Below are 144179 nucleotides of genomic sequence, written 5' to 3'. Positions count from 1 at the left end.
TCAGCCTCCTAAGTGGCTGGGATTACAGCGTGTGCCATCATGACCAGCCAATTTTTCTGTTTTCAGTAGAGATGGGGTTTTACCATGTTGGCCAGGCTGTTCTCAAACTCCTGACGTCAGGTGATCTGCCCACCTCTGCCTCCCAAAGTGCTGGGATTACAGACGTGAGCCACTGTGCCGGCCTTGTTTTAAAGAAAACACTCAGCACACAAAGCACCTCTTGGTTTACAAAACCATTGATCTGTTCTCTATAATATGCATGCATGTACATGTATGTCAAGGAGGGGATGTTACCCTCAAGATACAATGTACTCTACTTGAGCAGATATATACTATACTCCTAACCTAAGGATGGCAATTCAAAATCCTAAACCAATTTTTAGACTTTTCCTAGACTGAACTGCTTTTTATTATATAGGGCTTCATAGTTTGGATGTTTGTCCCCCTCGCCAAATCTTATGTTGAAATGTGATCCCCTACTTGGAAGGTGGGGGCTAGTGGGGGGTGTTTGGGTCACGGAGGTGGATCCCTCATGAATAGCTTGGTGCCCTCCTTGTGGTAATGAGTGAGTCCTTGCTCTATTTCACTCATGCGAGAGCTGATTGGTTGAAAGAGCCTGGCACCTCCTCCCCTCTCTTGTTTCCCTCTCTTGCCATATGACACATCTGCTCCCCCTTTGCCTTCTACCATGATTGTCAGCTTCCTGAGGCCTCACCAGAACAGGTGCTGGTGCCATGCTTCCTGTGCAGCCTGCAGAACCATGAGCCAAATAAACCTCTTTTCTTTATAAATTACTCAGTCCCAGATGTTCCTTTGTATCCATACAAAGTGGACTAACACACGGCTCCTTTATCAAAATGCCATTGCATGGTTGCCACTCATGACAATACTGAGTTCCCCAATTGGTAGGTTTTCAGTCTGGGCTCATGAAGATGGATCTTAAAGAGAAAAGCCAAAGGTTGACATCTTTCAAATTTAAAAAGGGATAGTCTCCCAACACCAGTAATAATCAATAACAACTGACCAAGTGTCTATCTTGTGCTGGGTAGCATGTGAGGACCTTTATACAAATCATCTAGAATCCCTAAGACCATCCAGCAAGGCAGGAGTTATTCACCTATTCAATGGATAAATAAGAAATTGGATGGTTGACTGATTTGTCCAGGGTCACACAGAAACAGCCAAGAAAGCAAACTGGGATATGTCCAGGGCCAAAGCCCATGCCACTTCACTTGGGCAGGACTGCTTGCTCTTACAAATGTCTCTTGGGGATACTTTTCTCCCACTTATTATTATTTATTCTGAACTTCACAAAAAATATATGGCAATTGTAGAAAATTTAGAAGATATGGATTAACCAGGATATAAAAAGAGAAAGAAATATTATTACCCTAATTACCAATAAATTACCACCATTAACATATTGAAGTGTATTATTTCAGATTTTTATTACCTCTATATCTATATAGTGGTACATAGATAACTATATCGTAACTATTTTATAGGTACTATATCTATTTTATATATCTATATATCTATCCAAGTAGCTTATATCTGTAAGTATTAGTCTGTTCTTGCATTCCTATAAAGAAATACCTGAGACTGGGAAATTCTGCAAAGAGGTTTAATTGGCTCACGGCTCCACAGGCTGTATAGGAAACACAATGCTGGTATATTCTTGGCTTCTGGGGAGGCCTCAGGAAACTTACAATCATTGCAGAAGGCAAATGGGGAGCGGGCATGTCACACAGCCTGAGCAGGAGCAAGAGAACAAGGTACCACACAGTTTAAACAGCCAAATCTCACAATGAATTACTCACTATCATGAGGACAGCACCAAGGGATGGTGCTAAACCATTTATGAAAAATTCACCTCCATGATCCAATCACCCCCAAGCAGGCCCCATCTCCAATACTAGGAATTACAATTCAACATGAGATTTGGGTGGGGACACGCATCCAAACTATATGACTACATTTTGTGCCATCTCATCTCTTTTAACTGCCAAATATTCCATCTAGGTATGTGTTTTTTTAACAAGAAATGAAATGATTATAAATACTGCATTTTCTTTTTTTTTCTTTTTCTACCCAGTACATTCTGAACTTAGCATATTCTTATACATCATTTTTGTTACAGCAATTTGGTGAAAACACATCAGTCCACATCTGTTTGTGTGACCACAATGTGCAAGGTGCCATCGATTCAGGGGCCTCATGAACATATAACAGAGCTGCACAGGACCAACTTGTGTAGCTGCAATACAATGCACTTTACCAATCTCCTGTTGTTGGACATTTAAGCAGCTCCCAATTTATTTATTATTATTAACAATATTGCAATAAGTATCACTATATATTTAATATATAATCTTGTACATTAATAGAATTATTTTAAATATTTCTTTAGAATAAAACTTTAGAGGCATAATTACTCAGCCAAATACTCTTCAACATATACTTAAGATTTGGGGAACATGTTACCAAATTGCAATATGATTTTGCTATTCAGTAATATTTTATCAGTTTACTCCCTTACAGGTCAATGTGAATAAAGCTGTTTTCCAGGATACAGTGGCAGAGTAGAATAACAGATTTGTAGCTATTCAGTCCCCATATCCATGCCCATTCAGGGAATATCATTAGCCTTTGAAGTTCAAAGAAACAACACCACCACAAAAGTATATCGTATTTCTTTGATTGTTAGGCTGACCATTTTTCATATACGTGTAAGTATATTCATGAACATATTTTAGTGTGTGCATGTGTGTGTGAATTGCCCAACACCTATTTTAAGTGGGTAAACTCTCAAAAATCAATTCAAAATTACATATTCATCACCTATATGAGAATAGTACCTCTTATTAACTAGTACCTCATTCAACCAAATTTCACTGAGTGCTTACTAGGACTGACATTCATGCCAGCACACTGATTGTCTATAGCCTTCTGATTGTTTGCTGCCCATGCTGAACTGGTAGTTAAATATTTAAAATATCACCCTGGTATTTACTATCTGCTAAAGTTCCATTCTGACATTGAAAATTTAGCAGTGAACAAAAACTCAAACCTCTGTATTTAAGACACTTACCTTCTGACCTAAAGATACGTGTATAAAATATATAGTATCTCTGGAGAGTATACCAAAGGTAAAATAAGGCTTAAGCTCCTTTCAGCTCACATAGAGACACAGCACATAAAATATGCAACAATTATAAGAAAAGATTATACTCAGCTTTAGGACATATTCATTTCATTGTAAGGCTGTGAATACATTGATCAGTCTTAGCAGAACCCTGCCCAGATCTGCCATACTTCCCATTTCTCCTATTCTCTACCTGTGGGCTGAAACACTGCATTTTCTTTCCTTGGAAGCAAGTCTTTCCCAGTAAGATTTTGGGCAGCATATTATGCCACCCCCAGGCCTGCTGGCAGCGGAGGAGGACAGAGCATCTCCAATCTGCTCTTTTCTTTCAGGCATTCTAATTGGAAGTCCTGCCTGGAACACATGGTCAGAGCGAGGAGCCAAGAGCAGAACAAAGGACAACCGCTCACACGCATTTCTTCTCAATCTGGTCTAGGCTTTCCGGCTCAGCAGGGAGGTCAACGCTGCAAAATACTAAATGGTGAAGGGTCAGCAGGTGGTGAGTGGCCACATCCCTGACAAGCCCTGGACATGAGAGAAGAAAGATTGGCTAGATAGATTTTTAAAGGAACTAAAATGGAGACTGGAAAATTAAGATAAAATGGAAGAGGGAAAATTAGTGGGAAATTCACTATTCTAGACTTTCCTGCCTAATGCCCTTCTAGGATTTAACACTGCTGAGAGAAGCTAAGGCTTTTCTTTCCAAAAAAAAAAAAAAAAAAAAAAAAAAACCTGTTAAGGAGATATACTCCTGACATTGTGAAAAAAATATCGAGGTGGAAGTAGCTAGATTTGGATTTTAAGCCAAGCTCTAAAATAAACTTATCTTGTGATCTTGAGGCTATATCGTTGCTTCCAAGGGCCTCAGTTTTACTTAGTGTGAAACGGACTATAACCAGTGGATTGTATCAAGAGCTCTTTCTTAGTCTGTTGTCTAAGGACCTCTCTCACCAACCCTGTGAAATCTAAAAAATTAAAATTTAAATTCAAAAAATGGCATGTGAAATAACGTATGAAAGTACAGTTTTCTTAGAATAGAGGGCTTTCCTCAGATTTGCATAGGGCCCCCGAAGGTGAGAAAGGAGACACTGGATTGATGAACGCTGTGATTCTTTATAATTCTTAGAGAATAGGGTTTCATACTGTCATGTGGGTCCCTATTGGGAAATCAGAATTCTCCCAAGGAAGTTGTCTATATCAGACACAGTCTCTAGCCAATAGAACTTTTCCCCAGTACCCAATCCACTGTACCTCCAGCAAGAGGAGGACTTTGCTAAGAAGTGAAGCTTGAAGTGTTGAAAATCTGGGCTGCCAACCCTTCCCCGCCCCTGAAACTCACTGTCCAGCCTTCTTGCCGGCCTTCACCTTTTCCATTCCTCCTGGCCACTGGAGAAGTACAAATCCCACTCATCATCATAGACAAGTCACCTGCTGACTCTTTCATGGCCAGAACGACAGAAGTCAGTGAGAAATAATGTATGATCTGATCTAGGAATGTCTTTATCTAATTGTTCGAGAATAAAAACAGTCAAATATCTCTCCTACAGATAATCCACATGTCAAAGACTGATAGATGGGAGTAGAAATAGAAGTCTACCTGCAAATGTTTCATGAAGCTTTTTCCAAGGCAGCTGATCCTCAGATGTTTTATTCGACATTGCCTTAAAACTCCTGGTTCTCACCAAAGACTTTTCTTTTAGCCACCCCTATTTGAAGCACATGTGCGTGGGCATGCACACACATACTCCACATGTAATTATTTTTTTAAAAAGTAAAGTAAATATTAAAAAGACAGAGGGAACAAGAGTACATATCAGAAATTCTGGAGACCAGTTTTGTTTGTTTGTTTGTTTGTTTGTTTGTTTGTTTTGACAGAGTCTTGCTCTGTCACCTAGGCCAGAGTGCAGTGGCACAATCTCAGCTCACTGCAACCTCTACCTCTCAGGTTCAAGAGATTCTCCTGCCTCAGCCTCCCAAGTAGCTGGGACTACAGGTGTGCACCACCATGCCTGGCTAATTTTTTTTTTCCTTCTTTCTTTTCTCTTTTTTGGTACTTTTACTAGAGACCTGGTTTCTCCATGTTGCCCAGGCTTGTCTCGAACTCCTGACCTCAAGTGATCGCCTACCTCATCCTCCCAAAGTGCTGAGATTACAGGCATAAGCCACCACATACAGTCCCTTTTTTTTTTTTTTTTTTTTGCATACAGAATTTTGAAAATGGGATCGAACAAAAAGGAAGAAAAGGAAACAAAGAAGAGGAGGAAATGGAATCCTCTAAAAGTTCTGTCATATGCACTTCACAAGAAAACACTCTAATTGAGAATCTTAAAAGTAATAAATATCCTCACATCAGTGCAGGTCAAGTTTTACCAAAAAGGTGTCAATCAGGAACTAAGTTACAATTTTTTAAGTGGTTAGAGCTGTTTAGATTTCAGAATTGTGGCTAATCTACTGTGGGTTCCCAGTCACTGTCTCTTTGTTTTATTTTATTATTGATTAGGATCTTAACCAAGATATGAGATAATTATCATCATCTATAAGTATTTATTGATTGTCATTTGCAGAAGATGGGGCACTTGCTTAAGATCACAAAGCTTTTCTCATTCGCTATTTATAAGCTATAGACAATGCAGAAACTAGAAACACTGCATGACCAGAACATTGTATCAATTCCTTGTCATTCACAATAGAAATTTAAAATGTTTCTGTTTTAATGTGAAATTTAGGAGGGAGGACAAATTTGTTGCCTGTCTGATATCCACTCTTCCATTCCTTTTCCGGTTAACATTCCTTCCCTTCCTTGCCCGTCCTAACTAGTCCAACTTGCCTTACTAAAGCTTTTTGTGGTCATGGTATCATGTATGTTTCCTACACTAAAAATACATAATTATTTGCATGATATTTTAAAAATAATATCTTACTCCACACTAGACTGTAAGTTCCCTGAGGCAGAGACTGATTCTTGTTTTTCTCACTATGATTTCTCCAGCAATTAGCAAAGCGTTAGGCATACAGTGGGTACCTAGTAATACAAATTGATGGGATGGGTGGATGGATGGATAATTGATTTACTATCAGAGAGGTTATTAGTGTCAGACTTAGGCTAAAGTGAAAATAAGGCTATGTCTCATTTTACATAGAGATAAGAGCAAATACATATGGGTGAGAGATCCCAAGACATTATTTACAGTAGCTACATCCAGTGCCACAGTTCAGGTCTCCAGGTGTGCTTACAATAAGTGGAATAATTTGGAAATCTCAGTTTCCATTTTGAACAAAACCAGTTTAGGAACTCTGAAAAAGAAGACAATCCGAAAATGTACTAAACCTTGAAATAAAAACAAGATTAATCCAGAAAGATCCTCTTTAATCTTGGGCATATTCTCTTTTTTTTTCTTTTTGGGGAAAATTGTAGGAAAACTGAGCTTGGGAAAGATTTTTTGGCAAGTGATGGGTGAACTGGGTGAAGTCGTATCTCAAATCAGCCTATTCAACAGCTTTAAAAAGTAGCCATTGAAAAAAAAAAATAACAGAGAACCTTTTCTGCAAAGGGATTTTCTATTCTTCCTCTCCTGGCCAATATCTCAAAAATAATTAAATGCATGCAAATCAGTAAAGGAAACCAAAGAACTTGTAACTAATAGGAGTCATCCTAAGTGTATGAACAAAAAGAAACAGAGAAGAGGAGGGGATGGAATCCGTTAAACTCTCCAAGTATCTAAGACCTGCCAGCAACAGCAAAAATGAAAAATTAAAACCTTACCTTTTTGAAGTTCATCCATTACTAATTGAAAGGTAAGAAGTCTGATTCTCTATGCCTTAGGAAATAAAGACTTAACAGATGTCTTTATTGAAGACGCTGCTGTTCTAAGGGGAAAGAAGATGGATAACTCTTCCTAAGCCCTTTTGTCATGTTATATCCAAGTCCTGTCACCTAAACCTGATACACAATTAAACAATTGGCTGGGGTGTTGTCTTGACAGATTATTTGCCAGGCTGGAAATGAAGAGATATTTGCAGCACTATTCACCTCTCTTTCTGGAAATGTTCCTAATGAGCAACATTACCAGCAGGAATTATTCTTGTGTTTGCGAACATCTCTCTAAATGGAATGGGGAAAGTCAACTTGAAAGCTAAACTACACAAATTAAAGGAATAAATAAGTATGCTAAAAGAAAAGAATCACACGAAAGAGGGAGATTAAATGGTTCTGTCTTTCATCTAAAAAATAGTTCAAATTAATCAGATCACTATAAAGTCCATTAGAGACGAATATTTTTATTAATAATATTCTAATTTGTTCATTTAGATATTTTAATGAATTTTACTTTGCACCCATGTTTTAAACCTTTTATTCAAAGCAACCATCTTTAAAAGTTCGTTATTGCTTTGATGTGATAAAGGACTTCATCAACACATGTTAATGAGGCTTAAGGCCTGAAAGAAATCATGTTTGCTTCCGCACATACCTCCAACTTCAGCAGATGGGAAAGCGTCATATGATAATTTCTACTTCATTCTATGTCAAAACATGTGCATGGTATGGAATCAGCAATTATTCTCAAATGAGCATTTAAGCATTTTTATCACTATAAGAAAGAAATGCCAAGCAAGACTTTGTACATGTACTGGTGCATGGGCATGCACAAGTGTATCCATATCTATACATTTTCATATATATAAAAGTGTGAGACATTTATGTGTGTGTGTGCATGTTCATATACATATATACACATCTTCATATATATGTATCTATGACATGCATTTGTACATCTAGAATATTATGCAAACATGGTTGTATAAATGTGTCCATATGTGTTTATATATGTAGTCTTGTCTCAGTTATTACAATTAAGACCATGTCTGCCATTTAACTTTTCTTTCTTCCCACAAGCAAAAGGGGAGAAATCAGAGAAAGGACTACCTAAATACTACATACATAGTTTTATAACTTTATTATACATATGCTTCATCTGGACTACTTGTGAAATTTACTAATTTCTAAGACATAAGATTCTGCATTGCAACAACTCCCCCAATGGTGCTAATGCCTGGTAACACACTGTAAACACACTGACCTTGTGGCCAAGCCAATTTTAGACAAAATTACCATCAGGGATGTTTGCCTCTAAGAAAAGGTCAGCAAACTCCAGTCTACTGCATATTTTCATTCACCCTGAGAGCTGAGAATGATTTTTACATTTTCAAATGGTTGAAAAAAGTCAAAGAAATAATATTTCATGACATGTGAAGACTATACGAAATGCAAGCATCCATCAATAAAGTTTTATTAGAATACAGCCACATTTGTTCTTTCATGTCTCATCTATGGAAGCTTTCTGGCAACAACACTAGAGGTGATTTTCTGGCTGCAACACTAGTCGTAACAGAGACAATATGCCCCACAAAGCCTGAAGTATTTGCTCTCTGACCATTAACAGAAAAAAGTTTTCCAACCCTGTCCTAGAGTCGCTTCCCTATTCTGTCAGTGGTCTTTACGCCCACATAGGGCATACTGTTCTGCCTCTTCCAGCCTCCCCATGTTCTTAAAGAAGGAACTGACAATATACACTCTTCATCTTCAGGAATTTTCTCATTGTGTGTCTTGGCTCTTATCATAAATTTAAATATTATTTCCACTATTAAAAAAATAAAGTAAAGCTCAATGAAGAGATGAGAGAAAACAGAGATTCTCCACTGGTGTCCTTGAAATAATACCATACGAGAATGAATGGCTTGATGGTACAGAGACCTCCTCCTTCCCAGAGTTACCCAAGGAAAGTTAGGGACTCCAGAATGTCAGGAGGATGGTAGAGAAAAAGAAAATCAAGATTTTTTGAAATATTGACTTCAAAGTTTAGTCTAACTCAAAATCAATGATTTATTGATTTATATTTTCTACTTTGCCTAGCTAGAAGTCTATAGAGATATATTCCCCTGTGCCTTCTACCCACAAAATGCATCCAAAAACCAACTTCTGAGTCCAATACAGAAACAATACCTGTATAAAAACAAACTACATTTGAGGACCCTGAATCCTTCTTTTGCAGCAGTGATCATAATGGTAATCACAGTGACACTTCTGCGATTATCTCTTTAATATCTACTTCTTTCCAGGTTTTCTCATCTTGGGTCCTCATCTGAACCACAAAACTCCCAAAATGCACTGAGAATTATTTTCTCAGTTATCTCAAGAGATGTGACTCTATGCAACTGTGGGAGCTAATGATTCTCCTGATGTGAGTCTGTTATTTGTTTAACTGAAGCCTGCAGGACAGGGAATTAGCTGGAAAGGTAGGTTTGAGGTAGGGAAGTAAGGGCAGGTTAGAATCAATCACAAGACTGACCTGGAATTCACACTGGTCTTTGATCAATTTCCAAGGCTCAAACCTTGAAGACAGAGATGCCTGCTATGGCCCATGCAGCCATATAGGGTTCTTTGCTTAGAAGAACCACATGCTTATTTTAATGCTCTGCTATTTCCATTTTAAAATTTTAAATAACTTTTTAATAAAATAGACCTCATTTTCATTTTATGCTGGGCTCCACAAATGATGTAACCAACCATGCCTGCTGGAGAAACTGGTGCTCCTCATTATACACTTGGCTTAGGAGCTGGCGGAGCAGAAGCAGAAAATCCAACACCACCTGCAGACACTGAAGACCCAACTATCACCCGACACCCACAAGAGAAGCCAGCAGGTAAACATGTGTGAGCTCCAGTGTGGTCTCATGCCTAGCGGTGACCTCCTCACAGAAAAGAATTATGTCTGCTCCTTCACTTCCACTTTCCAAATCCACGCCCCCCACCCACAAACACACACACAAAACTTCTTCCGTGGCCCACAGTAACAGGGAACACTACAGAGAAAAGAATTCTGGGAAATGCAATTCAAGCTCAGTGACGTAAATCTGCTGCAAACCCACCACTCAAGCAAAGCCTTTGTGTGGACAAACCATTTCAGACAAATCCAGTGGGAGGCAGTAAGTGGAATGGAAAAAAAAAAAACAAAAAAAAATTGGATTCAAAGCTCAGATCCACCACTTATTGACTAAAACTCTAAACAAGTCGATCTCCCTGAGGTTCAGGTAACTCACCTCTAAAGTAAATATTACAATACCTACTTGAAGAATCATTGTGAGAATTAGGTAAAATATTTTTATCATACTTAAAACTGTTCCAGGAAATGCTGTTCGAGCTTAAGAAAAAAAATTCTGCATTCATAGGTAAAACGTATAGACAAATAATCAATCTGCAGAATGGTTTATGGGACTCAGTTGAGAGGATTAGGGCCTTTTTAATCCTATTGCAGTCACCACTAATGGAATCTGCCCAAATCTCCCTGGAATACCCCAAATGACAGAAAAAGTAAATGTGTTCCTCCAGCAACTTCTTGCAAAACTCCATTAAGTCTTATTTTATCTTGAAAAATCCATGTGACTCTTATATTCTGTTATAGAATTGTATTTGTTTTAATGTAAAAATTACATGTTACATGATTTAGCAATTAGTTACCAAATGCAAATATTTTAAGGATGTACTGATGAACAAAGAAGCAATGATCCCATCTACCTCAAAAATGAAAAGCACAGAGGTTCTAGAATAGGGAATTCTGCAGTCACAACTCCAGCTCTCGGTAGAGTCAAGGCTAAAGCCAATGTGATTATGCAAATGAGCTACTTTGACCATAAAACCCTCAACAAGTACGTAGGCCTCCTGCAAGAAGCCCTCTCAGAACCAGTGAATCCTGACCTTTTAGTTTCACAGCACTTTTTACCTAGGCTTCCTTCAACATAATTCATGGGCTAATCACCACCCTCCCAAAGCCCAGATTCTGCAGCCCTGGAAGGCTAGGACAGTATTTTAAATGTAAAATAAATTACTCATAGAAAGCATGCTCAATAAATACGTGTTAATCACCAGATGATTACTCTTCTCACCATGAATAATTGAGAAAAGCAAAAATTACCCCAAACGAAAACTAAACTAAACAACATTTCAAATCTAAGGACTGAAAGGGTGATTAAAAGCCATTGCATTATGAGAAAGTATGTTTCTAGTGTAAAAAAATATAGTTTGCCAAGCATTCCAGGTTTATTTTGATTCAAAACGGGATTAGACAGTTAAAAAAATATACGATTTTTTGTTCTTTACGATTTTGATCATCCCCAGGGGGTAGAAACTGTTCTGGTGTCATCTTTCCATCTTTATTCAGTGAGTTTTATCAATATGACTCAGACAGAAAATGTCCTCTAAGAGTTGGATTTACTTTGGTCTAAAAAGAGAAAATCTGTGAGACTGTGACAGTGTTGCTAAATCAAGAAAGATTTTTTTTTCCTTTCTTTTAATTAACAATAAGTGATTCTATGTGTATTTTTAGTGTACTTTTTCCCAGCTGAACACCAGTCATAAACCTTGACAACCCCTGATTTTGTTTTTTGTACTAATATTCTCAAGTCCATAGATTTTAGTAAAATTACCAACAACTTTTCTTGATTCTGTGATGTTCAGTGATCACTGTATGTACAGATCGAGTTCCACAGTGGCAAATAAGTATGAATAAATATTTTAGGTACCTTAATAGGCTTCTTTGTATTGTTTTTTTTTCTTCATAAGAGAACATTCTTGCCACATTGGTCAACTGCAGCCACCAAAAGTGGTTTTAGATGGTTTCCCCAATGTGGAATTTGAATAACTTCACAATCGACTCCCCTGATGCACTGTTCACTCTATCTTCAATGTCCTTCCTCTATTTCTGAATATTCAAGGGTTGCTGCCTTTCATTTCTCAGCTTACACACTGCCACCTCCATGAGGTCTTTCCAGATATCCCCTTCACTGTAATTGAGCCATAGACAGTAGTTAGCATTATTAATACTATTACTGTCACCGATGTATACCTCTAGCTTGACTGCCGTAAAACAGAATTCCAAAATACTAGCCCATGGAATTGGGGTCTTCCCACTGTCTTTCTCTGCATGCCCCTCTTGCACCATCACCTGCCACACATTTTGGACTCACTCCGACTTCGGTAGTGGGAATTGGAAAAGCAAAGTCTCAGAAGCTGTGGTACCACCGCCCTGATCAATAACCATAGCTCATTGCCACCTTTGATCATCACGTGAATTTCTTGCTCAAATTAGAGATTATAGCAATGAGCAATGCTTCCTAATTTCATTTTTCTCCCCCTTCTCAGGATCTTCGATATGTCACCATTTTCAGTTCCTGAACAGCCTAAAATCTAATTTTTGCCAGCTGATCAAATGGACTGTGAGGAGAAATCCATAAGTAAGACCCAGATGTCAGACTAATAAATCTTCAGAGAATTGTGTTTAAATTCCATTGAGATGATAAAAGTTTGCTAACTAGAATCCACGTATAATTACAGCATATTTTTCATCACTAAAATTCCATTGTCATTAAGCCATTATCTGAAAGATTAGCCCATGATCACTTCATATGAAAACTACTAACTGAAAATGTAAGGAGGCATTTCAATTTATTTCATTAAAAATGTTACATCATTAGGTGTTATTGATGAGGTTAATCATGATAATAAATTAGACTTTATGAAACTTTATTTAAAGAATTTAGATTGTTTTCTACAACAAAACTTGTTTGAATAATCTCTTGTAATTACCAAAGAGGGCATTGACTGCTCATATTTTAAAGAGAAAAAAGGAACAAATTAGTTACATGATATACCATCCATGTTTTCAGGGAGGAAGAAAAACAGGAGACAGAACAAAAAGAAATTTGAACACAAAGTACTAGCTCTGAAATCCAAGTTACAGACCTTACCCATTTTTATCTTTACCTTTTCCTCCACCTTCAGTGTGGCCCTTAACACAATGTAAATATAAAATTTGCTTTTTGATACAACTCACAACTAGTTTACTAAAAAATATTTCATCAGTGTAATTTTCTAGGTAACTTTTTAAACCTTTAGTTTATTTTTTTAACTTAAAAACCTTTAAAAAAGCATTAGTATAATTTCTTAAGCTGTGTTTGTAAATACAGTATATGAAACACGTAAACTTGGATCTCAGTGAATCCATTTCTTTTACCACATTTTAATCTCCTTAAAGATAAGAATATTTCATATATCTCTTTATCCTGAAGAAACTGTATCACAAAGAGTCAGTGTTTAAAATCATTTATATATTCCCTAGTTTATTTTGAGAAGGCTTAGGATGGAATTCTAAATTGGTTACCAAACAATGCAAACATCTTTAAATACTTGGTCACGAATAAGCTCTATAGTATTGTTAATAACACTGATACAAAGATAAACTTTAGAATATATAATCTGAAAAATATTTTTTAAAATACCACCTTAGGAGCAGACTTTTATTATTATTATTTTTCCCTTTCTATTAATGCTGTCAATATAAGTCTATTTACTTAAAGATTCCAAGTGGGAGACAATCAACTTTCAGATTTAGTGCTGCCAGTCTGAATATCTTCAATTCCTCACTGCTAGCCCCGCACATCAAAGGTGTTAAGAAATGTTCTTAATTAAAAATAAAGATTCACTGCATATTATATTATGTGCATGTGGGCAAAGACAAAAGTAATGATACGGGATTGTAAATTTATATTATTCCTGAAACAACTTGATGTTTTCATCTTCAACTTTAGCAAAGACCTATACGTGAATCAGCTAACTGGTATTTGACTTGCAGTACAATTCAGAATCGTGACACTCATTGGCAGGTGCAGAAAGTATGGTAAGGACTATGTATATCGGAAATCAATGCCCCTTAAGAAAATAATACAGTAAGATATAAATCCAGATACTCTGCCAGCTGACTCAAGTTCACTTAAACTGAACCCTCCAATGAGGAACGCCTGATTGAACAATCAGGAGGAGGCTGCGAATTCTGTCCCCCGCTACCAAGTTGTAAAGGTATCCCACTTTACATGTTTTCAGAGGGTCACCTTTGATGGGAGAGGGAGAGAAGGAGAAAGAGGAGAGAGGATGATAATATAATGTCTTGCTTAGGCAAGAAAAAGAACTTCCTATAAACGTCGGAGGTAGAAAATCCTCCCTGTATAACAGGCATGGTTTCATAACATTCCTGAAACAGACAAACCATGAATTGCAATGAACATTTCATTCTTTCAGAATGCCGTAAGTACTAGAAGCTAATTTATGGACTCGCCTGAAATGCAGATGCTCAATCTGAGTCCTCTGACAGCCTCACCATTTTAAAAGCAAGTTGTATCCAGCGCTCTTGAAGATGGAGAGGCAGCCGAGAACCACCTTCCCTAATTGCCTGATGAAGACTCCTCTCGAGTTGAGACACCAGCTTACTGGTTATTGTGTCTAATGAGTAAATTTGCAAGCCTCCCACTTTAAATGAGTTGTGTGCATTTATTTTACACAAATGAAGAGGTTGGGTAAAAGATTTTCTAATTTAGCCTGATCTTTTACACATTTTTAGACAAAGCAGAGAAAAACAACTTTTAAAAACTGGCTGATGTATTTTAATGTTTTTGTTGTTGTTTTCTTTTTTGGGCAGGGAGATAAATAATAGGGCAGGGAGTTCTTTGTGAGGTTTTTCTGCCCGTTAACAATTATATAACAAAGATGTCCCAATCTGCATTTTATATCTGTATGTTATTGACATTCATACTCCTAGGACCTGTCTAGCTGTCGAAGACTGGCTTTTATTTTTTTCCTAGTATTTGGAGTCTCAAATGGACAATGACAGCAGTCCCAGCCTTACTGAAGCTCATCAAACTGCCTCATTCAAAGTGATGACTGAGTTGGATTAAATCCAAGGACTCAGCTACCAGTATTAACCCATCAAATGTTGCAGCTCCTCAGATGCTCTAATCATTAGGGTGGGATTAATAGGCACGCTCTGCCACAGCCTCAATGCCTAAGAAATCATGCCAGGAGAATGCAGACGTTTAAACAGGCCGAACTTTAATCACACCAGGCAAAAAATGACAGTTTGGAAATTAACTCAGGAGGATAAAGTTGGAAAGGAGATTAAAATAGCCTGGGTGTTTATCAACAGATTGTACAATATTAGCCAAGCAGAGTCCCCAAACTTCTAGTGAGAATCCCTGGGGTGAGTGCCTTCCATGTTCTTTCTTTGAAAATAAACAATGAAGGATTTGCATAGGCCCCCCAAAAAAGAAAGGCAGGTAAGTAGCTAGTGGGATTATAGGTAATAAACACACAAATTTCAGGGAGAAGAAACACATAGATAAAGACAGAATTGTAAGGTTCTTCAACAGAATTTAAAATACTTTCTGCTCCAAGTCTGCACATGTCCAAATAAATCATGATACACTTGAGCTATGCTGGGCTACTTCTTTTTTTTTTTTTCCCCTGGCTGTAATAAGCATGCTTGATTGTCAGGCCCTGCTGTTCTTAGGGCCAAATCAAAAATACAATATTAACTTCTTTCAAAGATGCAGTCACCAAAGCAATAGAAGAATGCAAATAAATCAATTCTGCATGCTTAAGCCCATCTCCCTTTCATGCAAGCCTGGTGATGGAGAGCGATTCTCTTTCCCCAACACTGCCTTATCATTTTGAGGTATGAAAAATAGATTGTGTCACCGTAATGAAGCACAGGAAAAGGGAGCTTGTTATAAGCTGATTACAGTTTAGATTGAAGGACTGGTTCTCATTAGCTATTTTAGATTGGACAGCATCCTTGAGCTGTAGTAATTACTGAAAGTAATTTTTGAAAGGGAGGGTGGGGCAGCTGGTGCAAGGAGAAATTCAAACAGTTGCATGGGGGTTGGGGAGAGGAGTGGGAAAAAAGACCCGCAGTCTGCCAGGTTATTACCCCAAATGCTAGGGCACAGTGAGGCAGCTGTGCTAGCCACTTTCTTGTCAGGCTATCCAGCAATGGGAGGAGAGTGCTTTGCATGAAGAAATGAGTACAGCATAAGAGGCCTATTGACGGTTCAAGTGGCAGGGTGACTCCCTGGAGTTAGGCCTTCGACATACAGAAGCTTGGTTTTCATCCCACAATAAATGTGATGAAGGCAGGTTTCATTGCTATTTACGGAAGCAGACTTAAAAAGAAGATGCCAAGTGATAGTCAAGGTAAAATGACCGATGTTCTTGCTTCATTAAGGGGATTTGAGAGATTGACCATTTGCCTCATCACAAATAGGATGAAATACACAACCTTGCCAATCTTGGAGGTATGCTGAGCAAATCGCTGCATCTGTTGTGCCAAAGGCAAGTTTTTGATGCAGAATTTTCTTCAGCATAGAAGAGAAGCCTCAGGGAAGAAAGTGTGTAATTTGTTTGTTGACTTGGGGGAAACTGGGAGGGCTGCTTTCTAGTTCTAGATCTGCCACTCACTAGACAGCCAGAGACCCTGCATAAACCATTTAACCTCTCAGTGTGTCTGGGAAATAAAAGATGCAAATTAGATGTCTTCTAATGTCCCTTATAGTTATGGACGTCTCTGATTCCAGTTATTAACTCTTCTAGCTAGTTAATTTATTGACAGTGAGATGAAAAATATAAAAAGGAAAAAATTCTTTCCTACTAAATCAAGGAACAAATTCTGCAAAAAACTAAAATGAACGTTTCTTCTAAACATAAGAGATCTGGGTTGCACTTTGATGGGAAAAGAAGAAGCATTTACTGAGATTCTAATAATGTGCCACACTTTATATGCATGTTATTTAATTTGATCCCCCAATAACTCTACAAAGTACAGATGAGGAAACCCAAAAGTGCTATGTCACATGCCCATGGTGACATGGCCCACAGTGGGAGAAACATGACACAGCCTATGAGGCTGTCCACCCAAATGAGCAAAATGGCCATGAAACAGAAGACGGAGTCAATCAGAATTAGAGGAGGCATGGACAGCCACCTTTATAACATGATTTGAGCAGCGTCCAGAGGCTTCCTTTGCTCTAAATACCTCAAACTGTCAGAATGCTGCCTGGATTCCTTTCACTAAACTCCTTCTTTTGAGTTAATGAAGCCACCATCTCCAGAAAACCCTGATTAAAATACAAATATGTTACCTGGGAGTAATAAATTCATTAAGCCATTAGTAAAAATTAACAGTCTTTATAAAATTAACAGGCTGAATTTATCTGATTAGCCAGCTGTTATTCAGGAGAAAACAGATACTAAGGGGAGAACACCAAGTCAAAATTTCGCCTTCAGAGAAGAGACAGAGAAAGACTGACACTCTGGTCATTGTTGCAAGGGGCCCGGCCACGCGTGTGCCCCAGTTAGGGTTCCTGGGCAGCTAGACAGTTGCAGGAAGGGCAGGAACAGATGGAGAGTGAAGATGAGAACAAAGTCAAAGAAGGGACTCCAGATGGGGAAATGTGGGAAAAGGGGAGCACCAAAACACATTTCATCACTTGAGTGTTGGCTAAAGACTGTAGGTAACTCTCAGGATTCAGGACTTCTACATACATCACTATAATTACAGAATTTAAACAATAATTTAGTTCAGTGACTTTCAAATTGAAATAACTGAAAACCACTCCCACATCCAAACCTTCAAAATAGAGGAGGCCTACTTTTATCTGTGTTCTCTACTGGGCTTCTGTGTAATATATTGTTTGGAGAAAGGATTCAGTTGCTAAGAAAGAAAGAAAAATGTAGGGGAAGGAAGGAAGGAAGGAAGGAAGGAAGCAAGGAAGGAAGGAAGGAAGGAAGGAAGGAAGGAAGGAAGGAAGGAAGGAAGGAAGGAAGGAAGGAAGGAAGGAAGGAAGGGAAGGAAAAAGAAAAATAAAACTGGAAGAGGGAAAGTAGAAAACGGAAGTTTAGAAACTAGTGATCTAATCCAGGAATTGGCAAACCTTTTTTAGTAAAGGGCTGGACAGTAAATATTTTAGGATTTACAGTCATTAGTCTCTGTGGCAGTTTTGAGTAAATGAATGGCTATGACTGTAAATAAAATGTATAAAACCAGGCATTGGCTGACCCCTGATTCTAGGCCAAGGACCTATCACCTTACAGCTAAAGGCAGTGGGGCCCAAAATAGTTAACTGCACAAAGCTACTGTCTGTTAGATGGATACTCAGATTCTTCTCCAGTGCATTTTTTTCCTACAGAATCTCAATATAGACCTATTTGAACTTAAAATATTAGTTATACCTTGAAAAGAAGGTGCTGACAGATACTTGGAAATACAGGTCTGAGTTCAGGCTTTTCACTCAAGAGTAAGGTCTATTTAGGTTAAAATTGTGGAGTCACAGCCTAGAGAACACCGTTTTCCACAACAATAGAAATTGTGGGCTTGGTCCAGGCGCAGTGGCTCACGCCTGTAGTCCCAGCACTTTGGGAGGCCAAGGCAGGCGGATCACAAGGTCAGGAGATTGAGACCATCCTAGCTAACACCGTGAAAACCCGTCTCTACTTAAAAAAAAAAAAAAAAAAAAAAATTAGCTGAGCATGGTGGCGGGTGCCTGAAGTCCCAGCTACTCAGGAGGCTGAGGCAGGAGAATGGCGTGAACTCGGGAGGCAGAGCTTGCAATGAGCCGAGATCGCGCCACTGCACTCCCAACCTGGGAGACAGAGCGAGACTGTCTGGAAAAAAAATTGTGGCCTTGGGCAAAGTCACTGAGGAAGAGCAGGAAGCAAGTATGTGTTGAAACATTCAGGGAAGGTCTGGTATGCAATGCCTTAGTAGAAAGGGAAGTCAATTTACACACACACACACACACACACACACAGGAAAAAGGTAGGAGAATCTGGACAAGTCATAGCACTGAGGTACTTCTTACATTCTTATGGTAGGAGTTGACACAAACTGTCTTATTTAGAAAACGAGCTGGTATGAACTCGCAGCAGGGCTGGGGCTCCCACCACGCCTCTGGCTGTGAGCTCCATCAACAATGTGAAGCCTTTCCCCATTCCATTACTTGTTATTTTATTAACTTATTGTTGAAGCTAGAATTCATATTTTTCACATGAAAGCTCGGTACAAAATGTCTCAAAATATCCTTCTAAATATCAGAGAATTACCACCTTGTTTTAGCTTACTTAACCTTCTCTCTCCATTCCAATGTCAAATAAGGAGATGGAGAGAGATTATTCATATTCCGTGATTTTCTAGAAAAGGACAGAATAGTGGATAAATGCAACTGAGGTATGACCGTATGGTAAAAATATTCATGATCTAGTGAGTTCACATAATACAAATATACTTGCATTTACAATGTAATAATAAGTACCCTGCTTTTCTAGATGAAAGAGTTATATATTAGTTTTTGGAATTTTGTTAACATGATAATAATAATAACAGTAATGTTAGTAAAGGCTAACTAAATGCAGATATTGAGTGAGGTACCTCACATACGTGACCTCATTCAGCTTGCAGAATAGTGTTAGCACCAGCTGGAATGAAGAAGCTGAAGGTGAGCTGTATAAGAAACTTGCCCAAATTCACATGGTTACAAAGCGGCTGGGCCAAGATTTGAAAACCAGTTACATTTCATTTTTGTAGTTGTTGCATGAAAAATGATTGAAAAGTTCTACAAAAAATTTTACCTGTAGCTTATATTTCTTTTTATATATTGTCCTATATTAACCACCCTGATATTAAGAGACCACATTTTAAAATTTATTTTTATCATTATCTCAGATTTGAATAGTTAGCTCTAACTTTAAAACCCACCCTCCCAATTTTTTTTTATATATATATACTTTAAGTTCTAGGGTACATGTGCACAACGTGCGGGTTTGTTACATATGTATACATGTGCCATGTTGGTGTGCTGCACCCATTAACTCGTCATTTACATTAGGTATATCTCCTAATGCTATCCCTTCCCCCTCCCCACTCCCCACAATAGGCCCCCGTGTGTGATGTTTCCGTTCCTCTGTCCAAGTGATCTCATTGTTCAATTTCCACCTATGAGTGAGAACACGCGGTGTTTGGTTTTCTGTTCTTGTGATAGTTTGCTGAGAATGATGGTTTCCAGCTGCATCCATGTCCCTACAAAGGACACAAACTCATCCTTTTTTATGGCTGCATAGTAGTCCATGGTGTATATGTGCCACATTTTCTTAATCCAGTCTGTCACTGATGGACATTTGGGTTGATTCCAAGTCTTTGCTATTGTGAATAGTTCCGCAGTAAACATACGTGTGCATGTGTCTTTATAGCAGCATGATTTATAATCCTTTGGGTATCTACCCAGTAATGGGATGACTGGGTCAAATGGTATTTCTAGTTCTAGATCCTTGAGGAATCGCCACACTGTTTTCCACAATGGTTGAACCAGTTTACAGTCCCACCAACAGTGTAAAAGTGTTCCTATTTCTCCAAATCCTCTCCAGCACCTGTTGTTTCCTGACTTTTGAATGATTGCCATTCTAACTGGTGTGAGATGGTATCTCATTGTGGTTTTGATTTGCATTTCTCTGATGGCAAGTGATGATGAGCATTTTTTCATGTGTCTGTTGGCTATATAAATGTCTTCTTTTGAGAAGCATCTGTTCATATCCTTTGCCCACTTTTTGATGGGGTTGTTGGTTTTTTTCTTGTAAATTTGTTTGAGTTCTTTATAGGTTCTGGATATTAGCCCTTTGTTAGATGAGTAGATTGCAAAAATTTTCCCCCATTCTGTAAGTTGCTTGTTCACTCTGATGGTAGTTTCTTTTGCTGTGCAGAAGCTCTTTAGTTTAATTAAATCCCAATTTCAATGCTTTTTAATTCAGTTTTTGCTCGCTCTATCTATCTATCTATTTATCTATCTATCTATCTTCCTCTTCTTCTCTCCCTTGCTGTCTCTCTGCCTCTCTCTCCCTCGCTCCCTCTCTCTGTGTCTCCCTCTCTGTCTCTCTTTCACACACACACACGCAACCACACAGACACATTGTCTCTTTCTGTCTCTTTTACCTTCATTATCTCTTTGTCCTCATGTGTATGAGCGTGTGGTGTGTCCCATAAAATAATCCTCACCTAGACAAATGCTGTAGCCTGCTCACTGATGATCTCAGCCTCACTCATTTCCTTGCTTACTCTGCAGCCAGAATGATGTTTTCACAATGCTTCAAGCACTTCCCTATGCCTGGAGCTTGGCTTTAACACAGCCTCCAGCCCTGCCCCTTCCTCCCTCCTTACACTCCTGGCCTCCCCTTTCCCCGACTGCCCCTTCTGTCTGTTCTCCAGTGACAGAGGCCCACTTTCATTCCTCAAAGGACTCTCAGTCTCTTTGTCTATAAGGCCCTTTAAACGTGTTGTCCCTCGCAGGGGAAGCTGTTCACTCCTGCAGGCTAGCCCACCTGCTCTGTCCCATCCCAAACCTATTCACTCTTCAGATCTCCATTAAAACAGGTACCCTAGGGGCTACACTCCCTCATTTCCAGGCTAGAACATTCCTCCCCATGATGCATCTCACAGCAAACAATAGCACTTCCATAATTAGAAATTACATATGGATTGGCTTGATTATTTGTTTCTGAGCCTCCCATGAGACTTAAAGTTCTACAAAGGCAAAGACTATGTTTGTTTTCCCTAATCTTCCATTTTATACAGGGTCTGACATAAAATAGGCAAAAACCATTTGTTAATTAAGTAATTACAACTTTTAATTAAACTGCATCTCTACATTTTCAATACGACTGTTGAAACTTTCTTTCCCCAAATTCTGAGCTAATTATAAAATACATTTTAAATTGTATCCTCCCATCTTAATATCAGAGTGGTTAATATATTAAAATGAACAATTAGAAAGACAATGATAAATGTCAGGTAAAATTGCTTTATGTGCTTTTATTTTTTGTAGAAAAAAAGTGAAAAGATGAAATTTAGCTGCTTGACATATTCCCAAGCTACTAGAGAAAAATATATATTGCCCAAGAGAATCAACTTTTTTTTTCCCTACATAGTCACTGGATGTTTCCTGGGAGAATTCAAACTACTGTGCACAAAAGCACTTTTTCATGGTGCATAGCCTCCCAGGTATACAGAACATCACAAAGCATAAGTCAGAGATCCATTAGAGAAACTGAGAGGAGAATTCCACCAACAAACAGCCTCAGGGCCTTGGCCCCATCAGTCCCATTCCATCCTATGTCCCTCCATACAGTTTGGCTATATCCACACCCGAATCTCATCTTGAATTGTAGCTCCCACAACTCCCACATATTGTGGGAGGGACCCGATGGGAGATAACTGAATCATGGGGGCGGTTCCTCCCATTCTGTTCTTGTGGTAGTGAGTAGGTCTCACGAGATCTGAGGGTTTTATAAGGTAATCCCTTTCCACTTGGCTCTCATTCTCTCTCTTGTCTGTTGCCATATAAGATGTGCCTTTTGCCTTCTGCCATGATTGTGAGGCCTTCCCAGCCACGTGGAACTGTGAGTTCATTAAACCTCTTTTTCTTTATAAATTACCCAATCTCGGGTTTGTCTTTACCAGCAGCATGAGAATGGACTAATATAGCCCTAGAATTAGGCTGGCCTAGAGTTTGGTTTTAAATATCTGTGCCCATTGGAACTTTCTACAGAGATCACTGGATGGAATTACCACTCAGCATGGCCCAACCTTGCAGCTTGACTTTACAAGTTTAATATCATGTCCCCTTATGATTAATTTTAGTAACTGCCTTTGCTAAACACCTACACCTGAATTAAAATACTAAAGAGAAGGCACACTCAAGTCATTCCCCAATGAACAGATGGGCCCCAGTGTTTCCAGCTATGGACTGTATGAAGCAACAGATTGTGCATCTTTTCACAAATCCTCAAATTAGAATTTTTATGGCATCACGAATTCAAAGATGAAGTCTGTTTTCCTGCAAAGGAGATTTTGTGCTGACCTGATGCCAGTCTCTAAGCCTCTTCCTCTGGTGGGACACTTTGCAAATAAAAAGTGCTTTACCATCTATTCAATTAGCTATCGCTCACAACCATTCTGGCAGTTAAGATGACTGCTATCTATCTTTCATGATTCAGTTACCTTGCTCAAAACATACCCTGAACAATTTCTTGGTGTCTGATTTCAGACCAGTTCAACTGGACTAGCCCCATCTGCAGCAATGTATTCTACGTTCTCTTAGGAACACACCTGACTACCACGGTATTAATATTGGGCTAGGCACCTGACTGCCCCTTGGCGTTTGCAAGATATGCATGCAGAGGACTTCTGCCATGACCTCCTGCTAATCCAGTCAATTAGTAAGCAGGAGGTGGAAGTCTGATGACACTCATGCAGGTGTACCTGCTCTGGCAAAGGAGGAATCACACCTAACCCAGCAGAGAATGGGAAACTTGCTTACAGGGTTGGAAACTTCCGTTTCAGGGAGTAACCTCTCTCTCACTGTATCACTCAGACACCCTTCTGTAGGCTTCTTAAGAGGCAACTGGAGAATCTAGAATACTCACCAAGATATAAAATGTGCTATATTTATTCACTGGAATAGTATTCAGAAGTTAAAAGCGAATAATTATGTTTACATAAATCAACATGGATAAATTTCAAAAATAAATTGTTGAGTAAAACACAACTTGCAGACAACATATACAGTATGATGCGATTTGTGTACAAAAAAAGCACACATGCACTTCATAGTAGAAAACCTCATATTTTCTATGTACAGGCATACCTCAGCAACTTTGAAAATTTGGTTCCAGACCACTGCCATAAAGTAAATATCACAATAAAGTGAGTCATATACAGTTTTGGTTTCCCAGTGTGTATAAATGTTACGTTTAAGCTATACTGGAGTCTATTAAGTATGGAATAGTGTTATGTCTTAATAATGTATACACCTTAATTAAAGAATATTTTATTGCTAAAAAATGCTAACTATCATCTGAGCCTTAAGGGGATCATAATGTTTTTGCTGTCAGAGGGTGTTGCCTTGATATTGATGGCTGCTGACTGATCAGAATGGTGGTTGCTGAAGGCTGGGATGTCTGTGGCATTTCTTATAATAAAATAAGAAAACAGTGGAGTTTGCCACATTTGTTGAGTCTTCCTTTCACAAAGATTTCTCTGTAGCATGTGATGCTGTCTGATAGCATCAGACCCACCGTTTACCTTCTTTTGAAATTGGGGTCAATCCTCTGAAACCCTGCTGCTGCTTTATCCAATAAGTTTATGTAATATTCTAAAGTGTGTTGCCATTTCACCAGTGTTCACAGCATCTTCACCAGGAGTAGATTCCATCTCAATAAACCACTTCCTTTGCTCATCCATAAGAAACAACTTCTCCTCCATTAAAGTCTTATTATGAGATTGCAGCGATTCAGTCACACCCTCAATCTCCACTTCTATCTCTAGTTCTCTTCCTACTTCCACCACATTGGCTATGACTTCAAAGTCATCCATGAGGGTTGGAATCAGCTTCCTCCAAAGTCCTGTTAATGTTGATATTTTAACTTCCTCTAATGAATCATAAATGTTCTTAATGGTATCTAGAATGATGAATCCTTTCCTGAAGGTTTTGCAATTTATGTTGCCCAGTTCCACTAGAGGAACCACTATCTGTGGCAGTTATAGCCTCATGAAATGTATTTCTTAAATAATAAGACTTGAAAGTCAAAATTACTCCTTGACCCGTGGACTGTGGAATGGATGTTGTGTTAGCAGGCATGAAAACCACATTAATCTCCCTGTACATCTCCATCAGAGCCCTTGGGTGACCAGGTGCATGGTTAATGAGCAGTAATGTTTTGAAAGGAATTGCTCTGAGCAGTAGATCTCAATGGTGGACTTAAAATATTCAGTAAAACATGCTGTAAAAAGATGTGCTGTCATCCAGACTTTGTGGCTCCATTTATTGAGCACAGGTAGAGTAGATTTAACATAATTCTGAAGAGTTCTAGGATTTTTAGATTGGTGAATGAACATCTGCTTCAAAAAGCAGCCTTGAAAGCACCAGCTTCACTAGTCCCTAACAAGAGAGTCAGCCTGTCCTTTGACTCTTCGAAGCCAGGCATTGATTTCTCCTTAACAATTATGAAAGTCCTAGATGGCATCATCTTCCAGTATAAGGCTGTTTGTCTACATGGAAAATCTGTTGTTTAGTGTAGCCACCTTCATCAATTATTTTGCCTACATCTGGACAGCTTGCTGCAGCTTCTGAGCACTTGCTGCTTCTCCTTGCACTTTTATGTTACGGAGTCAGCTCGTTTCTTTAAACCTCATAAACCAACCTCTGCTAGCTTCAAATTTTTCTTCTGCAGCTTCCTCACCTCCCTCCTTTGTAGAATTTAAAAGAGTTAGTGCTTTGCTCTGGATTAGGCTTTGACTTAAGAAAAGATTGTGGCTGTTTTGATCTTCTGTCAAGGCCACTAACTAAAACATTTTCCATAACAGCATCAAGGCTGTTTTGCTTTCCTATCATTCATGTGTTCACTATAGTAGCACATTTAATTTCCTTCAAGAACTTTTCCTTTGCATTTACAACTTGGCTAACCGTTTGGCACAAGAGGCTCAGCTTTCAGCCTGTCTGGGCTTTTGGCCATTCCTTCCTCACTAGGCTTAATCATTTCTAGCTTTTGATTTAAAGTGACAGATGTGTGACTCTCCTTTTACTTAAACACTTAGAGACCATTGTAGGGTTACTAACTGGCCTAATTTCAATATCCTTGTGTCTGAGGCGATAGGGAGGACAAAGAAGAGGGAGAGACAGGGTGCAGGGTTTGGTAGAGCAGTCAGAACACATATATTTATCAATTAGTTTCATCATCTTATATGGGCACAGTTTGGGGTACTCCAAAACAATTACAATAGTAGCATCAAAGATCACTAATCACATATCACCATAATAACAATATAATAGTTATTAAAAATAGTATAATACTAATGAAAAAGTTTGAAATGTGAGAATTACCATAATTTGACAGAGAGACACAAAGTGAGCCCATGCTGTTGGAAAAATGATGCTGATAGACTTGCTCAAGGAAGGGTTGCTACAAACCTTCAATTTGTAAAAAATGTAGTATCGGTGAAGAGCAATAAAGCAAAGCTCAATAAAATGAGGTATACCTGCATGTAAATATACATGTGTAAACCATTAAAAAAGTGATTTTTGTGCATAATAGTTGGAAATCTTTCAAGAACATTTAGGAGTATTCTAAGGGAAAAGTGGACTAATATCCCAGAAAATTATTTTTTTCCCAGTAGCTTAGGAATAAGTCAACTGCCTAAATTTCAGCTTTTGTTTTGGACATATTATCTAAATATATACATAGGTATGATATATATTCTTATATACTGTATTACATGTAGTGTATCCATAGGGGGTTGGTTCTAGGACCCTCTGTGGATACCAAAATTGTGAATGCTCAAGTTCTGCAGTTAGCCATGTAGAATCCATAGATACAGAGGATCAACTATACATCATTATTTTAAAACCTAAAAGGACATATACTAAACTCATCAGCATGACTGTATCTGGAGGAAGGGTTAAAGCTGATTGTGAAGGAGGCCATCCATATAATAAACAATCAGTAAAATTTCAAAATTAAAAAAATATACAAAATGGAGTAAAGTAATAATAGGAGTTAACTTGTACCAAATCCTCATCATGTAGGACACTCAGGTGTTTTGCATGTTTTAATTTATTTAATCATTACACAATTCTTAGGAGGCAGGCACTATCACTATATATGAACCCACTTTGTAAAAGAGGTGATCAATTCCCAAGGGTGACGTATTCTACCCAGGAGCCCCAAAAGTTAAAAGATGGTAAGTGGAGGAGCTGGGATTGAGATCCAGGCAGACTGGCTCCAGCTTTCTGTTTAACCACTGTGCTCTGAATGGTTCCTAAAGCTCTGCTCTGACTCACCAGAGGCCCTGCCAGCTCTGTTGGGAGACAGGCATTTCCGTCATCTAAGAGCAAAAATGCTGCAACATGTGCATCCCAACACTTGACTCTGCTTCTGGTGGGAGATCAGAAGCTCTTCATAGAAAACCACTCTCAACCTAACCCACTGCCATGAAGGAAGTCAAAAGCAGAGCAAAGCACTGTTCACAAGGCAGAGGAAGGCCTCTTGACATTCAAGGAACTAGCTTCTCTTAAAATAACTGATCAAGTTTCATGAAATACGGAATGTTTTCAAGACCAAAAAAATGTAAAGTAGTACTTTCTTTTTCATTCAATGCCTTTTAAGATTGGCTTTAAAGATATTGATCTGGCTTATGTGTTTGTTTTTTTCTCAAGGGAAATATTGAATCGTCTAAGATGTAGAGGGATAACTTGATTGGAAACTCAAAATGTAGTTTTTAATCTGATTCAAAAATGTAGATAAAATAGGATGCCTCTTTTCCTTTTTTCTTTTTGTGAACAGGTTTCAGATCAAAGGTCAATGAGCTGCTAAACATGCCAAATATGTATGTATTTCCTTTCCCTCTCCAAACTGTACAAAACTGACATAAACTCCCAGAGCAAAATCTCCAGTGGGAAATGAGAATGATGTGTTTAGGCATTTTAAACATTTTATTGATGGGCATATGATAGAGATGCTGAAGGTCTAAAAGTACACAGAAAATAAGGCAAAAAATTTAAAAAGTCATTTTTAACTCTAAGAAAACATTAACAGAGGGTTAATTAAGAAAAAATGGTATCTTTCTAGAAAGGTTACAACCTGGGTTAGCAGTGAACATTATTTATAGCATTCAAAATGAAGAAAGCAAAGATGATGGATTTAAGCAAAAGAGAATGTGATATAACAAGAGTGGAGAAGAGATCGGAGAGGAAGTATAAGGAGGAGTTGAGGGAGATACAAGCCTCCAATCTTCCTCCACCATAGTGGGAAATCAATGCCTAAAAAGGAAGCAGCTTTCTAATCAGGCCTTCATTTCCATTCCTTTCCAGAAACTAAGACCACAATTGCCTTCCACAGAGCCAAATCCAGTGGTCGATACCAGTTTCACCCTATTTGGCCCAATGTAATATCTGCACGGTTTGCCACGCCTCTTCCTTAGCTGGCTTTCCACCTACATCATTATCTATTCTTTGTGTCTCCTTTGCTGGTTTTTCCTCATTCCAGATTCTGTACCCAGAACAACTGCTTCGTGAACTCCACTCTTATGTCTCTTTGACCTCCTCAGTCAGGTGCCTGCAGCATGGTGAACACATCATCTGAACAGGGGTAGTGTTCAGGGTGAAAGGAAGATACCGATAATCAATAAAATATTGATAATTTTTCACGACAGCAAAGTAAACTAAGACTTTCCTAGGCCAACCAAGCTGTGGGTCACCCTTTCCAAGAGACATTTCAGAATTAATTAGCATGCCCAAACTGAACTCTCGCTTTTCTCTCAAACTTGCTTTTCCTAAACTCTTACCTGCCTTTGTTAGTGGAAATCCCATTCTTCCAGTTCCTCAGGCCAAGAAGCTTGGAGTCACCCCTGTCTTCCTTCCTCCTAATGTACTTACATTCAATCTATCAGCTACTCTTCCCAGCTTCTACCTTCAAAATATGTTCTAAGTCCCCCCATTTCCCGCTCTCTCCTTGATCAGAGCAAACATTAACTCTAGGCTGGGTTGCAGAAACATCCTTCCTGGTTCTTTCAATCCTGCCCCCGTCCCACCTGTTCTGATTCCAGGAAGCACAGAGGTTCTTTCTAAATCTAAGTCCATCTTAAGATCTTGTCTCTTCCCTACTTGAACACCTCAAAGGCTCACTCAGAGTGAAAGCTCGAGGCCTTGACAGTTGCAAGGTGTTACACAATCTGTCCCTATGCACACCCCATGTGTCCTGTCTGGCCACATTGTCATCTAGGCACCCCTGCTCACTCTACCCCAGCCTGTGAGCCTCCTGGCTGTTCTTCATGCAACATATCCTACACATAAGGACATCGCATTTTGTGTTTTCTCTACCTGCAGTCTTCACCCTTAGATACTGTGATGGTTAATATTGAGTGTCAACTTGATTGGATTGAAGGACGCAAAGTATTTTTCCTGGGTGTTTCCGTGAGGGTGTTGGCAAAGGAAATTAGCATTTGAGTCAGTGGACCGGGAGAGGCAGACCCCCGCTCATTCTGGGTGGGCACAGTCTAATCAGCTGTCAGTGAGGCTAGAATAAAACAGGCAGAAGAACATGGAAGGACCAGATTGACTCAGTCTCCTGGCCTCCATCTTTCTCTCATGCTGGATGCTTCCTGCCCTCAAATGTCAGACTCCAAGTTCTTCAGCTTTTGGACTCTTGGACTTACACCAGTGATTTGCCAAGGGCTCTCAGGCCTTCGGCCACAGACTGAAGGCTGCACTGTTGGCTTCACTGCATTTGAGGTTTTGGAACTCGGACTGACTTCCTTGCTCCTCAGCTTGCAGATGGCCCATTGTGGGACTTTACCTTGTGATCGTGTGATTCAATACTCCTTAATCAACTCCCTTTTACATATATACATCTATTCTATTAGTCCTGTCCCTCTAGAGAACACTAACCTAATACAGATATGCTTACAAGTCACTCTCTCTGTTTTCTAGTACTTTTTAAAATTCAAACATTACATTATTCTTTTAACTTCCCTTCTCTACTGTGTTGAAAATTGTCCACCTCACTCTAACATTCCCTGTCCCTCTTGCCCGTTTTGTTCTTCACTGTAGCACTACCATATATTATATATTTTGCTCACTGTGCTCCTCCCACAATGAGGATGTCAGCTCCATGAGGACAGTGACTTGACAATTTGATTCACTGCTGGGAACCTGCACCTAGAGCTGAGCCTCATTAAATATTTGTTGAATGAATGAAATAGGAATGTAAACATGTTATTTAAAATATGAAGGTAAATCATCAAGGACACAGTTAGAAGAACTAAAGGAGGTTGCTACTGAGGAGGCAACACTAGGCTGGGGCAGGGGATGGCTATTTTTATCACAAGCATTTTAGTACTAGCTGACTCAAAAACACAATTTTTCATTTCATTTCTTTAACGTAAGTTAATCTCATGAGCACCCGTGGATTAAGTCCCTCACAGCCCCAAACTCCTGGTCTTTGTATCAGTGAAGTCAAGACATTATCTTCAAATTCTCACACTGTCCTGCAGTCAGTGAGGCCGCAGTCCACACCCCTCATGCTGGCGGAGGTGACAAGATGCACCTTCCTTCAGTTTGCCCAGCCACCTCGGTGCACATCACCAACAAAGCTCTCTGGACTTCAGCTACCACTGTAGCTGTTCAGAGCAACCAGGTAAAAGCCTCCAACATTCACACTGAGGAGAGATGAGGAGAGAGGCATGAAGATTCTTGGGGAAGTTACTTTTTTTTCAAAAGGCATGTTAAAGAAGCAGAGAAAAGATTCATTGTGTTATTCATGAAATGCTCATCCGTTGACTGGGAAATACCCTTTTGTTGAAAATATCTGATCTAAGGAATAAAGAAAATGTTATCTGTGCCAAGACATAGTGATTTCGGCTATAAGAAAATTAATTTGAATGTTAAAATAATCACTTCTCTTTGTCACTGTTGGTGATAAGGAGAAGAGGTAAGTGTAATAATGGTCTTGGTGCCACCTCAGTTTATGGCTTTTTTTTTTTTTTTTTTTTTGCAACTAACTGCTGGCATAACTAACAGCAGTTCTCTAAAATAGATTTCACAGGGGACCAGGCATTTAATTTTCTCCCCACCCTTTTGTTAACTCTGAATCTTCCCCTCAGGCTATTTGGTTAGCTGTAGAACTAGGGAAAGCCAGGACTGAGACATCCCCTTGAAGAAAACTGACAGAGCTAGGGTTGGGAATAATGAAAATCAAACTTGGCAAAAATGGGTTTTCAGTATATTGAAAAGAGGATTGAATCCACCACGGATCAAGAAATCCCCTCATCAAATCCAATCTTGATTTTTACCTATGAACTGATTAGTCCCACCTGTCACTCAGCCATTTTATCTCCCAGGCTCAATGTATGAACAATTTTGCTGTGGTTTGTCAATTTGGTGTCAGTCCACCGAGACCAGAATATTGTTCAAGGTGGTAAGAATCAAAAAGAGAGCCACTTAAATGCATTTTATATTGCCATAAGCAGATATTTAAATCACATTTGTAAAGCCTCAACTGTTTGAAGAAATTACAGATTACAGCAAAAATGCAAAGATAATTATGAAGTCCCAGTGACACCACTGAATGCAATTTTATTGGCATAGTGTTTATAGACCTCAAAGAAGGGGAAGTTTGATTTGAAAATATAGGTCACTACAAGAGTTCAGGGCCACAATATTAATACATCTTTGTAGCCTTTAAGTATCCTGCAAGTGAAACAAATTTGGAAAGATTCTGCATGAGCAAATAAATCACTTTAGAAAAAACACAAAATAATGATTTTCTGTTTTTCATTAGCATTGTACCTTTAAAATTGTTATTTCACATTTTATCATCATATTTTTCTCTTGTTTGTTCTGCTGATAATGATTATCTTGATTTATAAACACAGCTAGAGAAGCTGAACAAGCCAAATACCTTTCCATATTAAAGACACTAAGTAGGTAAAACCACTGGGTGAGGAAAATAGATTTTCCCAACCAAAGCACTGATTAGAGTCTTGGTTTCAAAAAACAGTAAGAAATATAATGACCTCCCTGTTATCCTCTGCTGATGAGATATAATCAACATTTTCCTTTTTTTATTTCCCTTGGTCTCCAGGAGAGCATTTATAAATGGTCACCCTATTTAAAGCAAGTTATTATAGAATGAGAAATATTTATAGAACATTCCATTAGGAGAGAAAGTTATACCCATAACATTACAGTTTGTTTTCCTTTACATCACATAGGGCTATCTCAAGCCCAATCTCTTCCTTATATTTTTGAGACACAGTTCACACTTTACACATGAATCTCTATGTAATGCATCCACTAATTCTATTTGTAAATGCAATAGAAAGGAGTCAGCCGAAAATATTACCACTTGGCATTAACATATTTAACTGGATATCTAGGCTTGAATTCAGAAAAGTATATTCTATTGGCATAATTCTCCTCTGTGGAAATTTTGTTGATAGGAAAAGATACATCTTATTTTGAACTTAAGGACTAGTAAAATGATTCAGCATTAATCACCAACATTAAGTTGTTCCTTGATGGCAAGCACCCTGCATATAGCCCATGAAATATATGCTAAACCTTGCTGCAGCCCCATTTTTCAGACGAGAAGTTTGGGTAAAAAATAGGAATGCTCTGGCTACAACTAAACTAATTTGACTGACCCAAATATATTTTCTTTTCCTTTACCTAAAAAGCAGTGAAAACGCGACGCTGTCGGGATCTGGGGCAGTGACTCAATGACATCGTCTGAGAATCTGTTGTCTTTCTGTCTCGAAATCCTCAGCATGTTGGAATATTGTGAAAGGATTGTCTGCAAGATGATGGTTGCAGGACCTGGCACCACATTTTCTGTTTGTATCAGTCAAAGCTGGTCCGGAAAATAGAAATTTTTCTAGGCATTTTAAACCGAGAAAGGATTTTGTTGGAATTGAGTGCTTATGGAATTGTTGGCAGGGAGGTCTGGAAGAATGGAGGTCTGTGCAGGTTACAGCTGGAGTGTTCAATACCTCACTCATGACCTGATAAGAGGAACCACTTAATTATTTCCAACAAAAGGAAGATGTTGCCCTCGAAGTGTCTGGGTCCTCTGGCTCCTGGTCTGGGTCCTCTGGCTCCTGGTCTTTCATCTTGTTAATCTGTCTTTCTCTGTCCCTCAGAGCTACTCCATCAGTCAAAGGATTTTCTACAAAGTCCTTTTAATTTTCTAAGAGAGTGTTAAGAAATAAGGAGATGTTATCTACCTAGGTTTCTCAGCCCTCTGCTTGTGAGGTTTCCTTCTTTTTGTTTCAGAAGTTTTCCCTTTCCCTCGATGAGGAGGGGCAGAAAGAGAGACCTGTCACATTCTAGGATTACTGCTTCCTTGGGAGTCAGCGGAAATGGACTCTCTCTTTTATTTCAGGGCAGATTGGCAGCAATGACGTCCAAGAACAGCTATCCTTTTCTCAATTTGGATGCTGAGAAGGGGGTGTTCTCTCTTCTTCAACAGAAATATTCGATGCAGCCAGCAAGTGTAATTTATCATGACATAGAGCAAAATAGAAACATTTTTCTGAACACGCTTGGCCTTTATCTCTTCCTCTTATTGATACATACAGGGTATCCCTGGAGAATCAAAGCCAATCTTGGTGGCATATGCTCTCCTGGTAGCAATTTTACTGAGCTCATTTTTTTTTCCCCCACAGATGAAGGAATGATCACCACCTGACAAAAGGACAGCAGAAGCAGAGTTTTCCAAAGATTTCCTAGCAAATTCTTGAAACAGTGACTGAGTGACTTTGGACAAGTTAATTAACATCCTGGAAGGTCCACCTACTCTAAAAATAATGGAAATATTTCCAAGCACATAGTCACTGTGAGGGCTAAATCAGGCATTCAGGAGGAGAAATAAAGCACAGATGACAGTGTTTGTATCACCTGAAGCTCTTACTCTGAGTCACAGGCAGCTTTTACTTCCCCAGATGACACTTTTGTTTGTACTCTTGTGTAAAGGTCATTCCTTGGGAAAACAGCACATAAATCCACGTGATTCAATGATTGTAACCTATGTCTATGTAGCTTCTTTTCAAACAAAGAAACCAATCTCCAGTAACCTCACTTTTGTATCTCACTGAAGTCACATTGCATATCAGTATTACATAAGAAAATGCAGCTACATATGCTTGCTCTTTTTTGTACCTTAAAGGAATCTAAAGTCTCATTTTGCTATGGTGTTCTTTTATTTATTAAATATTTTTATAAGCATTACTTGGCAGTTGTATCCATACACCCAGAAATTAAAAAAGTACGCTTTATTTTATGACCAAGTTAACAGTATCTTTTGACTATTTTTGATGTTTAACCCATGCCCCAAGTACTGAATTGAAAACCTAACTCCTAATACAGATGATACTCTGCTAAATAATTGACATTCACATGACTAGGCTCTGAGTTCAATGGGTTAGAGTCCAAGCTCCACACCACATTGCATATTAGTTGAGTTGTTTAAGCTCTCTGAGCCACAGTTCCAATGTCTACATGAATGATTAAAACAATGTCTGATAATTTGTAAACACTCAACAAATATTAGCTGCTGCTAATATTATTACTGTTACCTTGTTATTCCTCACTAATACCTAGCAATACTTATATCACTCTAAATAGGTTCTTTGATTCTCTAAGTATGTTTCTCAATAAGCATGCAGCTTTTCTGTTCCAGTTTATTATTGGTAGCCTTTTTTTCCCCCTAAAGTTCTGTAAGCATGAGAAACATTACATTCAAAGAAGTATTTTTGTAGGATTCCGGCCTGGGCATTGAGTTGGAAGACATTATTGTCACTGAAAAAGAGAATAACAAAGAGGAAAGGCTTCCTTGTGTCCTCATTTTCACTTTGATGTGCCACAAATAAAGAATAAGCTGACACTCCTAAAATATGACGACACCATATTGTTGTTACTCCGTATCCTGGCACACCAGTTCCCCTTCAGCTGCGCGGGCTGCTGAAGCCTTTGAAGTTAGAAAACACTACTGCCTGATCGCCAGCATTCATAATGAAGACACAGTGTGGTAAATCAAAAGAGACATGTCACCTCATGTCTACACTCCCTTCCCAACAGGGAGGGGCAGGAAGGAGGAAGGAGAGGAAGAGGAGGAGGGGGACCGCAAGCTCAAAATTGTGATTGTAAATCAACTGGTCCTGCCTCTCAGGAGGAAAAGACCAGCAACTTTTATATTATCACTCAATCTCATCTTGCATCTTCAAATCAATTTCTCTTTCTTTTTTAATCGTTTATCATCTTTAAATTTTTTTAAAAAATAATTATTTCTTCTGAAAAAGAAAGAGGAATGCCATTTCTTTAAAGAAAAAAAAAAGACGTATCATTTGTCTTCCTCTCGGGGGAAATAGATGTATTTTTTTAAATTCATTTTTCTTTGTCATAAGCAATTGTTGTGCTGTGTCAGAAATTTAAAACAGGTTGTGCATTTGAGGTCCCATTCAAATCTGAGCAGGAGACATGTGGGATATGAAGGTTTATTAGTATAAATGGATAAATAATGCATGTTGAGTCTCGGAAACCTTGTGTTCCACTAGTTGACTCCAAGAACATGTCATAATATATTTTTTAAAATTCAACTAGGCAATATCGTCACAAAGATAAATTGATCTAAACTCTAATTGGAAAGGCACAGAAAACATATTGTATGTTCATTTCTTTACAATAAATAATTTGAGTCTATGAACTCAACTGTGATTTATTTCTAAGTATATCATAATCATCAAAATGGATACCAGACTTTTTGGAAACTCACTGTTAGATGTGTTCAGAATCAAAACCTGTTAGTCCATAGTGCGTTGTCTTAAGTAATATTCTGCCATTCTCCTTCTGGACTCTGACCTTTCTCTTTTTACTGCAATATTATTTAAATGGAAAGATTCACCACAAATTGCATAGTGTTGCAAAAATACTTAGAGTGATCTTTAAACTCAAAGGAAAATCCTCACTTGACAAATGACAGTAAATTCCACTTCTTGTTTTCAAAAGAAAATTTTCAATTTGTCAAGATAACAATTTTCAAATTTCAGATTACTTAGATTATAGGACTATTGATGAATTGTCAAAATCATAGGAAGAAGTATTTTTTAAATAAATATTGAGCGTTCATTGGGTGAGATTACAAAGAACCCAATTGTTTTCATGATTTCTTTATGCAAAGCTGGGATTAGCAAAAAGCAATTCCTAGAAGATAAAACTTTGAATCATTTACAGTACTGAGATGCCATTTTAAGCAAAGAAAAAATGCAATGGTTAGGTCTGGGTGGGATGGGAAAGAGAAAAGGGAGACAATGTAGTTACTAGCTTCCCAGGAGTCAAGTGTATGCAGACAAAAGCCGCCGTGTAACATGTGGTCTTACTAGTTTGTGTGTCATGTAATACTTGACTGTGTTTTAATCATGAAAGGGAGATGATTGAAGAATTCCAGACCTTAAATAGATTCCAGACCTTCATTGTCTATACTTCTTTATATTTGGTAAAGGAAGGAATGTTAGATGTGGCTCTAGGGACATCTTAGCCTAGAAGTGTCAGACAGTAGTAGTAGGTATGGGCCTCCCACCAAATGAGGTTACCAGAGTAATTTGAAGGCTGGGCCAAGTACAGTAGCTATGTTTATCATTACTGCTACTACTGTGTTTCACCTAACATTGTTCCACCCTCTTATAGCTTATAATTATATATATTTATGCATATGCAATCTCATTAGACTTTCCCAGAAGTCTTCCAAATGTGGTGGTATTATCAACACATTATGAGTGATTTGAGGACAAAAAGGTCAATTATTGGGCCCAAGGTGACATAGGCACCAGCAGCAGACCCTGAAACAGATCCCAGTCCCTTTGATATTCAATCTCATATTTTCAGATAAGCTGCATCACCTTTGAAAATTCATTACTGATGAGAGGAACTTTGAGGGGAGACACTTGGTTTGATGAAAGGAATATGGAGAAGCTGGAGAAATTCAGGAGAGAAAATTATACAATCCATTTAATAACTATTTACATAGCCCTTGGTATATTTTAGGCAGTCTTAAATATGTTATAAATATTGACTCAGCAAAGCTCATATCAATCTTATAAGGCAAGCACTACAGCCCCATTTTGAAGATGCCAAAACTAAAACCCGAAGATGTCAAATAACTTTCCCAAGAACATGGCAACCTGGCTTGAGCCCATGCTATTAATTGGAGGGGTTTGCTGCCTCTTCGTGTAATGGCTTGGTTGTTGGAAGGGTTAAATAAGGTGATATAGGTCAACTGTTTATTATAGACCTTGGAAAAATGATGTTTAAAAGAAGTGAAGTACATCATTAACGATGTGAAGAAGACAGATGGCAGACTTATCTAGTTCAAGTGAAGAATATATACTATGATGCTACACAAAAGGATGGACGCTGAACAGAGTGGAATGAGAGCAGTTAAAGAGCATCCTTCACACAGGAAGTTTTCTTGATGGGTTAGCCTCGGCCAGGGTCCTTTCTACACAGATTTTGACCATCTGTTGAGCTTGGCACAGTTCACACAAGATTAGATTGCCTCAACACTTTTTTCCTCTTAGTTCCCACTTTATCCTTACTTTAACCCAAATCTAGAATTAGTTTGCTGAGTGTCCTGAAATAATTCTACCACTCATGCAATACCGAGTTTTCAGACCCTCAAGGTACAAAGATTAAGAGACACCTGCCTCACCCTTCAAGCAATAGACTTCCTATAAAGTTATTACAGACACATAAATCAGTAATAACCACTATTACACTAAGGGCTAAAATCAAAGTTTGCCTAAGGACCAGAGGGAACACATAAGAGGAATGTTGCTTTTGCATAAGGCAGATTTCCTCAAGGAACTGGAGTTAATAGGGCTTGAAAGGGAAATAAGATGAGAGGAAACGAGAGTGCAGGAGATAGTCTAAGCCAATCACACAGGCCTGTGAAGTATGGTGTGCTTAGGGAAACACAGATCACTTGTTATTGCTAGAAAATAAGTTAAGGGAGAGGGCAAGAAGAAACAGAAAAGGAGGCTAGGTAGTGCCCTGTCATGAGGCTGTGTCCACCATGTGAAGCCACACAGGAGAGGATTAGAAACAGGTAAAGAGATGAGATCTGTATTTCAGAAAAATGCAAAAAACATAACATTCCTGAAAGAAAAGTTGACAAATTCATGCAGGAATAAATTAGATGCGGGAGTCTATGAATGCGGGAGTCTATCTATCTGAGAAGTGTTAAGAGTTTGGCCTAAGATAGTTCAGTTATTAGGGGAGCAGAGAAACAAAAAATGGGTTTGCAAGGTATACAGGAAGACAAACGGAATATTGGAGCTGGCAAAGACTCTCAGATTCTTGGCATGGTGACTTTGTTAGTGGGGTCACTGATACAGATTGTGAATACAGATGGGAGAGGATTGGGGATGAAGGAGATGTGATAATAAGACTTCTGGACAGATTGAGTTTAATGTGCTTGTGAAGTATTCAAATAGAGATGTCTAGTAGACCGTGGAAAATACAAGCACGTAATAGGTATTCAAAATGTGTTTACCTGAGAGCACTGATCTCCCCCAAGATGTTAGTTGTTTGGGATATATCCACTGTACTGGAATCCACAGTATCTGGGTGATGCTTTTCACCCCCCACCTCTATGCCTCTGAATGTCATCAAATTTATCACCAAAGTACCACCCATTGTTTTCCCTCTTAAGGTATCTAGTTGTTTGCCCTGTGTTTACTCTTCCCACTCCCAATCCCATTTAAGGATCAACTATAATTTCCTATCTCAATAAATCAGTGGTTCTTTCCAGACTAGCAACAGCACCAGCACCTAGAAACTTGCTAGAAATACAAAATCTTGGTCCTCACCCCAAACCTACCTGAATCAGAAATGCTGGGGGTGGGATTCCACAACTTGTGTTTACACAAGTCCTTCAGGTCACTCTAATGCTTGCTCAAGTTTGAGGAACACTGCCATAGATCATCCTTTCTATAACCTAATAAGTTTAGATTGCTTCAGCCTCAAATTATTCTTGCTCAAATAAGTCATCCACTCTTCTAGGAGGGGAACAACTATTGTTCTAAAATACATAAATGTTAGGGCTACTCTCAAACCACATATAATTTTTAAACACTGATTCTTTTTCTCATAGGCTAAGCTGATGTGAATAACATTTATACATTATTTTGTTTCTAAGCTGATCTAGGTACTTTCCATGGATCAACTTCAACAAACACATTGAGAAAAAGACTAGAATGGACAGCAGTGTGTGAGAGGGGAGAAAAAAGAAAGGGAAGAAAAAAGAAGAAGGTCAAGAAAAAAGAAAAAGGAGAAGTGGTTAGGAGAGTGATAGGAATATGAAAAGCTAAGAGGAATGTGTAGATGAAGAAGGAAGTAGCAAAGACAGAAGAGATAAATAAATCAACGTATGTAGACAATGATTACAGATTCTCCAGTTGGGATCTCTTGTCTCTTGCTAAGCACCACAATAAAGATATAAGCAAAAAAATTTGGGAGTGGATTCTGCTTCATATAATTCTCATTTATTATCCTGTTAATGGCTTTCTTCACTTGGTGAGCTGAATATCCACCAGACATTTGCCCCTCTAGATCCACTACTCACCCTTCTCCATCTTGCACTGTGCCCTGGGAGACTGCCTGGCACACACCAAGTCAACAAGCTCTCTTGCCTTCTGTCTTCTGGTTCAATTTAGCAAATGGCCAAAGATTGCAAGACGAAAGAAAAGGGAGGTTGAATTACCAATTCCTTGCTCACTCCCTGCGGCATTGCTATGGAATGGCTTCCATAAACCAAGAGCATATTTTCTCTCTTAGGTGACCTCTCCCCACAGTTCTCTCTTGCTCTCACTTTCTCTCTCTTTCTCTCTCTCTCTCTCTCTGTCTGTCTGTCTGTCTCTCTCTCTCTCTCTCTCTCTCTCTGTCTCTCTCATCCCTTTAGACTTAGCTTTGGTAACCCCATTTTCACCCCTTGAATAACTGAACTGTTTCCTTGGGCTTTTCCCTATACCCTGATCACACCATCGCAAAATTTTCTTTATAAAATTCTCTTCTCAGCCGGGCACAGTGGCTCATGCCTATAATTCTAGCTCTTTGGGAGGCTGAGGTGGGCAGATCGTTTGAGGTCAGGAGTTCAAGACCAGCCTAATCAATACAGTGAAACCCCATCTCTACTAAAAATACAAAAATATAGCCAGGCTTGGTAGTGGGCACCTGTAATCCCAGCTACTCGGGAAGCTGAGGCAGGAGAATCACTTGAGCCTGGAAGGTGGAGGTTGCAGTAAGCCAAGATTGTGCCATTGTACTCCAGCCTGGGTGCCAGAGCGAAACTCCCTCTCAAAAAAAAAAAAAAAAAAAAAAACCACAAAAACAAACAAAAAACAAAAACCCTCCCTTCTCTTTCTCTCTTGAGTGCACAAATTTTTACTTGCCAAGACTGATAAACTTAGCTTTGAGATATCAGACTCTCTTTATTTCTCTCCCACCTCACTAGCCACTCTATCATTTATTTATTTATTTATTTATTTATTTATTTATTTATTTTAGACGGAGTCTCACTCTGTCACCCAGGCTGGAGTGCGGTGGCATGATCTTTGCTCGCCGCAACCTCCACCTCCCGGGTTCAAGCGATCCTCCTACATCAGCCACCTGAGTAGCTGGGACTACAGGCACCCGCCAACATGCCCAGCTAATTTTTGTATTTTTAGTAGAGACAGGGTTTCACCATATTGGTCAGGCTGTTCTCGAACTCCTGACCTTGTGATATGCCTGCCTTGGCCTCCCAAAGTGCTGGGATTACAGGCGTGAGCCACCGCGCCCAGCCTAGCCACTCTATCTTAATGTCCCTTTCTGGCTTCATCTCATCTTCCCGACATTTGGATTTAAGATTGCCCCGAAACTCACTTTTCGGACTTCTTTCCTCAAGGTACCCTCAGTGCCTTGACTACTTCATTCAGATGACATTAGATACCATCTATACTCTAACTGCCACATTTAATCTCCAGCTTTAAGCTTTCCCCTGAATTCCAAACTCAGCTATCTCCTTGGAAGTCTAATAGACAAATTAAATTTAATTTGCTCAAATTCCATTTCCTTCACCAAAACTGTCTATACCTTGGTCATTTCCATATCAACTGTGGTACCATTGTTTATCTAGTTGGTCAGTTCAAACTTCTAGAAGTCTCCTTTGATTCCTCTTTGCTGCCTATCCTGCAGACAATATAGCAGCAAGTACTATCAACTCTACCTTCGGGATATACCCTGAAACCAACGATGTCTCACACTTGCAGCCAATTGTTTCAAACCAGCACCTTCATCTCTCACTTAACTACCTAACAGTCTCCTGTTAGGTCTCTATCCTAGACAGTCAGGTCTCTATCCTTCCACTCTCTCCCCTACCAAAGCCAGAGGAGATCTCTCTAAAGCACAAATCAAAGCATGCCACTCACCCATCCACTCAACTTCAAGTCAAATGAAATCCAAACATTTTCCCATGGCTTCCAGAGTCCTCTGTCATCCGGTTCCAGTCTAGCTCTCCAACAGCTTTCTTCTTTTCCAGACACTCTGGTCTCATTGTGTCCAATACAGCAGCCACTGCCATATGTGCCTATTGAGCACGTGAAATCTGGATAGTGAGACTGAGGGGCCAAATTTCCTATTTTATTCAATTTATGTTAAAAATTTAAATTTAAAAACGGCCAGGCACTGTGGCTCATGCCTGTAATATCAGCACTTTGGGAGGCCAAGGTGGGTGCATCACCTGAGGTCAGGAGTTCTAGACCAGCCTGGCCAACATGGTGAAACCCTGTCTCTACTAAAAATACAAAAATTAGCTGGTGTGGTGGCGGGCACCTGTAATCCCAGCTACTCAGAGGCTGAGGCAGGAGAATCACTTGAATCCGGGAGACAGAGTTTGCAGTGAACTGAGATTGCACCACTGCACTCCAGCTTGGGTGACAGAGCAAGATCCTGTCAAAAAAAAAAAAAAAAAAAAAAAAAAGAAAAGAAAAAAGAAAAATTTAAAAAACCAGTACTTATTTCATTATCAGAAAACTCTTAAACATGGTTAGATGACATAGATATATGAATCTATGTTATCAATGATAGATTTCATGATCAATTATTTCTTATAAAAATTTAGCTTCCAAATTGAGATGTGCTTTAAGTATAATTTACCTGATTTTGAAAAAAAACATAAAAATAAACTATTACATACATAATTTTTATACTGATTACATGTTTAAGTTAAAACTATATAATTAAATTTTACTTTTTTTCTTACTTTTCAATCTTATTTTCACTTCTTTAATGTGATTACTTAAAAAATTTAATTCCACATGTGGCTGTCATCTCTCTATTGTCATATTTCTGTCTATTGTAGAACAGATAGGCTGTCTGCTCCATCTAATTCAGTCCTGCCTCCAGGGTTTTTATACTTGTTTCTTCCTATGACCAGAATGTTCTTCCAGACCTACATCTCTTGTTCATTATCACTCATTTGCAATTTTTATTCCTATCTCTGCTCAAATATCAACTCTTCAAATAGTCTTTCCCTGACCATACTAAGACAACCTCCATCCTCTACTCCTTACCTGCTTTTGGTTTTCCACATAGCACCCATCACTACATCTATTTGCTTACTCTCTGACTCCCCTACTAGGAAGTAAGCCTTCTAAGGGAAGGAGCAGTTTTCTTGTTCAGTGCTGTATTTCAAGGACAGAAAAAGGATTGTATAATGGGCACTCAGTATTTGTTGAATGAATTGAACAAACGAATGAAAGAAACCACCATTACTCAACCGTGGCACAGCATGGACAACATCTATGTGTGTACTCTACGACTCTTACCTGAATTCAGCCTTTAAACATCTCCACCACATGAGAACTCAGTAAACATGAAACATTTATCTCACAGAAATCCAGGACCTTGAGATGCTGATGGAAAGAGCATTTCAAGCAATGGCAGAGCAGGCGGGAGTGACACAGGCCACTCTTCACACAAACTTTTCACAGACATAGCCAAGAGCCACATCCTACGCTCAACGCCAATGAATCAATCCTATTTAAGAATCCTATCATTTTCCATTACTTCTCTTCCAAGGAATAGATATCAAAGGTGCATGGAAAAATAATACATGGAAGATACAAACTTCAAGGCTTTTATAATGTGTTTTGTCTGAGATGCCTTAAAAGTGCACTGGAACTGCTTTGCAATGTAGCTACAATTCTAAGCACATGTTATAGTATGGTCTTAATTTTCAAGAGTCAGTAGCAGGTAATTCTAAGAAGGAAGGAAATTAGAATAACAAAACAAGCATATTCTAGGTTATCTCAAGTGTAAACTATAGAAGGCTCATAATTGGCACTCTGCTGGGAATCACTGTGAATTTTTGACTTAGATTTTCAACAGAAATTTCACTTTGGGTACTAAGACAACCCGCTATTTCAAATGAGGAGTTGTACGTACATGTAGCGTGGAAGCCAGGGAATTTCAAATTTTTCTCTCAAATCACATCAATTTATCCCTCCTAAACAACAAAGACTGGGCTAACAGCAGCACCAGCACAAATGTCAAAGAACATGCTATCTCTTACAGTTTAGGAATTTCAAAATTGAAGGGAAGATAAATGCATCAGCATAGCGAAGAGGAAGTAAGATGCGTTTTATCTTGCTTTCCAGAAGTTGCATAACTTTCTGTAATTGTGAGGTTATCATCATGGATAACTGGTAAGGAATTTTAACAGATCCAGGCAATAAATCTTCAGCAGAGGGATGCAAACACGGGGAGAGTAGAAGTAGGTCTCCCTCCAGAAGGTCACAAAAGTGGGAATGTGTATGAAGACAGCTGCCAGCCCAGCTCATGGCCAGAATCTAAAGCCATTTCGGAGTCACTATTATGTTCCTCATTGTAGACATATGGGTAATGAGTCCACCAGGGGTGGGGGTGGAAAATCACATCAACTATCATTTCTTGTTCCCATTCTGCCAGGCGTGATGTTGCTGGGTTTTTTATTTTTCTCATCTGCTTTCTAATCTGCGATGAGTTTGTAAAGGGGGTTAACACCGCGTGTGAATAAGGAGAAGATGCATTTTATTTCAGGTGTTTGGATGTCTTTCCTGCACATTTCTGAAGATGAGGGCTTTTCACTTGTAACCTTTGTCTAAAGGCCTTTTAGTCCCACTCAGACTTGCTACTATATTAAAAACAGAAGTGAGTTTGGTGAAGTGTAGGTGAAAGAGGTTATAATGTTACCAATTATCCTAATTCCGAGATGGGCTTCTGGAAATCAGGCTGCAGAGGCCTGCCACGGTGCCTAGCAAAAGCAACAGTGGCCAGGCATGGTGGTTCACACCTGTAATCCCAGCACTTTGGGAGGATGAGGTGGGCAGATCACCTGATGTTGGGAGTTTGAGACCAGCCTGCCCAACACAGTGAAGCTCCATCTCTACTTAAAAAAATATATATATATATATACACACACACACACATATACACACACACACACGTATATATGTGTGTTTTATATTTTTAGTTTTATATTTATATTTTTAGAGATATATATATACATATATACATATATATACTCATATATATAACTAAAAATGCAACAATGAGGCAAGGTGTGGTGGTTCATGCCTGTAATTCCAGTACTTTATGAAGCCAAGGCAGGCAGATCACTCGAGGTCAGGAGTTCAAGACCAGCCCGGCCAACATGGTGAAACCCCATCTCTACTAAGAATACGAAAATTAGCCGGTTGTGGTGGCACTCACAAGTAGTCCCAGCTACTCAGGAGGCTGAAGCAGGAGAATCACTTGAACCTGGGAGGCAGAGGTTGCAGGGAGCCGAGATTGCGCCCCTATACTGCAGCCTGGGCAACAGAGAAAGACTGTCTCAAAAAACCAAAACAAAACAACATAAAAGAAAAAGCGATAGTGCTTCCGGGTTCAAATCAGGATGTTGGGCAGAGGCTTCCTGTCTGCAGAATATTTCTGGATTGCCACATATCCTCTTGAACACATGTAAACTTTGGAAAGACTGCTCTCAGTGGGTACATTCAGGAACATAAGACAATTCCATCTCAAACGTCTGAGATATGGATGAATTTGCAGGATTCAGGCTCAAATTACAATGCCTTCTTGATAGTCTTTCCAATCAAAAGGTTGTTTATTTGGAAATGAAAACTTTTTAAAAAGACAAAAACATTCAAAAGTGTTTTTTTAGTTAGTTTTAAATCCCTCAAGATCCATGTTCATTTTCTTTCTTGTTTTCCAGCTGGAAATTGCTTTTCCACTAATTTTTCATGATGACTCCACTCTTGTCTTGTGAAATCCTAAACTGGGATGTCCACCTTCTACATGAACTGATATGATAGTGATTAAATCTGACAATACTTTCTCCTCATGAGAAAATATTCACAACTGTTTTCTATGCCAGTGATTTGTTTTAATTCTGATATCAAATCGATTTTGCTTTACACCTCTGGCAGTCAAATGCATATACTGTTCCCCTTCTCTAAATTTAAAATCCAGTCAAGAGAATAAAGGAGATAACATCTCTTTTATTACAGTTTGAGGAAAATAATAAAAATCATTTTGGATATCGAAATATCCCATGAAGCACTTGGATATATTTTACTCTGTGCTTGGGAAATTGCAGACAATATAGTCAAAGAAACAGATGTCAACTAAATGCTGTGTTAAAGCTATGATGTGCCTATAGTCACCCACAAGTTTGAGGATTCTAAATTGAATCAGAGAACCACAAATAAATAAGCACAGAGAAAACTAATTGCCTAGAAAAGAGTGCTCCACTTGCTTCGTCATTTGCTACTTGAAATTCTCTACAAGTGCAACTTAACTGAAATCTAAATTGCAGAATAGAGATCAGACAGATACAGAAACCAAGACCTAGGTTTCTATCTGTCTTCTCATCTTCAATCAGGGCAGCTGGGACTCAGGAGAAACCTCATAAACGCAAAGGAAATTTACTATTGCTATGCAGTTTCCTTCAGAGAGCAGTCTTCCAAAACAGAGAGGTCTAGTTCAAGACTGCTCAAATGTTAATGTGTCTTTGAATCATGTGGGATCTTGATAAAACACAGATGCTGATTTGGTAGGCTTGGGGTAGGACCTGAGATTATGAATATCTAACCAGTTCCCTGGTGATGCCCATATAGTGGGGTTTCCGCTGGTGAATAATTTCTCTTAGAAATCAAAAAACAATTCTCACTCTTCCAGTACTCCACTGTATGATTTTAGAAACACTGTCTGACCTAGCTGTGCCTCAGTTTCTCATCTATGAAGAAGAAGTACTAAGGTTAAAGAGATTATGTTGATATAGAACCTTGAAGAGAATTAAAGATATTATGTGAACAGGTTTGGCCAAGCCAATATGTTCCAGGACATGAAAAACATCAGACGAGTGAAGAAATAAGGGTCTTAAAGACTGAGAATAAAAAGTAAACAGATAGATCTCACTGGAAGATAAACCACAAACAAGAGAAATTTTTTTTAAAGTAAGGAAAAATTAATAAAGCAAAGTGCCATGAAGAGAGTCAAGTGAAGTGACGTCAGACTTCAGCAATGTAGAACAAAGAATAATGTGAAATATGCTTTAATATCTAAAAAATGATGAGCACAGTGTTTTACAAAGGACAGATCTGTGGAGAGAGGTGAGGAAGAAGGTGATGTAGCATATATAGGAAAAAGAAAAGATAAGAAAACCTTTGAATAAAATACAAGAAATTATTTAAAATAGATAATAAAAGAAACAAATTCAACCACCTCTTTCCCAAAAACGGTAGATTGATTTTTAATGTAAGGTTTTCTTTGCTTTTTGACTTCATTATTATTTTTTTTTTTGAGACAGGATTTTGCTCTGTTGCCCAGGCTGAGTGCAGCAGCCTGATCACAGCTCACTGCAGCCTCTACCTCTTGGACTCAAGTGATTCACCTTGCCTCCCAAGTAGCTGGGACTACAAGCATGTGCCACCATGGCCAGCTAATTTATATTTTTTAATTAATTTTTTTTTTTTTAGAGATGGTCTTGCTATGTTGCCCAGGCTGGTCTCAAACTCCTGGACTCAAGCAATGCTCACACCTCAGCCTCCCCAAATGCTGAGACTACAGGCATGAGCCACTGTGCTAGGCTGACATTTTTAAGTGCCTGGGACATGCATAACTAGCCCATCTTCCAGTAACTGCTCAGGCATATATTGCCTCAGACATGATATGAAGTCAAGTTATGAAGTTTTCAAGTATACTAGGGGTTAATAAGGAGGCTGTCTTGATGGGCCATTCCAAGAAAAGCAGTCTGCCTTCTAAGCCCCAAAGTCTCCTTGAGGCAGGGAATACCTAGCAGAAATCTGGGTGGCAGAAAGAATGTAGAAAAAGAAAAACCATATTTCATTTATTTTGTTTGTAGGGCACTAACTAATTAAATGACATCAGTAAAGCTGGAAAATCCTGCCTATCAGGTTTAACACTTACTCTGGTAGCCTTCTCAAACCTTTCCATGGTTGAAGTTACTGATGATTAACTTCTGGGAATACCCATGGCAACTATTTCAGACCTGTGAACTATCACACCCTCTTCATGTCACACAAGGCATGTCAGCATCAAGCGAGAACCTACCTTTTTAGAAGCCTGTAATGTGCCGGCCGGGCGCGGTGGCTCAAGCTGGTAGTCCCAGCACTTTGGGAGGCCGAGACGGGAGGATCACGAGGTCAGGAGATCCAGAGCATCCTGGCTAACACGGTGAAACCCCGTCTCTACTAAAAAATACAAAAAAACTAGCTGGGCGAGGTGGCGGGCGCCTGTAGTCCCAGCTACTCGGGAGGCTGAGGCAGGCGAATGGCGTGAACCCGAGAGGAGGAGCTTGCAGTGAGCTGAGATCCGGCCACTGCACTCCAGCCTGGGCGACAGAGCGAGACTCCGTCTCAAAAAAAAAAAAAAAAAAAAAAAAGAAAAGAAGCCTGTAATGTTAGATTTTGTTTTTGGAAATGACAGTGACCTTTCTAGCCACCAAATGGTAATGGTAATACTTTCTCTTTCTCTGAGCCTTCCAAGACCTTGACCGACTTTCTTGCAGATAAAGTCGCTACCTGCGTAAGACTAACATTACCGGTGAATCGGCTGTTCCTGCAGCAGAGGCTGTACCTGAAATGCAACTGGCAATTTCAGCACATCTATAGATGGGAACAAAGGGTCACATTTAAAAGGTTTCCAGCCCAGGGAGAGCCGGTTAGAGCATGTGCAACACAATCAGCTGTACAACAGGGAAGGGAAGACGTAGTATTACTCACAGATAAAGAGTAGTCCGCAAAGAGTAACCTGGCTCTCTAAATTTACCAAGATTCACTCAAGATTCTATTGCAGTGTTCACAAGCTTTTATCTCTCTGACAACCAAACCCAAGAGGTTTGCCAAAATAGAATTCCAGTGTAGAGGGAAGGAAGCTAAAGAATTATGCATTAATAACACCTTTGCCCACAGGCAGAACATATTTTCATCTGCACACATCACGAACGGGGGATCTTAGGTTATTAAAGGTGAAAGAGGCTAACAGTCTTTGGGATGGCTCCCTTGGGACAGTTATTTGCATAATGAAGGCTAATACACAGTAACCCAGCTCAGCAGTTCTTTTGGATCAGCTACTTGTAGGCGCACACAATATTTTAAATTCACTAACTAAATTACTTGGTGGAAGAGTTGTCCATAGCTAATCTCAAAACTATGTCTACAAAAATTCATGACCGTATTTACCAATGAGGAAAAAGCCAAATTGGTAAAGATGTATGTGTTAATTAATCTGTGTTTTATAATATCCAAAATTAATGCCTATATAAAGATCACCACTGATACTTAGAGGCTGCCAAGGTCATCTGAATAACTTAAACTCAGAGTCAGAGAAAGGACCTACGCCTTGCTCTGGCTGCCCAAAGTCCAGGACACCTATGTCAGAAGTCATCTTAGAAACCACTTATCAAGGGAAAGAAAGCCAAAATTTGCGGGCATGATCGTCTATTCATATTTAGTCATACAATTTTATTTAAAATATTTTAAATAAAGACATTTTAATTTAAAATATTTTAAATTAATGAACCCAAACTTAAGAAAATTTAGCACAAAAGATAGAAGGACATTTATAACTTTGTTTCAAAAGAGAGAAATGGAGTTGATTACTACATAGGAACCATTGAATATTTTGCAGTTAATGTGTTGAGTGAATTGCTCTAGTATTTTTGTTGTGTAGCAATTTTACTTTATAAAATAACTTGTGGCTTACTCCATACCTAAAGCATCATGAATAATAACAGTATAAAATTAATATGGATTAAATGTTTATGTACTAGCACTCTACTCTGCTAAGTGGTTTACCTAGATTAATTCACTTATTTCTCATTTCTCTATATCATGGGTGTTCATAATATATATATTTTACAGATGAGCACAAGGAGGGTAAATATCTTGCCCATGATCACACAACTAGTAAGGGGCTGAACTGGGATTCAAATCCAAAGTCTAAATTACACCGTCTTCCAGGAAGTCTGGCTGCAAAAGCTTTGTTTTTCCTAGTGCTCTGCTTTTTCTATGAGTACCTATTATATAGAAATGCGTGTATTTCAATCTACAGCTATATATTAGGTTGGTGCAAAAGTAATTGCAGTTTTTGCCATTGAAAGTAATAGCAAAAACATCTCAATGAATAACACACACGTATTGGATATGTACTTAGTGCCATGTAACGATTTAGGAGATGAATGTAAAACGATCAGTAAAGAGGGGCCTGCTCCCCCGAGAAGCTCTGCATCTCCCTAGATTCTCTTTTCAATCCTCACATTGCAACATTGCAACATTCATGGGGTAGTTAGTCCATGAAATCAGTTGCTAACTCGTGAAGAGAGTTACCTCTTTATCTATTAAATCTGACTTAGACTCCTTGTTTCTTATCATTAATTTTCTAACCCAACACACCTCATCTTTCAATTCAAAATTTGGGGAACTAGAAAAGTAAACTAGTTGTGCTATGCCACGCCGAGTTTCATCAGAAGAAGCCAAAATCAGATGAATGCTGCTGAGAATAGCTGAACAGATGAAAACTGGAAAGTTTTAGAGAGTTGGTCTCAAGAAAAGGAAAAAAGGGAAGTGCATTGAAAAGGAGAAGAAAACTTAAAATAAATGTGGTCCACCTAGTGGTGGAGCTGCCTAGAATCCAAAATGAAACAACCTTAGAGGCAGAGATGAAATAGTTTGAAAGGTTCTAGGTTATAGCTTAATTCTCCCTCCTCTGAGTGTGGGCTGGACTTAGTGACTCACTTTGAAGAATAGAGCATAGAAAGGGAAAAGACAGTAAATTTACAGAGAAGGAACTTGGTAAACACTAACTTAGCCAAATAATTAAGCTTGACATCATATTCCCTGAAATGATGTGAAGAAAAAGACACCTCACCTCCATGACATTTTCCCCTAAACCTCAACCCAGTCTGGCCATGGGAAAAATATCTGCTAAACCCACATTAGAGATGCTGTGGACTGAATGTTTGCATCCCCATGAAATCTATATGTTAAAATCCTAACCCGTAATATGATGGTTTTGGTGGTGGGATCTTTGGGGGTTAATTATGAGCTCCGTGAGGATGGTACCCTTGTGCATGAGATTAGTGTTCTTGTAAGAGACACTAAAGAGATATTTTTTCTCTCTTAGCCATGTGAGGGTACAATGAGAAAATAGTCATCTGCAAACCAAGAAGCAGACCCTCACCAGACACCAAATTTGCTGATACCTTGATCTTGGACTTCCCAGCCTCCAGAAATAAGTGTTTGTTGTTTAAGCCACCCAGGCTATGGCATTCTGTTATAGAAACCCAAACAGACTAAGCAAAGGGCATTCTACAAAATGCTTGATCAGGGTTCTTCAAAACTGTCAAGATTATGAAAATTAAGAGAAACTGAAATTGTCACAGATTGACAGAGAGCATGAAGACAGGCTGCAGTGCAGTACCATCAGTTAATTCCTGGAATGGAAAAATGCCATCAATAGAAAACTGGTGAAATACAAATAAAGTCTTCACTTTGGTCGATAGTATCTCCAGACATTCATTTCTCAGTTTTGACAAATGCATCATGGTTATATAAGATGTTCACATTAGAGTAAACGGTATAAAAAGTATTAGAAACTTCCATGTGATATTTTTACAGCTTTTTTGGTAATTTTATACTTTTTCTGAAATAAAAAGTAAATTTAAAAATAATTGTTCATTAATTCATGGTTTTATCTTATTTATAAGGCTTTAGAGCATACTTTTTTCCCAAATGTCTGTTTTAAAGAAGATATGTAATTTTCTCTGGATAAGAAAAACATGAAAAAAATGCAAACCTTATAGGAATTGAGCTTTAAGAGCATATTGTGTTCAACAATAGTAGTGATTACTAGTTACACAGAGCCTTTGAACCAAGCAGTGATAATAAGTTACATGGTGATTCAGGTTGAAAGCCAGGAATAAAGTTAAAAGCATATAGGGAGGGACTCCTACTTATTTGAAGGTGACCGCTCCCACATCAGCCATCTTCTGCTTGTCATTGGATAATTAGGTAAACGTTCTAGGCAGTCTAAGCCTAAATGAGATGGGAGTTCCAGAAATTGAGAATTTAATAATAAAGAATGAAGAGGATAAGAATAAGGCATGGATTAGGGGCCAACTCTGGGCAATAATGAGCAAGAACAGAATACAAAAGCCAGTGACCCCAACGGTGGCTCCTTGTCAGCATCTCAGACTTCAAGGTGGCCAAAAAGAAATCAAGCAGAGGAGATACAGTACTTTACAAAGTTGTTTCAAGCCTGTTTCCAGCAGAGATGGATATGAGGAGGCTGGATCACGAACAATTGTCTCCTGTATTGCTTCATTTCCTTCCCACCATTTTTCTCAACAGCATAGAGTGGAGAACAAGGCTATGGGTTCTGAGTAATGGAGATCCCAGCTCTGCCACTAATTGTATTTGTCATATTATGGAACTCTCTTAATGTCTTGGATGGATCTCAGTTTCTTCAAGTGAAAAATGAGTAAGTTACACCTGATCATTGCAAAAGTCCCTTCTGAGTTGTAAAGATTGTGTGATATGATCATCTTGTGGACCACTTTTGCTATACAAAACCCCAATTTACAACCCCTGATCATTATATACAATGACAAGTAGGAACGAATAGAGTCAACACTTATATAACTGGATCCTGTGTGCACCTGGGCTCTGTTAATCTGATCAAAGATCAGTCTTTTTGTTAGCAGGTGGGGACATAAGAATCAAGACCATGTTGCTACTTCTAGGCAACTCCAGTATTCTGTTACTTTAGGTCTTTTAAAGTGTGTCATAAAACTTAGCTGCTTCAACTTGAACTTCAAATCACAAAAGTATAGGCCATTGGTATAGAGATAAGAATAATTTCCCAATGAAAATAGAAATGCAAATTATCTGGAGGCATTAATGATCATTTAATGGTCATAAACTAAACATTGAAATGAGGGCATTAAGAAGAAACTGTGTGGCTCTAGCTGCTCTCTCATAAGGTAAGACAGCAAGTAAGAGAGGTGGGTGGAGAGAGAGAGGGAGAGAGAGAGAGAGAGAGAGAGAGAGACAGAGAGAGAGAGAGAGATGGAAGGGATGGTAGTTTTAAGAAGGAAATAATAGTCTGTAGATTAACCAGAAAGAGTACCTAAAAGCCAGGAAAAAAATGAAATTGGCCAAATAAAAGCTAGTTGTGTTAGAACTGGAAGGTAGTCAACCATTCCAGATTTAAAAAATAAATAAAAATTAAAAAAAACAGCAGGGGGATGTGTCATCTGGAAAGAATTAGGAGAAAGATAAGACGACCAAATCATCCCAATTTGCCCAGGAATTTCCCAGGTTGAGCACTGAACGTTCTGCATCTTGGGAAATCCTCCAGTTCTCAGGCAAATGGATATGGTTAGTCACCCTCAAAGAAGACTCTAATCTAAGATTACATTCTTGTTTTATTTTAATATGACCCTCACATTGAAATTGTTGCATTTCCCTCTCTGTATTTAGTTAGATGCCAATTTGTTTTTATTCTATATTTATTTTATGTAGTGTGGAAATTCTTAAATAAGGAGTATATCATGTGGATATATATTCACATATAAATATATATGTATAAAACACAAACACACACACACACACACACACACACTGCTCTTAAGAAAATGAAGTTATCTCTACCTTACTCAGCATCACCTCATATTTCATGAGCCAGGAAGTAACTTAGACTTATGATCAAATCTAATCTTATGACTGAGTCTAGTTCTTAAGATTAAAAATGTATAAAGTACTTTGAAAACTTAAAAGCAGCATGCATGTGGGGACGTAAGCCCATGCTATTAATGATCTGTTCATATTAAATACCACCAGGGCTAAACTATTTTTGTAATCTGAACTATTTTAAATGTATAGGTCAGTTATGATATGACAATTGATTTCATATATGAAGGTAAATTCTGAGTTGAAAAACAGATATAGTAAAAGTGTCAAAAGCACTACACTGGGTTATTAAAATTATAGCCATAATATTAAGATTGAGAAAGGCTTAAATTCACAAATTCAGATAAATAGCATCATTAACAAATAATGCAAAATCATGAGTACTTGACTCCTATTTAAGATCACCTTTTCCATCTTCTACTTCTATCATAATGATTTTAAAACTGGAAAACAAAGGTAACAAACACAATTATCAGGGACCTGGAAGTAAGGATGGTAGAAGATAGTTAAGTAACATTTATCTGTTTGAAGTGAAGAGAAGTCATCAGATCCAAACTACTTATATACAAGGCCAACTTATGAACACATGTTTATGTTGCTGTAAAAGCAAGGTGTTCTAGTAGATGAGATACATTTTAAAATAGAGAAATACAATTAGGAACTAGTGACTACATACAACTGAGCTTGATGTTGACCCTGGCTATATTCTGAAGCCAAAGAACCAACATAGACAACCAATCATGCTAAACTAATTTTCATTTAAAAAATTACAGGCAAGAAGGTCAGCAAAATACTATACAAAGAATACATTTTGATATCAGCAAGTTGAAAATATTTTGTGATTTGTTTCACGGTTCCCCTCTATATCTATACACACATGCACACACATTGTCTGTTGATAATGGATCAATAACACACTAGTAGGGTGGAGTAAGATGTCTGCAATAGACGTCATCCAGTATTTTTCTTAATTACTACAAGTCAAGATATATCCTTGTCAAGTTTGCATTAAATATACATCTGGTGATAAAATCAGTTTTCAAAAAAAACTCGACAAACTAGAATTAAAGATTGTATTGATTCCTATTAAAGTCATGCACTTGGGCCTCAGAAAGCAACTGAGTCAGTGAAGTACAGTGGATACCTGATATCACTATGAGATTATCTATAAAAATGCTTGGGATTTTTGGTTGATATCAATCTCTTTATGAGCCAATGGGGTGGCATGGTTGCCAAGAAAAACTAATGCCTACTTAGCTCACACCAGTAGCAGTATCATGTTCGAAACAAAGAAGACAGTGCTCGTACAGTGGCAGTCCTTGGTTTAATCCTTACTGGGTGGCTTATGAACAACATTTACGTCTCGCGGTTCTGTGCCTGGGAAACCCAAGATCAAAACATCTTCACTTTCCATATCTGGTGAGAACCCATTTCCTGGTGTATAGAAATGTCTCATGTGGTGAAAAGGGTGAGGGAGCTTTCTGGGGTCTCTTTTATAAAGGAACTAATGCCATTTATGAGGGTTCCACCCTTATGACCTGATTACCTCCCAAAGCCCCCATCTCTTCATGCCCTCACATTGGTGCTTAGGTTTCAACATATGAACTTAGGGAGTGGGAGGGGGACAGTCAGTCTACAGAAGTGTGAATATATATTCACATATACATACATGTGTATGTCACACACACACACACACATATAGCAGTCCTGATTAACTGAGGCTTTTGAAGAACAGTAATACCAGAACTTTGAAGAGACTAGAAACTAGATTATAGGAGGAGTAATTATTAGAGCAAAAAAAAAAAAAATACTATAACTGGAGACAGAGCACAGTGGAGGCGTGATCATTATTTTCAAATATCTGAAATTACATTTTGAAGAAGAGGGATTGAGCTTATTTCACAAATCTCCAGGGGAGGAAATTCTGATCAATAGATTGAAGATTTGGATAGGCAAATTTCAACTCAATTCAAGAAAGAACATTTCAAAAATGGTAGGTTTTTTAATCAAAAGAATGAAAAATCAGAATTGCCAAGGGTATGAAGACATGGATATTTTCATACAGTTGAAATGGGGATGGAAATTGGAGTTCTTTCTAGAGAAGCAATTAAAAAAAATTTTTTTAAACGTTAAAAGCCTATATCCTTTAGTCTAGAAATTCCATGTACATTTACATGAATAATTAGAAATGCTGGAGAAAGTTTATAAGGAAATTAATTGCAACATTTTTTGTAGGGGTGAATATTTTGAAATAATCTAGCCATCATATATATATATGATGTGTGTGTATATATATGTATATATGTATGTGAAACATATATATGTGTATGTGAAATGAGATGTATGAAATAAATGTATTTTTCACACACATATGTATGTGAAACATATATATAACATATGGGATACAATGTTTCTTAAAAACCAGGATAAAAATGTTTTGTAGAAATAGAAATATTCATAATACATTATTAGTAGAAAAGGAGATTCCAGTCATTTAAATGTAAAGAGAAAAAAATTAAAATAAGCCAAAGTATTAACATTGCTATCTGTAAAATAAAAAGCTAATTTTTTTCTTATATGTTTCACTATTTTTTCTCAATCTAAAATGAAAACGTATACATTTTGCCATCAGAAACAAACAAATGAAAAACAATGAAAGCACAGAACATGTGTTTGTGCATTTCTAGTACCTGACTCATAGTAAGAGGGCTACACATTTTTGTTGAATAAATGAATAAATTAATTAAATGTTATAAATATTTTATGAAGTTAACTCTCTAAAAGAGTTAATAGCTTCCCATTACCAGAAGTGTTTAAGTAGATGCTGAATGACTCTCAGCATATTTGGAGGGCATTCTTATTTTGATTTAGATCAGTGGTTCCCAAACAGAGGCACCTGGAAAACCTAAAATATGCTCCCCTTTCACAAAATACAAATGTCTAGTCCCTGCCACAGGTTTATTGCATCAAAATCTGTAGGAATTGAATGGAATCCTTGGCAAATCTGCAGGAGTTGTTAGAATTTGCTGGGGGCGGGGGTGTATTAATCTGTTCTCACACTGCTAATAAAGACTTGCCTGAGACTGGGTAATTTATAAAGGAAAGAGATGTAACGGACTCATAGTTCCACATTGCTGGCAAGGCCTTATAATCATGGGGGAAGGCAAAGGAAAAGCGAAGGCACATCTTATATGGCGGCAGGCAAGAGAACTTGTGCAGAGGAATTCCTATTTATAAAACCATCAGATTGCATAAGACTTATTCACTACCATGAGAACAGTATGGGGAAACTGCCCCCATGAGTCAATTATTTCCACCTGGCCCCACCCGTGACACATGAGGATTATTACAATTCAAAGTGAGACTTGGGTGGGGACACAGACAAGTCATATCAGGGAGAAAAACACCTTCTGAGATTATTTTCATTCAGCTTGAAAACCAACCTGTGGTGCTTACTGGTGGCTAAGGAGGGACCCTAAAGAAGTTGCCCAAGACCTTCCTGCTTGCTGTTCTCTGGCCTGAAACATTCTTCTTCCAGGCCCAAGGAGCTCACTCCCTTACCCTTCTCATCTTCATTCAGACGCCACCTCCTCAAAGAGGTTTCCTTTGACTCTCCCAAATTTCAACCCCTTCCAAGGCCTTCCCACCTAGGCATCCCTGCTCTAACTTTTCTATAGTACTTATTACTTTCTATAATATAATATAATTATTTATTACTGTTGTTTTTGTTTAGGGTTTGTCTCTGCTGCACAAGATAGCAAGCTCCATGAAGATAGACATTTTTATCTAACTTTGTGCAAACCTAAGCATCCCAAAATAGTGCCTGGCACATAGGAGGTGCTCAATAATTGTTTGCCAATAAACAAAAAGAAGGAATAGATCAATGTTTCTGGTTCTAGTTGTAGGTGCCCGGCTACTGCTTCGTGACAGTTCAGTGATATTTCAGTTAGTCTATGCTTTTCTTTACAGAAAAGCAAACATTTTCCATAAAGGACCAAATGGAAATATTTTCAGCCTTGTGAGTCATAAGGTCTCTGTGGCAACCTCTCAACTCTGCCATTGTAGCAAAAAGACAGCTATAGACAATACATAAACAAATGAGTACAGCTACAGCTCTGTTCCAATAAAACTTTGTTAAAGACAGATTTGGCCCATGGACCATAGTTTGCTGACCTCTGCTCTGTCCACATTTCTGGAAACCTCATTAAGACAGCTCTCTGAGGGGGCTGTGTATCTGGCTTTACTAACCCCATGCACAAAGCTCTTGGCTCTAAAAGATGGGATCTTGGGGCAAGTATCGTTTTATACTAACACTGGACAGGGTTCTTTAAGTTGGTCATTATGAAGACATCAAAGGATTTTGTTGAGAATGGCAATAAAACTCACACCCAATAGGAAGTAAATGACATTTTACGTAATTGCTGAAGGAGAATACGGTGAATGTGGATATGAATCTCCAGTCCCTCCTCACTAGTTGTGGTGGAACTTTTCCAATTCTGCCTGCCTTCCAGAGTCTCTGTGTTTTGCCTTGTGTCCTGGCTGCTTCTCCTTTTGGGAATTCTATTACGTTGATGTCACAATGTCTCGAAGCAATATTTTTCAAATGATTCCTCTCCAGTGGGATTTTGTGGAGCCTCTTAATGGCCTTCACTATGCTCTACTCATTACAGGTGTGTGAGGCTGTAGCACTGTGTCAAATCATCTCAGGGAGTTTGTTACGGAAGTCTGGGGGTTCAGCATTTTCTGGAGAGAGTGGAAAGCTAGGGTGGGGGCACATGGCTGGGAACAGAGTTTGAGTCCCTATGCCATGAAGAGCTTCTCTCTGTTTTGTCTGATCTTAAAACAGTTACCCCACTTGGCAGAAACGATCCACTGCCTGGCAATTTCAGTATAACTCTCAGTGACAGATTCCTTGCAAGAAGTAGTGCAGGATACTGCTGTTTAATTACATTGTACCTAATATTAATATAGCACCAGATATTTGGATGAAATCTAAAGGATTCAGTCAAGTTTGTAGATATTCTTCTTAAAGAACCACAGTAATTGCTAGTTTTAAAATATTATTACAAATCATATTTGTGCAATCTAAGTTTGGGCATCACTTAAGACCACCAGTAAAGGTGGCAATTCCCTTTCCAATAAGCAGGCCAGCAACTTCTGGCATTCACCTGTTGGACCAGATAACTGGAGGCGGCACTTGGGCAAGGGCAGTGACTTGGTCTGGCTGTTGCAGCTCATGTTTATGGCCTATGGAAAAAAGAGGTGAAACGTTTTGGCCTCTAGATCAATCCTCATTTCAAATATTGCATCTCACTAAAGAAAACAACGTACTGATTTTGTCACAGAAAGTATTGTTCTTGTTATCAGACAAAAAGGAGTCAAAATGGAGAACAGACCTCAGGAAAACAGATTTATATTATCCCCTAAATGCCAGCCTTGTCCACTCATATAGCCTCGAATTTCTCTTTAGGGGAATGAACTAAAAAGACACTTTTCTTGCATGTTCTCTTTCAGAATCTATGGGAATTCTTTTGCCTTCATTCTGTGCAAAAAAACAATATGTGGTGTTCATTCTTACAGGTGTATTGCTTCTTTAAGGCAGGCCCATGTTCCAGCATTTCTGTATCCTCCAGAACACGCCATGCTCGGCCCTGGCCGGGAAAACTCTGCATTCCCACAGTGTGCATTGGCCTGAGGCTCCATCCAGTCAGGCTCTCAATCCTTGCTCGTTCCTCCCCAAGGGAAAAGCAGCTGATTTTACTGTGTCGGCCTGTCTGCCGCTGACCCGACTCACTGGTGTTGAAGGTCACCACTCTGTACAGCCCCACTCTTCTGCTTCCTGTCCACTGTGACAAGCCTCATGGCCCGGGACCAACTCCCTGCTCATCCATCATCTCCACTGGTGACTGACTGGGTGTGGCAGGAGAAGCCATCAGTACAGACCCAGGCCCCAAAATATAAATCAGTGAGAAAGCAAATGGGTCTCCCTTGCCTACCAATTCCTAGTGTGCAGCCCCTCCAGCCCATTTAGAGTCAGTACTCTAAAGAAGAGGAGAAATCCTAACCACCAAAACCGTGAATTCCGTTTTCAAGTTTCATTTACAACTCCATTGAGTAAATGAAAGTTCTAGTTGCCTAAATCCCTCGCTCCCTACAAAACACTGCGCAGACTCTAAGTAAGCAAGGCGCCATTGCTGACTATCAATCCAATCCAATCTGCCCTCTGTCTTATGTACGTTCTTTTACTTGCTTTTATAGGAATCAATTCAAACGTCTAAACCATAACAGATATTATTTGTCTAAGGGTTATATCCAGATGCTCACTTGTTTTCTATGATTGTTGTATCAAAATCATCTATTAGTTTGGAAAGATACTATACATAGTTTTGTGGTGATAAATTGAAATATACTCATCCAATTTATTCTCCAGCCTTTTTTCTTCAGGTAATATTCACATGTGAAAACAAACAGCCGTTTGTCTCTTTTAGATAGCAGCTTTTTATGTCCATTTATAGATGAATTAAAAATATTCCCCAAATATTACTTGTAATTGCAGGCAAAAGGAACTCTCTTACACACACACACACACACACACACACACACACACACACACAGTTGCAAGCACTTATGATGGAAAGATGTTAGTGCTACTGCTGACAACGAAAACTCCAATTACCCCAGGATTTGAGTACTGACTGATTCCTGATTTATTTTAGGCAAATTAGGCAGCATAATGAGTAAAGCAAATATTTCAAGGATCAAATTTGAATGAATAAACTTAAAGAAATTCAGGTGTAAGTCTGACTTCCATAGTTATTTCTTCAATTGTGGTAAAGTCTTGGCAGCTGCAAACATCAATTAATGATCTGCAGTTCCAACAATAACAGAGTCCTGCTCAGAATGGATTTACGGAAAATTTGGCCAATCTGATCTAAAGCTACTAAACTGGCAAGTTTACTACAAGTAGATGTAACAGATTATACTTCACAAGACAGTGATGACAAAAAAATCTGATTGTCTCTGGGAAATTGGGAAAGAAAAATAACTTCTTAGCCATTACTTGTCCAACTGGCTATAATAACCAACATGTGCATTGCATTTAACAGTGTAAAATATGTTCTCACAAACATTATCTCATGAAAGTCTCACCACAACCCAGAAGTTCATGAAACATACTTGATAAAGACACAGAGGCTCTGGGCAGTTAAATAACTTCCCTAAATTCGTGCAGATATGGTTCAAACAGCTATAAAAACAGCTCAAACTATGAAATAAATAACTAAAAGCAACTGTATCAGTCCGTTCTTATGCTGCTAATAAAGGCATACTTGAGACTGGGTAATTTATAAAAGAAAGAGGTTTAATGGACTCACAGTTCCACATGGCTAGGGAGGCCTCACAATCATGGCAGAAGCCAAAAGGCACGTCTTACATGGCAACAGGCAAGAGAGAATGAAAGCCAAGCAAAAGGAGAAACCCCTTATAAAATCTGATCATCTGATCTCATGAGACTAATTCACTACCCTGAGAATGGTATGGGGGAAACAGCACCCATGATTCAATTACCTCCCACCAGGTCCCTCCCACAACACATGGGAATTATGGGAACTACAATTTAAGATGAGATTGGGGTGGGAACACAGCCAAACCGTATCAGCAACCATTTATTAGAATTTGCCAGATTGTGACACAGCCTCTTTTTTTTGTGGCTACACTAGACAATCTCATTCACTGGCAGTGTTTTCCTAATCAGAGATGACCGATTGGTGGCCTGTGGAAGCCAGCAGACCCATAGTGATCAAGAGCACTCTTAGGACAAGACACTCCAAGATAACAAATGCTGGCACATACCTCTTCGTAGCCAGCCTGTTGTGAATTCGTCTGTTGCCAGGTCTGAAACACATATAATACTTCCCTCCTCAGGTTTCCAGGGGCTCAGGGATATGCTTTCAACAAAACAGCCTTACACACAAATTATTGGTATTGTCAAATTCTGTATCTTGCTCCCTTTCTCACCTCTCTTCATTTCTAGACACCTGTGTCTGGGAAGAGAAGCAAAACCTATTTAAAAAATATCTAAGCAAAACATTTTACCCTTAAAAATACAATTTTTAACTTGACTAGAAGAATTCAATATATTAGTAGTCCTCGGAACAGCAAGTCCTTCAAACACCTAATACGCAGCCAGCTTCCTACACAGCACTTCAAATGTGGAGTTTTAGAATCACAGATGTTCAAATCTGAAGGGAATTTAGACCTGCTAGTCCAAGTCTCTCGTTTTCCCAAGGAGAAAAGACCCGTGACAAGAAATACCATTCCACAGGTCACACAAAGCATTAATTCTGAGCCAAACTGAAAAACAAAAGTCTCCAGATCCCTGTTTCCAGGTTCTCTGCTATGACTTCATACGAAAAAGATGGCTGGTCTCCTAAGCAACAACTCTTAGGATCAGTTGACTCATGCTAGGTGGATGTTTTCCCTTTCCTATAAACAGGTACCAAGAAAAATCATCTCACCTATTGCCCCTGAAGTTTCTCAGGGGAAAATAAACAGCTCAAAGTGAAAAACAGGAGGGGGCTAATATATATATTTTCCCAGCTCCATTTCTAGCACTGTCTTTGGCATCATCTTTAAACATACCAGGTATTTTAAAACTGACCCTAGCACTGGAATATTCAAGTACTGAAGACAAAGCCATGCATTATAAGAACCACGAAACTCTACTATCCCACTCTTTGTGTGTTATGTACTACAATAAAAGAAGTATAAAATACTAGAAAAACAAACTTGATGGGTGCTATTAATTCCTTTTGAGGGAATTGAGAACACTTGTATGGCATGGCTAACATTTGTGATAGATCCTGAAAGTCATCCGTTACAAGCTGGACAATGGCAGAGGGCAGAGGAAACAGTGCAAGCAAAGGCACGAAATGATGTCATGGTTAGAATCAGCAAAAAACCTGATGTGTTGAAAAAAGTGAAAGGAGATAGTAAACATGCAGGATGGGGCCAGATCTGGAAGTGTATTAAATACCAAGCCAAGAAATATTGAAAGCCTGAAGAATAATTATATGATCAACTCTGTGTTTCTAAACTAATTAAAGGCATATTGCAATTATTAGCCCATAAATATTGCTCTTGGATTAGGGGTGTCATAGATTGAATGTTTGTGTTCCTCTAAAATTTACATGTTGAAATTTTAACCTCCATTGTGATGCTATTAAAAGGTAGGAAAATTAGGAGGTAATTAGGTCTTGAGGGTACCTTCATTATGAGATTGATGTGTTCTCTTATAAGGGAATAACAGACAAAAGATCTCTCCATATCCATCACGCAAGGACACCATGAGAAGACAGCTATCTGTGAACCAGGAGGAAGGCATGGTTCTCACAAGAATCCAACCATGCTGGCAACCTGATCTCAAATTTCCAGACTCCAGAACTTTGAGAAATAAATGTGTTGCTTAAGCCACCTAATCTATGGTAATTTGTTGTAGCAGCCTGAACTAAAACAATGGGCAAGGGAGAGGTTAATTCCAATTCAGTATCTAATTCTTCATGGGAGCAAAAATCCAAAATATAGTCAAGAAACAGTTCCTATTGCCAATAACAACATTCTAATTCGGTCAGATTTTAATGCTAAAAGTAGAGGGCAGGTCCCTGAGGTTCAGATTGTTATAAGCCACACACTGGGTCTTCTCTGGGGTACTTCCCAGCAGCATTTTGCTGTAGGTTCCCATGGCCCTCATCCAGTCACCATGAATTCCTTGGGCACTCGGAAGTCTCAGACCTAGAATAGAATAGAAATTCCCTAAGGCCACAGAAGACCTTTGAAGTTTTCAAGAAGACCTGAATCTGCATCAACTGACTTGGTTTATTTTCCACTCTGGTGGTGGTGGAGGGGGTGCATTCCCCTCCCTCAAGCCTCAAGTAGACCGTTGTATCAATGTCAAGGCTGAAAATAATCTAGGAACTGAGCGGTCTGGGAAGAATGAGTATTTGCTGCTCTGAAATCATTGACCTGTGAGAAACCTACTTGTGATTCTTCATTTTGTGACAAGGGAGGATTTGTATGACTCACTGAAATCAAAGTCAAAAACAGGACTTGATGTAATTTTGTTCTTATCTTTTATATTTGAATCCCTAGATACAAAACACAATTCGTCATTTTTATGGTTTGTATGAAAATACAAGTCTATGTGATTGATAATTCTGACTAAATTGGAATTGAATTCAAACATTTAGTATTGCTTTTTATTTTGCTGAAGTAATCTAGTTGACTAATAAACAAAATAAACGTTTTGATTGAACAACATCCACCTTTATTTCTGATGTTTTGAGTGGTTATTCCAGTTAGCCCATGTAGATATTCTTCAGTGACTCTGGTAAGGAATAGAATATAATTTTGTTGAAAATCATTTTCATGAGAGGATTGAAATTTCTTGTGTCCATTTTTCTTTAAAAATATAAATGTCTCTGTTCTCATGTATTCAGATGTTAATACTTATTTCCCTGCTAGGAAATGTATTATGATGTCCCTCAGGGGTCTGTTACATTTACCTGAGATGACCTCATGGATCGCTGGGAACTAATTTGTAACTATAAAATAGAAATACATCTAGTTGACTTGTAAACACTTATTTTGTCTTAGAAGACCAAATATTGACTGGAATTATATACAGAAATTATGAAATGGCTACTGAAATAATATTTCCACTTTCAGATAATGACACCATTAATGAGATTAATACTAGTTTGAGAATATCTTAAGATGTAAATGTCTACAAAAGTCAACGGTATATTTTACTTTGGGTAAATCAGTCACTGCCAGGTATACATATATGTGGATTTATTTAAATCCACTTTGCATCAATGAAACCTATAAAGGAATATGCCCATTTTCTCATTTTGAACCTCTTGAAAAATGAATCTCTTCTGAATGAATTGCAATTATGTATATCTTGAATTACATCTAATTGCAACATGGAATTAGATTATGGGGAAAGACACAGCACAAGTGAACTGAAATTTCCATGGGGACTTCCCTGTTTGCTTACAGACTTTAGGTCTGTCAGTTTGAAAATTTGGACAACTCAGATTTGAAGGCCTTTGGACCTTTATGGTATCTGTCTCCAGACAAAATTGAGACTGTTCCTTCACATGCTGGTCTGTCGGAAACTGGGCATTATGCCTTCCCATAAGGCCATGGGGCAGTTCTCCAGCTGTCACTGTGTGACATGTCTGACAATGGGTATCTGCTGAAGTGCCAGCCCATGTCTGCTTTATCTCCAATCCATCTCAGTATAAATGGATGTCTGCAGGGCCTTGAGACCATACGAATCACCTCAGGCAGAATAATCATTGTTCTTGTAGCAGCAGATAGGCTATTTCATGGACATATTGGGTTGGCAGAAAAGTGAATCAATTTTTAAAAGAGTGTGTAGCGTTAGATAAATCCCAAATCCCCATGGTCTTATCTGATGGTTTAGTTTGTTTTTCAAAAGTGAGGTGCCCAGAGGTATTGGTGCTTTATTTTAAGCAGACTGAGAGTTTAATAGGAAGGTTCTGACAAGCACCTGTAAGGTCATCAGTAGACACTGCTGTGCATCTCACTGGATTGAAAGTTTGCATCATACAACTGCATCTAGTGTAAACAGGGTTATTGTTTCAGAAGATTCTAGAACAGAGCAGCCAGCTCTGCTTCCCCAAGGTTATGCCCCTATGGTATCAAGAGACTGACAGTTATCTAAATCTCTCTTATCATTATTATTCCATTTTGAGAATGAATATAGCGCTCACCACTGGAACTGGGCACTAAACTGAGAACACGTAGCACCAACTGGAAGCAAAAGGAGAGACAGGGAAAATCTCTGAAGCAATACCATGGTAGTGGTCAGCAGTTAAGGGAATTGAGGTTCATAAATAAAACATACAATGTACAATCTATTTTGTTCCTGAATGCATTCCTGGGGGTGAAGTGAACCAAATAGATCTAGTCTGATGGAAGAAGATTAAGAAGTCCAAGGAGAGTCTCATCAACAATCATCAATGGAAGTTGCATGAAAAAATCCTATTATATAAAAAGAAAGAACCGGGAGAGATAGAAACAAGAAAAAAAAAAGAATGGTGGAGCTTAATCTCGTAACTGGTCTCTTTGCTTCAATTGTCTCTCTGTTCCCATCCCTACTCCTGACTATTCCCAAAGTTAGCATCCTGAAGCCAAAAACTATACATATTACCATTTTGTTTCAAGTGACTCCCTGATGCCTACAGAATTTCATAATTTGGGATTCAAATCTCCCCATGACTCGGTTCCTATCCATTGTGCCAACCTCGTCTCCCACGGTGCCCTCAGTGGAAAAAGTCTTTCCAAACTTCCCTTTATACATCCTGCAACTTCCTGCTCAAATCCTTTCTCCTTCACAAAGCCCCTTCTGCTTCTACTCCAGATGGCGAGATTCAAGAAAGCAGAAAATGTGTTTTAATTACAGACAATGTCTATGAGCTTTATTGGGTACAAAGCACTTTGCTAAAAGACATACTTCCATTGTCTTCTTTAATATAAACAGCAACCCTATGAAGTGATCCCTTTTTATACATGGGAAAACTTCAGGAGCGAGAGTTTAAGTAACTTGCCCAAGGTCACATAGCTAACAAATGATGGAACAGAAGTCAGATTATCTTAATGCCAGAGTCTTTGCTCTGAATCTCTTCAACAAACTATCACATCTATTTTTGTAACCAGCTCTCCACCCGCAGGCAAAATTTTTAGGTGCAATAGATCAAATAATGGTCAATAAAATGTTGTTAAACCAAAGCCTCACTACGTAATATACAGAAACAAAATAAATTGTTTTAAAGGAGAGACGAACATATTCCCAAGAAACAAAATGAAATATTGACTTCAGAGAAAAGAAATGTGATGAAAAGGGAAATACAAATCCAGGCAATTGTTTCATGGGTTAGGAAGGACATCAGAAGGAGGGGTAACTTATTACCCTTCCTGGACTAAAGGCTAGCAACACTAGCTCCTCTAGTGTTAAAGGTGGGACGTGATGAGTGAGCTTGAGACTTACCTACATGGGAAATCAAGATCCAATGCAAGACTTCAAATATTGATGAAACCTACACTCTAGCAGAAATTGAGGGGAGCCCAGTGGACCTGATAATTGTCAATGAAAGGTTATAAAACTGAACACTTCCTGTGTAAAATAAAATCAAAGAAGACAAGTTTAGTATGGCAAGAAATCCATTAAAACAGTGAGGACATCAAGACAAAAAGTCCAAGAGACAATACAATGCAAGTGATAAGGGCCAACTGAATCAAGAGAAAGAACCCAAGCACTGGCTGGGGAGATCAGGGTTGGGTTGGAAAAGGAACTGGAATTGCACTTATTAGAATGAATAGAGTTTGATTAAGTAGACAGAAGTGAGAGAGATTTCTCTATTAAATGTTAAAGAATAGGAGCCAGGGGCTCTTGGAGATACGTCTGTCACAGTGTTGACCAAACAGTATTCCGAAAACCCTGACTTCAACCAGAAGTTCTGCAGAAAAAGTATTAGTGGTTAAATAAATTTTGAACAGGCTGAACTATACAGGTCTCTTCCACAGACCTATAACACTCATTGGCAGAGTGAAGGCTCTGAGAAGCCCAGCAGTGTTAGTGATGGTAGCAGTAGCAGTAGCAGTAGCAGCAGCGTATGTCTATTGAGTTTTTTTCTATGTGCCAGCCACTGTACTATGATTTTACATGGATGACTGATATGTAACTATCCTTATGTGACAGGAGTATTACTATCCCCATTAGACAACTAAGGGGTCTAAGGTTTAGACAATAAACAATCCCTCAATGTCATGTAGCTACGAAGTGGTAGAACTTGGATTCTAAATCAAGCATTCTGACCCCAGAGTACATGCTCTTAAATGCCACACTATTAATGCTTCCCATTAAACATTGCTATTTAACATTTTTAATACAAACCTTTTGAGCCATAATACATCCACCTTCTTTCTCATTGTTTTCTGCAACTTCTCTTTGACCTAAAAATCATTCTCCATAAGTCGATTTTATCCATGAGTACCGTGCAGAGAGAAAGTGCCCTGTGTGCTTGTGTCTGCCTGTGATTTGGGTCTAGTTGTCTTCCTAGATGAGAAGCCTGCCATCCTGATTTATGAAGTATTCCATAAATTTTGGAATATCAGGCTTGAGGAAGGCCTGATTTTCATTCATAGACTACATCATCAGAGTCAAACTTACATCCCCTCATCCCTTCCCACCAACCACCACCTCCACTGACAAAAGCAAAACGTAAAACAGCCTTTGGCTGGTACATTTATGACAAGTCTATTTAATCTCCCAGTCAGAAAGCTTCCCTGGACTACCTAATATCTATGACACTGTCTTACCCTTTTTTGTAGGTGTGTTATACTTCATAATTAACTCGTTTATAAAATATATCTGTAGTACAAAAATACCCTTTTGCACTGGCCAAGGAGGTAAGCTTTTAAAATTCCTTCCAGAAAAATGCTGACTGTTAGGCAATCTAACAATAAGCTGATAATATTGGGGGCTTGCAGAACAAAGGCCTTGTGAATTCCCAAGTGAATGAAAAGTCTATTTAGAAATAATATCAGCATTGTCCCATAAACTATGTATTTGGCATTTTCATTGCACACCTGAAATTAACAGTAATGCAGCAAAGGTTTTTCTAGGAGAGGCTGGAAGGTCAAGGGAGGGCAAAGACAGGGAGTGAATTTCTGTAACAGCGATGCCTGTAACCCTGCCAGGTAATGCCCTAGGTGAAAACTCAGTGGCAGCCACCAGAAGATAAGGATCTTCAGGTCAGCAGATCAGAGGGAGACTGACCCTCCCGGCGTCTAAAGAGAGAAGAGAATCCAGGCTTTCCCCAGCTCTTCATTGCTGCTCAGAACCTTCTCGCCTGTATTGCCACACCGTGTGCTCCTTTAGTGAAGGCCTTAAGGTTTCTGCCATTCCAGGCATCTCGATCTGTTTGAGTAATTGAAAAAACAAACACCCCAATCAGCCTCATAATTGATTCCCAGTTGATGGAAGGCAGCTGACTTTCTGCATTTACCCAGCATTTCACTAAAAGATGAAGCAGTAAATTTCTCAGGGCCTGCCAAAGGAATGATTAACTTGGTAAGCTCTCTGAGTTTCTTTCCTGTTGACAGCTGGTTTTCTTAAACAAGTTAGTACCTGCTGAGATGGGTGGGATTTTATCTGATTCACCAGAGCTGATATCTTTAAAACACACCAACAGTCCCACACTTTGATTATTTGTAAGCCACCACCACGTAGTTAAATAGGTGCTCCATGAGTAAATAAAGGAAGGAATTGCAGTTCTGTTCAAGGAGCATGAAATACGGCTTGCTAAGTTGCAGTCTATTTTTCCCAGGCAAGACACACAGTGTAATTTTTTCCGTTTGATTACATGATGTCAGTGGATACTCCATCGCCTCCTGTATAGACTTGACAGGCCTATTTCAATGTATTCCAAACCTGCCCCTGCACAGTTATTGTTTCCAAGCTCCTAAGCACAGTCACAGAAATGGGAGTGGGTTTGGTTTGAATACCAGGCTTGGAGGGAGGCTCTGAAGGAGCCAGAGCTGCCTCCTTTACATAGTCCTTCACCTCAAAAGCCTTCACTTAACTGCCTTTAAAAATATCCCACCTTAGCGGGAGGTAACCTCTGTGGTTCTTAATGGCTTCAAAGAAGAAGAAACATGTATTCAATAACCATGGATCCAGAGCATAACAAATACATGCTGGTCACAATCAGAGCAGATCATATTTCTAAATATGAAATTTACAGAGCTTAATCTGTGAGTAAGAGGACTGCATTCCTGCCCAAGTTTTTTTTTAATTGATCCATACAGTTGTACATATTTATGGGGTACATATGATTTTTGATACATGCACACAACGTGTAATGATCAAATCAGGGTAATTGAGATATCCATCACCTGAAACATTTAGCATTTCTTCATGTTTAAAACAATCAAAATCTCTTCCAAAGGTTTGAGCAGGTCCTTAAGAAACTTAGGCATCCAAATGATACTGGATCCTAGTTAACTTTTTACAACTAACTATCTGGCAACACATCTCTTCCTTCCTCGACCTAGGAAGTATGGCCCAACACTCATAATTATTGCCCAGGGAATCTCACCTGTTTGGGAATTCATGAAATGGACTCCATGAACAGCATCAGAAAGAGGATAATCTCTAGAACATATTCCTCCAAGAACGTTACTGTCACCACTTTATGGTTATTTGCTACTCCAAAAGTCTTTCTTGTGAACATCTTTTCAGGTCAGGACTTCCCTGAGCCTGAAGCAGAGAAAATGTTTTCATTCCAGTGACCAGCTGTCAAACCATAAGAGAGGGCACAGTCCTCCGTGTTGTAATCGTGTCTGGGCCATGGTCCCAAGCCAAGAAGTGGGGTGTCATTTTGACTGTAACAGCTTGCCAGTGAGACCACTCAGAGAGCTCAAACTACCTACAAACTCCCGCAGGCTGCAGCCCCTAAGAACTCTTCTGCAAGAGTTGGGTGAGCACAGCATAGACTTCAGAGCTACAAGCTGAGGTCTGCATTCTTTCCTGGCCCTTGATGGTGATCAAATCACTTAAGCTTTTGATACCTCAGTTTCAAAATCTATAAAATGAAGTTGAAAACACTCCGAGGGCTGCTGTGAGAGTTGCATGATGTAGTTTACGAGTTTCTGAAACATAGTGGTTCCAAACACATGATCTTCCCCACCTAGGAAACTTGGACCTAGGAGTAATCATGTTTACAAAACAGAGGATGCCTTTTCAGTGGAGGCTTAGGCTGGGACAACACCTAATAATTCTTACAAACAGCCTTCACTTGCCAGCAGACAGACATCTGCTTCCACCCTCTCCAGCTCCTCAGAAGACCATACCACCTCCCTCTCAAAGGCAGACCAGCCAGCACAGCTAGCATTTCTTTTATGGATTGTTGGGGCAACCAGTGAGAGTTCGCTTTCTTTCCTCCCTGTGATATTAGCACACACAGAGGTGGATTGACCTTTAATGACACTTAAGCTTCAGGGCCCTCCAATATCAAGAGCCCATTTCAACACCTTCTACACAACTTAGAATTCATAATATTTGTATTCTTTTTCTTAGAGATGGTCTCTCAAATTGTATAATTCCTGGACCCCCAAATATATGGATTTGCCCCTGGTCTCACCACAGTGATAGTGTCCTCATTATTTTATAGCTAAATAAAGCCCTGAGATGACCAGGAATAAGATCTGCGCTTCTTTGCTCCAACTTCTCAAGCTTAAGCTTCTTTTTAAGTTGCATGCCTTAGACAGGCACCATCTCCCTCTGGGCCACATCAGACTGTAAACCACCCCCCCAGACTATAAAAAATCTAATTAGGAAAAAGAAAAGTGGAGATTCTGTAACCCCACATCTTACCAATAACCACAACTAAGAAGTTCATATTTTTGTCAGTGTAAGTGGTAGGTAATTTTCATTTAAGTATAAATATCAGATTTTGTCCCAGACTAAAGCAAACTCTGATAATTATACAGTTGCAAATTATTGTGTTAACAAAAAAGATCTAAATTATCTCCTTCCAGCACTTAATGAATTCAGCCACTTAATGAATTCCCGAAATGCATTGCTTTTCCCCATTCCACTTTCTCCTTGCAGCAGCGGATTTGTATGCCTGTTGGAAAGAAGAGTGATTCCCATGTCATCCTTCTAGAGTACTATTTATTTGCCAAAAAACAAAAATAGGAAAAAACGAGGACTAAGTTGTCTTTGATCAGTGGGAATTAGTTGCAAATGCTCAATAAAAATAAAAGCTGGATTTGACTCTTAGTATGTTTAGGACTTCAATGATGCAATCACCCGAATTTAGAATTTATAAGGCTGCTTTGTTCAGCTCCTTCAGCTCAGTTCCCATGTAATGTTTGCTCTCAGGGCACAAACATGAAGCATCTGGATGGAATCTATTCTGGCTTCAGGAAGACAAAATGCCTACCCTGTAAAAATCTGTCCATCTTTAAATGAAATTCAAATCCAAGCAACTTGCACCCTAGCCAAAGCCTGTTTCTCTACATCTTTATAAACTGCATGATTTAAATCATCTGTGTGTGATTCTTATTTTCCTATTCTTCATAAACTTTTGGAGTAAATGTGGTGCTTGTTAACATGAAGAGTTGATAGTTTGTTGCCATTTTCCATGGTCTTAACAATTGGGAACATTTGTAATCAATAAAGGGAGACACAAGGAAACAAATTTGATAACTGTTTTTAAAGAATAAAGATAGAATATTAAAACAGGATTGGAAAGAAGTGCTCCTACCCCAAATCTAATAAACCCATGGATTGACATTTTTGATAACTATATGGCATGCCATCTAACCTCCTACATTTTTAGCAGAGCTTCTTTTTATTCATGTTTTTCCTCATTACACACACAGTATTATGCTATTTAGGCATCAGTGACAAATTTGTTCACTAATGTCCTTTAATTCCATTTGACACTTGGAAATGACAGCCAGCTGGTCCTCCAAAATGTCATGATGCAGTGAAAGCCTAGTGTATGTACTACCATGGTGCTTGTTTTTTGTTGTTGTTTTTGATGTTGTTTTTTCTTAATGGAAGTTGTCTGCACATCTTCCTTTGGCATTTAGTTACACAGGATGCCCCATGATAGCTGCAGAATCTGCTGCCATAGACAGTATCTCCCGTTAAAGTTAAGAAAATATTTCATACCTCTCCCCACATCAATACCTCTCTGTTTAATGTCTGATCTCAGCAAATCACAGTCTACAAATCACAGTCTTGCCTACACTCAGCTTTGCTGGTGGAACTGATCTACCCCATTTCTATCTGTGTCATGAAAAAGTAGCCATTGGGCATGCAATGATAGGTTCAATTTGATTATGGTGATCATCTGAGAGAAAGTTTTGTTTTCCTAACAGAAGTCCATAATAGCAATAGTGTCAAAGAAATAATTCCAATGTGGAAGTGATAAACAAAAATAGGAGAAAGGGTGCCTAGCTGGGCCCCATGAGGCAGAAGTTGCTGGCTCTTCTCAAGCCAGATCTCCCAGGACGTTCCCTCTGTCTAAACTTTTCAAAGAATGAAGCTATTAGGATTTCAAACATATGATATAATCAGAGCAGAATTTTTCAGTTTTTTTAGAGCTTCCAGGCTTTTACACTGCCCAAGTAGCTTGAGCAGCAGCCTGAGAAACTACCAAGAAAGAGGAAGAAGTTGTGTGCTCTGAGCATCCCACCCTAGCAGCATCACCTTAGAAGGTTCGCTTCTTCCTTATATATAAATTGGGATTAATAATGTTTTGTTTGTAAAAATGTATTCGGATAAACTACCTAGAATATCCTGCTGGGCTGGGCTAAGAAAATTTATGAAGAATAAGAGGAAAATCTAATTTTGTCCCCACCACTTCTCTCTGTGTCTCTATCTCACTTTCTCCTTTCTCTGTCTCTCTTTCCCCTTCTCTGTCTCTCTATCTCTCTCTCTCATTTCTCTCTGTCTCTCCCAGCCCCATAATGTGTCTCTCTATTTGTCTCTCTCTCTCTTCTCTCTCTGTCTCCTCATTTCCCCCACATCAGCACAGTCCCTCTAGTTGTAATTATTCTGCACTGTTTCTAGGAGTGATCTTCCTGGAGAGTCAGTCTTCTTTCTCAAAGCTCAGAGGCTGGGACTTTGGAAGCTCTTTATATATGAGGCATTCCTGTCCTCCTGTGGAAAGCTGCAGGGATTGTGATTCCAGCTATTGTGTATATAACTATACTTTTTAGCTAGGGATAGAAAAAAATCAGACACATAGACTAATTAGGGCACCTAATGTCAAAACTGAATCGTGATGGAAATGACATGATCCCAATCATCCCACAATATTAGCTAAACTCAAGAAAACAGAAATATCCCTCTAATGTCAAGTTTTTAAAATAATCCTGATAGAGAGAGAGAGACCCTGTGAATTCATTGTTGCCCTTGGTATCCAGAAAGGTGAACGTGCCTTCTTCCACCCAGTAACTCTAACGCTCACATGAAGACGCTTCTGAGTGGAAACGACTTAATCATCATTTGCTATACTTATTCCCAGCTTACTTAGGATGGATACTTAATATAGAAACCAAAGAAGAAAAGGAACCTTTTGACAATGTTGGTCTCTAAGATCCCTGTGGCCAGACGGCACCATTGTATTTGAAAATAATCTGACTCTTTCTACATGATCTGTATTAAAAAGACTATAGGGCCGGGTGTGGCGGCTCACACCTGTAGTCCCAGCACTTTGGGAGGCCAAGTGTGGCAGATTGCCTGAGCTCAGGAGTTCGAGACCAGCCTGGGCAACACAGTAAAACCCCGTCTCTACTAAAATACAAAAAATTAACTGGGCTTGGCAGCATGCGCCTGTAGTCCCAGCTGCTCAGGAGACTGAGGCAAGAAAATTGCTTGAACCCAGGAGGCAGAGGTTGCAGTGAGCCAAGATCGTGCCACTGCACTCTGGCCTGGGCAACACAGCAAGACTCTGTGTCGGAAAAAAAGATAGACTATAAACCTGATTTTCCCAGTCGTAGAACTTTGAAGCAAGGAGCTGGAATAAATCCAGACAGAACTGCACTAGTGCTTCTGAGGTGGAGGGCTTTTCTTTCTCTATTTGTGTGGGTGAAACATAGCATGAAACATGTTTCTTAGCACATTCTGCCTACTCCCCATCCCTGCCTGCTTCCTTAGGAAATAGACTCCTCCAGTGATCTCTAATGGGATAGAAATGCAGGCTTCAGAACAGGCATTATTTCCTAGTATTCGATAACAAACAAAGAACAATGTAGAAAATGTTTTAGAGAAGGTGGAGCATCTCCAAACAGAAAATAAAATACAGTAAATTACCATTTTGACAGCTTGCAAACAATTACAAAAACAGAAACCAAAAGCATTTTTGCATGTTTTGTGCTCTTTTATGAGAAAGAGACAGATGATAAGTAAGCTGTCATCAGAGATGTATTCAATACCCAAAACTCAATAGCAATTGGGCCTCATCTTCTGAAACAACCATGTTCCTTATTATTCTGAAATGAGTCTGTGTCCTCAGATTCTTCTAGACCTCAAATTCAATATACACAAAATGTTTTTGGTGTCTTCTTCTTAAGTCTTTGAAATCTGGAAGTTCACATCCATAAGCAACGATACCGGTCACCTTCTCATATTGTATATCTTGATCTCTAACATGGATTAAACCACTAACCAAATACCTAACGGTTGAGTTTTCTCCCTTCCTACAGATTTTGATACTCCACTTCTGGCAGGGAGCAAGGAAAAGGAGCATGAACATGCCTGTGTCCTCTTTCATGGTAACTCACCCTTTTAGGGAGTGGCAGGCTTGTAGGTAACCAAATAAGCCAAGATAATTAGTTGTAAGCAATGAAAACCAACTCTGACCATCTCAAGTAAAGCACAGTACTTACTGGAAGCCTGTTGGAATCTCACAGAAATGATGGAAGACTATGCATGGGGCAAGGGAGCTGAACATAACAAGGACAAAGCAGCATCACTTGGGGACAGTCATCACAGGCACCATTACCCTCCTTGCCGTCTTCACGGATGGTGGCTTGACTTCCTACTGTCCCCATTTCCTCATGTTCCACACTTCAGCTTCAGAGCCCTAGCCAGCAGTCAGTTTGGTCAGGGTTGGATGTGTGCCCACCCACCTGCCAGCAAAGAGGTAGAAGAGGTATCTGGCACCTAATGCTGAGAGCAGCCCTGGGAGGCAGGTGCCAAGATTTCCCCTTCTTCCTAGAGCAAATGCTCAGGGACAGAGGAGAAATTATTCTCAGGGAAATCCCAGGGGTTTGTGGGAAGGGGACAGGTGCTGACCGAGCTCTGGATACTTTGGGACTGTACATCTACTGTCAGGACCCTTGCAGCCCCCTCCTCTGTATTTCACTCCTGGGTTCATAAACCATTCCCTAAGCCAAACGACACATTGGAGACTCAGGCAGGTTCATATTTTTGTGCTCTTCTAATCCAATACTTTTATTAGCTATTTACCTTCTATTTTAAGGGGCTTTCTATTCTTTAAAATTCTGTTCATCTTTATTCATGATCAAATGAAGGGATTTTCCTGAGAATAACAAATCATTTTGACTATTTGGAACTACATTCCATTTTACAGTTTTTCCTTCATCCATAACTGGATAGCATTAGTCACTCACACTCACTTAGGGTAGAGGTAGCTAATATGTATATACTTCCGAAGGCTTCTTCCAAATACATATAGAAGTTACTTTCACTAGCCATCATAGGCTGTGTTCCCTGGGAAACAGACTCTGAGATTTGCATGCAGGGGGTTTATTGGGAAACACACTCACGAATAAAACTGGCAACAGATGAGAGAAGCAGGACGGGACAGAAGAAAAAGTTGAGCTGTGATCCAGTTGCAGAGGAGACCTCAGCCAATCCTATGAGGAGTTCTGGAGCTCGAATAGCCCTTCAGAACTATCCCACCTAAGACAAGGTCCGGGACTTTGTACCCCACATCAACCGGTGTGGGCTGCCACTGTGGAGGGAGTGTAACACTGAACAAAGCAATTCCCCTCAAGTGGAGGATAATTCCTGAAGAGGAACTCAGCCATGGCTGTCAGTAGCTAACATTCCTGCCAGCTGGAAAATGAGTCCTCGGTCCTGAAGTGGAATCTGGATGGCATAATAGTATCCATTATCTTCTAATCTTCCACAATCTGCTTGCCTCTTACACTGAGTTCATCCCATCTGAAAGTGACTGCTCCCTGACTTTGGTTTCTTTTTCTAGAGAAACTTAGAGGAGGAAAGTTAATGGGACAAATTTCAATTGCCACTACTGAAGCTGATTTTTAAACTGCAACTGGTACGCCTTTTCTCTCTCCTAGAGTGCCCATTACAGACTCCTGTCATCCTTGATTAGTACATTTTCTGGTCTTGGTAATTCACCCGGTGGGGTAACCAAGACTGTCATCCTTGAAGGAGCTGAGCTTCTGTTTACCATACTCTTCTGACACAGGGCATTTGTCCAAGAAGAGTAGGCCCTCTTTACCCACAGGTTCAGCATCCTTAGATTCAAACTGCTGCAGATCAAACTATTTGTAGGAAAAAAAAATAAAAAATACAATAAAAATAGTACAAATAAAAACTACAGCATGACAACTATTTACATAGCATTTATATTGTATTATAAGTAATTTAGAGACTATTTAAAATATATAGGAAGATGTGTATAGGTTACATGCAAATACTATGGCATTTGGTATAAGGAGTTTGAACATCCTCAGACTTTGCTATATATGGGGGTCCTGGAACCAGTGTCCTCAAAATACCGAGAGATGACTCAAAATGAGTAAGGGTGTGCGAAGACTTGCCCCAGTGAATCCTCTGGTGCCAAACAAATTCTTCCTGCTTTCATTATGCAAAAGTGGTCTTATCTTTTTTGGATGATCAGAGTCAATTATTCCTTCCAGAATGGTAACTCTGTTTCTTGCCTGCTAGTCTTTTGGCACAAGTATCTCAAAGTAATTTGCAGGCAGCCAAGGTGTAAAGCATAATGAGATTTTCACTGTGTCCTCAGTGGAACAGCCACTGAGATGGTGGAAGTGCTACTTCTCAATGGCTCAGGAATTTCAAGAGCTACAGAGCCTAGAGTTGTGGAAGCAACAAATTCCCCAAGGAATCGCTAGATGGGATGATAGGCAAAGCCACTACTACCACCACCCCTTGGTCCTGGACCAAATATTCCTCACCTTTGGGCAGAGCACCATATAATTGATACTCATTTTGAGTATATACTGCAGCCTAGAGGAAGGCTACTTTCCCCTTGGGGTATCATCCCTAATCTGGTACCTCATCTCGGCCTTCAAAGGATCATTCTATCACTCTATCAGGTCATCAGACTTTATGGTTTAAAACAGGACCAATGGATTCCATGACCAAGTGCCTACTGCCACATTCCCTTTTACTGTGAAGTAAGTCTCTTGATCTGATGCAATATTATGGATCAAACTGTCTAAACTTTCAAAGCTGCTGGCTAAAGTCCTGTGGGCAGGGAAGGCAAACCCATATCCAAAACATCAGTCTATTCCTATCAGAATAGATATTTTCCATTTCCGGGGGAAGGGGTCCAATCTTGTGAAATTCCTACCAAGTAGCCAGTTGGTTTCTTCCAAGAATGATGCATCTTCCCTAGATCCTTTATCCCCAATTGTTTCCCTTCCAGCTCTTGACCAACCAGCTAAGCATCACAAGTGCCTTTTCCCACCACATGTGCCTCTAGTGCTATAGCTTCTGCGGGATGATATGCTTTGATCACAGCCTGGACCTGCTGCAGAGCCCTGTCCTGGCTGCTCTGTGTCCCACTCAAAGCTGATAGCTTTTCATGTTACTTGGTCAATCAATCAGAGCCAACATGATAAGGGACCAGATTGGTGTTCTTCAAACTACCAAGTACTTCCATGCCATTTATTTATTCAGGGACCCTCTGGTTATGGACTCAGAAGATCTGTGAGCCAGAAGACCTGGGCCAAAATTCCCTTTATTGCTTGGTTCTCAAATGTCCTCACTCTTTCCTGACAACTCAAATCCTACGTTGAAATAGCCTTAAAATGTTTTGATATTCTTCTACCTTCATGTATTAGTCTATTTACATGCTGCTGATAAAGACATACCCAAGATGGGGCAATTTACAAAAGAAAGAGGTTTAATTTGATTTACAGTTCCATATGGTTGGGGAGGCATCACAATCATGGCAGAAGGCAAGGAGGAGCAAGTCACACCTTATGTGGATGGCAGCAGGCAAAGAGAGCTTGTGCAGGAAAACTCTCCCTTATAGTAACCATCAGATCTCATCAGACTTACTCACTATCACAAGAACAGCATGGGAAAGACCTGCCCCGATGATTCAATTACCTCCCACCAGGTCCCTCCTATAACACATGGGAATTCAAGATGAGATTTGAGTGGAGTTGCAGCCAAACCATATCACTTCAATATATGAGAATTTGAGTAAATGATTGTAGATATCTTTGAGGAAGCCTTGGAATAATCACTATTGAGAATATTTGCCATGATATTGCAGAGTTTATCCTTGTGAGGACCTGATATCTCCCTCTTACCAGTGGGTTCTGAGTTAGAGAACTGGTCAAAAGATTATGACTTTTTATTGGAGCAGTTGACTTCTGCCTACTGATTATACATTCTTCTTTTCTTTTCTTGTATATACCAAGCAATATTCTTGCTGGCTGACCTTTTATCCTGCCAGTCTTAGTTTGGTTCCATGCTGCTATAACAGAATACTTGAGACTGGACAATTTTTAAAACTAAGAGATTTGTTTCTTATGGTTCTAGAGGCTGGGAAGTCAAAGGCTGAAGGGCCAGGATCTTTCTACTGAGGGATTTCTTGCTACATCGTACCATGGTGGAATGCAGAAGAGCAAGGGAATATGCATTAGTGCATTAATCCATTCATAAGGGCAGAGCACTCTCAACCCAATCGCCTCATAAAGGTCCCACCTCTCCACACCACTGCATTAAATATTAAGTTTCTAACACATAAACTTTGAGGGACACATTCAAGCCATAACACTGTCCCAAGAACACCATGTTCTATTCATTATCTACCCAGCTCTTTTTAGGTCAGGCTCCCTGGTTCTACTAGAACACTGTTCTTCATTGTAATAAATGTACCCACTTTGCTTTTGCCAGTTAAATATCTTCAGCTAGCATCTATTCTTACAAAATCCCATCATCCACATTGCTTTCAGGAACCCAATTCTATAACAGCATCTCCCTCCATCAGTACTGGTCTATAGAGAACAGTCCACTTTGTACTTGTTAAAGAATTCTGGTGCCTCTCTCATTAGCACATCGATTATTATTTTGTAAATGAAGTGTCCTCAGATCCTTGGGAGAGGCAGCTTCCCTCAGTCAAGGGCAATTCCTGGACAGTCGATCAAGGGTAATCAGTCAGCAGCCTTGGTCCTGGGGATGAGAGTGAGAAGTCTGATGGTGCCTTGGTAGTACATCACTGCATCTGTATCATGGCCAAGCCATTTTCCTTACCCTACCTCCAAACACAAAACATTAAGTCCACTATTGTTTTCTATAATAGAGCCTTATACCTCCTAGGAAATGCTTGATGGTCCTGGACATTGAGATCACAAAGGCCTATGCATTCTACATGGAACAGTAAAGGAAATAACTTCTATTCCTACCAAAGGAGTCACACCGTCAACTGAAGCTCTAAAGATAGAGAATTATCACTACAGAAAAAAGAAAAAAAAGAAAGGAAGGAGGGAAAAGAAAAAGGAAGTGAGGAAGGGAGGCAGAGAGGGAGGGAGGAAGGGAGGGAGGGAGGGAGGAAGGAAGGAAGGAAGGAAGAAAGGAAGGAAGGAAGGAAGGAACCAGTAGAGAGAGAAGTGGGGAGAGAGGGAAAGAGGGAAGAAGAAAATAGGTTAATTTTCAGTGGGTCACTGTATTAGTCTGTTTTAATACTACTGATAAAGGCATACCAGAGACTGGGCAATTTAAAAAGGAAAGAGGTTTAATGGAGAACTCACAGTTCCACATGGCTGGGGAAGCCTCACAATAATGGTGGAGGGCAAGGAGGAGCAAGTCAAATCTTACCTGGATGGCGGCAGGCAAAGAGAGCTTCTGCAGGCAAACTCCCATTTTTAAAGCTATCAGATGTCATGAGAATTATTCGCTATCAGGAGAACAGCACAGGAAAGACCCACCTCCATGATTCAATTATCTCCCACGGGGTCCCTCCCACAACACATTGGAATTATGGGAGCTACAAGATGAGATTTGGGTGGGGACACAGAGCCAAACCATATCAGTTATGCCACTGTCTCTGTACAGATTATCATGGGGAAATATAGCACATGTCTGATTTTTTTTCCCAGTAGTACTTTAGTATGTCCAGAAGATTGATGCTGAGCAGCTGTTGGCTTACCCACAGCCCCTAACCTGGGTTTGGATCCTCCCTGCACAGTGGGTGGTTGCTCTGCTGTGAGCTTGGCTTTGGTGTCATTCATTTCTCATACCTAGTGTTGCTTATACTTCTCCTTTTCTGCAGACTTCAAGAAAGCAATAGGTAGAAGTGATCAATACCAAAACTTGTTTCCACTTTTGGGAATTTAGAGATATTACAGTTTCTTTGGAAGACCCAACATTTTTTCCCCATTTTCAATACAGAACATAGCTCTCTTAATACTCCCTAGAATTAGCAATCTCTCCTCAAAACTGTCCTCTAAAGTTGTTTCAGGGTAAAGTGACTCACTTCTTCTAAGGCTTGACAATATCCTAAATTCTTCACATTCCACACCTTCATTGGACATGAGGGAAAGCATAAGAATTGAAATCCAGCAAAAGTTCTGGAATTCCAAACACTTGGCCCGGTTTTATTATTAGTATTTTTGAATCATTCAGCTTGCCTATAATATGCAGAACACTAAGTCTGCCTGAATACATCAGTCCTTCTAAAGAATTAAAATTGATTTAATTGTATAGATTTCATCAGGAAAAAAAGGTACTACAAATATTTGCAGTAGATTCTTAGACTCTAAAGGAAGGGTCAGGTTTTGTAAATATATATAGTAACAATATGCAGTACATGGTTTTGTTTTAATGTGTTAAAAGATAATTGATTCTAATATAAAAATTATATCATTATGTTTTTGTGCTTCTAGTAGCATACACATAATAGAAAATGCTCATTATAGCTCTTTGGAGGTTGTGGCAAAGTACAAAATTGTTTTTTACAAGTATTAATGAAACTATTTGATCTATAAATTGTCTGGCAAAAATACTTCTGTTAGTGTTAGAAGCAAAGATTTTCTTTTAAAAAGTCTTATCAAGATGTGTTTCTTCTAGGAACCAATACCAATATAAATATGAGATAAAATTGCATTGAGTTAAACAGAATGCACTATCTGTTCCTTCTTCACCAAACATTTAATAATCAACACCGTGCCAGGCACTGATTGGAACAAAGGCATACAAAGATGGCTACAAATCATTTTCTTACAGAACTCACTGTCTGGTGAAGAAGAAAGGAATATTTGATTACCACACAAGGGGTTTCTGATGGGCATTAACACTGTTTTCATTACAACCCTTTTCTCAAGGACCAGAAAAGGTGAATCATATAACTATATGTCAGAAACTTTCACATTTAAGGTTCCGTCTGGTCCCCACTACAAACCCAGTAATAGACATTATTATTTTTATTAAGTTTACTTGAGATTATGTAGCTAGTAAGTGGCTTAAACCAACTGTCTCTAAAATCCTCAATCTTTATGCAATATCAAGGGTCGGTGAGCTATCACGTGTGGGCTAAGTATGATCTGCTGCCTGTTGTTATAAATAAAGTTTTATTGAAACACAGTCATGTCTATTATTTTCTACATATTATCATCTATGGTTGCTTTCAAGCCAAAAGAGCTCCTTTGAGTGGCTGCCCAATGACAAAGACCATGTCACAAGTCTGATAATATTTCTTATCTGGCCCTTTAAAGAAAAGGTTTTTCTGATTCCAGCATTATATCATACCACAATAGGTCTCAAACAGAGAATTTTGGCAGTGTCTGGAGACTTTTTCTGGTGGTCTCAACTTATGGGGTGCTACCGGCATGTGCCAAACACATTCATTGCACAAAATAACTCCCCACAACAGGGAAGTATCCAGCCCAAAATGTCAATAGTGCTTGCCACTCCAAATCCTTCTCATCTGATGAAATTTGCAGTTTCATTACAAAACCTCATAAAATGTCCAATTTTAATTCTGTGGGAATGGCTAAACATTTGGCAACTTTAGTACATGTTACTACACTAGTGAGTTAAACAACAACTAGAATTTTCAAGATATTGCATCTTCCAAAAAGTAATTTGCCGGCTGTATGTTTGGTGTTATTGCATTATGCAAATATAAATTCATAAAATAGACCATCTGAAGACTTCTGTGTAAGAATGGCTGATGGGACATAATCCTCTATTTTTACATTCTCTTAAAAGCCAACTAAAATGACAGTAAAGAGATAGTTAGAAGTTATAACCTTCAAGAACATGGATGATGGCAGTGATTGTGGCAATAACACTTTGGAAGCTGGGGAGCAGATGGACCAGTGATAAATGATTGCAGACCTCAGAAACTGCCTTCCAAGACAGACTGAGAAAAAGCTGGGAACTAACCAGCTTTTCACCAAAAAATTTCTCAAAACCTCAGAAACTGGCAAAACAAGTCCTTTAGAAGAAGGGCTGAAGCTAATGGCAAACGTACAAAGGATTGAAAGTCTGGAATAGGAAGAGTCAGAGGCTCCGATCCCCTCCCTCACTCTGAGCAAATGGGTCACTATCTCCCTCCCACCCTGCAAAGAGTTACATGCAGATATTCTCCGGAGTAGCATACCAGATGATGATTAGTTGGTTAACCCTGTACTGAGAACAGAGGAGTCGGAGGAACCAAGGCATGTCGGATGCTGAGGACCTATCCACAACTCCATCTCATTGTCACTTGATTCCCAGCATGCTGGCATAGATAGGAAAAACTACTGCTAACGCTAAAGAAGAACAGAGGCGTATTTTTAAAAATTCTAAAAGAAAGAAACAAAGGTTCTGAGAAATGTAAAACTGTAACAGAAATGAAAAGTTCAATAGATGATTTGAAAAATAAAGTTGAAGAAAACTTCCAGCATATATACAAAGGAATCAAAGAAGTAAGACACATAAACAATTAGCAAATTAAGGGACAAGTTTAGAAGGTTCAATATCTGAGTGATAAGACTTCCAGAGAGAAAACAATGATGAAAATCGGCAATAAAATAATCCAAGAGAATTGAATGCCCAGCTCAATGAATGATAGACCCACCAAAACATAAATTTATGCATTTCAGATTGAGACAAAGAGATGATCCAAAAACCTTCAGAAATGTAAACATAAAAATCAAGTTACATAAGAGAGTTAGAAATTGATTTTAGGTTTCTCAATAGCTGAAAGCAAGAAGGTAATGAAGCAATGCCTTCAGGATTCTAAAGGAAAATTGTTTCCAACCTTGAATTCCATATAAAGTCAAATTCTCATCAACAGTTAGAGTAAAATAAACATGTTTTCAGCCATTGAGTTTACAAAACAATTTATCCCCCGTGCACTTTCACTTAGGAACCACCTTTCCTCTGATACAACAAGGCAGAAAAGCAAGAAAGTAGAAGACAAGGTGTCTTAGCCCATGTTATCCAGAAAGAATAGCCAGAGATGAGTAGTGTGTATTTATGAGGTATGATCTGGAGAGTAAGAGCGAATTTCATAGAAAAAAGTCAAGGAAAGAGGAAGAGGGATTTTTCAGAATACCTGTCCAGAAAATGTGAAGCACTTGTGGTTTCATTCCTGTTTGCCGTTGGTCAAACTTCCCCCCAGGCAACTAATTCTCCTGCCCTTCCAGGAAGCACATGTATGAGCATCTACTGGGTTCCAGAAGTATCTGCCATTCAGGTGACCAAGATGCTCAAGACCAGAAGTAAGTGGCATGCAGTACAGGCACAACCTTAGGTGTTCCTGGACTGCTTCCTTGTGAAGTTGGTCAGAGTACTCACAGAACTTATCATCACAGTGTGGCAGGATTAATTAAGAAAGAGAAGACATAGTAAGAATCTGAAGTGAGACAAGAGGAGTTCAGTAATATGGGGTTATCCCATATTTCCTGTTATCCTCTCTTTCAAAGTGCTGATTTCTCCACACCCTGCAGTTAGGCATGGCCAAGTGTTTGCTTTGCTCAATAATTTGCTTTGGCTATTACTTAAATGTGGGTGCACGATGCTCTGTGATCCCATCCCCTGCCTCCACAACCACAGAAACGTGCATGTCAATGTGGTGGTACCACACTGTGAAAGTCACCCTGGATGCTGGTTCAACACAGCTGCTCTAAGGAGTCATCCAGAGTCATTTAGACCCAAGGTGAACTTTGTGCAAGAGATTAACAACTTCTGTCATGTGAATTGACTTATATGTTGGTGCCAGATTGACATGAAATAGAGGTAAAAAGAAAATTCACCATAGAAAAGACATGACTTCAATTCCCAGGATAACAGTTAGAAGATATCTTGGGATGATAACTACACAACAAGCAATACAAAGCACCCTGTTCACATGGGAGCAGGTCCAAAGCCTCCCAGACAGGCATAGGGAGAAAAAAAAAATGATAAAATAGCTGATGAGTCTGAATTCTGGATAAGAGTTCGGCAATCGGCAAAGATTTTGAGGTTAAATTCCTCATCAATACACTGAAAACTAACATATAAAAGCAAGATGACTCGTAACTATAACACAAGTTTTATAATAAAAAAATAGAGTTAGAATTTGCTATGGAGTTCTGCTATAAATAGCAATTATTTAGTCATTAATCTCTAAACTCTGTATATTGATCTAAGTAAAACACAACTATATCAGGAAAATGGTAGAATGGGAAGCATATGCATGGAAATACAGAATATTCCCATATTCCAGGAATAGGGAAGGATTTTTTTATTTAACTAATTTTCCAGAGGTGAAGTTAATATAAAATGATAAAATATTTTTTTAATTTAAATATCAATTCAAGAATGTTATTTGGAAACATGAAAGTAAAAACCAAAAAAAAATCAGCTAATAGAATTGAAAGTAGTTGCCTTTGGAAAGGGAAAAATATGAAGAAGTAGATAGAAGAGTGCTGTTTTTAATAACAAGTATTATAGAACTATTTTATCGTAAACTGTTTTCAAATATAACTTAAAATAATATAATGAATTAAAATCAACACACTTTTTTCCTGATTCTGTTTTTTGAAAGCTTCTCGTTTATCTTTCCCCAACCCATTATTGCTGTGTGTTCAGAAAATGACGATTAATGTTTAATGTAATAATTATATATCTATGTTTGCATCACATAGTCTCAAATGTTTCTCATAAAGGTAAGTGACAGGGCAGCTAAATTGTCCCAAGGTCCCAGAGTTAGCAAATATGCAGGCCAAATTATAAATCCACATTCCTCCCCCCACAACACACTACCTGTAATATGACATGGTTTTGTGGAAAGTGGAAATGGTCAAGGAGCTTAGAAATGAGGATTCGAGTCTGTCTCAATGTGAGCCAAACCTAAATATTCTGACTAAACTTGAAGGTTCTGTCTTCCTAAATAACTAAAGACTCTTAAAGAAAAAATAAGGACCTATTCATTTACAATCAGATAGTCAACAAGCACTAAGAGAATATGGTTGGGGAGGTACCAGGAAAAGTAAATGGAATTTTCCATTTATTGATGAAATATGCTGCAGTGCTTCCAAAACTTGTTCTAATCAATCCCTAAGGTCTTTTAAGTAGCTACAATTCTTGAGGCAGCATAGAGGACACTGAGGGTCAAAGATAAATATGCCATACCCATGCATCTACAGTGAATTTATTTTTGACAAAAGTGCCAAAAACATACATTGTGGAAAGGCCGGTCTCCTCAATAAATGGTACTAGGTAAATTGCATCTCCATTTGCAAAAGAATAAAACTGGACCCCTACCTGTCATCATATACAAAAATCAAATTAAAATTAATTTAAAAATCAAATTAAAAACTTAAACTAATACCTCAAACTGTGAAACTACTAAAAGAAAACAATGAGGAAACTCTGTAGGACATTGGATCAGGCAAAGATTTCTTGAGTAATACTCCCTAAACACATGCAACAAAAACAAAAATGGACAAATAGGATCACATCAAGTTAAAAAAGCTTTTGCACAGCAAAGCACACAATCAACAAAGTGAAGAGACAACTCACAGAATCAGAAACAATACTTGAAAATATTTATCTGACAAGGGATCAATAACCACAATATTTAAGGAGCTCAAACAACTCAACAGCAAAAAAAAAAAAAAATGTAATAATCTGTTTAAAGATAGGCAAAAGATGGCCAGGCGTGGTGGCTCACGCCTGTAATCCCAGCACTTTGGGAGGCTGAGGTGCGTGGATCACGAGTTCAGGAGATTGAGACCATCCTGGCTAACATGGTGAAACCCTCTCTCTACCAAAAACACAAAAAATCAGCTGATGTGGTGGCGGGCACCTGTAATCCCAACTACTCGGGAGGCTGAGGCAAGTGAATTGCATGAACATGGGAGGCAGAGCTTGCAGTGAGCTGAGATCACGCCACTGCACTCCAGCCTGGGAGACAGAGCAAGACTCCGTCTGAAAAAAGAAAAAAAAAAAAAAGCAAAAGATATAAATAGACATTTCTCAAAAGAAGACATACAAATGGCAAACAGGCATATGAAAAGGTGCTCAACATCACTTATCAGAGAAATCCAAATCAAAGCTACAATAAGATATCATCTCACCCTAGTTAAAATGGTTTTCATTCAAAAGGCTGACAAAAATGAATGCCTGCTGGTTGGAATGTAAATTAGTACAGCCACCATGGAGAGCAGTTTGGAGGTTTCTCAAAAAAACTTAAAATAGAGCTACCATATGATCCAGCAATCCCACTGCTATATATATACCCAAAAGAGAGGAAATCAGTTTATCAAAGAGATACCTGCACTCTCATGTTTACTGCAGGCCTGTTCACAATAGCCAAGATTTGGAAACAACCTAAGTGTCTATCAACAAACAAATAGATAAAGCAAATGTGATATATATACACAATGGAGTACTATTCAGCCATAAAAAAGAATGGGATTCTGTTATTTACAATAACACAGATGGAGCTGGAGGACATTAAGTTAAGTGAAATAAGTCAGGCATGGAAAGAAAAAACTACCCATGTTCTCACTTATTTGTGGGAGCTAAAAATTAAAACAATTGAACTCTTAGAGAGTAGAATGATGGTTAGCAGAGGCTGGGAAGGGTAGTGGTTGTGGGGGGAAGTGGGAATGGCTAATGGGTACAAAAATACAGCTAGATAGAATGAATAAGATCTAGTATTTCATAGCAAAACAGGGTGATTACAGTCAATGAGAATTTATTACACATTCTAAAATAACTAAAAGAGTATAATGGAAATATTTGTAACACAAAGAAATGATAAATGCTTGAGATGATGGATACTCATTTGCCCTGATGTGATTGCTATATCTTGTATTCCTTTATCAAATATCTCATGTACTCAATAAATATATCCACCTACTATGTACCAATAAAAATAAAAAATAATTTTTTTAAAAACATACGTTTGCCATACTCTTTGGCTTTATTGCTGCCTCTCTTCTCACAGTTCTTGCCAGAATTTTGATTTGATACTGGTATAGCTTTTCATTTACTGCCAAGAATGGCATATGTTTTTACTTACTGTTATGCCCTTGTATCTAGTAAGGTACCTGAAATATACTAGTGGTCAATAAACAATTGTTTAATGAATGGACAGGTTATCGAATAAATAAACAAGAAGATAAATGGTCAATAATGAACCTGGATCAAATGGACAATGTGTAGGATTGGGACAGTGCCAATCAGATTATTTTCCCATAATTCCCACCTCCAACTCATTCCTGTGATAGTTTTCTATGTGTCTCATACGTCATTTAATTTTCCACATGGCTAAATTGTTAGCTCTGGGGGTAGTGACCATGTGTCAACCTTCAGATTCCTTCAGAATTGTAAGATTGAACAGAGATAAGATATGGAACTCAATGCACACTCCATGAATGAGTACAGCCAATGCAGTAGCCTTGCTGACTCACCCTCATTATTGCACATGAAAGTTAATCTACAATACATGGTTTGAATATGCAAGACTGTTCATCATCTTTTTTCTAATCCTGTCTGACATCATAAAAAACCTTGAAAGAAGTGCTAAAAATAATTTTGCCACACTTATTAGAACGGATTAGGATTGGACAAACTCCCCTGAATTCATTAACTTACTCATTTTTCTCTTTGATTGCTCAATAAAAACTTATTTATAGGCCAGGCGCAGTGGTTCAAGCCTGTAATCCCAGCACTTTGGGAGGCCAAGACGGGTAGATCACAAGGTCAGGAGATCGAGACCATCCTGGCTAACACGGTGAAACCCCGTCTCTACTAAAAAATACAAAAAACGAGCCGGGCGAGGTGGCGGGCACCTGTAGTCCCAGCTACTTGGGAGGCTGAGGTAGGAGAATGGTGTGAACCCGGGAGGTGGAGCTTGCAGTGAGCTGAGATCCGGCCACTGCACTCCAGCCTGGGCGACAGACGAGACTCCGTCTCAAAACAAACAAACAAACAAACAAACAAAAACCTATTTATAGGTTACTGAATCAATAAATAACTATATGAATCAATATGAGTCAATAAATACCTATTGAGTTGACTTAACAAATACTTGTTGAGTTAATAAATATTTATACAAATCAAATCCTATACTATGAGTTAGCCAGGACTGAAGTCACATATGTCTTCAGAATATTATAGTAAAACACAAAGTTAATGTTGGGCTTAGAAGAGCATGTATTAACAATAAAAGAATTCATCAAGAAGGAATCTTCTTCTCCTCTACTTACTTTCTCCCAAAGAAAATTTATTTCTTTATTACATAGCAGCATGTCACCAAGAAATACAAAGATCCCTAGAGAAAGGACATTATTTACAGTTTCTTCTTTTGCCTTTTAAGATTATCCAGCATTAAACAACTGGTATGCTTTGCATTTAACGTGGCATCCATGTGCAACCCGAATAACATCTGTTAAATAACCAGCAGAAAGAGAAAAATAATCCATCCTCTTTCCTTCAAGTATATAAAAGCAGTAAACAATGGAAAAGATTTTGTTTCTACTGTGATTGGCAGTCACAAAGGTTTCACGAGTCATTAGCACAACCAGATGCTTCCCTAGAAATAGGTAGGGATTGCAGGAGAGAGTTTTCCTATCTGTGATATTCCAGCTGCCATTGTGAGTAGCTACCATGAGTCAAACATCCTAACAGATGCTGCAGAGGTAAAAATGTAAAGAAAAAAATGTTCCCTCCTTTCAGGAACTTCCCCTCCAGGAGAAAGTCTTAAGGAGTAAACAATGACTATGGAAAGGGCTCTGTATTAGTCTGTTCTCATGCTGCTAATAAAGACATACCCGACACTGGGTAATTTATAAAGGAAAGAGGTTTAATTGACACATAGTTAGCTCTGCAGGGCTGCGGAGGCCTCAGCAAACTTACAATCATGGTGGAAAGAGAAGCAAATGTGATTTACTTGGTGACAGGCAAGAGGGTACTTGCAGGGGAACTCCCCTTTATAAAACCATCAGATCTCATGAGACTTACTATCACAAGAACAGCATGGGAAAGACCTGTCCCCATGATTCAATTACCTCCCACCAAGTCCCTCCCATGACACATTGGAATTACGGAAGCTACAATTCAAGATGAGATTTGAATGGGGACAAAACCAAACCATATCATGCTCAGAGCTCAATAGATGTAGAATTTAGTTCTATACAGAAGCAAAGTACCTCCTCTGATCTGAAGTGATCATAGAAATTGGCCTTGAAGGATGAGTAGGACTTTCCAGGAAAAGCAAAGATGGAGGTGTAAGGGGCATTTCAAGCAGCAGAAAGCACATGCAAAGGTCCAGGGTTTAACTGAGAACTTTGACTATTATCACATACATCTGTGAGGAAAGTGGAAATGGAATTGATAATCTTGGGAAGGAAAGTTATAGCCAAATTGTGAAGAATATTTTTTTGCCATAAAAAGAAGTTTTGGACGTATGAATTTTTTGCTACCAAAAGAAGTTTTGAATGTATGAAAGGGGGCTGCACAGTGACCCTATAGCAATTCGGTATCTTCTTTAGCAAAAAATCACTAAAGTCCATTCTCAAACAATAATAATTGTTCTAAAAGAAAAGGTATACAGTGAATTACTTAGTTCCCTTCTAATAACTACTTTAAAAGCCAAAGGGATCCAAATTTTGAGAACACAAATTAAATTATCTGGTTTCACTTCATATGATCCTACAGAGCTGAATTATTAGGAAAAAAAAGACTTGAGAGGGCATAAAATTAACCATCAGTTATGTATTTGTCATTTGGGAATTTAGTATCCTGCTGAGCTTCAATTGTAAGATTTAGCAAAACCTTCTGTTCTTCTGTGTACTTAAAATACTGCGTGGGTTTCTGAGACCAGCCAACAGGAAAAATATGGGTAGCAACACACCGGTCGCCTTTTCCCCAGAGTTTTCAAAACCAGGCACTTCCTGTATTTAAAGGTTATCCCAAGCCAACCATGACACTGAAAAATAGATCACTTCTAATCAAAATTTAAAACCTGCTCTGCAAAAGACATTGTTAAAGGAATGAAAAGACAAACCCCAGACTGGGAAAAAATATTAACAAAAGACATCTGCTAAAGAAGTGTTATCCAAAATACTGTATACAAAGATTTTTAAAATCCTGTATACTTTTAAAATTAAAAAAATGGGCAAAAAATCTGAACAAACATCTCACCAAAGAAGATGTACAGGTGGAAAATAAACCTACAAAAAGATATCCAGCATATATGTCATCAGGGGATTGTAAATTAAAACAATGAGAAACCACTATCCACCTATTAGAATGCTTGCAGTCCAAAAACACCTGACAATACTGGGGAGAATGTAGGGGCAGAGGGAGCGCTCATGTATTGCCTTTGGTAATGCAAAATGGCAAAGCCACCCTGTAAAAAAGCTTGGAAGTTTCTTAGAAAACTAAACACAGTCTTACCATACAATCTAGCTCTTACTATACCAATCAAGTTCCTAGGTATTTATCAATTAGATTGAAAATTTACATCCATACAAAAACCTGCACACAAAAGATGACAGCACCTGCCCAAACGTGGAGGTCCTTCAGTAAATGAATGGAAAACAAGCTGTGGTGTGTCCTTACAATGGAATATTATTCAGCAATAAAAAATAAATAAGCTATAAGCCATAAAAAAAAAAAACATAAAGGAACGTCGCTTCAACCATGGGACATTCTGGAAAAGGCAAAACTATGGAGACAGTAAAAAAATCAATGGTCACAAGAGGTTGGTGGGAAGGCAGGGAAGAATAGGCAGAGCACAGAAGGTTTTTAGGGTGGAAAGCTATTCCATATGATAGTGTAATGATGGATACATGATACTATGTTGTAGTTAACACACGGTGAATAATAGTGTATTAATGCTAACTCAGTTGTAACAAATGTCTCACGTAAGGTAAAATGTTAATACTAGGGCAAACTGTGTGTTCAAATGTGTGTGGCAGGGGTGGTTATAGAAGTTCTCTATACTATCAGCTCAATTCTTCTGTGCATCTGAAACCATTCTAAAAAATTAAGTCTATTAATTTTTTAAAAGGCAAGGAGAACATAAAAAATAATATGATTAAAGAAAAATATTTTTAGCTCTAACATGACCCCAAACTCACTCCTTCTTGTAAGGTGGAATTGAGCCTAAAAATAATTTGGACTGGCTCATGCAAGCCCACCTCAAAAGCCCCCAAACACCACAAATAGCTGATAAGACACAGCAAAGAAGATGCCACTCTGCTAGGCTCATTGCCATATGTAAGCCCTGCTTATGTGCTGGTAAATGTATTATACTAGTTTTCTATGACTGTTTAACAAATTACCACAAACTTAGTCACCTAAAGCTACACGCATTTATTATGTCACTGCTTTTGCAGATCAGGTTTCTGAGCATGGCTGAGGTGGGGCCTCTGTTAAGTTCTTACGGGCTACAATCAAGATGCTGACTGAATTGCAACTCATCTGGAGGCTCCATGGGGGAAGGGTCTGTGTCCAAGTTCATTAAGGTTGTTGGCAACATTTACTTTGTTGTAGTGCATGGCTTTTGGCTGGCTGTTGACAGAAGGCCACACTCACACCACAGAGGGTGGAGGCTCACAGTTCCTTGCCATATGGGTTTCCTCAATATGGCTGCTGACTTGACAAGCCAGCCAGGAGAATCTCTCTGCATCTGCTCAGAAGTGGTTGTATAGCACAATGTAAACACAAACACGACATTCCATCATCTTTGCTATATTCTGTTTGTTAGAAGCAAGTCACAGGTCACAGACGAACTCAGGAAAGGGGATTGCACAAAAGTGTGGACACCAGGAGGAGGAGACTCACTAGAAGTCACCTGAGGGTCTGTCCACCACATGGGCCAATGGGAGGACTGCACAAAGAAGAACAGCAACCCAAAACAGAACACACTGGAACCCTGTAGCCTGTGGGGAAGCTTCAGATCTATGAGAAATGGTATTCAGCCCATTAGCTGAAGTTTTGACTGGATAGATGGGATTATCTGTGAGTGTGTACCCTCAGGTTTTTTACTGAAACATAATGGTTATGCAAAATATGTTCTATGTCTCAATTAAATATTTTTTAAAAACATTTTTATCATCCCCAGTTTACAAAAAGAATTGGAGACACAGAGCAGTTTCAGGACTGAGAAGTGACAGAGCCAGGAATCAAACCAGGGAGTCTACAATGTCTTTCCACGATTTTATGGATGACATGAAATAGTGGAATGAGGGATGAAAGAAACTCTTTGAAAGGTCATAACATTTGAAAAGAGAAAAAAGTTACCAGAAAATTATGACTCTATCACATGTAAGCCCACTCTCCCCAGTACAACTCTTTACCATCTGGTTCATTTGCAGATTTTAATGAATGTTACTAGATCAAATTTTAGAGTGCTATAGTCCATCTGCTGTAACTGGGGCTGTGGAAATACAACATTAGCATCCTACTAGTCAATAACCAAGACTTATTGTTCCATTCCTATCTCTAATCTACAAGTCATAATCATTGATGTCTCCATGACAACAAATCTAATTTTAAAAAGAGAGAGATTAGCAATACACAGATCTGTATATAGCAAATTTCTGACATGTGAATTTAGTAAGTATGCAGTATATGTAAGACCTTGTACAAAATGTAGATGCGATGGGGCGGATAAAAGTGAATATGAATTATCTTTGCCTCTAAGGAGTTTATAATCCAGTTGGAGGGGCAGGCGTATAGCAAATATAAGACACAATGAATGAAATGAAATCAGTGCTTCTGAAAAAGGAATAAGCAATATGGCAGAGGAGCCCCAGAGGAAGCAGAGTTGAGTATTTCAGAATGCATCTGATATTCAACTTGCTCCCAACCTTTAACTAACCACAGCCTTCCCCATGATCTGAAAATGTCAACTTGTGAAAGTGCTGTTGTCAATTTAGAAAGCAACAGAGAAAGCAATAGAGAGGCCAGGAAACTACAGAGGCCATGAGAACCATGGGTAGTCAATAATGAGAGCCGCAGATAGATGGGCCAGACACGGCACACTCCTTCCACTGGGTTCGTCTGTCGGTCACGTGCAAGGAAAGGTTCTTTGAGCAACTGACACCAATGTTTCTTCATGTTGAAACATTGGCAGAAAGGGAGGAGACCAGGATTCTAAGAAAAACCAGTCCGGGTTCCCAAATTATTCAATTTGATCTGGTGAACATACCAGGTACAGACCTCTGGGATAAATTTTATGCTGTGTTCCAATGGTAAGACTACCATTTTTATCTAAATTCAAAGAAATAACCAATTTCCAAATATTCTTTGTCAATCAAAAGTGCAATAGGCTTTTGGAGTAATGTTTAATGTGTATAAAAACACATGTACATCTTGTTAAAATGCAGATTCTGACTCAATGGAGGCAGGGCTGGAAGATGCTGAATTTCTAACAAGCCCCTGGGAGGTGTAAATGCTGATGATTCATGAACCACTTTGAGTAGCAAGAAATTAAAGAAAAACCTTAAATACACACTAATTGCTCGATCTGCTCACCATTATGGTACCGTTGTGGTTCAGCTTGCAAACTGAATGACTGTAGCCTGGATTAAGGAGAAGAATTTTGAAAATAGGTCTCAATTGGTAACTTATTAAGAGGAATATATTCTGCTTCATAGCATAACATAAAATATTTTATGTGATAAAAATGTTTCAAAAATATGTATATGTTTATATTCAATGTTGTCAGCATATTTTAAAGAATTACTTAGCTTCAATTCTATGTTTTCTCACATGGACCTTCAACATCAGTCCTTTCATATCAAAAACCCTAGTTTTGACTTTAATCAGGGCAGATCCAGGTTTTGAGGAATGTGAATTGTATGACCTTTGGAGAGCTCCTTAAGGAAAAAAGCACCAAATTGTGAATTCAAAATTACGTAACAAGTAACTATTTAGAAAAATTTTCAGGGCCATCCTAGAGTCAGGGGCAGGAGGTAATGAATGGAAGGGAATCAGAGTGGATGGAGACAGTGGTTTTAACCAATCACAGTAAAAATATCAGTCACACTTTATACCCCCAGAGCCTTGGATGGGCTCATGAATGTTGGGCCCTGAAGTCAAAGCTTTAATAGCTTCATCATAAATTTGTCTCTGGTTTTAGTTCAACTCTTGATGAGCTAGAGTATATCCATTACTACATTTTTCAAAAAAGGCAAATTTGTGGTATACTTTTAAATCTATGTTTAAGTAACTTTAAAAATCATATTGTTTCAAGAAAATATACACAAAATACACACAGACACACACATATCTATATAACGCAATAATTCATATCCCTTTATAACTATTATTTTGTCTATCACAGGTAGCACCCGATTTAGAGATGGTTCCTCTCAAGAAAGCCATTTATTTGGAACTTAGAACAACCCAGCTGTTACATACTTAGCTTCTCAGAGTAGCCCACAAGAAGTCTGTTTATTCTACAACATGCATTGTATAACAATGTAGATAAAATCTGTGTTAGCATATTTTCTGAGATCACATAGCATAAGAATTCCTTTGCTCTGGGATGTCAAGGATGTCTCTAGGGATGTGGGACTTGTCAACCTTCTGTGAGCTCCCAGGCCTTCATGTTTCTTGCGCAGAGGGGATTACAACTCTCCAGCCCCAACTCAATGGCACCAGCAAAATCCAGATTAAGGCAAGGAAAAAGAAAATCCTCCAAATTCTAGCAGAATAGCAGTCATTGCAACTTTCAAGTGTGATAGTGCTGGTACTTGCATAAGTAAAAGTATTGGAACTGTAGGGCTCTCTCCCGTGCACAGAGGTCTCCAAGTAGCATACACTAAAGAGAAGATTAAGATTTATCTCATTTTATGAGAAAAACGCAGTCTCAGACCTAGCTGTCCCTGATATATAATTACAGAAATCAAGGTCAGATGCTAGGATGGATGTGGGGAGGGGTCCTGCAATATTATCAGAAGGTTTGAGTTGTTGGGCAGCAGTAAACCCAGAATAAGGCAAGGAAGAAAATCCTCCAATTTCTAGCAGAATAGCGGTCTTTGCAATTTCCAAGTGTGAGACTGTGGAACCTGCCAAGGACATTAAATCTGGGATAGAGATAGCAAAGGAGAGAAGGGGACATTGGGACTTCCCTTTTCCTCATCCCTCACCTCTAACCAGTTCTGCCATCCCAGACACTTCCCTAGACCTTTGTGGACCAGCAGGGAAAGAAGTGGAGAATAGAGGATGAGAAGAGGTTTATAGGCAGCTCCTAGTATGCCAACATTAGAGAAAAAGAGAACAGGCAAAGCAGTAGTGATTGATCAAGAAGAAGGGGTATTTGTGCAACTATGTAATTAAGAAGGCTTTCTCCAAGGGCTAGTCCAACTACAGAAATGTAGATGGCAAATGTGTAGAAAGTCACATCAGACAGGTTGGAGCAAGAAGGTTGGGTGGGCTGTCTTCTCCTTCTTTGAGGTTCAGAATCCCCTTGTAAATAGTCTTTTTATCTATGAAGCGGGATACCTTTGAAAGCTTTCTTTCCTGACTCTGTCCCTTTATGGTGGAACAAAAACGTTACCACCTTCCACAAACACTGTTGCCCAGCTAGAGAAAGTTCTCGACTCTCATCAAAAACTTGAACCCTGCCAAAAGAAGCAGTGTCCAAACAGCCTCTGTCTACCAAGAAAGGTAGGTTTGTTTTATTAAAAAGCCCCAAGTTGGAAAGCTCAATCCTGACCCAGCTCTAGAATTTATACCCCAGCCCGTGATCCAACACTTCTGTTTCATTTCCTATGGACCCTCTCCCCACTCACTCTAATTAAGAGAAAACAATTTTTCAACTGTTATTAAAAGATATAGACATTTTATCGAAGAAACTTGATGTATTTTTCCAGAGCATTAGTTGTGTCAATTAAATTTGCATTTATTGCCGCTAGTTATTACAGTGAAATAACTGACCAGTGAATCACATAGACTTGGTATCCCTTGCTATGCTAACATGTTTCCAACACATCACACACAGGTTTGTAATACAAACACATGTTTTCAAGACTCAAGGCTCTTCAGGCTTTATGCAGGAACCATTTTTGATTTAGTGGACTTTCCCCCCACTCCATGTGCCCCCTACAAACACCTTATAAATTGGTTGGTTGGTTTGTTGTCCCTAGGTCATTTGTTTGTGCACTAAATCAAATGTGATCTGTAGATCCTCAGGCCATACCAGTCTGGGTGTAAAAATGGAGCTGGTATTTACCTAACTCTGTCCTGAACTATTAAAACAGGTTCTCCTGTCTCTTCGTCCTTCTAAACTTTTCTGGGAGTCCCTGGGAGATGTATTATATGTTATCCCAAACATAGCCCATTCTATCAGAATCTGGAATCTCCCTTTTTTTCTCTCCACCATTTCTGTCTCCCTGCACTAATTTATGCCAACTAATCTTCCAGGCCCATAAAGTACAATGAAGGTGCCTCCCTACTGCAGGAATCTTGAGAAGGATCAAGTGATAAAGCCATGGCTCAGTATCACGCTGCTTGACACCATTTGTACAGCAACACCGAACTGAATCTAAAAGGCTGGGAGCAGTGCTGAGAGGGTGCATCACTGTTGCTCTTCCTTCTAGTACCAGCACTGTGATTCTAAGTTCCTCTGGTGCTAAAGTCACTGGAAGCATAGGGACCATAGTAACAGTGGTATTTAAGAGGCTGGAAGTGCCCTCTGCCTCTTTTCCCAGCTTGGTATCACCATTGTTACACCAGGGGGACTCCAAGCAGCCCTGACCTGGTTCCCCAGGCCTGAAATCGCTTCTGCTTTTTCCACCTTTCTTTTTGTAGAGCTCAAGCACAGACTCATGGTAAAGGGCAGTCTGAAAACAATTTGAAAGAGAGATACAATGCTTTAATCATTCATTCATTCATTCATTTGACATTTATTAAGTGCCTACTGTTTTCCTAATTCAATCACAGAGGCTGCATTTACCATGGCGAACAGTAAAAACAAGGCTCTGCCTACATGTCTTGTACTCTAGTAAAAACTCAGGCCAACGATGAGTGCAGCATGAAGGGTGTTAGCATCAGGGAGGAACATGGAAGTGCTAGAGCCCAGCACAGTGGTTAGGAGCTGGGTTCTGGGGCCAGGCTACTGGAGACTGAATTCTGGGCCCATTGCTCACTAGGTATGTGGCCTGGGTAACTTACTGAATCTTACTCTGCCTCATTTTCCTCATCTGAAAAATTCTATCGACAGCTGGGCTGTTGGAAGTAGTAGATGAAGTAAACCTGTGCAAGAATTAATATTGTCATATGTAACTTTATTAAGTGACTTCAACTAACCTGTGTTCGTTAGAAACGTGTACAGCTTTAGTTGCTATTATAAATACATTAAAAAGTAATTATCATTAGTGTGTAATTTGCAAAATTCGTGTGATTATCTCTGTTCTCTGAAAAACAGAATATTAGAAAACAAGCATGAAAACTCATGACTTTACTTGAAAGGTGATTAGAAATTCTTGAAAATGATTATCTCAAAAACAAACAAACAAAAAAACCAGAAAGATACATTCTTTCCAGAAAACCTTAATGCAAAGAGAACATGACCTCAGCCCTCTATTATTTCTGTATGGTAACAAGAGACCTGATAGATTTGGGATGGTGGATGGAGAATAATTAAACCTGATTTTGTTTGTTTTGTGTATATCAACACAACTGTTTGATTGTTTGCTTTTTGGCTGTACAGACATCTGTGGTGCTGTTGGGTAGACCTATGAGGTCCATGATGACAAAGTAATTACAACTCGTATGACTATAGCAATACATGTTTTATAGCAACTCATTTACTCCACACCAATGATTTATTGCATTTGTATATGTGCACATGTAAGTTTGCCATGACAAGATGATGCGTAGTAATTAATTTGCCAACATAGTTTTATGTAATATAATCCAGCCCTACTAACTGCACCACATTTAATAAAAGAAAGTGTTTTTAATAATTTAATAAAACAGAACTCTGTTCTGAAAAGACATTTGGTGTGATGGTGAAACATCATCAGGAAACCAAAGCAGAAACGTGAGGCAGGAAGCCGAAATCTAAAACAGTGCTACAAACCCCAAAGAGGCAGTCAGTCGGAGCTGGGAAGACTCCCCATGCCAAACTGCACTGTTCTTGCATTACATAAAACTGAGTGGTCTTCTGGGAACCTGAAGAGAAATAAATGAACACAATTTCTTATTCTTTCAGATGTCCTTCAAATTCATACATGAAATATTAGGGGCGATCACATGGGCTGGAGACACTTGAAGTTCTGGCAGTGCTTCTGTTTTGAGCCTGGGTTCTCAGAGGTGGCATCATGGCTGGTATTGCTACCTTTACACAGGGAGCTAGCAGTTAGCATCTCAGCTCATGAGTCAAATTGTTTCCATTTAGTTCATTTGGAAAGAAAAATTGATTTACTATTTTGTCTTTCAGTATAATATTAGTGATACGCTTTCTTGAGTGCAACATTTCAGAACAGACCATTTTTACCCCTGCAATTAATTGTCCCTGAATTTCTGATTACCTAGATGAGCTCTTTTTTTAAAAAATGACATTTGAAATTGAAAAAATAATCAAAGCATTGTCTGTATAAGGTTTAAACAGTTAAAGACCTGATCATCTAAAAAAGCTCTGCCTGAATATTCTGTCATAGTTAAAAGACCTCAATGTATGTATAGACAAACTCTCGTCTTTCCCCACACTGCCCTGCCTGCACAACACAATCCCTACACACCTCATCTTATGCCCTGAATACACGTTCTCCTTCTACAATAAACAGCAATTGATATGGAAGATGACCTCCATCCCTTCACCTATTTGGCTCCCATTTCACAATGGTTCTGAAAGGATAGTAACCCATGCAAATTTGGTGGGGAAAAGACCAATGATCTCTACCTCCCTGTCAATCTCCCAGAGGAGTTTCCCGTGGTTTATGTCTCTCCTGTACCCAAAGTGACTTCTTTTGTCCTCTGTTGATTTGGATTCCTTCGTATGTTGACATGAAAATATTTGTTTCCTGTATTCATAGTCTCCAAATCACTCTGCATACTCTTCCAAGTATATCTCTAAGGCCAACCAAAAGTTATCTGCCCTTCATTTTATCACGCCACCGTCACAAGATTTTAAAATCTGAAATGGAGCATAGATTATTAGATTTAATTTCTTCCAAAAAGTGTTTTTGTAATAAGAATATAACAAATGATAGGTGAACATGTTTACTTCAGGAAAGGTGAGACTTAAAAGTATTAAGAGAATATTGTTGTAAAGATGTTGGTGTATTTCCTGCCAGTCATTTTTTTCTAAAAGAAATAGATAGATCACTTTGCTGAGTTCTAACACCAATAAAAAATATGCCCATCCAATTAATAGAAATTGCAGCAAATCTATAATTACACTTGGAATAAATTTATATACTTATATGTTCCATTTCTCTACATAGAAATATATCTCCGGCCGGGCGCGGTGGCTCAAGCCTGTAATCCCAGCACTTTGGGAGGCCGAGACGGGCGGATCACGAGGTCAGGAGATCGAGACCATCCTGGCTAACACGGTGAAACCCCATCTCTACTAAAAAATACAAAAAACTAGCCGGGCGAGGTGGCGGGCGCCTGTAGTCCCAGCTACTCGGGAGGCTGAGGCAGGAGAATGGCGTAAACCCGGGAGGCGGAGCTTGCAGTGAGCTGAGATCGGCCACTGCACTCCAGCCTGGGCGACAGAGTGAGACTCCGTCTCAAAAAAAAAAAAAAAAAAAAAAAAAAAGAAATATATCTCCATGTGTATTTAAATCCCTCAGTAAAGTTCTATAATTTTCTTAATAAAATCTAAAAGTTCTCATACTGTTTAAAATATTCCTTAAGCATTTTTATGTTTTTGCTCTTATGAATGGCATCTGATACTTCCATTTTCTAGACTAGTTATGGCGGGTGTATTGGAAAGCTATTATGTTTTATATATTAATTTCTTATTAAACTCTAATTAATCCCAATAGCTCTTCAGTCAAGCCCATATTTCCACAAAATGAGAAAAAGAATCTTTTATGAAGCCCAAAAAACAAAACAGAACAAAAAACAAGATAGTGTGAAAAATGGTTGAAGAGCTTCCTTAGCTCTCTGTGTGTTTATGTAGATAAAAGAAAAGTTCCAACCATTTTTTGAGCATTTTTTTCTACATGACTTTGAATGCCTATTTCTATTGTGAGTGTGTGTCGTAAAGTAGGTTATCAATGTTTATTAAAGAACACCTGTAATCCCAGAACTCTGGGAGGCTGAGGTGGGCAGATCAGGAGTTCAAGACCAGCCTGGCCAACATAATGAAACCATGTCTCCACTAAAAATACAAAAAGTAGCCGAGCATGGTGGGATGTGCCTGTAGTCCCAGCTACTCAGGAGGCTGAGGCAGGAGAATCAATTGAACCCAGGAGGCAGAGGTGGTGGTGAGCTGAGATTGTGCCAGTGCACTCCAGCCTGGGCAACAGAGTGAGACTCTGCCAAGACAGGAAGGGAAGGGAAGGGAAGGGAAGGGAAGGAGGCAGGGAGGGAAGGAAGGAAGGAAGGAAGGAAGGAAGGAAGGAAGGAAGGAAGGAAGGAAGGAAGGAAGGAAGGAAGGAAGGAAGGAAGGAAGGAAGGAAGGGAGGGAAATGGAAGGGAAGGGAAGGGCAAGGCAAGGCAAGGAGGAAGGAAGGAAGGAGAGAGAGAAAGAGAAAGAAGGGAGGAAGGGAAGAAAGGAAGGATGGAAGGAAGGAAGGAAGGAAAAAGAAAGGAAAAGAAAAGAAGGAAGGAAGGAAAGGAGAGAGAAAGAGAGAGATTACAAAGCAAAATTTAAATAAATGAGAAACAATATCCATATTGTATGCATAAAAAACTAGTTGTATGTACATATAAAACAGTTATAAGGGGAATACATGCCACAAAAGGCAAATAAATGCTCGCTTGGTCAAATTAGGACTCAATCTATGAATTCTGTCTGGTACAGTTTACAGAATTTGGATTTTAGATGGTAATAGACATTAATTCAGGACTGAAAGGCAAAAAAAAAATTTTATTTTGAATCAAGAAGCTCAATTCAAACAAACCTGCCAAAAATTTGTATTCTGGAACTGGTGGTTACTGGAAAATAGGGCCAAGTACTTTGACATGGCCACAGCAGCAGTGGGGCATGTGATGAGGGGCATTTAGATCAGAGCCCACTCTCCTCTTGTGTGCAAGGCTGGTCACACGGGCCTTTCTAAGATAGCTAAAACTGACCATTTGCTAACATGAAATTATATTTCTGTATGTGAAGGTTACTACTTAAATGCTGCTAGGGTCATTTTCAGGTGTTTTAGGATAAGAAATAAGGGTAGAATGAGAAAACATAATGGTTATAATTAATCAGGAATTAATTAAGTCACTCCAGTCTGCTCCTTCTACTGAAGTTTGTTGCCTAATGTAGTAAAGAGGGTTCCTCATAAACTCTAGCATTCCTCTAACCCTCCTAAATATCTGGGATAGTAAAGGACCATGAGAAAGTATATCTCTAAGGCCAAAATTTAACCTAAGCATTTTGTTTCCTTGGGAAACATGTCTAATTCCTAGTTCGTTGAAGATTCTCCAACTGTTGATGGTGTGTGTGTGTGTGTGTGTCTGTGCATGTGTGTATGCGTGTGTAAAGCTCAAGGAAAAGTCCCCTTCAGCCTGGTTTCAAATTAATTTGTACATTATTCTGTGTAGGAAGCTTTATTTGATAAAGAAGGGGGGAGAAAGACATCACTTTACTTAAAAGTTTCGACTAATTTCTAACTATGCCTGAGGAGTTTCTACAATATCTTCCAATCAGCAAAGGATTTGTGACTCTTTTCAGTGTGCCTGAGATTGCACAGACAAATTATTTAAGAGCCCAAGGAGATTATCTCTAATTGGCATAAAAAGGATATGGCATTGAAAACAAAACTCTCTGAAACTGTGACAGTGTTTGGTACCTAAAGGGTAAGGCAGTTCCCTCTGTGGTAAAACTGTAGAAATAAACACATCAGTCTGCGATAGGTGGTGGCCTTTTGAGGTCTTATTTAGATTTGGAAAGCTTTATTTCTCTTGCATTATGCTTCACAAGACTGAGTTGTACTTGCTAAATGAGGGCAAATGACAGACTCACCTTGGCAGCCTGTCTTCTTGATGTTTGCCTTTGTTATATACAATGAATTAACATTGTTTATAAAATACAAATACCAATGCTTCAGAAAGTCAATATGAAATACATGCTGTTTGGATTATGCAGAGATCAGAAATTGAGAGCATTTGGGGAAGCAACAGAAGGGATAGGAAGATGAGGTTCATACTAGCAGATAGGTTATGAACAAGTAGCAGTGAGTTTTACCAGGGATGTAGTAATGACTACAATTGCAAGTCACTGAGTTAGGTGATGGACTGGTATCAAAGTCCCTGCTCTCAAAGGGCTTAACATTTCATGGGAAAAATAAGACAGGCTTATCATAAAATTGAATAATAATAGCATGCAATAGGTAATATAAAAAAAAACCCCTAGGACAAAGATCAACAAAGTTGAGTAAGCCATTAAAGACCATCCAATCCAAACTAATTCTTTTGTAGTTGAGGAAAATGAGATGAAGACAGATTAAGCAGCTCACCTGTGATCACATAGATGGTTAGTTATTCTGGTTCAGGAACAGATTGTATGTTCTTACCACCAAAAAGGAGAGACGTGACTACATAACACAGCAGGCTCAAAAAGTTTTACTGAGTGTGTAATTTTTTAAAAAAAGAAAGGACACAAAGAAAAGAAACAAACAATGACAATGAAAACCAGGCCTTAAAAAAGGGTGTTATGGTCTAAATGTTTGTGTTCCCCTCCCAAAATTCTTATGTTGAAAACCTAGTCACCAATGTGATGGTATTAGGTGGGGCCTTTGGGAGGTGATTAGATAATCCTCATGACTGGGATTCGTATCCTTACAAAAGAGGCCCCAGAGACATCTGCCTTGTTTCTTTCCACCATGTGAGGTTATCCGGAGAAAATAACCCTCACCAGACACTGAATCTGCCAGCTGATAGCACCTTGATCTTGGACTTCCCAGCCTCCAGAACAGTAAGCAGTACATGTCTGTTGTTTATAAGCCACCCAGTTTATGGCATTTTGAGCCATCCAAATGGACTATGACAGAGGGATAAAATTTCAAAGAGCAGAAAGGATGAGAGTGGACTGAGGAAAGAACACAGGGTATGGACCTGGATGGACAGGCAGCACCATACTCAGAACGCAGTAGAGACAGGGGGCGCCAAGCTGAAGAGACCTAACGTAAGGGCAGTGGGAGTCAAAGGCAAAAGCAAACATTTACCCTCCTGCATCTTCCAGAACAAACTTCGGTATCTAGATTCTCTTCTAGGGTTAAGACCAGCCCTGTCCAATCAGAACAATCCCCTCGTTATCCTCCAAACACCCACATTTCTTCAAAATCCTTCCCTTTCCTGATGCTGCTCCTAGGACACACCCTATCTGATTTTCAAGGTCAGGTGGCAAAGTCACTTCATTTAGAATCTCCCTGATCCTTGGGCCCATGGAAAGCACTGTTTCCTGAACTATGTTGTAGGCAGCCTGAAATATTCACGTAATCATGTAGATTTTAAGCTTCGGATATAGAGGTGTTACATCTTACACTTACTGTGTGTCACACTGTGTGTTTACGATATTAGTCATGATGTGGGCTTTTAATAATTCTTACTGACCAAATCATAAAAAGAAATCTTTCTTCCAATGGCCTGTGCATCTGTCATTTAATCCTCATCACCCATCTTCAGGTCTCGACCTGAGCTAAAAAATAATGATGATGATGATGATGATGATGATGATGATGATGTTGATGATGATGACATTTACAACAATAGCAGTTATATTTTTAAGTACTTTTGGTAAGCCAGACACTTTTCAAAGCACTACTGTGCATTATTCCATTTAATCTTTGGCAGTTATATAAGATACACGTTGCTATCATCACCATTTTTAGTAGAAGAAAATTAGACAACTAATGTTGATCTTAAGAAGCCAAAAAATTTTTTATGCAGAAAGTTTCCTTTCATGGCTATAGCATATAGGCTGATTTGTATTTTAAATAAATTCAGATTTTCATAAGATCATTGGGGTAAATATTCCCTTATCTGTTCAAACACTAATTCCATACTTACATTGTTTCTGTCCATGTGAAAGCAGGCACGATATGTAAAAATGTTAACCTGTATGGCAGGGATATCAGCATTTAACAATACATACTTGACTATCAGTTCTATATGGAGGGAAGTTTTATTAGATTATCACTCTGTGTCCTCCCTTATCCACCCACACCTGTCCCCAAACAGGAAGAGTGGGGTATCTGATTGGAGGGTTTAGAAAGATCTGAGCAGGTGTAACTTGGTGTCTGCAAGCTGTACACATTTTGCTTGGTTCCTTCAGGATCCTACATTTAATAAAGTGAGTCCTGATGATGAACTGTCAAAGAACCCACAGTTGGCATACTGTTTGAAACTTGATGGGTAAACCTGTATTATCTCAACATTTAGTATTAAGAAGCACTCTGTTGCCACATACCTGAACCAAGACAAAGATCTCCATAGCTCTACCACAAATGGAACTGACATTTTAGTTGCTATGTCCCTGCTATGTCCCTGACTGTATCTAGCTCTAATGGTTCTGAAATTGATCATGGAAACATGGTATTATTTATCAGGCTTTCTAAAAACTGCACCATCAACCAAAAGGGTTTTTTTTTTTTTACATTAAATAAAGAATTTGCAATAAGAATGCTTAAATATAAAGCTTGCATTCAGTATTTAACATACAATTTCCTAACCAATATTTTATTTAATTTTTTTCATCTCAGAAAAAAGGCTATCATTGACTCTATCAAATCAAATGCTTTCATAAAAGTTACAGAGTTGGGGAGATAGTTTAGACTCTTTGTTAATGTCTTTCATCACTGTTTGTATTACTTCTTTGTATTCCAAAATGATGCATCTACCATACTGTTAACTAGATTACACAAAGCAGATACTTCACAGAAACATGAAGTGACAATACCTAGCAACCCCCCAAAAACAAGAGAGCGAGAGAGAGAGGCCTCCTAAGGAGAAAATAATGCCATTCTTAAATGTTTTCATATTAAGAAGTCACACTAGAATCTACTACTATGTTATATATTGTGATATGATACATCAACCATACTGAAATCTCCACATTTTAGGAAAACTTTTTACTTTTTTTTTCCCCATAGAAAGAATAATCCCTATTTTTTCATTTAAAGGAGACATTAGCAAAAGTTAACAATGTTATATTTGGGGATTCTTTTAACATTTTTAAGCCCCAGACTTGCAAGAACAAAGAATCACTTTGCTAACTAATGTATTAAATATGTTGTCTATTTATATAGTAATTGTTTGATGGAAAATTCATCTCTTTTGTTCCTTCTTATCTTTTGTTCCCTCTTGTCCATGCAGTGTATTTATGAATTATGCATGTGAACATAATTAAAAGTAACAATTGGTGAATTGTACTCCATGGACATTGTTTCATGTTTCAAGTCTTATTTAGACCAAACCAAATTTATGCAAAGAGAAGAGCTTATAATTAAATTCATAACCATCCTTCCTGGGAAGGTTTCCTTTATGTAAAACGCATTGCTTGCTAAAGGCTGTTTTTATGACCAAAAGCTTTGCATAGTATCTTTTAAAAAAAAAAGTAGACAATTTAGCAGCAACCCCCTGCTCCTTTCTACAATGAAGGTTTCCTATAACTATTATCCATCTTCCCTTACCCTCTACAGCATGGTTCATCTGTAGGCCACGTAGAACTGCTAAGAACCAGCTTCTACAGCAGTTCTGTTATTTGCAAACTAGGAACAGGTACAATATAGCAAATGGTGGAATGAGATCAATTCCTAAAACTCTCTTCTTTGATTCCCCTCAGGAGCTCCCATGGTAACTTTTCATCTTTTGTTTGCTTGTTTATTTTTATGTTTTAAGTACAAGAATCCTGGAAAAGGAAAAAGACAGCTGAGATACTTAGGAAGATATCACTATCCACAGGCATACTTACTCCATAGGGGAAGAAAAGATTACCATAAATATTATCCCAGCTCCAAGCTTCTTCCTTCCCAATTCACATTTTTCAAAGTATTCTTTCTTTAGGAAAATACATTTTATTAAATGGTTTGTTTTAAAAAATAAATGGTCCACACTCTCAGCTTAGTGTCATGTGCACATTTACTGAAAATCATCTGCACTCCATCATCTATGAAAGCGTGGAATATTCTGTTCAGAACCCGTCCCTGTATTTTACTAGCACATACCTGGATAGCCTTTCTCTTTCTTGACCTAGGTCATCCTCAGCAATTTCTATCTCTGGACTTCTTATTTTCCTGAAACAAAAAGCTCTTCTGTAAAGATACCACATGATGAATTTGTAGTAAGGAATTGACTATTTCCTTTCACTGCCAACAAACCATCCTTTCTGATTGTGAGTCCATTTCTCAGCAATGTGACAATATCACAGGATGAATAGACCTGAAAAAACTTCAGATTTCCTCTCAGACTCAGGAAGGAACGTGATGTGTGATCACTTTAGCTTGGTCTGCTTTTGTAAAATGCAGTTTGATATTCTCTCCTCTTCTTCCCTCTGCTCTCCCTTCCCCATGATTTGAAAAATGCCATGTTTAAAAGCTTTGGCTGGACCCTGATGTCATCCACTTGATCCATCATCATCTTCTCAGCTCATCTTTCTCTCTATTAAAAATAAGATATTTATATTTCTAGATGAAATAGGAGAAACCCAGGCCTGATAAATGACTTCCTGTTGTCATTATTACCGGGTAGTATATTATTGGAGGGAGTTCAGCCATGATCTAGTGTTATTGCCTTCTGTTCTGCTGACTGGAAACGATCACTCATATCCACATAGTGTAAAGTTTATTTTTAAGAATCAGACTGTTAATTAAAGAGAAGAAGAATTAATACAGGAAGCATGCCATGGAAAGGTGGTGACGGATGTCACAAGCTGCAGGTGTTAAAGCCTTGTTGAGGAGACACTGGATTCTCTTAAATTATCCCCTATCTCTGAAGAGTGGAGTGAAGGCAATGGTTATAGAGCTGGAAGGAAAGAAACAGTTGTTTGAAATAAGCACTCGCCCCTATTTACTACACTAACAGGGGAAGGCAGCCTCTTCATAGGCCAAAGACGGTCCCATCAGAGCCTGGAGAGCGGCCATATCGTAGCTCTTTAAAGTGCCCCAGAAATTCAGGAGATGACCTTAAGAGATATCCAGACATTGCATTAAATATCCTCAATCACATAGCAAAGAAAGCATTGTTTATATTTTTTCTATATCTAAGCAAGTCTTGGATGGGTCTGAGTATGTCTTTAACATCAGCCGGCCGGGCGCGGTGGCTCAAGCCTGTAATCCCAGCACTTTGGGAGGCCGAGACGGGCAGATCACGAGGTCAGGAGATTGAGACCATCCTGGCTAACACGGTGAAACCCCGTCTCTACTAAAAAATACAAAAAACTAGCCGGGCAAGGTGGCGGGCGCCTGTAGTCCCAGGTACTCGGGAGGCTGAGGCAGGAGAATGGCGTAAACCCGGGAGGCGGAGCTTGCAGTGAGCTGAGATCCGGCCACTGCACTCCAGCCTGGGCAACACAGCGAGATTCCATCTCAAAAAAAAAAAAAAAAAAAAATCAGCCATCATGGGCTGAACCTTCTGGTTTAACAAAAGGTGAGAAGACTCTGAACCCTCTGGGTGGAATTTAACTTATGAGCTTACATTTTATTTTTCTTTGCTATTGTTTCTGTTTATTATAAGCAAAACTGGTATTTTTCATTTATGTAATAAAGTTTCTTTTTAAAATGAACTAGCTTAAGGTTTTTTTTTTTTAAAAAAAAGCAAGTCCATTTAAACAAAATAATATGTGCATAGTAGTAGACTTGACAATCAGATATGACAAAATATTGAAGGAGAAAAGCCATAGGATGAATATGTGAAAAAAAATTGCTAAGGTTTTGCACAAATGACTGAAGTTTGGGAAATGCTTGTTTTGGATAACACCGAAATACTGATAAGGATTTGTGTTAAAAAAAAAAATTAAAAAACACATAGAGAGGACAAAGGTAAGTCTCTAATGTGGTGATAAAAACATTAGAAAAAATATGGAGATACTGAAATAAAATCAGTATTAAACTCACAGGAACAATAGCCTGTTGTTTCAAAAGCTATTTTTAGGGTGTCTCGTAACACCTGTTATTAATTAAATACATCAATTTCCTTTATCCTAAAAAGCAAGCAAAAAAGGAATTCAGCAAAGTCAAGTGACAAACGAGTTACCAATATTTGACTCCTTGCCTCTCACGCATTCTATTCAAAGTGGCTTACGCTCATACTTAGAAAAAATAAGTGTATTTTGACTATTTATTTTAAGCTCATCGGACACTTGGCAGAGGGATGTATAAGAATGTCTGATAGGGAAAACTATCCCTAATAGAGTTCTATTTCTTTTTCTTTGAAAGCTCTGATTTTGATGGTAGGATTTCCCCCTTCCTTATGAAGATATCACCCTTGCTAGGTTGTAGTAAGACCTCAGAGGTCATGTTCACAGCGGTATCTCCAGGGACTAATCCAGTGTTTTGTTCATAGCCAACACTCATTAACTATTGAATGAGTAATAAGTGAATGAATTAACAAATGAATTTAAGGTCTTCACACAAAATCCAATCCCATGAGACACAATAGAGAAGAGAAAAAAGTACCTCCTCTCCCGGAAAACATTAACCAAGCTACTGAAGTCAACATTTTTTCCCCCTACTGTTAACCTTAAAAGTGAAGGCCATAACTGATGCAGTTCAGTCACCCACTTTATACTCAGTGCACAAGTTCTGTTCATCTCTCTGTGAAGCTGAAAAGATTATAATGAAAATGCCTAAAGAAAGAAGGGAGGGACAATTGTAAATAGTTTTCTCTGACAACTGGTATCAGCATTTTCTCATAGCCTTGCATTTACTCAGACTAAAACGACAAATGTATTACAATGAATAGACGAGATCTTTCTTTCTGGATATAGCATAAAAATAAAACAATACTGTACTGATTTTTCTCAGCGCATTGTCCTCCCTGCACAATTACAGAACGTTGGCAGAGCTGTTAACACTATTGATAGGAAACAAAGCAAAACTTGGGACAGATTCTGCAGCCTGGGGCTTGTGAATGTCTAGGATTTACAGCGCAGCTTGATGCCACTGTCGGACTCCTCTGGCTTCAATATCCTGCCAGCTACCAGGGGGCCTTTTTTCTCTTCATGAAAGTGCACCTTTTCCTCAAGGTCACACATTTACAGTTTCTTAAAGAGATTCCTACTGGTCATGGGACTCCTCTCAGTTTGAGGAGCCTCCTGGGTGCTTTGAAGCCCAGTTTCTTGAAAGCTGCCCCGCAGTCCTCCTGGAATGGAGCTAGTAGATATAGAGGCGGACTGTTTGGAATTGAAAGGACCCCCAGCATTCCACCATGAAGTCTCTGCCATTGTCCTCACAGAGCCCAACAGTCGGCCCACTTCACATCTGTGCTGAAAAGTTTTTACCAGCTTTTGGGAAAATATCAACCCTAGTGAAAGTTTTATGCCTGCTTAAATACATCTTAAGCAGGCATGAGAGCAATTAAATCAAGTCTGTATCATAGAGTTCTTTGGATAAATAGCAAGCTCCAAATATTCCCTGGCCTGTGCCCTACATTTGAGTGTTTAATGTAAGCACAGTAACTTCTCCAGTTCTGGAAGTGATCGGCAAGGTTCCAAGTCATCCCCCACTGCTCCACAAACCACGGGCAGGAGGAAGCTCCATTTCCTGACGAATCATCCAGACCAACCCTGGAGGGCCTTCCCAGCCAAATGAGCCAAGGCCAAGTTCTTCCAACACTCTGAGGCTGCAATCCGTCACACTACGCAAGAAGAAGATGCTCTGTAGATGATTTGAGGACATGCTTCAGTTACCCTTCTCTTACTTTTCTTTAGTTTCTTGTTTTATCTTCTTCGGCCTGTATTGCAAAGAGACTACAACCTTTAAGACTCATGATGCCTTCTAAAAGGAGACAGAGTGGGAGGACTCTGACAGGCATGGCTCGAAGGTGAACTGGCTGAAATACTGATAGAAAACAACTGGTGATAAAGCAAGGATCCCCATTAACCTAGTGCTGTGACATGAGCATAGGCATTGGCAGCTAATAGACTTGGATTTGATTCTAAGCTTTTATATTTTAGCTAAGTGTAATTTGACTGAACTTCTGTTTTCTCATGTGCACGTGAGAGGAAGAGATGTTTCAGGAGGAAGGGACATGATGTACATAGCGTACCTTGTATATAAAATGCCAACTATCTTCAAGGTGCTTTTTCAGTTTTTTATCTGTGAGAAAGGGTATTTTCTTGAAGAAGTAAAGTTTGTTCTTCTTGTCTGTTGTCTATTTGTCTGTTTTCAAAATGTACTCTGCTTGATTTTGCCTTTAGCATATTTAATTTGATTAATCCCACTAGAATTAAATTTCCTGAGCACAGTGTCCCTATTTTCCTAATTGCTGTATTACCAGCTATTAGAACATTACTGAACACAAATACTGTTCTTTCTTCTACAGTCAGTTTTTCAATTATGCCTTCCCAGAATGGCTCAGGCTCACATTTGAGACCACTTATCTTTTTAAGGTTGTGTCCACTATCCCTAATTAGAGTGGGGTATCTTAACAGCATGGACACTCCGGGTGTCCTGAGATACCTCCTAACTCGACACACCAAACATAGCAAGTGCATGTTAATATTGACCCTGGAGAATATTTCTTGTGAGAACCTGCTGTGAATTTGGTACTGTGGATTTCATACAAGTCTTATTTCTGACTGGGCACTTGGTTTTTCTTATCTTCCATTAATCATAGTGCATATATTTTCATTTTAATCTCTCTACTTATTGGATACCATACTTTATGACATTGCCAATTCAGTCAGTAAATACCTCCCCATGAAACTAAAACTGACTTTTTAATTGGGATTCCTTTTTAAAGGCAAATCATGTGCTACTTGTTATCCTCCATTTAATCTTCAGAATAACTAGCAGCATTTTTATTTTTTGCAACATGTGTCAATCACCCTTAACACTCTGAGGAAGCAATGATGCTTCTGAAAATCCAACTCTAATTCTTCTGACTCCATCAGGATGACTCTTGCTAAGCAGAATGGCTGTTTAAAGTCCGTATTCTCTCATAATTTATCTTTCTCCTAATGTTACAGAGTAAAGCTGTGATGATCAATCACTTAGAAATGAATCCACTTTTTCCCTCCTTGACTGAATATGAGGAAATAGAAATGAGCATGCATCAAATATTGACTAGAGAGATAAGAACTGTGTTCTGTGGAAAAATACTTTTTCAATGTTATGCTCACGGCATATTTAGGACATCTATTTCATCAGTATTTGGCTGCACAAATCTCTTTCTAAAACATGCTCAGAATATCAAGACATTATTTTATGTGTCTATCACATAAGTATATCTGGATAGTCTATTCATGCCCATTTTCTCATGCCTTTTGAAACAGCCTCTTGTGTGTAATAGATAGCATTTCTTATATCCCTCTTCCCATAGAGATGAATATAAAGCCAAAAGAACCTTGTCAGAATCCCATCAGTTTTTTTATTCTTATCCTAACCCCTCTCAACTCTAAATCAAGGGGAAATACTGGTATTCCGCAAGGACTTGTGGGGGACACGCAGTGAGGTTGTTGCCTTGAATGGAAAACTCTTAGATGAAGCAAGGGGGTCATTGTCCATATCTATCTTATGAAGGGTTCTCTTTCCTCTCTTATGGATGCAATAAAAATATTCTGCTGTATTGCATTTCACTATAGAACATGTTTGAGTTACAAAAGCCAGTTGGGACCAGGATAAGGTGACAAGAGAAAAGAACCTAGTAATGGCAAATTTTTAAAGTTAGTAGCAGGCCACTGGCAAACTCTCTTTAAGAGTTAAAGCATCAGGGTTCATAATGGTTATATTCAAACACAAGTCTGTAGAGAACTTCTGCTTCTAGAGAAAATACAATAACATGGACCAAATTTGCATCCCTCCCACCCCCTCCAAAACAACCACGACAAAATACATTTCTTGAAACAACAGGTTTAAAGACATTGAGTATTAGGCAACAAAGGATAGTTAGCCCTGAGAAACAGGGAACAAATAAGATAAGCTTTATGATAGTCCCAGATTATGGCCTTGAGAAGGTTTCTAGGCTATGATATGAGAAAGAAAACCCAGGAGAAACCCAGCAAATTCTATGAGTTGAAGAAACAGCTAGGCCTGGGGAGACCAAGATGGTGAGAGTTGACATGCAGAGTACTAGAGAGGAGACAGTTGCACAGAGAAGAAATGCTGGAGAGCAGCAGAGAATTCCCCTTGAGTATTCAGAATAGTGCTGATCAGTGCATGGTTATGAGGATACTACCTGAAGCTGGGTGTGGGGGGACCAAAATACTTGAAAAGATAAAGACCACAGTGCTTAGTGGTTGTAAAGGGATAGAAACACAGCCTGGTCCCAATAGCCAGAATAGAAATCTCAGAATTCACAGAGCATTGGGTAGATCACCCAGAAATGTCTTGCCTCTGTAGTAGAGAATAATTAGCCTCAAACTAAGTAATACTCAGATCCCACCTAACAAATTTAAAAAGCAAGATCTGAAAGAATCAAACTGTTTCCAAGTAACATGACCATGTCCCATAACAAGACTAAAAAATATTTATAGAAATACAAAAATAGCCAGCATCCATGATGTAACATTTACGATAACTGCTATCCAATAAAAGACAATAGGCATGCAAAGAAGAAGAAAAATAAAACCCATGATGAGAAGAGAAATCAATCATCCAAAATAAACCCGAAATGGACATGGATTTTAGAACCAGCAGACAAGGACATTAAAACAGCTATTTTAATGCTTTCTCACATGTTCCAAAAAAGTAAGTAGAAAAAAAATTTTTAAGCCCCTAATTGAACTTCTCATGGTAAAAACTACAATATTTGAGATGAAAAAGTATATACTGGATAGAATTAATGGCAGATTAAACCTTGCAGAAGGAAAAAAAACCATGGCAAAAGAAAGAAATCTAAAATAAAAGAGAAAAATAATAAATAATCAGTAAACTTTGGGACAATTTCAAGCCATCTTATATATGTTCATTTGGATTCACTGAAGCAGAAGAGAAGGACATGGGACAGAAAACAATTTGATTGAATAATGGCCCAAATTTTTCCAAATACAGTGATACTATAAACTCAAGGATCTTGGGTTTAGTATGGTATCTAAGAAGCTCAATGAGTGAAGGAGAAGGAGAAAAGGAGGAAAGGAAGGAAGGAAAGGAAGGAAAGGAAGAAAGAAAAGAAAGAAGAAAGACAAGAAAGAAAGAAAGAAAGAAAGAAAGAAAGAAAGAAAGAAAGAAAGAAAGAAAGAAAGAAAGAAAGAAAGAAAGAAAGAAAGAAAGAAAGAGAAAGAAAGAAAAGAAAAGAAAAAGAAAGGAAAGGAAAGAAAGGAAAGGAAAGAAAAGAAAGGAAAGGAAGAAAGGAAAGGAAAGGAAAAAAAGGGAAGGGAAGGGAGGAAGGTAAAAGAGAACGGAGGGAAAGGAGAAGAGAAAGAGGTGAGGACTGCAGCAAGACGCATTTTTAAATTACTCAAAATAAGTGACAAAAATGTTTAAAGTAGCTAGAGAAGAAAGATATATATGGAAGAACAAAGATAAGAATGACAGTAGATTTCTCATCAAACATAATGTAAGTGGGAAAGTGCAGCAACATCTTTAAAGTACTGTAAAAAGTGTCAGTCTGGAATTCTATATCTGGTAATAGCATCTTTCAAAAATGAAAATGAAATAAAAACATATTTAGTTATACAAAGCTGAAAGAGATCATCTATAGCAGACCCTCAATATAAGAAATATTAAAGGAAGTCCTCCAGGCAGAAGGAAAATAATACCAGATAGAAACATGGGTCTACACAAAGAAACAGCAGTAGGTATGGTAACTACATGGGTAAATACATAAGAGATGTTTTTCTTATAACTTAAATCTCTTTAGAAGATAATTGACAATTTTCCCAACATTACAAAAATGTAGTATAACATTCACTCACTTTTTCCTTTGTTGGAGAGGTTCTCCTGGCTCTGTGCTGAGCCCAGACAGGCTGGTGCCCAGCTTTGCTCCTCTCTGCTCTCTCCCCTGTCTGAGCTCAGCACAGAGCCAGGAGAACCTCTCCAACCAGGAAAGGGTGAGTGAGTGAGAGACCCCAGAGAGATTCACACTCTCCACAGAGAACTGCACAAGACTGGGAGTGGGGGAATCCCCCTGGCCTCCCCATACTGTGCTTTGGACTGAGGCAGAGAGACACCTGGACATTTTGTGGGGGCAACTCTCTAGCCCAAAGGGACCTCTACAATCCTTGTGCCCTGGAGCTGACCAACACCAGCACCACAGCCTCAATAGAGGACACAGTTCCAGTGCCTGGGAGCAATACGATTATTCCACCCTACTTTTGCCAGATGGGGCTCAGCTCCAGCTTTCAACCCAGAGTCCTACTTTGGCCTGAACTCAGCTGGCCACTCCACTCACCCTCACCACTGGTAGCCAGGTGGGCAACACTTGCTAGAGCTTCCAGCCCAGCAGTCTCACTTTTGTGTGAACTCAGCTGGGGTGCAGCCTTCTGATGTCCCAGGAAACATCCAAAGGTCAGAGTATATGACCCCAACCACTCCCACCACTGGTAGCCAGGCAGGCAATGTTTGCTGGAGCTTCTGGCCCAGCAGCCCCACTTCTGTGTGAACTCAGCTTGAGAACACAGCTTTCTGTTGTTACCCCAGGAAACACCCAGACAGCAGAGCATGTGACCCCACCCACTGCAGCCACCTGAAGCAAAGTGGGCAGCTCCTGCTGGAGTTGCCAACTTAGCAGTCCTACTTCTGCATGAATTTGCCCAGAGGCACAGCCTCCTGTTGTCCCAAGAAGCATCCAGACAGTAAGGCAGGTTTCCACATCCATACCCACCACTGGTAGCCAGGCAAGCCATGCCTGCCACAGCTTCTGGCTCAGTGATTCAACTTCTGCCTGAATTTGCTGAGAGGCACAGCCTCCTGCTGCCCTGGAAACACCTTGACAGCAAAGCAGACAACTCCACCCACCCCTACCTCCTATAGCCATTGAGGCCATACTCAGAGAGCTTCCAACCCAGGGGTCCTGCTTCTACCTAAACTCTGCCGATAGGCATAACCCTGTGTTTCCCCAAGAAGCACATGAACAGCAGATTAAGGATGACCTGGAAAGGATATGGCTTGTCTGCCAATCACAACCCCTGCCTGAGGGAGCCCCATGGACCAGAACACTCAACAACAACAAAAGCAGGCATGTAGATAGTAATCAGAGGGGGCTTCTCCAAGACCCAGGAGTAGACTAGAATTAAAGCTAGTCAACCAAACCCACCATAAACCATAACTGAACCCCCAAGGACAACAAAAAAGCAAAAAGCAAAAAAAAAACAAAAACAAAAAACTTATTGAATGGACAGCAACTTCAAAGACTGCAGAAACCTCAACTCACAAAAATGAGAAAGACCAGAGAAATAGGAACACTTTTACACTGTTGGTGGGATTGTAAACTAGTTCAACCATTATGGAAAACAGTATGGCGATTCCTCAAGGATCTAGAACTAGATGTACCATACGACCCAGCCATCCCATTACTGGGTATATACCCAAAGGATTATAAATCATGCTGCTATAAAGACACATGCACACGTATGTTTATTGCGGCACTATTCACAATAGCAAAGACTTGGAATCAACGCAAATGTCCATCAATGACAGACTGGATTAAGAAAATGTGGCACATATACACCATGGAATACTATGCAGCCATAAAAAAGGATGAGTTTGTGTCCTTTGTAGGGACATGGATGCAGCTGGAAACCATCATTCTTAGCAAACTATCACAAGAACAGAAAACCAAACACCGCATGTTCTCACTCATAGGTGGGAACTGAACAATGAGATCACTTGGACTCGGGAAGGGGAACATCACACACCGGGGCCTATCATGGGGAGGGGGGAAGGGGGAGGGATGGCATTGGGAGTTATACCTGATGTAAATGACGAGTTGAGGGGTGCTGACGAGTTGATGGGTGCAGCACAGCAACATGGCACAAGTATACATATGTAACAAACCTGCACGTTGTGCCCATGTACCCTAGAACTTAAAGTATAATAATAATAATAAATAAATAAATTTAAAAAAATAAAAAATTTTAAAAAAAATTAAAAAAAAGAACTCTTGCAACTCAAAAAGCTGGAGTGTCTTCTTTCCTCCAAACAACTTCACTGGTTCTTTACTCCAAAACAACTACCTGGGCTGAAATGACAGAAATGGAATTCAGAATATGGATAGGAATGAAGATCATCAAGATTCAGGAGAACATCAAAACCCAATCCCAGGAAGCTAAGAAACACAATAAAACAATACAGGTGCTTATGGACAAAATGGCCATTATAAAAAAAGAACCAACCTAATCTGATAGACCTGAAAAACACCCTACAAGAATTGCATAATACAATTACAAGTTTTCACAGCAGAATAGATAAAACTGAGGAAATTATCTCAGAGCTTAAAACTGAGGGCAAAAATAAAGAAAAATAAAGAAAAAAGAACAAAACAGACCAATAATGAGTTATGAAACTGAATCAGTCATTAAAAAAGCCTACCAACCAAAAAAAATCCCAGGACCAAATGGATTCAAAGCCACATTCTACCAGATTTATAAAGAAGAGCTGCTGCAATTCTTACTGAACTTTTCCAAAAAATGTTTAGAAGAAGGGACTCTTACACAAGTCATTTGATGAGGCCAGCAACATTCCCATACCAAAACCTGGCAGAGATGCAACAGAAAAAAAAGAAAACTTCAGGCCAATATTTTTGATGAACATAGATGAAGAAATTCTCAAAAAAAATACTAGCAAACCAAATCCAGCAGCACATCAAAAAACTAATTTACCATGATCAAGTAGGTTTTGTCCCTGGGATGCAAGATTAGCTCAAAATATGCTAACCAAAAAATGTGATTCATTACATAAACAGAGCTAAACAACAAAAGCCACATGATTATCTCAATAGACGCAGAAATGGCTTTTGATAAAATTCAACACACATTCATATTAAAAACCCTCAATAAACCATGCATTGAAGAACATACTTCAAAACAATAATAGCCATCTATGACAAGCCCACAGCCAACATCATACTGAATGGGCAAAATCTGGAAGCATTCCCCTTGAATCCTGGTACCAGACAAGGATGCCTTCTCTCATGACTACTATTAAACATATTGTTAGAAGTCTTGGCCATAGCAATTAGGCAAGAGAAAAAAATGAAGTAATCTAAATAGAAAGAGAGAAAGCCAAAGTATCCCTTTTTGCAGACAACTTAATTCTATATCTTGAAAATGCAATAGTGTCTGCCCAGAAGCTCCCTGATATAATAAACAACTTCAGCAAAGTTCTGAGGTACAAAATCAACGTGCAAAAATCACTAGCATTCCTACCAACATAGCAAAGCCAAGAGCCAAATTAGGAGAACAATTCCCTTACAATTGCCACATAAAATCATAAAATACCTAGGAATACAGCTAACCAGGAAGGTGAAAGATCTCTCCAATGAGGATTAAAAAGCACTGCTTAAAAAAATCAGAGCTGACACAAACAAATGAAAACAGTTCCACACTTACTGATAAGAAGAATCAATATCATTAAAATGGCCATACTGCCCAAAGTAGTTAACAGATTCAATGCTATTCCTATCAACCTACCAAAATACATTTTTCACAAAATTAGAATGAATCTATTTTAAACTTTATAGGGGACCAAAAAAAAAGCTAGAATAGTCAAGGCAATCCTAAAGGAAAAGAACAAAGCTGGAGGATTCACGTTACCCAACTTCTGATTATACTATGGGTCTACAGTAACCAAAACAGTGTGGTACTTGTACAAAAACAGACACATAGACCAATCAAACAGAATAGGGAGCCCAGAAGTAATGCCACAGTCTTACAACCATCTGATCTTCAGCAAAACTGACAAAAATAAGCAATGGGGAAAGGATTCCCCATTTAATAAATTGTGCTGGGATAATGAACTAGTCATATGCAGAGGACTGGAACTAGACTACTACCTTACACCACATAACAAAATCAACTCAAGATTGGTTAAAGGCTTAAATGTAAAACCTAAAACTCTAAATACCTTGGAAGGTAACCTAGGAAGTACTATTTTGGACACAGGACTTGGCAAAGATTTTATGACCAAGAAGCCAAAAGCAATTGCAACAAAAACAAAAACTGACAAATGAGATCTAATTAAACTAAAGAGCTTCTGCACAGCAAAATAAACTATCAACAGAGTAAACAGACAACCTACAGAATAGGAGAAAATATTTGCAAACTCTGCATCTGGCAAACATCTAATATCCATAATCTATAAGGAACTGAAAGTTACAGGCAAAAAACAAACAACTCCATTACAAAGTGATCAAAGGACATTAACAGACACTTTTCAAAAGAAGATATACATGCAGCCAACAAGCATATGAAAAGTGCTTAGCACCACTAATGATTAGAAAAATGCAAATCAAAACCACAGTGAGATACCATCCCAGTCAAAAGGGCTATTACTAAAAAGTAAAAAAAAAAAAAAAAAAAAAAAAACAACCCAAAAAAACCATGTTGGTAAGGTTTAAAAGAAAAGGGAATGTTTATACACCATTTGTGAGACTTTAAATGAGTTCATTCATTGAAAAAAGTGTGGTGATTCCTCAAAAACCTTAAAGCAGAGTTATCACTTGACCTAGCCTGATCAACATGAGAAATCCCAACTCTACTAAAAATACAAAAAAAAAAAAAAAAAAAAAAAAAAAAAATTAGCTGAGTGTGGCAGTGCATGCCTGTAATCCCAGCTACTCAGGAGGCTAAGGCAGGGGAATTGCTTGAACCCCGGAGGTGGAGGTTGCGGTGAGCCAAGATGGCACCACTGTACTCCAGCCTGGACAACAAGAGTGAAACTCTGTCTCAAAAAAAAAAAAAAAAAAAAATACACACACACACACACACACATACATACACACCCCTTACTGGGTATATACCTGATATGGTCTGGCTTTTTGTCCCCATGCAAATCTCATCTTGAATTGTAATACCCATACGTCGTGGGAGAGACCTCATGGGAAGTGATTAGAACATGGGGACAGTTCCTCTATGCTGTTCTTGTGATAGTGAGTGAGTTCTCACGAGTTCTGACGGCTTTGTAAAGGGCTTTTTCCCCCTTAATTCTGAATTTTTCTCTTGCCACCATGTGAAGAAGGACATGTTTGCTTCCCCTTCCACCATGATTGTAAGCTTCCTGAGGCCACCCAAGTCCTGCTGAACTGTGAGTCAATTAAACCTGTTTCCTTTATAAATTACCCAGTCTTGGGTATTTCTTCATAGCAGAGTGAAAGTGAACTAATACAGTAAAGTGGTACCAAGGGAGTGAGGTGCTGCTGTAATGATACCTGAAAGCAACTTTGGAACTAGGTTAACCAGCAGAGGTTGGAACAGTTTGGAGGGCTCAGAAGAAGACAGGAAAATGTCGGAAAGTTTCAAACTTCCTAGAGACTTGGAGGGCTCAGAAGACAGGAAGATGTGAGAAAGTTTGGAACTTCCTAGAGACTTGTTTAATGGCTTTGACCAAAATGCTGATAGTGATACAGACAATGAAGTACAGGCTGAGGTAGTCTCACATAGAGATGAGAAACTTGTTCTGAACTGGGATCTGGAGGGCAGCAGCCTCATCTCCATGGTTCAGCTAAGCAGTACTTCAGAGGGGATTCTGTGTGCAGGCTCCGATCCCACATTTCTCCCTCAGCACGGCCCTAGTAGAGGCTCTGTGGAAAGTGGGAGGGTTGCTCTACACCTGTGTCAGGTTTCTGCCTGAGTATACAGGTTTTCCAATACATCTTCTGAAATCAAGGCAGAAGCTGCCAAGCCTCATTCACTCTTACATTCTGCATACCTGCAGGCTTAATACCACAAGAAAGCTGTCAAGGCTTACTGTTTGTGCCCTCCAGAGTGGCAGCCCAAGCTGCACCTGGGGTGCTTTGATCTGTAGCTGAATCTTGAGAGGCAGGGTTTTGGGGAGCAGCCTCCTAAGGCTGCTCAGGGCAGCAGGACCCTGGGCCTGGGCCTGGTCTCTGAAACCATTCTATCCTCCTAGGCCTGTGGGCCTGTGATTGGAGGGGCTTCCTGGAAGGTCTCTGAAATGCATTCAAGGCTTTTTCCCCATCATCTCATTCTTGGCTCCTTTTTAGTCATGCTAATTTATTTAGCAAATGGTTGCTCCACAGCCCACTTGTATTCCTCTCCTGAAATGCTGTTTCCTTCTCTACTACATGGCCAAGTTGTAAATTTTCTAAACTTGTATGCTCTGCTTTGCTTTTAATTATAAGTTTCAACTTTCAGTCATTCCTTTGCTCTCATATCTGAAAGCAAGCTGTTAGAAGCAACTAGGACACATCTTGAGTGCTGTGCTGCTTTAAAATTTCTTCCACCAGCTATCCTAATTCATCACTCTTAAGTTCCAACTTACACAGATTCCTAGGACATGAACACAATCTAGTCAAGTTCATTGCTAGGGTGTAGCACAAGTAGCCTTTACTCCAGTTCCCAATAACTTCCTCCTTTCCATCTGAGACTTCATCAGCCTGGCCTTTACTGTTCATATTTCTATCAGCATTTTGGTCACAACCATTTAACCAGTCTCTAAGAAGTTCCAAACTTTCTCTCCTCTTCTTCTCTTCTGGTGACCTCTTCAAACTCTTGTAATTTATGCCTATTACCCAGTTTCAAAGCCATTTTCACATCTTCAGGTATTCTTACAGCAATGCCCCATTTACCAGTGCCAATATTCTGTGTTAGTCCATTTGCATTGCCATAAAACAATCCTTAACGCTGAGTAATTTATAAAGGAAAGAGATGTTTGGGGGCTCGCAGTTTTGCAGGCTATACAAGAAGCATGGCACTGGCATCTGCTTCTGGCGAGGGTCTCAGTAAGCTCCTTATCATGGCAGAAGGTTATGCGGAAGCGATAATTCACCTGGCAAGAGAAGGAGCAAGCAAGTGAGTACAAATAACCAGGATCTTTTAAACAACCAGATCTCATATCAACTCATTACTGTGAGGAGTGCACCAAACCAGTCATGAGGGATCTGCCCCCATGAGACAAACACCTCCCACCAGGCCCCACCTCCAATACTGGGAATTACATTTCAGCATAAGATGTGGAGGGGACAACCATCCAAACTATATCAGTTGGGAATACAGTGACCATTATAGATTCTGTATGTAGTAAGAGCATAATAAGGCAATGTTATGACCTTATGACAATAGATTTGAACCAGAAAAAACAGACTAATTTTTTTCATGACACAAATTACCAAGATTCGTATAAGAAGTAGATAGAATTAGTAGCCCTCTAACTATTCTTAAAATTGAACATACAGTTTAAAAGCTTTCCATGTAGAAAAACCTCAGGCCCATTGACTTCACTGTAAACTTTTAATGAACAAATAATACTACACAAATTAAGAAATAATACTACACAAATTAAGAAAGTAATACTAAAAATAATTCTATACAAACTCTTTTATACAATTTTAGAGAAGGTAATGATTTCCACCTCATTCTATAAGCAACATTTTCCTGATACCAAAAACTAAAAAAATTATTAAGGAAAATAAAACTACAGATTGATATTTTAATGAATACAGATGTAAAAAATTTAGCAAAATTATAGCACATTTATACTAACAATATACAAAAATGATAATACATGATGACTAAGTGAAATGTATTCCAGGAATGAAAGGTGGCTTAACATTTTAAAATAAGTTGATATAATTTACCATATTAACAAACTAAAAACAAACAAAAATATTTTATTCAGCTTTATAGATGGAGAAAGAGCATTTTAAAATCCAGTATTAATTCCTGATAGAAGCTCTCTGAATTTTATGAATGGAAAGAAAATTCTTCATTTGATAAGGCATATTCCACACACAAAAAAACTGCAGCAAACATTGTATTTAATGGTGAAAGATGGAATATCCTCTACCCAAAAGCAGGAACAAGGAAAGGATGTCAGTCCTCATCCTTCTGTTCAATACTGTATTGGAGGCTCCAGCCAAGACAATCAGGCAAGAAAAAGGAAAAGAGAGTCCTTTTATAGAAACTTGGATGTAGAGTTGATTTATCGTGGTGAGAAAGAATCAGGTATGAAAGTCTTTAAAAGAACTTTAAGACGAAGAGAAGAAGAAGACAGGCTGGAAAAAAATATTTGCAAAATAACATATTTGGTAAAAAACTGTTGTCCATTAATTGATTTATGTTAGAAAAAAACCTGTCTTTGCTTTGCAATAAGCCAACCATAACGACTTTAAAATCTATAAAATAAAAAAAAACAGAGGAAACTAGATCATAAATAAATAAATAATAAATTTTAATATAAACGTTAAAAACCCTGTTATCTCAAATATACAAAGAACTCTTAAAACTCAACAATAAGAAAATAAACAACCTTATCCTTTTAATGGGGCAAATAATCTAAACAGACACCTCACTGAAGAAGATATACAGATGGCAAGTAAGCATATGAACAGATGCTTCACATCATATGTCATCAGGGAAATGCAAATTAAAACAATGAGATACCACTACACAGTTATTTGAATGGCTAAAATCCAAAACACTAACATCAAATGCTGGCTAGCACAGATGCAGAGTCACAAGAACTCTCATTCACTGCTAGTGGAAATGCAAAATGAAGACACAGCCACTTTGGAAGATAGTTCGGCAGTTTCTTACAAAACCAAACATACTCTTACCATAGATCCAGCAAACACGCTTCTTGGTAATTTACTCAAAGGAGTTGAAAACACATCTACACAAAAACCTGCATATCTTTATATGCAGTTTATAGCAGCTTTATTCATAATTGCCAAAATGTGGAAGCAATCAAGACGTCTTCCAGTAGGTGAATGGATAAACTGTGATATAGCCAGACACTGGAATATTATTCAGTGCTAAAAAGAAATGAGTTATCAAGCCATGAAAGGACATGGAAGAACATTAAATGTATATTACTAAGTAAAAGAAGCACATTTGAAAAGTCTACACACTGTATGATTCTAACTATATGACAATCTGAAAAAGGCAAAATTGGCAACAATATAAAATTCAATGGTTGTTTGGGATTATGGGGAGGAAAGTATAAATAGTTGGAGCACAAAAGATTTTTTGGACAGTGAAAATGACTCTGTATGATATTATAATGATAGATGAATGTCATAATACATTTGTCAAAGCCTATGGTATGTATAATATATTAGTGAACACTAATATAAACTCTAGACTTTGGATGATAATTATGTATCAATGTAGATTTATTGATTATAACACATGTAGCACTGTGTGGGGGACATCGATAGTGGGGGAGACTATGCATGTGTGGAGCAGGGAGTATTTTATAATTCTCTGTACTTTTTGCTCAGTTTTGCTGTGAATCTAAAACTGTACTAAAAATATTATAAAAATATATATATATATATATAAAATGCTTTAAGAGGAAATTATATTTGCATTCAGAGAATAGTAGATGGCAGGAAGCCAGAACAGAGAATTCTGTATTCCACCAATCCCCTTTTCCCATGTGGAGGTCCTAAGAGATTTATATGCATAGAGGACAAGATCAAGGAAATATGCACTCTTTATAATTGCAGGGTTTTACTTGAGCTTTGAACTCAATGATGAGAACCCAGGATAGAGAATTCTGCCCAGACTGGAGGCAGGCCTAGGACCTAAGAATAAACTCAACAGCTACTGCTGCCCCTTTTTCAGTAATACCACCCTGAAACAACTCAGTAATTTCTCATCTCATTAAACTTACTTCACAACAGCCCTCCTCACTTTGAAATGTGCCTTAGTTTTCTAGATTTATAGACATACAAAAATCATCAACTATAATGTTCGGTTACTGGCCAGTGGAAACTCACTGATACTATTGGATTTACTGAAAGGTCAAAATGAAATAAGTACATTATGAGTACATAAATATACACCCTGGGAGTTACAAATGCAGATTTGAACTGAAGTTTGGGCAGGAGAGAGCCCATAAAGTGCTATTTGGAGTCCCATCCTCCTCTCTGTCCTGCCCACAACTAATACTTTTTTCCCTAAATGCTGCCAAGTTCTCCACCCAATGTTTTCTTGTCTTCAAAGTCCTAGATCTATAGAAATAGCAGAAGGTACATCACGCCTCATTGTGACCAATGTCTCCCCACTGATTGTCTTGATTTGTCTGCATATTACTCACTCCACATTCTACACTGTAGAAGCCACACAAAAACCTATCCATGAGCTTAAAGACATTAAGTAAAGGCAATTATGGGAAGAATGAAATATAAGGAACAGTCTCAAAAATTAGAACCACAGTGGTTTTATCTACTTTTTATTACAAGTTATTTCTTAAGCACATCTCCGATTCTTAAACCAAATGTATTATGGCCAACCCAAAAACCTTAATTGTGTAATCCAGGGCCTAAATTATCTGTCTATTCCTGCCTGGACTTGTTCATGTCATGCTCATTAGTCAGTTCTGGTCAATCCTCCTTCCCAATTAAGGACAGAGCTCCTGGCCACATATTCAGTGCCAACACAAAAAGCCAGGCTCCCACGTCCCTATCAAACAAGATAATGGCCTCCCTATTGAGCGCCTCTATTCTCAAGTTACCAGTAAGACACTGCTCCTATTTCACAGTCTTAACTTGGAAGACCCACCTGCCTTCCTCCAGCTTCTAACTCATTTACTACTAACCATGATTTTCTCATTTCTGTTGTCTGGTACTCACCTCTGGCTTAATATGTACAAACAACTCAGATTCATACTCAGCAGCTCACCAAGGAAGAGATGTTCTAAGGTGTCCAGGAACTTTTCTGTGCCTTCTTTCATATGTTAACATGCAATATCCCTGAAGAACCACTTGAAAAACTACTTGGAAGTATTGACAAAAGCTAAATATATGTGTTCATTAGGACCCAACCCTTCTACTCTTAAGTATATGCATACCCATCAAAAAATGCTCACACATGTTCAGCAAAACTAAGAAGAAGAAGAATGTTCATAGTAACTCTCTTGGTGATATACGAAAAAGAAGAGAAAATCTGGGAAAAAACCAACAAACCAAATGGTCCTCTCTAATAGAACAGATGAATTGAGATATTCATACAATGGAATTATTTACAAAAAAAATAGAATGAATGAACTGTAGTTACACAGAACAACATCGGTGAATCTCATGGACAATACTCAGTGAAAGAAGCTTGGTACAAATGAATACCTGCAGTTTGCTTCCATTTATATTAAGGGCATCAACAGGAAGTCCGACGCTATCATCCTAGAAGTTAAAATAGTAGTTACTCTTCAGAATAGGGGCAAGTAAGTGACTGGAAAGGCTTGGAGCACTTCCAGGACTCTGGTAAGTTCTGTTTCTTGATCTAAGTGCTTGTTGCATGAATGTCTTTACTTTGGGAACATTCACTGAGCTGTAGTCATATTTTGTGCACGTTTCACTGTCACTATTATCTCTTAATTCAATGACTTACTTAAATGAATTGATAAGAACATAGTGAAATGTACTTACAAAATTTTTATTGATGACTCCATACCAGATATTAAAAGATATATAATTTTCATCAAGGAAAGGGTTGAGGGTCCCAGGGGAAGAGAAATCTTTTCCAAAAATCACTTATTAATTTGGTTTTATAGACAGGAAAACCTGAAATCAAAATCTTGGGGGAAATTTTAAAAAGCTTTCTCAAGGTTAAAAATCTATTTGATGATAGAGTTAGGCTACAAACCAGACACCACGACTTAGCCTGGCATTATTCAACCACACAAGATTCTTCTGGATAAGAAAACATATTGAAGTTCTCTGTAAAACACTTGAGGCTCTTTAACTCAATATATTATTTTTCCATGAAATATGTAAAAATAAAAAAAATTGCATAACAAAAAAAGCTCCAGACAGTGAGTGTTCTCGTGACCCAGGTATCCAGTCCTCCTGGAGACAAATCGTCAATCCTGGGTGAAAAGTTCAAACATGGCATCCGGAAACCGGTCCTTGTACTTACAGCATCCTCCTCACTCTCCATTGACTGTACACATTGCCTATAGCAACCACCTGAGCATATTCACACATTCAATATGGTCATTCAATACAATTCACATTTGTGTACTAGATACCAAGCAACATTGCCATTGTATTGTTCCAGCAACAGCAAAAACAGTACAACAGTATTTGCCCCCAAACCATCCAGACTTTCTTATTTAGCTTCCTGATAACCACAAGATTATTAATGTGTAAGACTGCTGATTCGAATCACTAAAATGATTGGCTTTGCTTGTATCCCAAGAGTTCGTCTATACAGCAGGTAAATCTACATCACTCCAAATATAGGCTCAGAAACAGACACATTCTGCCTGGGGTGGAGCAAACAAAGACGAGAAGTTCTAAAATATAACATTCAATACTTAATATGCCATAATAGTCCTACCGGTCTCTCTCTGAAGCCCTTTCTAATTTTTAGCCATCAGATCTTGGAACAAGTTGCTTAATGTCCCAAGCCTCAGTTTTTTCACCTGTAAAATAGAGATGATAATAACATCAGCTGGCATTGGACTCTTGGAAGAATTAAATGGAAAACTATGTAGAAGACAAATAACACCATGCCTGGAAAATAGTGAGAATTCAGTCAAGGTTGTTTATTATTACCATGATCACTATTATCCTTGCTGTTGTAACTCTATTGCCTTGACAGTCGGTTCACCAATTTTCTCAGGGCAGTTCCTCCCAGAAGCAGATGCTGAGCTAAGGATTCAAATTCAAGTGACTTATTAAGGGACTGCTCCTAGGAGAAACCAGCACAGGGGTTAGGAAGCCAGGCTAAGATGGAAAGAAGTCAAGGAATGGTGTGATTTCAGGTGAAGTTCAGACTCAGCCTGGTCACAGAAGGAACTGTAAAGTGTAAATGGTACTTCAGAGTTCGTCCCATCTGAAAGCAACAAAGCTGGATTTTTATACCTCTGCACCCGCCTGTCATTGGTTAGAGGATAGGAGGGGGTGTGCAACTGTCCCTAGAGGGTGTAACTTCTGAACTTAGGCCCTCCATTGGGGTAAGGCAACTCCAGGTGCCTAAGAAAAATCCTCTGAAGGTTTGAGTAGAAAACCATGGACCCATGAAACCAGTAAAAGAGATATGAGGGGATCTGGGCAGCCTTCCAACTGTGCCTGCAGCTTCCTGTGACTAAATCATGAAATCTGCTGCTAACTTTCCATGCCTATTATCTGTCTATTTGAACTTCTCCACTAACTGAGCACATTTTCTCTATTCCTGGCTCTGCTTGGCTTGAGATCCAGATCTGCCTTTCGGACCCAGACCTTCTCATGCCAGTCCCCATGACAATGGCTTTGAGGCATCCTTTCTGGGCTGAACCCCTGGATCTACCTGATCATGATGATCTACATGACTTTCTCCAGCCAGGTTCTACTCTTGGTTTTCTCCTGATTGCCAGCAGGGAAACTGGCATCACATCTCTCCGAATTTTGAAGTGCCAAACTCTAAAACTCTTCATAGAGTTAATGTATTTAATTTTATTAGCTGTATATTTCATTCATATATGTACCTATAGCTATATTTTATGTATTAACTATATATATGACTTAATTTGAGAACATGCACAATCACAGGAATAAAAGAATTGAGAACTAAATACCACTATTTGTAGAACCAGGGAAATAACTTGTAAACTAAATAAATACACTAGGAGAAAATACGCAATATCAAACTTGGCACATACAAACAATGAAAAATGAATCAAACCTATGTAAAAAAAAAATCAATTCCCCTCCCCATAATTTATGTCAGTATTTTACATATAATAAAATCCTCCCTAAGCAAATAACTGATAAAGCAATAAAGCTGTCAGATGCAATAAACGGGCTATTTGCCTGGGCTCTCTGGAAACACTCCCATTCAGAGGAAGATACCCTGTTATATTAAGCCACATGAAGAAAACATTTATCTACTGTGTGATAAACCTGACAAGTGTCTAAATCATCTGCCTAAGAAGACTCTCTGAAAATGCACCTCTACAATGGTTTATATTAATTATATCACCCTGAGTGTGAGATATAATTATACCCATTATGTGATTGGAGCGGAAAAGAGGGAGTAGAAATTAACTTCTATTGAACAACAAAGTAATTATCCATTATTGAGGATAAGGTAGGGCATCCCCATTGTATTTTAAGATCGGATTCATTCATTGAAGTTTCTGTTGCTCCCTCTACGTCTTCTTTTTGACCTAAAAAGAAGGTCAACCCAGCAGTTGGAACATTATCTGCAGGTGAAACTTTTTGATATCTGGAAACATCCGCTGGTATGCACTTCAAAGATTCCAAACTGAAGACATTATCTTTCCTCTTATACCCGCAATTTCTCCTGTGTCCACTACATCCCACCCCCACAGTTGTATAAACTAGAGTATTTGGAATTATTCTAAGCTACCCTCTAATCCCTTACATCTATCTGGACATCAGTTCCTATCAATTCTATGTTCTAAACTCAGTTATGAGCCCTCCTCCCCAGTCTCTGTCTCCACTGTTTATTTTTTAGTCTGGCCATTTCTTGCCAGGCTTGCTGCATTGGTCTTTTGCCAGGTACTGCCCCTCTCAGCCTTTATGCTTCTCAGGCAGAACACTGACATCAAAGTCAGCTTCTGAAATGTAGATCTGGTCTTGTCACTCTTCTGTCTCAAAATAAATCGCCTATGTCCAACAACACAGGGTGCAGAAAAAGAAGCTAGACAAGAAAGAATGTTCTCAAGGATTCTACTTACAGAAAGTTAAAAAAAAAAAATAGTGCAATGGGATGCAATGTTGGATGGTATATTAGTATCTGATTGCTGCTGTAACAAGTTACCATAAACTTGGTGACTTCAAACAACAAAAACTTATTATCTTACAGTTTGGGGAGGCAAAAATCTGAAATGGGTATTATGGAGCTAAATTTAAGAGGTCACACTGGGCGTGTAATCCACGCCTGTAATCCCAGCACTTTGGGAGGCTGAGGCGGGCATACCACCTGAAATCAGGAGTTTGAGACCAGCCTGGCCAACATGGTCAAACCCCATCTCTACTAAAAATACGAAAACAACAACAACAAAAATTTGGCGGAGCATGATGGTAGGTGCCTGTAATCCCAGCTACTTGGGAGGCTGAGGCAGAAGAATCGCTTGAACCCAGGAGGCGGAGGTTGCAGTGAGCCGAGATTGCGTTACTGCACTCCAGCCTGGGTGACAGAGCGAGACTCCATCTCAAAAAATAAAAATAAATAAAATATAAAATAAATTAAAAAAAAAAAAAAGAAGCCAGAAGAATAGTGTTTCTTCTGGAGGTTTTAGAGGATAATCTACTCTTAGCCTTTTTCAGTTTCTTGAGGCTTCCTGTGTTCCTTCTCGTGTGGCTCCTTTCCAGCAGTCAGATCACTCTGCCATCTGCTTCTGTTTTCCGGTCTCCTTCTCTGACCATCCTGCCTCCCTCTTTCACTTTTAAGGACACCTGGGATTACATTGGACCCACCTAGGTAATCGAGGGTGCTCTCCCATCTCAAGATCCCTATTTCAATCACATCTGCAAGGTCTCTTTTGTCATATAAGATAACACAGTCACAGAATCTAGGAGACTAGGACATGGGCGCTCAGATTTGGGGAGATCATTATTCTGCCTACCGTAGGTGGTGAGACCATAAAGAAAAGCAAGGACATGATGACTATAAAATTCATTACAGAGTTTACTTTTATTATGGGGGAAGGGATTGGAGTTAAAAAGAAGCTCATGGAAGCAAGCTTCTAGGGGTCTGGAAATTTTCTGTTTTCTGACCCGGGGGTGTTTATGTGAGTATTCACTTTAAAAGAATGTTTAAAGTATACATTTTTATTTTGTGAATTTTAATATATGTATTTTTTCACATTAAAAATTATTTTTAAAATCTGCCTAATACTCTCTATTAAATTATCCTGGATACCTGGTCCTCACAATATGGTCTCAGCTTCTCTTGCAAGCCTCATCTCTAGGCACTCCCTGCCCATCTCCCTGGTCCTCCCTCCTCTCCTGCACCTACCTTGCCCTCTACCTTCCAGCCACACTGACCATAAGATGTTCTTTTATACCTTTGTGTCTTTTCACATGAAATTCTCTTCTCTTGGTCTGCTTTTACTTTCTTTGCCTGGTGAACATTATTATATACATTAAAATCCAGGCAAAATGCCACATCCCACATTAAGCCCTCTTTTCCTCTACCCCTCTCCCTTCAAAGCAATTCAGCTGGCCCATCCTCTGTGCCGCCACTGCACTTTGTCCATAATCCATCACATCACGGCCGTGTTCAATTGTGAACTGATACGTATGTCTCGATCTTACCAGATCTCCAAGCAGCTGCATGGCATCTATTTCCTAGCAAAGTGCTTGGCATACATTCTATACTTAATGAACATGTTTCTTTAAAAAAATTATTACAGTGTAATCTATTCTACTGTATAAAAAAGGCCAGAGGATAATGTTGGGGCTGATAGAGATTGAGAAAATGGAGAGAAACCAGATTCATACCATTATATTTTAGGTCCAGCAAGTTGGATAGAAGAAATTCCAATTTTGAAATAGGCTTAAATCCAAAGTGTACAGACACTGCATATATAGTTGCTTCTCATTATTCACAGTAGTTATGTTCTATAAAGTTGCTGCTAATACTGAACAATTGTTACTAGGGGAAATACAGGTTTAGGGAACTGCAAGCTTCTGGTGACAGCATTTTCATCAATATACGACCTTGTTCTAGGTGTGTTTGTGTTCAATAATATCTTATTTAATATATAGTTGATTCATTAACCTTGAATTCACAGTCATAATAATAACATATGCCTGAATGAAGCTTAGCTAACATACATATTTTCCCTGTAAGGCATGTCACAGCCTCCTTGTGCTCAGTAACACTTAGACAGCACTTCAGAACTAGGCATGGGCTATTTTAAATAACAAAATCACCCAAAAAAGCACAAAAATGAGAAAAACATGGCACTAAATGTACCCTAAAAATGCTTATTTACAGTATGAGAGCTGCAAAAAGAAGGAAGAGCATCATGCATGTTGTCGACACCTTGTTCTTTCTCAGCTGGGAATATGGCATCTCACATCTGAGAATTTTCATGGCTCTGTGCATACACATGTCCACAAATGGCCACTAAAGCACTGCTGAGTATTAATTTGGGGGCTACACATAAATTTTAGCTAGTATGTATATTTGCAAATGTGTACTCTATGAATAATAATGATTAACTGCACATTATTCTAATTTCACTATTATCCTTACTTTGGAAACAAACAAATCATCCTCAGAGTATTAACTTGCCTACGGTTACACAGCCACTATCTGTGAGACATCGAATTTAAACCTCTGCCTCTCTACCTGACACCAAAGCTTGTGCTCTGCCCTCTCCAGGCTAGCCATAGACCTGCAAAATGGCGTTTGAAGAATGAGTTTTTAGGGACTTCTTACAATTTGGGGACCCTGTTTTTATGGTTTCTTTTGTTTAAGTTGTTCTCTGGCCTTGAAGCATACTAAACCTGTCTCTTAACAGAATTAGACTGAGACATCATAGTTATTTTTACCATTCTTTGCTAATTTTTGGTTTGCTTTTTTGCTGCTAATAGATTATTTAAGGGAATTACTCTTTCTTACTCATGGTAAAATGTTCTACGAAAGAAAGAATTGCTTAAAAGTATTCATAAACCTGACATCTGAGAGTTTATCAATCATTCTTCATTATTAACTAATAGAAACAGTAAAGATTTAGTGTCTTCTTTCAGTATAGTGTATTGACTTGATTAACCTTCGATCTTAAAAAGTGACAAGAGTGTATGCTTTCTTTTAGTTCATCTCACATTTCCTAGATATAAGAACCCCAGAAAACAGAAAGCTCCTGCCCAGGAACATTCTGTGTGAAGTGACAACCCACAAGATCTGGGAGGCTTCAGGTTTTTGTTCGTGCATGTCTCAGGCTGTGGCCCACTTTCCATGTAGCCTCAGATCAATGAGAATTAGGCTATTTCATTATTGATTTATGATGCAAAATACTTTTCATAATATATATTCCAGTGTAAATGTTCATCATAAGCAAAATGTTCTCAGATACTTATTTTAGGAAATGTAATGGTCTTAAGCCAAGATGAGCACAGATCACAACTCCTGTCTGAGTAATCATTTGAACCAGAAGCTGCCTGGTTTGAATTCGATTTCCAATAAATATTATGCAGTCAACTTCTCTTTATTAATGTTTCCTTTAATGTATTATGATTATAATATTCATGTGATCAAATTCCAGAATGATATGTAATGACAACCAAATAATTCTGTAATGACTAATAGGAACAAGGTTACTCCCAGATGCTGAAATAAAATTGAATGTTCATCAAATCAATCCACCCTCTAATCTCTCTTATGTTAACTATTAGCTCCTTCTAGACAGGAAGGAAAGAAAGAAGGGAGAGGGGACCACAAAGCAACCAGAAAACAAATAACAAAATGGCAGGAGTAAGTCCTTATTTATCAATAGTGACATTAAATGTAAATGAATTAAACTTTCCTATCAAAAGACATAGAGTGACTGAATATATTTCAAAATACAAGACACAATGGTCTATTGTCTATAAGAAACACGTTTCATCTATAAAGACAAACAGACTAAAAATAAAGGTATGGAAAGATATTCCATGTCAATGGAAATCAGAAAAGAACAGGAGTGGCTATACTTATATCAGACAAAATAGATTTCAAGATAAAAACTATAAGAAGAGACAAAGAAGGTCACTATATAATGATAAAGGGGTCAATTCAGCAAGTGGATACAGCAATTATAAATATATATGCACCTACCACTAGAGCACCCAGATATGTAAAGCAAATATTATTAGTGCTAAAGAGAGAGACAGGCCCCAATACAATAATAGCTGGAGACTTCAACACCCTACTTTCAGCATTAGACAGATCTTCCAGACAGAAAATTAACAAATAAACATTGGACTTAATCTGTGCTATAGACTAAATGGACCTAATAGACATTTACAGAACATTTCATCAAATGACTGCAGAATACACATTATTTTCCTCAGCACATGAATCGTTCTCAAGGAGAGACCATATGTTAAATCCCAACTAAGTCTTAAAACATTGAAAAAAACTTGAAATAATATCAAGCATCTTTTCTGACCATAATGGAATAAAACTAAAAATCGAAACAAGAGGAACTATGAAACTATACAAATACATGGAAATTAAACAATGTGTACCTAAATGACCAGCAAGTCAATAAAGAAATTAGGAAATACATTGAAAAATTTTTTGAAACAAAGGATAAAGGAAACACAACATACCAAAACCTACAGCAAAAGCAGTACTAAGAGGGAAGTTTATAACTAGAAGTCCCTACATAAAAAAGAAGAAAATATTCAAATGAACAGCCTAACAATGCATCTTAAAGAACTAGAAAAGGTGGGGAGGTTCCAAGATGGCCGAATAGGAACAGCTCCAGTCTGCAGCTCCCAGCATGAGCGATGCAGAAGACGGGTGATTTCTGCATTTCCAGCTGAGGTACCAGGTTCATTTCACTGGGGCTTGTTGGACAGTGGGTACAGCCTAAAGAGCAGGGCAGGTCATTACATCATCCGGGAAGCACAAGGGGTCAGGGAATTCCCTTTTCTAGCAAAGGGAAGCCTTGACAGATGGTACCTAGAAAATCAGGACACTCCCACCCTAATACTGTGCTTTTCCAATGGCCTTAGCAAACGGCACACCAGATTATATCCCGCTCCTGGCTCGGAGGGTGCCATGCCCATGGAGCCTCGCTCACTGGTAGCACAACAGTCTGAGATGGAACTGCAAGGTGGCAGCGAGGCTCAGGGAGGGGCATCCCCCATTGCTGAGGCTTGAGTAGGTAAACAAAGTGGCTAGGAAGCTCAGACTGGGTGGGGCCCACCTCAGCTCAAGGAGGCCTGCCTGCCTCTGTAGACTCCACCTCTGGGGACAGGGTATAGCTGAACAAAAGGCAACAGAAACTCCTACAGACTTAAACATCCCTGTCTGACAGCTTTGAAGAGAGTAGTGGTTCTCCCAGCACAGAGTTTGAGATCTGAGAATGGACAGACTGCCTCCTCAAGTGGTTCCCTGACCCCCGAGCAGCCTAAATGGGAGATACCTCCCAGTAGGGGCTGACTGACACCTCATACAGCCGGGTGCCCCTCTGAGATGAAGCTTCCAGAGGAAGGATCAGGCAGCAACATCTACCATTCTGCAATATTTGCTGTTCTGCAGCCTCTGCTGGTGATACCCAGGCAAACAGGGTCTGAAGTGGACCTCCAGCAAACTCCAACAGACCTGCATCTGAGGGTCCTGACTGTTAGAAGGAAAACTAACAAACAGAAAGGACATTCACACCAAAACCCCATCTGTACATCACCATCATCAAAGACCAAAAATAGATAAAACCACAAAGATGGGGAGAAACCAGAGCAGAAAAGCTGAAAATTCTAAAAATCAGAGCACCTCTTCTCCTCCAAAGGAATGCAGCTCCTTGCCAGCAACAGAAAAAAAGCTGGATGGAGAATAACTTTGATGAGTTGAGAGAAGGCTTCAGACGATTGGTAATAACAAATTTTCCAAGCTAAAGGAGGATTTTTGAACCCATCGCAAAGCTAAAAACTTTGAAAAAAGATTAAACAAATGGCTAACTAGAATAAACAGTGTAGAGAAGTCCTTAAATGACCTGATAAAGCTGAAAACCATGGCATGAGAACTACGTAAAGCATGCACAAGCTTCACTAGCCGATTTGATCAAGTGGAAAAAAGGATACCAGTGATTGAAGATCAAATGAATGAAATGAAGCAAGAAGAGAAGTTTAGAGAAAAAAGAGTAAAAAGAAACGAACAAAGCCTCCAAGAAATATGGGACTATGTGAAAAGTTCATATCTATGTCTGATTGGTGTACCTGAAAGTGACAGGGAGAATGGAACCAAGTTGGAAAACACTCTTCAGGATATTATCCAGGAGAACTTCTCCAACCTAGCAAGTCAGGCCAACATTCAAATTCAGGAAATACAGAGAATGCCACAAAAATACTCCTCAAGATGAGCAACTCCAAGACACATAATTGTCAGATTCACCAAAGCTGAAATGAAGGAAAAAATGTTAAGGGCAGCCAGAGAGAAAAGTCGGGTTACCCACAAAGCCCATCAGACTAACAGTGGACCTCTCAGCAGAAACTCTACAAGCCAGAAGAGAGTGGGGGCCAATATTCAACATGCTTAAAGAAAAGAATTTTCAACCCAGAATTTCATATCTAGCCAAACTAAGCTTCGAAAGTGGAGGAGAAATAAATCCTTTACAGACAAGCAAATACTGAGAGATTTGGTCACCACCAGGCCTGTCTTACAAGAGTTCCTGAAGGAAGCACTAAACATGGAAAGGAACAACCGGTACCAGTCACTGTAAAAACATGCCAAATTGTAAATACCGTCAATGCTAGGAAGAAACTGCATGAACTAATGAGCAAAATAACCAGCTAACATCATAATGACAGGATCAAATTCATACATAACAATATTAACCTTAAATGTAAATAGGCTAAATGCTCCAATTAAAAGACACAGACTGGCAAACTGGATAAAGACTCAAGACCCATCAGTGTGCTGTATTCAGCAGACCCATCTCACATTCAGAGACACACATAGGCTCAAAATAAAAGGATGGAAGAAGATCTACCAAGCAAATGGAAAACAAAAAAAAAAAGCAGGGGCTGCAATCCTAGTCTCTGATAAAACAGACTTTAAATCAACAAAGATCAAAAGGGACAAAGAAGGCCATTACATAATGGTAAATGTATCAATTCAACAAGAAGAGCTAACCATCCTAAATATATATGCACCCAATACAGGAGCACCCAGATTCATAAAGCAAGTCTTTAGAGACTTACAAAGAGATTTAGACTCCCACACAATAACAATGGGAGACTTTAACACCCCACTGTCAACATTAGACAGATCAACGAGATAGAAAGTTAAAAAAGATATCCAGGAATTGAACTCACCTCTGCACGAAGTGGACCTAGTAGACATCTACAGAACTCTCCACCCCAAATCAACAGAATATACATTCTTCTCAGCACCACATCATACTTATTCCAAAATTGACCACATATTTGGAAGTAAAGCACGCCTCAGCAAATGTAAAAGAATAGAAATTATAACAAGCTGTCTCTCAGACTACAGTGCAATCAAACCAGAACTTAGGATTAAGAAACTCACTCAAAACCAGTCAACTACATGGAAACTGAACAACCTGCTCCTGAATGACTACTGGGTATATAATGAAATAAAGGCAGAAATAACGATGTTCTTTGAAACCAATGAGAACAAAGCCACAACATATCAGAATCTCTGGGACATATTTAAAGCAGTGTGTAGAGGGAAATGTATACCACTAAATGCCCACAAGAGAAAGCAGGAAACATCTAAAATTGACACCCTAACATCACAATTAAAAGAACTAGAGAAGCAAGAGCAAACAAATTCAAAAGCTAGTAGAAGACAAGAAATAACTAAGATCAGAGCAGAACTGAAGGAGATAGAGACACAAAAAAACCCTTCAAAAAAATCAATGAATCTAGGAGCTGGGTTTTTTTTTTTTTAAGATCAACAAAATTGATAGACCACTAGCAAGACTAATAAAGAAGAAAAGAGAGAAGAATCAAATAGATGCAATAAAAAACGATAAAGGAAATATCACCACCGATCCCACAGAAATACAAACTACCTTCAGATAATACTATAAACACCTCTATGCAAACGAACTAGAAAATCTAGAAGAAATGGATAAATTCCTGGACACATACATCCTCCCAACACTAAACCAGGAAGAAGTTGAATCCCTGAATAGATCAATAACAGGTTCTGAAATTGAGGCAATAATTAATAGCCTACAAACCAAAAAAAGTCAAGGACCAGATGGATTCACAGCCAAATTCTACCAGAGGTACAAGGAGGAGCTGGTACCATTCCTTCTGAAACTATTCCAATCAATAGAAAAAGAGGGAATCCTCCCTAACTCACTTTATGAGGCCAACATCATCCTGATACCAAAGCCTGGCAGAGACACAACAAAAGAAAGAGAATTTTAGACCAATATCCCTGATGAACACCAATGGAAAAATCCTCAATAAAATACTGGCAAACTGAATCCAGTAGTACATCAAAAAGCTTATCCAACATGGTCAATTTGACTTCATCCCTGGGATGCAAGGCTGGTTCAACATATGCAAATCAATAAACGTAATCCATCATATAAACAGAACCAAAGACAAAAACCACATGTTTATCTCAATAGATGCAGAAAAGGCCTTCAACAAAATTCAACAGCCTTTCATGCTAAAAACTCTCAATAAACTAGGTATTCATGGGTTGTATCTCAAAATAATAAGAACTATTTATAACAAACCCACAGCCAATATCATACTAAATGGGCAAAAACTGGAAGCATTCTCTTTGAAAACTGGCACAATACAGGGATGCCCTCTCTCACCACTCCTATTCAATATAGTGTTGGAAGTTCTGGCCAGGGCAATCAGGCAAGAGAAAGAAATAAAGGGTCTTCAATTAGGAAAAGAGGAAGTCAAATTGTCCCTGTTTGCAGATGACATGATTATATATTTAGAAAATCCCATCGTCTCAGCACAAAATCTCCTTAAGCTGATAAGCAACTTCAGCAAAGTCTCAGGATACAAAATCAATGTGCAAAATCACAAGAATTCCTATACACCCATAACAGACAGAGAGCCAAATCATGAGTGAACTCCCCTTCACAATTGCTTGAAATAGAATAAAATACCTAGGAATCCAACTTACAAGAGATGTGAAGGACCTCTTCAAGGAGAACTACATACTGCTGCTTAATGAAATAAAAGAGGACACAAACAAATGGAAGAACATTCCATGCTCATGGATAGGAAGAATCAATATCATGAAAATGGCTATACTGCCCAAGGTAATTTATAGATTCAGTGCCATCCGCATTAAGCTATCAATGACTTTCTTCATAGAATTGGAAAAAAACTACTTTAAAATTCATACGGAACCAAAAAAGAGCTTGCATTGCCAAGACAATCCTAAGCAAAAAGAACAAAGTTGGAGGCATCATGCTACCTGACTTCAAACTGTACTACAAGGCTACAGTAACCAAAACAGTATGGTACTGGTACCAAAACAGAGATATAGACCAATGGAACAGAACAGAGTCCTCAGAAATAATACCACACATCTACAGCCATCTGATCTTTGATAAACCTGACAAAAACAAGAAATAGGGAAAGGATTCCCTTTTTAATAAATGGTGCTGAGAAAACTGGCTAGCCATACGTAGAAAGTTGAAACTGGATCCCTTCCTTACTCCTTATAAAAAAAAATTAATTCAAGATGGATTAGAGACTTAAATGTTAGACCTAAAACCATACAAACCGTAGAAGAAAATCTAGGCAATACCATTCGGGACATAGGCATGGGCAAGGACTTCATGTCTAAAACACCAAAAGCAATGGCAACAAAAGCCAGAAATGACAAATGGGATCTCATTAAACTAAAGAACTTCTGCACAGCAAAAGAAACTACCATCACAGTGAACAGGCAACCTACAGAATGGGAGAAAATTTTTCAATCTACTCATCTGACAAAGAGCTAATATCCAGAACCTACAAAGAACTCAAACAAATTTACAAGAAAAAAACCAACAACCCCATCAAAAAGTGGGCAAAGGATATGAACAGACACTTCGCAAAAGAAGACATTTATGCAGCCAATAGACACATGAAAAAATGCTCATCATCACTGGCCATCAGAGAAAAGCAAATCAAAACCACAATAAGATACCATCTCACACCAGTTAGAATGGTGATCATTAAAAAGTCATGAAAAAACAGGTGCTGGAGAGGATGTGGAGAAATAGGAATGCTTTTACACTGTTGGTGGGACTGTAAACTAGTTCAACCATTGTGGAAGACAGTCTGGTGATTCCTCAAGGATCTAGAACTAGAAATATCATTAGACCCAGCCATGCCATTACTGGGCATATACCCAAAGGATTATAAATCATGTTTCTATAAAGACACAAGCACATGTATGTTTATTGCGGCACTATTCACGATAGCAAAGACTTGGAACCAACCCAAATGTCCATCGATGACAGACTGGATTAAGAAAATGTGGCACATATACACCATGGAATACTATGCAGCCATAAAACAGGATGAGTTTATGTCCTTTGTAGGGGCATGGATGAAGCCAGAAACCATCATCTTGAGCAAACTATCACAAGGAGAGAAAACCAAACACTGCATGTTTTCACTCATAGGTGGGAATTGAACAATGAGAACACTTGGACACAGGATGGGAAACATCACACACCAGGGCCTGTCATGGGGTTGGGGGAGTGGGGAGGGATAGCATTAGGAGATACACCTAATGTAAATGACAAGTTAACGGGTGCAGCACACCAACATGACACATGTATACATAGGTAACAAACCTGCACGTTGTGCACATGTACCCTAGAACTTAAAGTATAATAATAAAAAAAATTTTTAATAAAAAAAGAACTAGAAAAGCAAAATCAAATCAAACCCAAAATTAGTAGAAGAAGAGAAATAATAAGAGCAGAGCAGAAATAAATGAAATTGAAATGAAGAAAATACAAAAAAAAATAATGAAACAAGAAGTTGGTTTTCTGGAAAGTTAAACAAAATTGACAAACTTTTAGCCAGACTAACTAGGGAAAAACAAGAGGAGAGCCAAATAAACAAAATCAGAAATAGAAAAGGAGACATGACTACTGACACTGTAGAAATTCAAAGGATCATAAGTGGCTACTATGAACAACTATATGCCAAAAATTTGGAAAATCTAGAAGAAATGGAAAAATTCCTAGACACATACAACCTATGAATTGAATCAGGAAGAAATCTAAAACCTGAACAGACCAATAATAAGTAATGAGATTGAAGCCATAATAAAAAGTCCCCCAGTAAAGAAAAATCCAGGGCCTGACTGCTAAATTCTACCAGACATTTAAAGAACTAATACCAATGCTACTCAAACTACTCTGGAAAATAGAGGAGGAGGGAACACTTCCAAACTCATTCTATAAGAACAGTATTACCCTGATCCTGAAAACAGATAAAGACACATCAAAAAAAGAAAATGCAAGCCAATATCTCTGATGAATATTGATACAAAAATCCTCAAAAACATACCAGCAAACCAAGTTCAACAACACATTAAAAAGATCATTCATCATGATCAAGTGGGATTTATTTCAGGGATGCAAGGATGGTTCAACTTATACAAATAAATCAATGTGATACATCATATCCACAGAATGAAGGACAAAAACCGTATGATCATTTCAATTGACATTGAAAAAGCATTTGATAAAACTCAATGTATCTTCATGAAAAAAAAACCCTCAGAAAACTGGGTATACTGCAACACAGTAAAAGCCACATACAAAGGACTTGCAGCCAGTATCACACTGAATGGGTAAAAAATGAAAGCCTTTTCTCTAAGACCTAGTATAAGACAAGAATACCCACTTTTACCACTGTTATTCAACATAGTACTGGAAGTCCTAGATAGAGCAATTACACAAAAGAAAGAAAGAAATGGCACTTAAATTGGAAAGGAAGAAGTCAAATTTATCCTTGTTTACAGATGAAATGATCTTAAATTTGGAAAAACCTAAAGACTCCATCAAAAAACTATTAGAAGTGATAAACAAATTCAGTAAAGTTGCAGGATACAAAAGCAACACACAAAAATCAGTAGCATTTCTGTATGCCAACAGGGAAAAATCAGAAAAAGAAATTTAAAAAGTTATCACATTTATAATAGCCACAAATAAAATTAAGTACCTAGGAATTAACCAAAGAAGTGAAAAATCTCTACAATGAAAACTATAAAACATTGCTGAAAGAAATGGAAGAGAACACAACAAAGGGAAAAGTGTTCTGTATTCATGGATTGAAAGAATCAATATTGTTAAAATTGCTAAAAATATTCAATAATGATATTTTTAAAATATTGTTAAAAATCATACTATCTAAAGCAATCTACAGATTCAATGCAATCTCTATCAAAATACCAATGACATTCTTCACAGAAACAGAAAAATCAGTCCTAAAATTTTTACGGAACCACAAAAGACCCAGAATAGCCAAAGCTATTTTGAGCTAAAAGAACAAAACTGGAGGAATCATATTACCTGACTTCAAATTATACCACAGAGCTATAGTAATCAAAACAACATGGTACTGGCATGAAAACAGTCACATAGACCAATGGAACAGAATAGAGAATCAAGAAATAAATCCACACTCCTATGGTGAACTCATTTTTAACATACACCAAGAACATTCACTAGGCACCAAGAACATGTACTTGGGAAAGAACAGTCTCTTCAATAAATGATGCTGGGAGAACTGGATATCCACATGCAGAATGAAACTAGACCCTTAACTCTCACCATAGACAAAAATTAAATGAAAATGAATTAAAAAATTAAATCTAAGACCTCAAACTATGAAACTACTAAAAAAATTGGTAAAACTCTCTAGGGCATTGGTCTGAGCAAAAATTTTTTAACTCATAAGATTGAGGGAAACAATCAACAATGTGAAAAGTCAACCCACAGAATGGGAGAAAATATTTGCAAACTACTCATCTGACAAGAGATTAATAACCAGAATATATAAGGAAATGAAACAACTCTATAGGAAAAAAATCTAATAATCCAATTTTAAAAATGGACAAAGATTTGAATAGACATTCTCCAAAGAAGAATACAAATAGCAAAGAGGCATTTGAAAAAGTGCTCAACATCATTGATCATCAGAGAAATGCAAATCAAAACTATAAGGAGATATCATCTCACCTAAGATGGCTTTTATCCAAAAGACAGACAATAATAAATGGTGGCAACGATGCAGAGAAAAGGAAACCCTCATACATTCTTGGTGGGAATGTAAATTAATACAACCACTATGAAGAACAGTTTGGGCCAAGCATGGTGGCTCACACCTGTAACCCTAACACTTTCAGAGACTAAGGCGAGTGGATCACCTGATTTTAGGAGTTTGAGACTAACCTGGCCAACATGGTGAAACCCCGTCTGTATTAAAAATACAAAAAATTAGCCAGGCATGGTGGTGAACACCTATAATCCCAGCTACTTGGGAGGCTGAGGCAGGAGAATTGCTTGAACCCAGAGAGCGGAGGTTGCAGTGAGCCAAGATGGCACCACTTCACTCCAGCCTGAGTAAAAGAGCGAAACTCTGTCTCAGAAAAAAAGACTAGTTTAGAGGTTCCTCAAAACACTAATAATAGAGCTACCATGTGATCCAGCAATCCCACTGCTGGGTACACACTCAAGAGAAAGCAAATCAGCATACAGAAGAAATAGCTGCACTCCCATGTTTGTTGCAGCACCATTCACAATAGCCACAATTTGAAAGCAACCTAAGTGTCCATCAAGAGATGAATGAATAAAGATGGTACATGTACACAATGAAGTAGTATTCAGCCATAAAAAGGAATGAGATCCTGTCATTTGCAACAACATGGATGAAACTGGAGATCATTATGTTAGGTGAAATAAGGCAGGCACAGAGAGACAAACACTGTATGTTCCAACTTATTTGTGGGATCTAAAAATCAAAATAATTGAACTCATGGAGATAGAGAGTAGAAGGATGGTTACCAGAGGCTGAAAATGGTAGTGAGGTGTTGGTGGGGGGGTGAGGATAGTTAATGGGTACAAAAAATTAGCTAAAAAGGATGAATAAGACCTAGTATTTGACAGAACAACAGAGTATCTATAGTCAATAATAATTTAATCAGACATTTTTAAATGACTAAAGAACATAATTGAATTGTTTGTAATACAAAGAATAAAAGCTTGAGGGATGGAGACCCCATTTTCCATGACGTGATTATTACACATTGCATCCCTGTATCAAAACATCTCATGTACCCCAGAAATATATACACCTGCTATGTACCCAAAAAATTAAAAATAAATAAACAAAATAAAAAATAAATAAAATATTATTTTCTTTGATCCTTAAGTAATGAAAATGAAACAGGGAATAAATAATTAGCAGCTAGTTAGAGAAGTGATGTGCTTGAATCCTTCACATTTTTTGTCTGTTTTGTTTTGAGACAGAGTTTCACTCTGTTGCCTGGTTGGAATGCAGTGGCACGAGCTCAGCTCTCTGCAACCTTTGTTCAAGTGATTCTCCTGACTCAGCCTCCCGAGTAATTGGGACTACGGGTGCACACCACCACAGCCAGCAGATTTTTGTATTTTTAGTAGAGATGGGGTTTCACCATGTTGACCAGGAGGGTCTTGATATCTCAATTACGTGCTCCGCCTGCCTCAGCCTCCCAAAGTGCTGGGATTACAGGTGTGAGCCACTCTGCCGGGCCGAATCCTTCACATTTTTAAACAAAATTTTCTCTCCTACTATAATTAAAATATATTGATCATTAACCACTTCTCACCTTAGGTATCTTTTGAAAGTCACCCAACAAGGTAACAGGTCAACATTTTATTTTATTCTTGTTAGAGTGAAAACCAAACGGCTTCATTTTCTGTGC

Source organism: Macaca nemestrina, chromosome 11 (assembly GCF_043159975.1).
Source record: "Macaca nemestrina isolate mMacNem1 chromosome 11, mMacNem.hap1, whole genome shotgun sequence".
NCBI classification, from domain to species: domain Eukaryota; kingdom Metazoa; phylum Chordata; class Mammalia; order Primates; family Cercopithecidae; genus Macaca; species Macaca nemestrina.
This window is presented reverse-complemented; position numbering follows the sequence as displayed.